The 144,179-nt window shown below is 37.7% G+C and overlaps 2 protein-coding genes across 2 annotated transcripts in view; one reads left to right on the forward strand and one right to left on the reverse strand.

The window, feature by feature from the left end:
* Positions 1-27,084: 27,084 nt before the first annotated feature.
* On the forward strand, positions 27,085-105,718 carry LOC5568959 (protein commissureless 2 homolog). Its single transcript, XM_001652574.2, has 2 exons — positions 27,085-27,880; positions 104,891-105,718. The coding sequence occupies exons 1-2, from the start codon at positions 27,466-27,468 to the stop codon at positions 105,352-105,354; spliced, it is 879 nt and encodes a 292-aa protein (XP_001652624.2). The 5' UTR covers positions 27,085-27,465; the 3' UTR covers positions 105,355-105,718.
* Positions 105,719-142,653: 36,935 nt separating this feature from the next.
* LOC110679455 (protein commissureless 2 homolog) overlaps positions 142,654-144,179 on the reverse strand; it is a 16,025-nt gene continuing 14,499 nt past the window's right edge. Inside the window, exon 2 of the mRNA XM_021854058.1 lies at positions 142,654-143,516. Within this exon, the coding sequence (XP_021709750.1) occupies positions 142,993-143,516 (524 nt within the window). The 3' untranslated portion in view covers positions 142,654-142,992. The remainder of the gene's footprint in view (positions 143,517-144,179) is intronic.

Raw genomic sequence — 144,179 nt, forward strand, 5'->3', positions numbered from 1 at the left:
TTGGTTTTGCACTGCCACGGCTGAAAAAGTATCAGCATACTTTATGCATGTTAGTGCGTACAGTGATACTTTTTCAAGTCAATATAAACTATCAAAACTGAGTTTTATCATTTTAAAATGCAGGCTGAAAAGTCATCATTGTTGCCAAAACGAATGACGGGCTACTTAGCCTTAATACACCAGTGTTTAGGAATATTGGAACATCTTCAATCTTTAAGTTGTGGTTTTATTCTAGACTTGATCAGATCAATAGAACTTGAATAAGTCATACATACAGTAATACCCCGATACAATGTCATTTCGTTCAACACGTATTTTTTTTTTTTTTTTTTTGAAAAAATGAGTCTAAAATTTATATTATTCACTTACCAGGTATTTTCTGTCTTACATATTTTATTTAATACTTTTCCCCGTTTAATTTTTTCCACATTTCTTTTTTTTATTATTATTGCGTCCCTATTGGAGTAATTTTTAAATAAATGTATTTCGGAAAAATATTTGGATGAATTCTTGAAAACTCGGAGAAACTCTAGAACAAATTCAAAGATGAGATCTTTCATAAATCTAATAAAAAAATCATGTTGAGCAGTTCATGAACATTTTTAGAAGACAACTCTGGAACTTCAAGTGTTTTATTATGAGAAATTCATGGCAAAATTCCTAAAACAAATTCTTTGTAATTTCTTGGAAGAGTTTTAGAATACATTTTACAAGAATTCTTTAGTACAACGTATAAGAGAAGAAATTACTATAAAACTAGAACTACCCTTGAAAGATTTTCCAAGGAAAATTTTCTGAACGAATATTTGTTGGGATTATGGTATTTTAGAAGAATTCCGTGAGGGATTTGTTGGTTGACCAGTTTTTGGAGGAATCTCTGAATATTTTATTTTATAATAAAAAAACGTAGATAAATCTTTAGACGAATACTTTAAGAATTATTTGGAGAACGCACAGAAAAAAATCATAGAGAACTTTCTTAAGATGTACCTGATGTAACCAAAGAAGAATTATTTTACACATAGTATTCTTGAAAAAAAAATAAGTAGTACATTGAATGGTTCTTGGATATATGCTCGGAGACTTCTGCAGAAGTTCATAATGAAATTGCTGGAGATATTCCGAGAAGATCGTTTTGTTTTTTTTTAAGAATAATTTCTAGAGCATTCCACAAATTATTACTAGATTATTTTTTAAAAGGAAGAATTCATGAAAAATTGATGGAATAATTTATGAATCTCAGAACAGAAACCTGACCAGCAGAAACTCCTGGAAACATTGAAGGTTTCGTAGTCTGAATGGTTTGAAGAATTCATAGTAGAATTCATTTTATATTCTGGAGAGATTACTTGGTGAAATTCTTGATCGTGCCTTTGAGTAGAATTTATAGATATAATAACAAAAAACTGTTGTATAACTCTTGAATTGAAAATTCCTAGTATCCAGAATTCATAGGGCAACGTCAACGATAAATCGCTTATTTTTCAATCAAATGCACTTTAAATTTACACCATCGTGTAACATTCAAACATCTTTGTTTGAAAACTAAAAGAAATACCTTAAAAATAGATGAATTTCTTTTATTATTGCTCTATACTTCAGTTTACACTACATTGAAATTTAAATATTTTTATCTGTGTAGGAACTCTTGAGCGCCATCCACAAATTACGTAACGTTCTAGGGGGAGGAGGAGTAGACTCAAGCGTTACGGCTCATAAAAAAATGAAATTTTTCATATAAAAGCGTTACGGACGGGGGGAGGGGGTCGAAAGTTTTCAAATTTAGCGTTACGTAATAAATGGATGCTGCCTTGGAGGAAACTCTGAAATCACTTCCGAAAAAAATCTGGTGAAATCCCTAGAATTATTTGTGAAGAAAGTCTCAGAAGTTTTTATATATGAACAACAGGAGGGTTAACTAGTGGGTTTTCTGGGCGATCCTAAGATTAATCAGTTTTTTTTGGATATTTATTAAATTTTCCGGTTGAAAATGCAAACGTTACAAAATTTATGTTTTTAAAACAAGTACTGGCATCCATCGCTCGTGACTATATACCGTATTTTATTTTCTGAAAGTTTTAGGCATGTTTTAAAATATGTTTTATTTAATTACCGTAATCCGGGGGCAAATTGATCAGGTCGGTACCAAATTGCATTTCCTTTTAAGGTTGCTTAATACTCCGTTGCCATCACAGACATTCCATGTTGTCAAGTTAAAAGATGTCTCATGATGATTTTAACTTATTTTATTTTTATTAAGGTCAGTTTTGCATAGAAATATTCACAGTTTTTGAAGGTGTTAGCAATACTGTTGGAATTGTCGGTGCCAAACAATCCGCTGGTGCTAAGCCTGCATGTAATCTTTGAGTGTTTAAAATGTTGCGTATACTTCAGTGTAAACTGCTGAACTCATTTTTGAAATCGTACAGCATTACAATAATAGTTTTTTGCTCATAAAGCCGTTTATTGTGGAATAACGTGCACATTTCAAGGGAAATTGCATACATTTAGGCGTATATTGCAGGTTTACAAAGTTTAATTTTGCAATAAAATGATGATATACCCGAGTTGTAAGAATTTTGACATCAGTTTCAGATTCAGGAGACCCAAATTTAGTAGATAGAGAAATTTTACATTCTAAAATTTGCTATATTATATAGCGATCAATTTCGCTCCAATGTGTCATTTTCAATTTTTGATATTAAAATTAATTTTATAAAATGTTAAATTTTATTTAATACAAAATCGATCACATAAACTGATAGAGATCAATGGAGTACTGGTTTTACCGAAATAAATATGACAATTTTTGAATTCCGAATTATGTGAGACATGAATTTTTGGTAGTGTAATTTATACTCATGGAAACCATTGTTTCAAAAAGTTGAAAAATTTACTTATGAACAAAACTCAATTATCACGAAAATCTTATTTTTTGTAAGCTCATGAATATAAGAAAGAGAAACACAATTCATGCCTATTCTATGGATAAATGTTAATTTGAACTTCTTACTAGGAGTGATATTGTGATCAATGTTACCCCCGTTTTACGGTACATGATCATGATGGTTCAAGTTGAGTCCATGGAGAAATTATTGAAGGAATCTTTTAAGGAACCCTCGGAATGATTCTAGTTGAAATCCGTGAAGAAATTCCAGAAGAAACATAAAATTATTTGAGAAATATTTTGAAGAACATCTGTAACAAATCTGTAATTGTTTCCATGCATTTATGCAAAAACTAATGCACCTCATACCATCCCTATGAACGCCCTTACATAAAATATTGAAAAAGATTGTATCTTTATTTAGCTCCATGCAACGAAAGATTGACAAAAAAATTACAATATTCACGTCGAAAAACAACAAATTGCCATAACTACAAATCACAAATCTCAATAGATTTCTATGATATGTGGAATAAAAGTTTCTTACTTGAATAACATTTGAACCACCATGACATTTATAAGTTTTGTTTTGAATCGAGCTAGAAATCTTAACAAGAAACTCTTGTCCCACTCTAACTTTTGCCCCACTTTACTTCATTTTTTATGTTTGAAACTTGCTTTACATCGACAGTCCCTGGGATTTCCGTGCCTTTTCTTATATTTGATTTTTTAAATCGGCTGCACGGAGTAGACACGTTAATATTGTAATCTTTGGCGGCGCTGTAGCATTAAAGAAAGCTAGGGTAGATTTACCAATAAAAGAAGTACTAAGCACGATTGAACTTCATTCAACCGCCTAACATGAGGAAGCGCAATTAATGTACATGTTAATGTTGAAACGGGAAGTAACGACCTGAGACAAGACTCGCGGAGACGGTCTTTTTTTTCTGCGATTGCTCAGTGTTTGCATCAGTGAATCAAATTGTCATCAAAACAGGCAAAAAAACAAACAACAAAGCAAGCTCGCTCACAACCGTTTGTCACAACTCTTGCGGATAAGGGTACAATCAAAATCAAAATTGTCATGACCTGGGAGGGAGGCACCGATACTACACACGAAATATGACACAACACTTTTCCAAATTGCAAGATAACTCCCGCTCACCAACGACAATCAAGGCTGGCTTGAGGAAAATCGCTAGTTTTCCTTTATTGTGTACCTTCGCTCTTTCTGGACAAACTTGGAAAAAGGGCCATAGTTTTATGTGCATTCAATTTTAATGATGATTGGAAAACAGTAAAAAGATGCGTGTTTCATTACTTTATATTCGATCAAATTAAAAAGTAAAAATTTGTTTTGATCAATTACGCACTTTTATCATGTTTGCCCATTTCTCAAGATCTGGGCTCACAGTGACATTTCGTGACAGCAGAATCTCGGCTCACTATGACGTACATAAATTTTGTATCGGTTTCTCCCTCCCAGGTCATGACAATCCCAGAGCGCAACATTGTTGACACATTTTCAACTCACGATTAATCAGCTATTTTAAACACAAAACCATTTTTTTTATGGATGCTGTTTGATAATGTATCAATGTTTACGGAGAAAGCTCTCGAAAATTGCAATGTGAAGCCCTGAAAATCGCTGCGCACGTGGTGATCGATCATTTTCATATTCTGTTCAAGTAGTGATAAACTGATGTTGCAGGATAAAATTGTTGCAACAAGAATATGAGGTGACAATGTCTTTGTTGCTGCGTGTTGGGTGACAATTGATTCACTGGTTTGCATCAATCTTGTGCAAGCCGTTCAAACTCTCACAAAACCATCCCAACAAAAAAATATTGCGTTTGCATCACACCGAAGTATAAACGGCATTTTGAGTGAGATTTGATGCCAGAAAACGTAGCAGACATTATAAATAACTAGTCTTGTGTTTAGATTTATCAGCATGTGTGAAAAAATTGTTCCACTGACTGAGGTTTTTAATAATAGATTATTTTGAATACAATACTTTTAACCTTTTCAGCCATATAAACGAAGGGCTGCATATGACGTTTCGTGACAGCGGAAAGCTGCATATGACGTTGATATTTTTTATCTTCGCGAGTCTCTCTCAGGTAACAACCATTGACTAAATGAGAAAAATGATTTCATCGCAATAACCCACGGCATGTCAGTGAAAAATAATACCTTCACTATTAGTACAGAGTTCCTTAAGTTGCTGTATCCGTTGTTTTCATATGGGATCCTCCACCAAAGGAACTTTTTACCGCAACTATTGGTACCGTAATCCGGAGTAACATTGATAATTTTTTTCTCTCCCTCACTCGATTTTGAAGAGACCATCGAGTTAGGGAGGTATCGAGTTACAGAACACAAAAGCAGTGCAACTGCTTTTGCTTACTGAATGTTTAAACCATGTTTAAAAAAAATGTTATAAGTGATTCATTTATTTAGCTAAGATGGGGGCCCAGATAGCCGTAGCGGTAAACGCGCAGCTATCCAGCATGACCAAGCTGAGGGTGGTGGGTTCGAATCCCGCTGGTCGAGGATCTTTTCGGGTTGGAAATTTTATCGACTTCCCAGGGCATAGAGTATCTTCGTACCTGCCACACGATATACACATGCAGAAATGGTCATTGGCATAGTAAGCTCTCAGTTAATAACTGTGGAAGTGCTCATAAGATCACTAAGCTGAGAAGCAGGCTTTGTCCCAGTGGGGATGTAACGCCAGAAAGAAGAAGAAGGGGTAACATTGATCACTCATGACAACAAGGTTTGTTAATATTGAAAATATCATCACATACTGAAATCATGGTCCCTGAAGCCTTCATATTCGGCTTCAGGGACCATGATTTCAGTATGTAATGATATTTTCAAACTCTTATAAGTCATTTACTTTTTGAGTTATTTCAAAATTAAAAACACCTTGAATTGTGGAATACGCAATACGCAAGTAGGCAATTTTCTAAGGAAATTCTGCATTCTTTATTGCAATTTGTGAATTATGCTTAACTAAACATCTCTGTAAAAGTTTTGCAGAGTTTCGCATTTCTTTTGCTCATATCGTTTTCAGATCTCATGTGCGACATGATTCTTTGATCGTGGCATCCATAATCATGAAAGTCAATGTTTCTTTAAGTTGAAAAATTTACTCATTAGCACAACTCAATTTTCGCAAAAACCTTAATGTTTATTAGCTCATGAATAGAAGGGAGAGAATCACCTTTCATGCATTGAAAATATTTCATCAATAAATGTTGATTCAAACTTTTTACGAGTAGGGTCATTGCAATCAATGTTACCCCGCTGATCAATGTTATCCCGGATTACGGTACAAGTAAGAAAATTTTTAGCAATTTAGCGTTATTTTATCAGTTTTAAGGCAATTTGAAAGCTCTTTTCAACTATTCCCTGTATCAACAAGCCAAAACGTCGATTGGCAGTGTCGGTTCTGTGTCTAATGTAATAAAATCAGTGAAAATGGTACTACCACAACTACAGGAACACCCACAACTAATGGATCACTTACCCTATGGATTATGTGACCTCAATTTAAGTATAGCGGTATTTTCGTCCCTGAAACAAAAACTTGACACGCTGTGTGGTTTATGAGCCTGTGTACATTAAGGCTAAGTTTTCTGAATGTTCTTAAGGCCTTAGTATAACTCTAGATTAATTATACCTTTTTAAATCTCCTGGTTTATCGTAACTTATCACAAATCACCGGTCTGTTCACTTTTTGTAAAAAAAACATTTAATTTTCTAATGATAACATATAATAACAGTTTTGAAATTAATTTTACCCTTTTAATCCAGAGATCTGGAATAACTTTGCCTACTGTACACCTAATCTATACTTACCGCACACAGAAAAAAATATTTAATTTTCAATGTGATGTAATCTGAAGTCTACTGTGAAAATAAATCAAATTCGTGTATTTTTAAAGCATCATGTAAACTTAAATAAATATGCATTCAATTTTCAACCAAAACTGGTTGAATATTACATGATCGTGTAAATTTAAAGTGTATTCGATTGAAAAATAATGGATTGGTCGTTGAAATTTAGGTTTATTTTGATGCTTCAAAATAAACTTAATTTTACAACATTTTTTTAGCTGTGCAGAGCCAAACAGACGTCACACTCATACCGATGATCATCAACCACCTTTTTAACGGTAGATTCAAATATATGGTAAGGGCTCATTCACAAATTTCATAACGCTGAAGGGGGGGCACTATGGGGAAAGAGGGTGCCGAAATAAACAAAAATTGGCTTGCTTTGAACAACTTGTCTTGTATAACATTTGATAGTTAGATAGTCAAAACCTAGATTCCTAAGCTTTCAGCCCTCTGTGATGAAAACTCATTGCGCCACAGACATCAAACTTAGGAAAATTGTTGAAAAAAATGTATTTCAAACAAATGCAATTTTCTCAGCGAATAACCGTCCAATTTTGGAATTTAATACACCGTTGGAAAAGTAATTGCCTAAACTTTGAAATGGGTATGTTGTTGAGGTTAGACGGTCAATTAAAACTAGTAAAAAATGCGCAATTATCGAAAAAAAAAAGTTTTTGTTTTACCTGAGTTGGACTATATCTAACTAGCAGGGCCGAGCAGTCTCGAGAGACTCAAAAATGTATTTTTTTGTTAGTTACGATTATAGATTATACGAGCATAAACAAAAAAAAATACTGCTTGAAAGGTGGAACTGTTAAATATCAAATTTAGTCTTAAAAGTATTACACACTAAAGTATTTTGCAAAAATAATAAAAAAATCAATGATTTCACGATTACTTTGTTTATATTTTCAATACATATTTACCAACGGAAAAAGAAAGACCACTTCCTTAAGGAAATTCTCTGTTCATGTACCATTTTACAAACTCATGTATATTTATTTTCCTAAAAACTATTATCGGTGTTACCTACATACTTGCATTTAAAATATGCGAACAATATTTTCAAATCATGAGTTTGTTTTCGGCTTTAATGCTTACCACGTGTATATTGTGCAGTAGTTATTTCAAGCATGTGCTAGAATAAGAACGTATGTCGCATGATCGATCTTCACTTCTATGAATAAAGGTGGCAAGATGCGAATTTGTCAGCATTTTTTCATCTTGAGACGCAAAGATTGCATCGCTGCCAAGCGGTCTGAAGTGAACAAACTCTAACGAACTTCCATCTTGTCACCTTTAATCACAGAAGAGGTGATCAAAGACACACGCTTGATTTAATCTAAAAAAAAACAGAAGATAATATGATAATATGGAACATTTGGACGATTCAAATTTTAAAAATGTTGGAGAATCCAATCTCCCATAAGTTCCTTACCATCCTTACCATAAAAATAGAGTTCTGTGAAATTTTCAGCTCTCTAGAAGGTGATTTAAAGATGGCCCAAAGACAATGTAGGTTTATATGGAAATTACTATGGAGAAATTCTAAGAAATGTTCCAAACTCGCTAGTACTGTAATGTAAGTAGAAACTAACCTCGCATATTGTAAATTCATTCTTCAAACCTTAACGAAGGATGATGCTGAAGAAACAAATTCCTTTTGAGCTAATTTTGTTTGGGATTTATGTACTATACATAAGTATATGCAGTACTATAATCCCAAATTAAGCTAAATAATAGCAAACAAACTCATGAATATCTCTTCTGCTATCCGTCGGATTGAATTTCTCTCTTCAGGAAATTTCTTTATTATGGTTTGAAGAATGAGTTTTTACTATGGAATTATAAGTTTGTACTTACATAACAGTACTAGCGTGTTTGGAACATATCTCAAAATGTCTCCATAGTAATTTCTATAAAACCTACATTGTCTTTGGGCCACCTTTAAATCACGACCTAGAAAGCTGAACATTTCACAGAATACTTTTTCTATGGTAAGGATGGTAAAAAACTTATGGGAGATTGAATTCTCAAACATTTTTAAATTTTGAACCGCCCTAATGGAACACAGGAGCATCGTGTTTCAATCCAAAAAATCTCAAATAGTCAATGCAACAGAAGCATTTGAATATATCAAGACAAAATATAATATTGATCTTTCCAAAGAAGATCGACTACATAAAAAGTTGAAATACATAGCACAACATTTTTACAATGCGTGGCAAAAGCCTCACAAAAAATAAGTTGAAGATGAAGAACTGGACGATGAATTTGCTTTCGATCAAAATGTATAAAATGAGTAGAATTGTTTGTGTATTTGATTTAGATTTGAGAGAAATATAATAAATAAAATTTATTATGATAATTTATCAATGACAATTATGTTTTATTTTTTAGTATATTCATCCATGCAGTATAGAAAATGGAGAAAAATGATTTAACCCTACCTATATACACTACCGCTACCTGTTGGACTATCTGCCAAACACAGTGATTTTAACTTTGGGCGTACATGTCCTCATGAAGTGATCGTTGAAACCTCATGAAAAACTAGTGAATTATGCTCAAATACGAACAATTTCAATTGTGTATATCAGCCCCCTAAACTACGAGTTGAAAAATTGCTTCTGAGATTCCTCTATTGATGTTTTTTTTACAACTGTTCCTCCAGGATTTCGCAATAGATCCGTTAAGGGTTTCCTCCAGCAATTTCATCGATTTATTTTTTTAGAGATTTTCTCAGCATTTCATCCAAACAGTATTCCAGCAGACTCGACCGAAGATTTCGTAAGAATCCTCTGAATTAAAAACAAGAATATTTTCATAATGCAACTCTTCTATTAAATTGCTTGCAAAAAAAAAAAAAATAAAACAACGCTAAAGAACTTAGAACCCAAAATAACAGCTCCCAAAATAAGAGGATAAGTTCATAAAAACTATCACGGCGTAAAGGAGAGGGTTTAAGTTCCCCTCTTGTTGCGCCTATGAGCTCAACTGCTATATTAGAACACCTTATTCAAACTCCCAATCCAGATGCTGAAGCTATTGTTGTGCATGAATAACCGTTCAAACAAAGTGGACAGCTGCCAGTCAAGAGTTTACCAGGTGATTCACGTGAAATGTTAGTTAGTTACTAGCATGCTGGATAACAACGGCTCCAGGAAAACAACGATAATAGCACATTAGATAAGAACGATTTTATTTTTAAATCCAAAAGTGACTAATTAGACTCCGATTACATTCCTATTCGATGTGACGCAATTCCGTTGCATCATGTCAGTTAAAATGTTTGCCTTCCAAGAATTTCAAAGTCTTAAAATCTTCTTTGCACCGATGCAAACCTTAATGCTGACCGACAACTGACCCTTCTTTTTGCCACAGCCATTCAAGAAAGCATGAACAGATGATCCAATAGGATATCATTACTTACTTACTTACTTATTTGGCTTTACATCAATTATCTTGATAAAGCCTCGCCAACAATATTTCGCCAATTCCCTCGGTTCATGGCCGCTTCTCTCCATCCTCGACTGTGACCCACGCTCTCCAGGTCCTGGTGTACCTGGTCAATCCACCTAGCTCGCTGCGCCCCACGCCTTCTTGTTCCGACCGGATTCGTGGCGAACACCATCTTTACAGGGTTGTTGTCCGGCATTCTTGCAACATGCCCTGCCCAGCGTATCCTTCCAGCTTTAGCTACCTTCACGATACTGGGTTCGCCGTAGAGTTGAGCGAGCTCGTGGTTCATCCTTCGCCGCCACACGCCGTTCTCCTGCACGCCGCCGAAGATCGTCCTTAGCACTCGGCGTTCGAAAACCCCAAGAGCTTGCAAGTCCTCCTCGAGCATAGTCCACGCCTCATGCCCATAGAGGACTACCGGTCTTATGAGCGTTTTGTACATCGTGCATTTGGTGCGGGGGTGAATCTTTCTTGACCGCAGTTTCTTCTGGAGCCCATAGTAGGCACGACTTCCGCTGATGATGCGCCTTCGTATTTCCCGACTAACATTGTTGTCAGCCGTCAGCAAGGATCCAAGGTAGACGAACTCGTCCACCACCTCGAAGGTATCCCCGTCTATCGTAACACTGCTTCCTAGGCGGGCCCTGTCGCGCTCAGTTCCGCCAACCAGCATGTACTTTGTTTTCGACGCATTCACCATTAGCCCGACTCTTGTTGCTTCGCGTTTCAGGCGGGTGAACAAATCTGCCACCGTTTCAAATTTTCTCCCAATAATATCCATGTCGTCCGCGAAGCAAACAAATTGTCCGGATCTCGTAAAAATCGTGCCTCGACTGTTAAGTCCGGCTCTCCGCATGACACCTTCAAGCGCAATATTGAACAACAGGCACGAAAGTCCGTCGCCCTGTCGTAGTCCCCGCCGAGACTCGAAAGAACTGGAGTGTTCGCCCGAGATCTTCACGCAGTTTTGCACACCGTCCATCGTTGCTCTGATCAATCTTGTGAGCTTCCCGGGAAAGCTGTTCTCGTCCATGATTTTCCATAGCTCTATGCGGTCGATACTATCGTATGCCGCCTTGAAATCGATGAACAAATGGTGCGTAGGGACCTGGTACTCACGGCATTTCTGGAGGATTTGCCGCACGGAAAAGATCTGGTCCGTTGTCGAGCGGCCGTCGATGAAACCTGCTTGATAACTTCCCACGAACTCGTTTGCTATAGGTGATAGACGACGGTAGAGAATCTGGGATAGCACTTTATAGGCGGCGTTTAGGATGGTGATTGCACGATAATTTTCACACTCCAGTTTGTCGCCCTTTTTGTAGATAGGGCATATAACGCCTTGCTTCCACTCCTCCGGTAGCTGTTCCGTTTCCCAGATTCTGACTATCAGCCGATGCAGACAAGCGGCCAACCTGTCCGGGCCCATCTTGATGAGTTCGGCTCCGATACCATCCTTGCCAGCGGCTTTGTTGTTCTTGAGCTGTTGAATGGCATCCTTAACTTCCCCCATCGTGGGAGCTGGTTGATTTCCGCTGTCCGCTGTGCTGACGTAGCCATCGCCTTCGCTGTCCTGACCTTCTGTGCCTGTGTTCTCTGCGCCATTCAGGTGTTCATCGTAGTGCTGCTTCCACCTTTCGATCACCTCGCGTCCGTCTGTCAAGATGCTCCCATCCTTATCCCGGCACATCTCAGCTCGCGGCACGAAGCCTTTGCGGGATGTGTTGAGCTTCTGATAGAACTTCCGCGTTTCTTGAGAACGGTACAGCAACTCCATCTCTTGGCATTCCACCTCTTCCAGGCGGCGCTTTTTGTCCCGGAATAGGCGGGTTTGCTGTTTCCGCTTCTGTCTGTATCGTTCCACGTTTTGCCGCGTACCATGCTGCAGCATTGCAGCCCGCGCTGCATTCTTCTCCTCTAAAACCTCCTGGCACTCCTCGTCGAACCAATCGTTTCTTGAGCTCCGTTCCACATATCCGACAACGCTTTCGGCAGCGTCGTTAATGGCTGCTTTGACTGTCCTCCAGCAGTCCTCAAGAGGGGCCCTATCGAGCTCGCCCTCATCCGGCAACGCTGCCTCAAGATGCTGCGCGTACGCATTGGCGACATCCGGTTGTTTCAGCCGCTCGAGATTGTACCGGGGCGGGCGTCGGTACCGTACATTGTTGATGACGGATAGTTTTGGGCGCAGTTTCACCATCACCAGGTAGTGGTCGGAGTCAATGTTGGCGCCACGATAGGTTCTGACGTCGGTTATGTCGGAGAAGTGCCGTCCATCGATCAAAACGTGGTCGATTTGCGATTCTGTCTGCTGAGGTGATCTCCAGGTGTACCGATACGGGAGGCTGTGCTGGAAATAGGTGCTACGAATGGCCATGTTCTTGGAGGCGGCAAAATCTATCAGTCGTAGGCCGTTCTCGTTCGTCAGCCGGTGGGCGCTGAACTTTCCAATCGTCGGTCTGAACTCCTCCTCCTGGCCAACCTGAGCGTTCAAATCTCCTATGATGATCTTGACGTCGTGGCTTGGGCAGCGGTCGTACTCGCGTTCGAGCTGCGCGTAAAATGCGTCCTTGTCATCATCAGTGCTTCCGGAGTGTGGGCTATGCACGTTGATTATGCTGAAGTTAAAGAATCGGCCTTTGATTCTTAACTTGCACATTCGTTCATTGATCGGCCACCACCCGATCACGCGCCTTTGCATATCACCCATCACTATGAAAGCTGTTCCCAGCTCGCGTGTGTTGCCGCAGCTCTGGTAGATGGTATGATTACCTCTAAACGTTCGCACCATCGAACCTGTCCAGCACACCTCCTGCAGCGCTACGATGTCGAAACCGCGGGTCTTCAGTACATCGGAGAGTATGCGAGTACTTCCAATGAAGTTGAGAGATTTGCAGTTCCACGTACCGAGTTTCCAATCGCTAGTCCATTTTCGTCGCTGTGGTCTTTGCCGATTGTTCCGGTCCGTATTCTCTCGTTGACGTTCCTGTGCTGATGTGTTTTTACGGTTGGCTTGCAGGGCCTGACACCAACCCCCTAGATTTCCGGAGGACCATTCCCCCTAAATGTTCGGAGGGCCATAGTGCGCAGTTTAGCTTAGAGTCCTTCTCTGGCACTCGGACGATGATCAGCCGCCCCTGACATGGGGAACAGACGCTGTTGTGAGCCGCTCCTAACGTGGAGTACAGACGCTCCAGGTTTGCAAAAGCAAACCCCCCCTTCCCTGTCAGCATACGACCAAAGTTCCCACCGGGGGTTGGTTACCCGATCTTCCCCAAGGTTACTCGTACCCCGGCCAGTACCACGAGGAGGTAGGGATAGGAGTTGCTGGGCAAGAGGCTAAGGACCGCACAAAGGGGTCTATTTTATTCCTGCAGGTACGCGAGGTACCAATGGTACGCCATGCCCAGCCATTTACCGCGCCATCATTATCATTATGATCTATATTCTTTGGAAGCATTTCGAACCGAAATGCTTACTGTGTGGGTGATGATCACTCGGAAAGGGAAATAACGGGCATCAAATTTCTTGTCTTTTTTTTGGAATTCGAACCGTGACCTTCCTCAAAACCAGTGAACTACAAAAAGGATGCGGATTAGTACTCTGCTTTTTGTGCATTTCTACTGGCCATCAGTTGCACATTTGGCTCCTTTCATAGGCAATTATCCCATTCAGAGCGGCTGACGTAGCGCTGGAATGAATTTTACCTTTTGTACGAAATTGCAGGCTTTTAGCAGCCGCTCGGCAAGATAAACCAAACGGCCATCAAAAGCCTTCGATTCACATTACTAAGTGCTGAAAATGTATGGCAAAAAGAATTCTAGAAGGGCATATGCTTCCACCAGAGACAGGATCAATGGTAGGTTCACCCACCTTTATGATTATTCGGTTTGATGCCCCGAAATGAAGGAAACGGCTGACAACAAACGGAGGTCCATTTGTCAGCATTTTTCCCTTGTTTGCAAAAGCATTTTTATGTTTTTGTGTGAATTGAGCCAATCCTCATTGTCGGTAAATTAAATCAAATTAAGGGCAGGCGTCTGACGGGGGTGCGGCCGATTCACATTCACTTGCACCTCGTTTTCAGAGGAATGCAAGTCATAATGGTATAATTATTTTGGGTAGTTAATCCTTCCTTGATTAAGCAAAAAAAAAGAGAAATTTCATCTGATTTTTTTTCCAAACATTATTAAAACAAAGACAACGATAAGAATACATTAGATAACAACAACAAGTGACTAATTCGATGTGACGCAATTGCATCATGTAAGTAGGTTAGTCAAAAATGTCTGCTTTCCAAGAACTTCGAAATCTTTATTCACCTACACCTTTTTTTAGACAATGCATTTCATGATGGTAATTAATTCAAGCTTCAGAAATGTTTCAAAAGATTTTACCATAATGTTTCCCAACAATCTTCCATTGTTTTAACCAAACGTCAGTAATTCTTCAATTTCAACTCACTGTGAGTTCACTGAGCAAGGCCAGGTTTGGGCTAAAAATAGAATAGACACTTTTTTCAGGAATTCCTCAATGAATGAACATTTTTTTATGTTTTTCTTCTTCCAGAGTTTTTATGAACATTTTTATTTTTAAATTCTTTCAATGAATATCTCCAGCATGTTTTCAAGAATTTCACTGTATTTTAGAAATTGCCCCTTAGATTCCAATACATTTTTTTAGGATTTGGTCAATTTTTTTTCCGAAAATCTCTTCAGGAATTCTTCCATGAAATTCTCCAGTGGTTCCTTTGCGAACAATCCACAAATCCTTCCAAGAATTTCTCCACAGATTCCTCCTGGAGTTCCACGGGTTTGGAACTCAATCGAATGTTTCTTCAAGAATCTCCCAATTAATTTTTAAAGTAGTCCTCTAAGTTTTTTTTCAAGAAATTATTCAAGCGTCTCTCCACATATTCAACCAGGGAGTTTCCCAAGAAATTTATCCGATAACCGTTCGATGGGATTCTTCAGGCATTGTTAATGGATTTTTTTTAGAGATTACTTCACTCTCATGTAAAAAAATTATGTTAGAAATACTTCGAGAGTTTATCTAGGAATTCCTTCAGTAATTCCCACAGTTTTTCTGGCGAGAGTTTTCCAAGCATTTTTTTCCTGAATTTCTACAGAGATTCCTACGAAGATTTCTTCAGGGACTTCTCTGGACTTTTTTCAGTTGTTTTTGCTAGATTTTCCGAGTACTTTGCGAAGCCCAAGCAAGCCGGCTCGTTTTTCTAGACGCCGGAGTAGAAGCTTTTTTCTTTCGCGCGATTTTCTGGGCAGTGCTTGGTGGAAGCCCAAGCATTCGTGTTTTTTGTTTCGTGTCAGAGCATTTTTTGCGTGGCTTGCAAAAGGTTCACTTTATTCAACAAATGTCATTGTAAGTGTCGGCATAAAAGTGTTCTCCGATGGTCCAGCCAATTGAGTTTGTTTTTTTTTTCTTTTCATGTGAGTAAAATATGAGAACAAATGTTTTCGCCCTGACAGCGGTAGGAATGCAACATTTAGGTATTTGTACAACAAACTTTGTATGATTCGTCACTTCAAGTGCCGACATTATTTTCTTCTAATTGGAAATTTTTCATATCAATTGTAAATATTATATCTATAACCATGTTTATATCTCACAAATAACTGTTAATCATGGTCTAGTCGATTATTAAAGGGAATCCTGTGACCCAACGATTCTCCACATTAACAAACATCTCTGTCAATAACCTTTGTGGAGATGCAGAGGTAAACACGGTCTCCAAATAGCAAAGGTTACACACTAGCATTCCTTCTCCCATTCTCACCTGATTGCAAGGACGTGAGCGGCGCCGTCATTGACCCTGTATAAATAGAGGCACTGAATTGTGCACAATGAAGAAGATTATGGACAATCTCAACCAAACTTCTAGTTGATCCTTTGTGCATATTCACTGACTTCGGCCAATCACGGAATAGCAACCATTGATATGTGTAGTAAGTCTAAGCTAAGCTAAGCTACGACTTGGGTTGAAAGGTTTCAATCTAAGAAAATGCACGGAAACACCGTGGAATGGCGACGTAAAACTAGTTGTAGATATAAAAAATGGATTTGGTTTATCCCTCAATAAATACTTTATCGAAGACTTCCGCTCCAGAATTTACTCCCTAGGATTTTTCCGATGTCACATCCGAATTGACAAGAATTATAATTTCATCGTCTACTTAATGTTGTTGTTTATTGGTATCTTTAAACAAATATTAAATCGATTAGATATCGTAAATCATTCTGTTATTATTTCTCTTTGTTCGATAGCATTTTCACTTGCCCCATTGTTAAAATTTCGATATTATTTCCTGGAATTGAAAAAAAAAATCTAAATGAGTATTTATCAGCAGCTATTCTTAAAAATATACATTCCTTTATTTTTTAGCTGGAAACATTAATGATGGGCTTCATCCCGAATGCCACTACCCCGAATTGGTCACCACCCCGAAAGCCATTACTGCATCTTTATGAGACATTAATTCCAAAAAGCAAATCTTTTACAATTTTTGTATTCGATAGTTTTATTAATTAAACTTTGGCAATCAAGCAACTAGGGTTCTTCCTCTTCTAATTGGCATTACGTCCTCACTGGAACACAGCCTGCTTCTCAGCTTAGTGTTCTTATGAGCACTTCCACAGTTATTAACTGAGAGCTTTCTTTGCCTAACTTGCCATTTTCGCATTCGTATATCGTGTGTCAGGTATAATGATACTCTATGCCCAGGGAAGTCAAGAGAATTCCCATTACGGAAAGATCCTGGACCGACCGGGAATTGAAACCAGACACCTTCAGCATGGCTGTGCTTTGTAGCCGAGGACTCTAACCACTCGGCTAATCCAACGATGTACAAAACACTAATGATAAAATCTTCATCAGAGAGTTTCTTTTCTTAAATATGCCAAGTTATTCTGTTAGTGATCACAACTTTCCTAATATTTTGATCAGAGGCTTTTATTTCTAATTCGAATAATGACCATTCCTTAGATTCACGATGTGATAGTAATAATAGGCATTTTAGGTGCAATTATTTAACCATAAATTTTCCCCTCTTTTTTCTAATTTTTAAAATTATCGCTAGAAAAAAAAAACAACCAATACTTTCGTTAGGAACTGTCCTTTGAATCCTTTGAAAATTAAAATATTCTTAAACAATTCTTATTATATTTGTTATTGATAAGTAACATAGGCTACTATTCTGTGCGTAGCTATCATTGATGTGGAAGCTGCTATAATTTTAATCTGAAATTGCCCATGCTTTGAAACATAGGCTGTTCTTTTGATGTATGCAGCTGTAGTAAAATCTCTTATACAACTGTCCACAAATTGTTGCTCAATAAAATTTCGTCACTTTCTCATCTAAAAGAATTGATCTTTAATTGAAGTTTCGATGCTAACACGAAATATTAATTCTTTTTGATGAACACAGCATGCTGCTTATTTGTTGAAATTCAGTTGAAAAGTTTCTCAAACCAACACGGTTTTTTTATTGTGACGATGATCATCGGTCTTCGTGATTTTACCACTGTGTAGATGCAAAAAAAAAACATCGTTTGGAGGATTCTTGTTCCGGTAAAAGGACAGACGAGGAACTGCGAGTGAGTAAGTTTGAAGCAGATCCTTATAAGACTCATGAACTAAAAGTGATTCGGTGCATTTTATGCCTTTCATTATTATTTGACTTATCCTACTTTTTAAAAAGGCTGGTCTTCAAAGCATTTCAGTGAACCTGTGTGATGTGATTATTTGAACTAATCTCGGGCCCCATGACGAACGTCAAATTCATCTTAGCATCTATTTGATTGAAATATTACATGAGATATTTTAGAGATTATAAAACAATAAAAACGATCATCAGCATATAAATACTATAATCAGTATTCAACTTCGCCTATAAATTATAAATTATAAATTATATTTTTTCGGAGTTTTTACAAAAAAATGTCATAAGGGAACGGGAGGAGAGTTGAAAATGACAGAGCTTTTCATAACTTAATCAATGAAATTTTCTATGCTTTCGGGGTAATGGCGTACAGCGTAATGATCCATTCGAGGTAATGGCGTTCGGGGCAGTGTCATAGAGTCTTCATGGTGTCGATACTATACAATTTTTCAAACTCAATAGAACTACGGTACCGTAAACCGGGGATATATTGATCACTATTTTACAACTACAATCTTACTAGCAGTGTCTGCATATTTCAATATACAGTCAACAACGCCGATCCTCAGTAGGCTCCGTCATCGTTGAATTCTTCTTTGTGTGAATGTTTGTTTGACAATACATGCACGAATCTGGTAGAACGTGCATTCAGTTTTTCAATTACTTTTGCTACACTAATTTTCATCCACTACTGACATTCAAATTCAATTTCACTAGTGAAAAAAATCATTTCCGTCAGAATACCCCACAAAACATCCGCAAATTGCAAAAGTTGTATTTTTTTATTAAAAGACAATCATGATTCATCAACTGGAGGCATCACATTGCCGTTTTCTTACACCAATAATATAAAATTCATTTGTAATTTTTTATATTCAATTTTCAATTTCAGTGCCTCTAGGTGAAACTGAATTTTGAAATGACACCAACAGTGGGTGAATCTGAATGTGTGCGTGTGTTGCACCCACTCTCTTTCTCGTCGCATTCGCACTCGAAGTCAGATTGGCTTCTTGCTAGCGGAGTTTGTTTTTGTTCGTTTTCGCACTGATCGGGTATCATTCGGCTGAATTTTTACGACACTGCTTACTAGCTTTAAAATTACACGCTGAAGCGAAATGGATCACAATATAACAAAACAAATTTTAGAATTAAAAAAAAATATTCTTTTAAATTTGTGTCTTTTAAATCTGAAAACTTTGGGAATCATAGTACGTCTAAGTTTAAGCTATTTCGCTTGAAATCAGCAAGTTTTTTGAAATTAAACGGTACTGTGAGTAAAAACTATGCTTGTAATGCTATATGATTTCATAAATTTAATCAGTAGTTCACACAAAAGCTTTCACAACATTTCAAACACTACAGATTAGCATGCTTTTCACCAGCGGATTGTTTAGTATATCGTATAGCTTTTCTAACAGTATTGGTTACGCGTTCAAAAACTGTGATTATTTCTATGCAAACCTAACCATATCTATCTATCTATCTATCTATCTATCTATATAGATAAAAAGGTAGTGTTGTTTGTATGTCACGAAATGGTCTGAGAACATATCGACGGATTGACGTAAGTTTTTCACTGTTGCACTTGACAAGGGGAAATGGGAGAGTCTCTGAAGTAATCGGGAAAACTGGTGAAGACTAATGGGTTATTTTGTATGGGGGATGACGTGACGTTTTATAACAGCCTCCTTGATGGCAAGACGATGTTTGCCGGTACCACTAGCTAAAAATAAGACAGATTAAAATCATCATTTGAAATATGTAAAGCAGAAAATAAAGAATGTCTGTAGTGACAACGAAGCAATCAGCATCATTTAAAGAAATTGTTATTAGGTACCCCAGTGGTCAATTTAACCCCGGGCTACGGTACATCACTTCTAAAAATCCATCCAAACCTTTCTTTTTTAATTCCTTCAAAGAATGTCTCTAGTATGGTCTTTCTCTCATCATCTACCGTGATAGTTTTAAGACTGAAGATTTAATTTAATCATCAGCAATCATCAAAAATTGGAAACCAGTTTTTTTCGTTCAAATTTCAATCAATCCTTATGAATATCTATCATCTTATTTCAGATAGCAATTGAAATGCAATGATAGATTTTTTTAAGTCACGAATTAAGCGTTGATTATTTTAAATCATTGCCAACGTTTCGATCCAGTTGTTGGGATCTTCTTCAGGGCCTGTTGTTTATTGTGTAAATACAAAAAAAATAGTGTCGTGTTACATAGATTTGTGTTTCTTCTACTCACTCGATATGAATCAACTTGTCGTTTATTCGTGTAGCGCACACGGTGTTTGTCTCGATTGGGTATCGCACAGGTCTTACTGTAGGGTCATAATAGCTATTAAGATTTGGTTTTGTATTATAATTGGGTTGGACTAGCTTACTTCATCACCAGCACCTTATATCACCACATCCGATACACTATTACTGTTATGCGGTTAAAATTAGCAGTGTGACAAACCAATTTTTTTTTCGAATTTTGTAGAACATTATTACAGATTTAAGTAGATTTGATGACACTCCACGGTGTAACTAGAAATTGTCATAAATATCGAATGTGACAAATATGCAGTTATGGGCAGTACAGGGCTAATGCACTTTGATCGGTACTCGAGAATTATATATATATATATATATATATATATTTATATATATATATATATATATATATATATATATATATATATATATATATATATATATATATATATATATATATATATATATATATATATATATATATATATATATATATATATATATATATATTTATATATTCAAACATGTTAATAATCAGAGGGCACCAAGTAAATTATTATATGTCTGGTCTTCAATTCCCTGATCCAACAACACTTTAGTTTTCAAACTGCAGTAGTTACACCGATTTCGGAATAGAAGATATGAACTAATTTAGTTTCGTAAGTAAGTAAGCTTCGTTCAATCAATATTACGCATTATTGAGTCATTCTGATGAAATGGTATTATCCAGCCTCGCAGATATTATTCCACAAGCGATGACGATTATGGAGGTATTCCCTTTCTCCGTGAGTGATAAAGATGATACTCTCACAATTCACAAAGACGCGTGACGTTCCTCTATCGAGTGAGAATGTAATTTCTGTTTATCTTGCACTCATCCCGTTGCCCCACAAGCAGATGTATGAACGGGAATGACTGGCCCCTCGTCAAATATCTAGTCTCTTTCCAGAGTGATGAATAAGCGCTCTGTTCCCCGGTAATGCTGCTTTCGATTTCAAAAGTGTATCAAGTGATGTGATGCTGCTGAGCTGATAAAAGAATTCCACTCGATTAACACATTGCATCATTGGAGCGACGGACGGTTGGAGATTGCTATTGTGACGACATATGATGGGTAACTCCATGGGGAAGATATCAGGTAGATATTTATTAGAGTGGGCCGGATTTCATGAATTAAACTAAACTGAATGAAATGCAACTCGGTTATTAAATGACAGCAAATAAAAATATACTTATTCAAATTGAAATTGAAACACTTAAGCTATGTTCTGAAGTATTTTCTAACATTCTGAGCAGCACGTCTACCCAATAGAAATAAGACTAGATTTGAGTATATTGTACCTCTCATTGTATTATGTTAATGATAACCGTTTGACATGACATTGTGCAAAATACAAATCACACGATCATCAATTGTTTCAAGTTGGCACTCTAGCTTGCGTTTGTTTATATGGGAATTTTGCCGCACCCTAACATCCGTTTGTATGTAAGGCAGCATCAACATGTCGTTGGAAACACGTGTACACTTCACAGTAACAGTTTGGCGCCGCGCCGCGTTGATTATCGTGCGTGCCGCTGAAAATACACTCAGTTATTACACTTGCAGTGAGAAGGGAGTTGTTGTTTGTAGGTACATAGGTTCATATAGCAGTTGGGTTTAGTTCGGTTGCATGGATTTTACGTCGTTTGCTCGATGTGGAGTGCTTATAAGTAAACCTTAGAACGGCTCTCGCGAATGAAAGTGAAACCTGTAGCATTATCCTTCATTCGAAAGATGTTTGGGTATGCTTTCGTCTATCAACATGTTCTAAGTTGCCTATTCAGAAAACATGACAATTGTTGCCTTTCTTATATTCCTTAGAAATACTTATGGAAAGATGCTTCTAGATCTCCCATGAAGATTTTTTTAATAGGTTTCAATGATAGGCAAAAATAACGTTTATTATAGATGGATATTCTTCTTCTTCTTTCTGACGTTACGTCCCAACTGGGACAAAGCCTGCTTCTCAGATTAGTGTTCTTATGAGCACTTCCACAGTTATTAACTGAGAGCTTTCTTTGCCGATTGACCATTTTTGCATGTGTATATCGTGTGGCAGGTACGAATATACTTCTATACCCTGGGAATCGAGAAAATTTCCTTTACGAAAAGATCCTCGATCAGTGGGATTCGACCCTACGACCCTCAGCATGGTCATGCTGAATAGCTGCGCGTTTACCGCTACGGCTATCTGGGCCCGTAGGATATAGGATATACAAGTTTCTAAAGAAAGGCTTCGGAGAGCTAATATTTTTGGGTTGTGAATTTTCTTAACTTTCCAAGACAAAGAATATTTTTGTGCTTATTACACAAAATACAATTGCAAAAGTAATCTCTTAGTTAATGTGTTTTTTTTAATATTTTGTGAAAATATTGTAGCTTTGGGAGCCTTCAATAGCAGAGTGGTTAGAGTCCGCGGCTACAAAGCAAAGCCATGCTAAAGGTGTCAGGGTTTGATTCCCGGTCGGCCCAGGATTTTTTTGTAAAGGAAATTTCCTTGACTTCTTCTGCTGCAGCTCTGATTTGGTCGGGGGGTTGAAGTGCCAAAACTGGGGAATTATTCTGCTGGATCAAGCGACACAATTGTTGGACCAAACACTACTCGATAACCCATTGAGATATCATTCAATGGACATTCTTCTTCTGGACAGAAAAACTTTTGTGAAGAATTTTAAAGAACCCTAAAAGCATTATGCCTGGTCATTTGACAAAGAAAGATGAGAAGCAGGCTCTGAAAGCTAGAAAGAAGAACTTGATCATTTTCATAGTCCTGTTTTGGGAGAATACTTATAAACATCCGATGATTGCCAAAAATCATTACGACAATATTTCACACCGTTGACCATTGCTATGCCGAACTTTTATTACTACGTCGTCGCTGTAAACAAGCGGTGTCCCCTCAGCAGTTATTATGGTAGCCAAAATATAAACCTACGTTTCCGCAATCAAAGGCTTATCATTTACATGTAAGCGTCATCAGACATCATCGCAGACGCCACCTAGGTCACGTCGCTGACTGTCTCAGTAGGTCTAAAACACTCTCTCCACGTGGTGGAATCCACCGCATAGCGGCTGAAGAGAATTTCATGCGAACATGAGGGGGAGGGTGGTTCAATATGCATTAGGCTCGGTAATCTTAAATTGATAATCATGACCATTTTTTCAGATGAAGCTTTTTGAATGAAGAATGTGCTTAAAATCTTTACTAAAGAAAGAAAATTGCTAAACTGTTAGGACTCTCTCATGGAAAGTATGCTGCCCATAACTGCATACTTGTCACATTCGAAATATTTGATAAATTCAAGCTAATACCGGGGAGAGTCATCAAATAATAAATACTTTCGATCAACTTACCAAAATCTGTGAGATTGTTCAAGAAAATTAAAAAAAAAATACCAAGTTGTTTTGTCACATTGATAATTGTAATCGGATAACAGTCACATTGAGATTATACATGAGCCTCGTAATGCATTAGCAATGAAATTTCATTCAGAATTATTTTCTGACTATTCACCCAGTATGCGATGTAAGTTGTACATAATTTCAGCCTCAAATAAGCATTTTTGAATTCTTGGCAATTTTTAGAAATTTTGGTTTCCTTCCATACTGCCATAAAATGCACACTTCGTACTCCATTTGCTCAATGCCAATGATTACGGAATGTATTACAAAAGTTGTCCTGGGAAAAATCCTGCATTATAGTAGTGCGGGTTATTGGTAAAACTTGAGAGGACATTTCTAGAATTATCCATGAAGTAATCCCTAATTTAAATATCCCTTAAAAAATTTTTGGAGCAATTATTTTGAGGAATCGTTATTGTGTCTCAAAATGTGATGGCATCTTTCGAACATTAGGCTTACCATCCGTTGGGATGACACATTTTTCCTTATTTTGATCATCCTCCTTCGGACTGAAAATGTCCTAATTTTTCAATCGCGTCGAATACTTAATTTCACAACTTCTTTTCGTTAGAATCTCTTAAATAAGTATGAAAAGGTTATTATTTTAAATGATTAATTAGGCTGATACAAATTTTAATTTTCTTTAATGTCACCCCCCCCCTTCAAAAATCCGAAAATTTTGGAGGGGAGGAAAAAAAGATTCATAATTTTTTTGACATCAGCTAGGTTTTTTCAATTTTTTAAGTGAAAAACAAATAAAATAATGATCCAGAGCACGCTTGAAAAAAGTTTAACAATTATCGTGAAAAATAAAAATTCGAAAAAAAAACATTTTTTTTTTCAATTTTATTTTTTTGTTCCTTATTTATTTTTACGCACGATTCAACAAAAAAAGAACAAAATCAGCAGACTCGTGTGAAGAACGATTGAGAATATCTATAGGAAACTAATTGTAAGAATTGCAATAAGAAACTTTAACCGTTATAAAAACAAATGGAGCAATCCTTTATGGCATTTCTGCATGAATCAATAAATGGTTTCTTAAAAATATCTACTGTAATGAGATGTATTGAGATGTTTTAGGAACTTCCATAGTAATTTCTTGAAGAATCTTTGGATGAAGTAATGGATTAATCTAAGACCAGTCCCACCGTTTTATATACAGCACGAGTGTGATGGTGCTAGCGATTTCTGAAAGTGCGATCACTCTTGATATAATCTATCAAAGTGTTGCTGAATGTCATGATGATTTTCATGACAAATCCTGTAGAACCCCTACAGTTAATTCCTGAAAAATTATTTGATGGAATTCCCAATGATCCCAAATTTGAGGCATCATTCATAAAAATATTCAGAGCAGATTTTGACGATTTTCTGAGAGATTTTTTTTTTCAGGATTCTTGAAGAAGTTCCAGTGAAATATTTGATTGAGTTTTTACGCGATGAAACATTTTTCAAGAATCTTCAGTTTCTTCTGAAAATATTGTAGGTCACTTCAGTGCAAAAAATAAAAAACTACATAAATTGACATAATTTTTGCTGTTCATCAATTTGTTATCTAGGAAAATAGAACAACCTCACTGGTTGTAAAGACAAGCAGTTTGGTCTATTGAATGATAAAACAAGATGACTTAATAAATAATCTCAAAGAGAGGGCTGAAAGTGGGTTTCTTTTTGAAGACTTGTTTTATGTTTTATGCAAGTCTCTGAAAAGTTTATTTTTGATGGTAGGTCTTTTATTTTAACCAAAATAATCTCTTTAATCTCTTCTATCCTAATTCTGCTCGCATTGAATCCTAATGCAAAATTGCAGACTCCTGAGAAACCTTCAGAGACTAGGTTCAAGAGGCTTATCATAGTGATTTTTTTTTCTATCTTTATTAACGAGATTTTTATCCCTGGGCTAGTTCATCTCGAGACCAACGGCTTTACTTCACTTCCGAAGGAAGTCGTCACTGAAATTTTTAGTCACTATCTCGGGGATGGGATTCGATCCCAGGTCCTCGGCGTGAGAGGCGTGTGTTCTAACCACTACACCAGGTCTGTCCCCATAGTGATTTTATTTAGATTTTTTCAGGGTCTCTTACAGGGATCTCCACAGATTTTTTCCTACAGATTTATCAACCAATTCTCCCAGAAATTCTTTCAGAGAATTATCAAAGGATGCTTAGAAGAGTTTCTCCAGAATTTTCTCCAAAAAATCCTTTCAAACTCCCCTGTCGCACTCGGCCCACCAGCTAGCATGTGCTTCGTCTTGGCCGCATTCACCACCAATCCAACCTTTGCTGCCTCGCGTTCCAGGCGGGTGTAAAGGTCTGCCTCCTTTTCAAATATTCAGCAGACAATGTCCATATCATCCGCTAGGCAAACAAACTTCACTGGATCTCGTAAAAATCGTACCCCGGCTGTTAAGCCCGGCTCTCCGCATAACACCTTCTAGCGCAATGTTGAACAACAGACATGAGAAGATCTTCCTAGAAATTCTGATGATTCCTGAAACAATCTTTAGAGAAATTTCCTTTTTTTCACTTCTCCTTGTGTAAATCCAGGTTGTATTCTAGATATTCTGTCTAGGATTCCATAGGCTTAAAATTTTTCTTAGCTTCACTGTGTACAACATATTTGCCAACGTTTGTCCTACCCATGGATTCTAACGTAGACGCGCCTCTGATCCCTTGGATCGCCTTTGCACTGGTTTTGTGTTCTACAACCTCCTTAACTCGATGGTCCCTTCAATATCGAGTTATGGAGGGTTGACTGTAGTTATATACATAGTCATATATATTGTAAGGTGTTCAACCTCAACCTTGAAGAGCTGAGTCTTTCGACTGCTAAAAAATACATTTTGTGCCTTCAATACTTAAAAATTCACTACACTTTTTATATTAAATTTAGGGGAGGGATTATTAGAGTATGTTTAAAACTACAAATTGAACTTTAACACTTCACTTTTGCAAAAAAAATAAAATACTAAAATCACTTGTAAGGCGAGCAAATACCTTTAAACTCTAATATGTGTTACTTATCTTGACAGATAGGCCTATTTCGTCTGCGACTTACAGACTTCTTCAGTGTCGAGTGCTCGACTGTCTGTAAGAAAGACTGTAAGAAGTCTGTAAGTCGCAGACGAAATAGGCCTATCTGTCAAGATAAGCAACACATATTAGAGTTTAAAGGTATTTGCTCGCCTTACAAGTGATTTTAGTGTTTTATTTTTTTTTTGCAAAGTGAAGTGTTAAAGTTCAATTTGTAGACTTAAAAATTATTGATCTTCATGCACCGACAGCTCATTGTAACCCACCCTCTCTGCATAGCGACACTCAGCCAAGAACCCGACCTTCGTATCTCTGGACAAGAGGCGACAAACGGCGATGACGACGTATTGCAACAATCATTATCATCACACTCAACAAAACAGAGCATCCCGCCTGGGAGAACCGGAGAACCGAACGACGAAAGCTGCGAGCGCGCGTTTTCAGCTGCCGCAGTACTTGCGCACATGTCGTGTTGAGAAGGCGGTATTTTACCGAACGCTCTTCCACCAAAAAAAAAAGTCGTGAAATCGTGCAGTTCGGGTCAATCTAATAAACACAGGGAAGCGAAATCTCGCATCCGGTGGAATTCGACAAATTCGTGATCAATAATTGCAGTCAGATTGCATCGTGTTTGCCGGGATTGGGCTGGTAAGGTTGCACTGATTCCGGTGATAGGACAAGCATATCTTCGTTCGGAGTGTCAGTGAGAAGTGATAGCACCTGTTCAGGGTGTCAATCGAGTCTAGTGATATACTGAAAAGCTTGAATTGATTTTTGTTGAGCGAAGATGATTGACAGTCTGGAGTCGAAGATAACGTTCGAGATACCCAATAACCTGGATTTCAATAAGTTCATCCGGGAGAACAACTACTCGTCGTTTTGGCAGAATCTCCACCAGCAGGAAACAGTGGCCAGGGTCGCTGCAATGAGTTCTCTCGGGATGGGGGTCAGTGAGCCGCTGCTGACAAGTGAATACAACGCCAGTGATTTCAACCTGTTGAGTAGTTTGCAGAATTTCGCTGGCCGAGCCGGGCCAGTTGGGTTCAGTGCTGACGGAAGCGAACAGCTGCTGGATCCCACCTACGAGCGGTTCATCGGAGATGTATGGGTGGGCATCGTGCTGACGCTGATGATACTGTCGTCGATATTTTGCATGTGTTCCTGCTTCCTGTACCACAAGTTTCGACAGTGGCAACGAAGTGGTAAGTGCTACTTGCAACATTTGTGTTATGTTTACGTTTCCGATTGGAACTCACTGTGTCGATATCTTTTGTCATGATGTTGGGGTGATTGTTTGCCGGAATGTTTGTTGGCCTGAGGTCGATGTCGACGGCGGCGATTGATCAAAGCTAATCCAATTAGTGGGGAAATATTTGCCGGCTCGTCTGGCTTATATCCTCTCTCTTTGCTAGATTGCTCATTATGCCAGAGGATATATTATAATTAATTTCACCGGTCGTATCCACAAAAATATAAAAAATACATCGAATGTTGTTTTTGCGCAGATCGCAGTTTGGCTGGCTTTTTCTCTTTGGCGTTACATTCCAACTGGGACAGTGCCTGCTTCTCAGCTAAGCGTTCTTATGAGCACTTCCACAGTTATTAACTGAAAGCTTTCTTTGCCAATTAACTTGTTTATGCATGTGTATATCGTGTGGCATAAACAAAGATACTCTATGCCCTTAGAAGTCGAGAAATTTTCCTTTGAGAAAAGATCCTTGACCGGTGGGAATTGAACCTACAACCCTCAGCTTAGTATTGCTAAATAGCTGCGCGTTTACCGCTACGTCTATCTGGGCTCGTGGCCTCATTTACCTATGGTTTTTGAATTTTCGTTTTCATTTACTTACCAACCCCAATTTATGGGATCACAGAAGTCTTGCTAGTATTATGAGTTATTCTTATCTATCTGAGCAAAACCTGCAAATATCTTTTTTGAGTTACCCAATTCTCTGAAATCAGGCCTTAAGATCTGAAAGCGTAACTAGGAATATAAGTTGAGTTTAAATACGGCATCTAGCCTTGAAAGTTCTGCTTGGTACAGCTATCCACCCATGTAGGACAGTAATTGGTACCGCGTAGATGGGGACCCATAGCTCAGGCGTTGTCCACAAATTTCGTAACACTCGAATAGGGGGGAAAGGTAGGCTCAAACGTTATGACTCATACACAATTTTGAAAGAAATCGTACAAATATCGTTACGAATGGAGAGGGATCAAAAATTTCAAATGTTAGCGTTACGTAATAAATGGATACTGCCTTATGGGATTTGAGCTAACTGATTCCAACATGGTGCCTCATGGCAACAATTACATTGCGTTCACTCCAGAATTTACCGAAATGAAAACCATGTGGACACATGGTAGCTCAAGTTGAAAATAATAATGATTCGGCTGACGTTACGTCAGAGGGGACCAAGTGTAATCATATTAGCCATACGATATACAAATGCTAAAATGGCAACTTAGCAAAGAAAGCTCTCAGTTAAAAACTGTGGAAGTGCTCTTATAACAGCAAGCTGAGAAGCAAGCTCTGTCCCAGTGGAGACTGCCTAGAAGATGAAGACATCTTTAAGAATTCTAGCATTTTTACAGAGATGCCTGTATTGACTTTGAAACAACTCCAAAATTGTCGTTCAAAATATCTTCGAGATTTCAACCAGAAGTTTCTGGAGTTACTCCAGAGATGCCTCCTAAAATTCATTCTGATTTTTTGGATACGTTCATCCTCGGCGAGCTTATCCATTTTTTGTTTCTGCAAAGATGTGCCAATGCATGCAATAGTCAAGGATTTGTTTTGCTTAAGTAACCTCTGATAAAACTTCTATAGAAATTCCTAATGAACTGCTACAGAGATCTTTGCAAGAACTCCTGGAATCTTGAACAAGTCTTGATGGGTTCTGTAGATAAAATAATTTTTTGGTTCCCTGGATGATATCCCGCTAGATGTACTGAACGGATTCCTTGGGAAAAAAATAATACGAACTAGTGTATGAATAATTGGAGGAATTACTGAAAGAATTGCTGGTTTGAAACCTCAAATGAAATTCTGAAGAATCCATAGTGTTTTTATTTGATAGTTACTGAGAAATGTTTCGAAGAACTACAGTATTATTCCCAGAATGAAATGGTTTAGGAATTCCTAGATAAAATTCTATAGAAATTTATTAGTGAATCCTTGATCGATTTTTTGAGGAATTCCTGGAAGATATCTTAATAGATTTGATGGAGTAGCTCCTGAAAGAAGTTTTAGATTTTTTTTGGAAGAATTTCTGCGGAATTCTTTGGAAGAACTGCTAGTTGCGAAATCAGTGGAAGATTTGGTGGGAAAATCTATGGAGGAAATTGTTGGACAGTCCTCGAGAAAAAATCAGACATTTCAGAAAAACTCAATCCCTATGATATGGATTTTTTGGAGCGTATTCTAGAAAAATTCCTCTCCCGAAGGCTGTAGGTATTTATGAACAAATCTTTGTCTAATAGTGCGACATCTGTGGAGGGATATTTGGAGTTATTTCTGAATGTAATTCAGATGAAATATTTTGAGAAATCACTAGAACTCCTGAAGCTTTACAACAATATAGAAAAATCCTACGAAATAATTGAGTAAGAGCCTAAAAAGGTTTCTCTAAAGCTTCTAGAATTGTGCACCAAGATTTACTGCAATAAGAAGAACGAAAAAGTGACTTTGGAGAAGAGAATTATAATAGTGGGTTTTGGTATGAAGGCGATATTAAAAGGTACAATCTGAAATCCACTTTTTTAATTCTATTCGTTGAGAGAGAATTCGAATACGTAAAAGAGTTAAAATGGCTTTGAAGACCATTTACGTCAAAAAAGAGACTGTAGAGACCTTGAATGAAAAAAGAGACTTTTTAGAGACTTGCATTAAAATAGTGGTCAACTCTCTAAAAGCAGACTTGATACCAGCCCACAAAAAATAGCAACTTTATATATATCTTAGTACGACTACGTGCAGCTTTTTTCTTCAAGATATATTGTCGGTTTCTTAATAAATACTGGATGGGCTACAATCCGCTACGTTGAAACTACGCCGAATGAATAAAGGGTTACCTGCTTTGCTCTTGCCCACAGTTGATCAGCAGAAGTTTTCTCATTTCATTTTGTGTGGGGAAATGCATCTAACGTCAAATATATTGTGAATGGAAGTTTCAATTGAAAAACATATTTGGTAGGCGTGATAGCCGCGGTTGTGCGGCTATTTTTTTCGAAAATAGTTCCCAATTTTATGAAATAATTCGTTAGATGCATTTCTTCATAAAAATATTTTCCACGTTATCTTTTAGCGATTTTTAGTACATAGACACTAGCGCATGTGCTTTATTAGGTGGTGAGTAGCGAATCAGGCGATGCATGTACCTCATTCTTCTCCATTGGACTGGGTTCTTGAGCCTACCACGAAGTTGATGCCTCATCCGGGTTCTTTACTGAACATTATTTTTGCTTGTCTTTCTTCTGGCATTCGTATCACGTGGCCAGCCCAAAGTAGTCTGTCGTGTTTTATGAACTTGATAATATCAATTTTGTATACATGGTACAACCCATTATTCATGTGACGCCGCCAGATGCCAGACCCTATACAGCAACTGGAAGGATTAGTGTCTTATATAGCGCGAATTTTATCTTTGTCTGCAGTCTACGGGACTTAATTCTCATCCGCAACCCACACATTTGAATTCGATCCATCTAACGTTGCACGAACCAGTCTAATCAGTTTCGTCGGAAAACCGTGTTCTATCATTATCTGCTATAACCCATTATTTTGACTGAATCGTACGCCGCCTTGAAATGAATGAACAGATGGTTAGTCTGCAAGTTGTATTCTCGGAACTTATCAAGGATGTGTCGTAAGGTGAACATTTGATTGTTTGTTTTATTAACAACAAAATGCGTCGCTAGCTTTCAAACAGTACACAAACTACGTCGCTGGCGAACTACTCAAGGGTGATGATTTACCTTTGTGTTAGTGACACCGGCGAAACGTCAAATTCTCGGGGGCTGGTTGGATGGTGACAAATTCGCCGGCGAAGATAACTAATCGTCGCATTCGATAAGGTGCAACATTTACAATAACTCTAAGCTTTCAAATGGAAAAAGGAAATCAAAAATAGGTCAGTTGTAGTTGTGGTTTTTTTTTTTAATATAGAACGATATTCACAAAATATAAGACATATGTGATTTTTTTAATGGGAGCCCCTTAGCACTGTTTTTTTTCTAGCTACGCCCATGTAAAGTATCTTTCTTTCAAAAATCTACACCAGAAACGTCGAATCGTGAAAGAAAATCAAAAGTTTATTGCTAAATGGCACCGAAGTATTTTTTGGTAAACATTTCAAATGAGAGCCCCTCATTCTCTATTTGCTTTGCTACGACAATGTCTGAAATTTTTACCTGCAGTACTGATCTTGAATGTTTAAAAAGGTGATTTAAGCTCTTGATCATTGTAATGCTCTTTTTTGAGGGATAAGGTTTGAACCTTCGTCATTGGAGTAGAAATCGTGTATGTTACCTTGACCCCAACTCGCATCCGTTAGAAGTTATTGAATTGATCACAATATGGTTCTACAGCGAGCTGTCAATGATTACTTTCACACATGAAACATGATGTTCAAAATCAACAACTTTTAACTTGCTGCTCTTGGTGCTCAAGTGCTGTTTATCCAAACTCTTCAAATCATGGTGATTAGTATTTTGAATTAAGTTTGAATACCTACAATCGTGCTGATTTTTTCTACCGTGCAAAATTTTTGATCACAATGTTTCCATCGGTGAATTTTTTTTTTAATTTAGGGGAGGGTTTATTAGAGTATGTTTAAGATAAAAAAAAACTATTTTTTTTTTTGAAAAGTGAAATGTTAAACTTTAATTAGCAGTTGACAGAAAATGTCAAGCACCCACGTAGTTTTAGAGAAAAAAAAAACTGGAAGAATTGTAATTTTTTTTTTGTATTTTAATTTTTGAAATTACTTTTAAAACTGGGCTGCACAGACTGAACAATGACAAGCATTAGCAAAGGACAACACGAAACACCCAGTACACTGTAAACTCGGCATTACTCTTTAATGTTGGAAAAATACCCATTATTTTGGGGACGGACCCGGTGTAGTGGTTAGAACACTCGCCTCTCACGCCGAGGACCTAGGATCGAATCCCATCCCCGACATAGTCACTTATGACGTAAAAAGTTATAGTGACGACTTCCTTCGGAAGGGAAGTAAAGCCGTTGGTCCCGAGATGAACTAGCCCAGGGCTAAAAATCTCGTTAATAAAGTCAAACCAACCAACCAACCCATTATTTTCTGATATATGGAAACGTCTTTATTTTTTTCAAATAAAGGGTATTTTATGCCCATTTATATATTCCGTCTATTTACCCTTTAATGGGTGAAAAAAATCTTGCAATGTTGCATATTAGATTCACGGAACAGCGTTTGTTGTTCTTTTGTTAGTTAATATTATAACAGAAATAAGCATTTAAAAATGCGGATACGTCGAAGGTAGGTTCTTTTCTTTTCGCGTCATCTATCTAAACAAACAATAACATATTTTATAGAACGACTGCTGCCCAATACATCCCGTTACATGTCCCGCTGCATAAAACTACCAGGAGCACCAGCCCCATTAGCGTGTTGACGAATGGATTGACAAGAAAATAGGATCAGAATTGTTATTGTAAATCTTTTATTAAATAAATCTTTCGAGTCTTGAAGTTGATGATTTTATATATACGAAAATAAACATTAAAATTATTATAATTTAATATTTGAAAAAAAGAGTAAATTTTACTCTGTTTCTCAAAAACTATTTTATGGATAATGGGTAAAATTCACTCGTTGATTTGACGTACAAGCCGTTTACTCTTTAAAGAGTAAAGGCCCTTTACTCTTTTTATGAGTTAAACTAGTTTCTCTCAAAGAGGGTACTTTTTTACCCTTTAAAGAGTACTTTGGTCTTACAGTGTAGACCAGTGATGAATTTTTCGTTTGATGAAAAGTTCCCACCAACCAGAGCAGGAACCGAACCCATTCTACGTGGCACAATACGCCTAAATGACAGACGTCGCTAACGGCACGGCCACGAAGCTTTATCTAACATTTTAACATTTCGCATCCTTATTGGCTTGGAGAAAACCGGTTCCTTTGGCAACCGCTACACAATTAAAAAAAATTAAGGATTACGGTGAAATTTCACCGTAATCTCAACAGTTGAAGGTTCGGTGAAAAATCACCGAACAATCTGTAAAATTATAGAACAAAATCATAAAGAAAAACAAGAAAAAGGTTCGACCAGGAATCGAACACCCGACCTACCGATCAGGAAGTAAGCTTGCTATTACTAAACCAGCTTTCACTGCTTGTTAGTGGTGTGCAAACACTGAAACAAAAGGAAGCTAATGCCTGCCAAAGCGCTGGCACACGAATTCACAGAAGTTCGGTGTAAATAATGCTTTTACCAAATTGTTCGTTAGTATTTCACAGGGTTACAGTAAAATTGTTTGTTTCACGGATTTTTACCGGTAAAATAGTTGGTTTCACCGATTTCTCCGACATAATAGTTGATTTCACGGATTTTGTCGGTAAAATGGTAGTTCACAGAAAAATTGGTATTTTTATTGTTTACAGTAAATTCGATGATTTATTTCACAGGATACTGCGAGCCTATGAGATATGAAGTAAAATATACAGAGCCACAAGAACAATACCTCAGAAAATCCCTAAACAAGAAAAACTTAAAGTAACTTAAGTAAATAAAACACCATTTATTTAAAGGTACACCGAAAATTTGTTATTGTTTGACCGATGGACTTAATTTTTTGTTAATAAAAACTTTGATATTTTTGGAATGTTAATAAATACATGAATGTCTCTATCATCCCACATTTTTGGCACATCAACAAGAATTAAAAAAGACCAAAACATAACATTTTATTATCGACAATATTATGAACTTTGATGATAACTATTGTTTTTGTTTTATACATGAAGTTTGAATTCTGTGACAAATTAAGCAAATAAATTGCCGTACAAGCAGACAAACTTGCATAGAAGTTGGCTGAAAGATTCAAATTTTGCATTTTTAATAATCAATATCTCGTGTTTCGCAGTAATATGTATGGAATGGAGAGAAAAATTTCAAGGATTTTCTTAGATACTGCCGTATTTACAAGTATTTAGCTTGTGATGTGTTCTTTATGACGGTGAACTATAAAAGATATCTCAAATTGCCACTAAGATTCTGCTATGTAAGTAATATAAATAGAAAATGAAGAGTATTTTTTATGCGAATTAATTTGGTACTTCTTCGATGGCACACTTGCCCTATAGTGCTGGAAAATATGTTATTTCGAGTGATATATGAGAACTCCAAAACTAATGTTTTTGATATTTTATCTTTATTTTAAATAACACAACGCTTATGAGATGATGAGATACATACATCATTATGAGAAATTGGTGTATTTTATGAGCTTTGGACAAAGTTAGATGATCCAGTTGTCCCAAATTCTGCTACGACGCAACCACCAACCAAACACAAGATTCCATCCGATGGAATCCGATAAACATTTGTTTGTTGTTATTTAGGTAAGATCTATGTAATAAATTAGATATGTGTTTTTCAACATGGTTCAATATTTGGGTTACTAATAAAATCTTAAAAATAGGTTCGACGTTACTTGACGAACAGTAAAAATATTATTTACTTGAAAGGTCTCTCAAGTGACTATAAATCACCTGAAGAGATCAAAAATGGAATAAATGATATACTTGGATTTTCCCCAGTCCAAGTAATCATTATGAAAAAGAGAACCCAATCTGGCATTGTTCGGAAAGGGCTTTCTCAAGAATTTTATTTAGTTCACTTTAACAAAAAAGAACTAAATAATATTAAAGCTTTAGAAAAAGCAAAACTTTTGTTTGATGTCCGTGTGACATGGGAACATTTCCAGAAACCTGGAGGAAATTACCAGAACCCCACTCAGTGCCGTCGGTGCCAAAAGTGGGGTCATGGTACAAAAAATTGTCGCATGGATGCTAAATGCATGATTTGCGGAGGTTCTTCTCACGCCAAAGACGTCTGTCCAGTGAAGGAAGATACCACCAAATTCATATGTTGTAATTGAGGGGCCCAGATAGCCGTAGCGGTAAACGCGCAGCTATTCAGCATGACCAAGCTGAGGGTCGTGGGTTCGAATCCCACCGGTCGAGGATCTTTTCGGGTTGGAAATTTTCTCGACTTCCCAGGGCATAAGAGTATCTTCGTACCTGCCACACGATATACACATGCAAAAATGGTCATTGGCATAGTAAGCTCTCAGTTAATAACTGGAAGTGCTCATAAGAACACTAAGCTGAGAAGCAGGCTCTGTCCCAGTGGGGACGTAACGCCAGAAAGAAGAAGAAGAAGAATTGCGGGGCTAACCATAAGTCCAATTTTTGGAATTGTCCTTCACGCAAAAAGGTCATTGAGGCTCGTGCCAGGCAGATGAAAGATAATATCCGTTACGATAACGGTCGTTTCCGGAATTTGCCTGGTAGAGTATCGAACAATGCTCATTTTTCAGTTAACGATCGCTTGATCATGAATCATACCCATCAGGAAGATCATAATCATGCTCATTCACAAACTAATTTTAATCCGTCGGGTAGCCGTTCGAATCTTTCTATTTCGAATGTATCTACCCACGGTAAATCCTTTGCCGATATCGTAGCAGGAAATTCGAACTCCTCCCCTGTTCGATCCATGGGTACCCATTCTACTTGTTTCAAATCAAATGGAAAAAACACTACCGCTACAGGTAACTCCGCTTCATCGTCTACCGGAAATTCCAATGGGAAATCACATGACATGTCTGCCTCTGATTTTAATTTTCTAACAGAACAATTGAATCTAATGATTGATGCAATGTTCAAAGCCACCACTATGACTGAAGCAGTCCAAGTAGGTGTAAAATTTACAAATCAAATTGTTATTGGATTGCGTTTTTCTAATGGATCCAAATAATAATTTAAATATTTTAAATTGGAATGCTCGTTCTCTGAATGGTAAAGAGGACGAGTTGTTTAATTTTCTTACGGTTAATAACGTGCATATAGCAGTTATTACCGAAACGTATTTAAAACCTGGATCTAAACTCAAAAGAGATCCTAACTTTTTTGTTTATCGTAATGATCGACTTGATGGGGCATGTGGGGGAGTTGCAATCATCATTCATAGGCGTATAAAACATCAACTGTTTTCATCATTTGAAACTAAAGTTTTTGAAACTTTAGGTGTTTCTGTTGAAACACAGTTTGGTAAATATACTTTCATAGCTGCCTATTTGCCTTTTCAATGCTCTGGGCAGCAAGTTAATTTGCTTCAAACTGACTTGCGTAAATTGACTCGCAATAAGTCAAATTTTTTTGTCATTGGTGACTTTAATGCCAAACATCGGTCATGGAATAATTCTCAAAGTAATTCCAACGGCAGAATTTTATTTGATGAGTGCTCTTCAGGATATTTCTCAATTCAATACCCTGATAGCCCCACATGTTTTTCCTCTTCTAGAAATCCATCTACGATTGATTTGGTCTTAACCGACTCTAGTCATCTTTGTAGCCAACTGATTACTCATGCTGATTTTGATTCTGATCATGTCCCTGTTACATTTCAAATATCCCAAGAAGCGATTCTCAATCCTATCAGCTCCACTTTCAATTATTTACGAGCCGACTGGAATATATATAAAACGTATGTTGACTCCAATCTTGATGTTAACATTTCTTTAGAAACTAAACTTGATATTGACAATGCTCTTGAAACTTTAAAAAATTCCATTGTTGAAGCCCGGAGCATTGCAATTCCAAAATGTGAAGTAAAATTTGAATCCGTGATTATAGACGATGATCTTAAACTCTTGATCCGTCTTAAAAACGTGAGGAGAAGGCAATTTTAACGCACTCGCGATCCTGCTATGAAAATTATATGGCAGGATTTGCAGAAAGAAATCAAAAAGCGTTTTGCTCAATTAAGAAACAAAAATTTTGAAAATAAAATTTCTCAATTGGACCCTGGCTCTAAGCCCTTTTGGAAATTATCTAAAATCTTGAAAAAACCTCAGAAGCCTATACCGGCATTGAAAGAGGAAAACAAATTATTACTAACTAATTGCGAAAAAGCTCAAAAACTTGCTATGCAGTTTGAAAGTGCGCACAATTTTAATTTAGGACTTACTAGTCCAATTGAAAATGAAGTTACTCAGGAGTTCGAAAATATTCTCAATCAAGAGAACGTTTTCGAAAATGCCTGGGAGACTGATTTGGAAGAAGTGAGAGCTATTATTAAAAAATTCAAAAATATGAAAGCTCCTGGCGATGATGGAATTTTCTACATCCTCATCAAGAAACTTCCAGAAAGTAGCTTATCATTTCTAGTTGATATATTTAACAAATGTTTTCAATTAGCATATTTTCCTGACAAATGGAAAAATGCTAAGGTTGTTCCAATTTTAAAACCAGACAAAAATCCTGCAGAAGCTTCTAGCTATCGTCCAATCAGTTTGCTTTCCTCCATCAGTAAACTTTTTGAAAAGGTTATTTTGAACAGAATGATGGCCCACATCAACGAAAATTCAATTTTTGCCAATGAACAGTTCGGATTCCGCCATGGACATTCGACCACTCATCAACTTTTACGTGTAACAAATTTGATCCGTTCCAACAAATCTGAAGGCTATTCTACTGGTCTTGCTCTTTTAGACATAGAAAAAGCATTCGACAGTGTTTGGCATGAAGGTTTGATTGTAAAATTAAAAAACTTTAATTTTTACCAACATACATTGTTAGAATAATTCAAAGTTATCTGTCAAATCGTACACTTCAGGTTAATTATCAGAACTCCAGATCTGAAAGACTTCCTGTAAGAGCTGGTGTTCCTCAAGGCAGCATTTTGGGACCAATATTATACAATATTTTCACATCTGACTTACCTGAGTTACCTCAGGGATGTCAAAAATCTTTGTTTGCGGATGACACAGGCCTCTCCGCCAAAGGACGAAGCCTGCGTGTCATCTGTAGTCGATTGCAAAAAAGTTTGGATATTTTTTCTTCATACTTGCAAAAATGGAAGATTTCTCCTAATGCTTCCAAAACTCAACTAATAATATTCCCACATAAACCAAAAGCTCTTTATTTGAAACCTTCAAGTAGACATGTTGTCACGATGAGAGGGGTTCCAATAAATTGGTCAGATGAAGTTAAGTATCTAGGGCTCATGCTAGATAAAAATTTAACTTTCAAAAATCACATTGAGGGCATTCAAGCCAAATGTAACAAATATGTAAAATGTCTCTATCCCCTTATTAATAGAAAATCAAAACTTTGTCTTAAGAACAAGCCGTTGATATTCAAACAAATTTTCAGGCCAGCCATGTTGTATGCTGTACCAATATGGACTAGCTGTTGTAATACCAGGAAGAAAGCTCTACAGAGAATTCAAAATAAAATTTTGAAAATGATTCTGAGGCTTCCTCCCTGGTATAGTACCAATGAGTTACATAGAATATCCAATGTTGAAACATTGGAACAAATGTCAAATACAATCATTAATAATTTCAGGCAAAAATCGTTACAATCTTCTATTGCCACGATTAATGCGTTATATGTTTAGGTTAAGTTAGGTTAAGTATATTAAAAACGTTTTTTTTTTCTCTTATAAGCAGGTGAAATCAACTCACCTGTAAAAAAAAACTGAACTGCTACGGCAAATGAAATGTAATATGTTGTTAACAAAATGTTAATTAAATCTTAAATTTGTTTTACCAAATTAGGATGATAGTGTTGTCAAATAACACAGAACACCTAGATATAAGAAATGAATGTAATGTTTGGAATGATACTAATAAAGAAATTAAAAAAAAAAAATATTATTTAGACCTTTAACATGACACTTAGGTCTAGGCTACTTCATACATAGACAGAGGCGCGTCCACGTTTGTAACCATGGGTAGGACAAACGTTGACAAATATGTTGGACAAAGTGAAGTTGTGCAAAATTTGAAAATTGGAATCCTGGACTGAAAATTCAAAGTTACTATATTTGAGGGGCTAAAACACCAAGCAATGTAAGAAATTCTACTTTTTCCAAGCATTCTAACGGTATTTTCAGGTGAGTTTTACGCTCAACAGAAGAAATAACATAATTCTTAGAAGACTGGCATGTTTTTTGACTAATAGTATGTAATTTCTCAAAAAGCACCAGAACAAAATTTTCAAGATCAAAGGCCTTTTTGGAATCACTTGATTACTTGATACTATATCTCTAAAAATTCAATCTGAAATTTATTTAGATAAAATGTTCAGATATCACTCCGGAAATTTCAAGAATTTTGTTTAGGATGCCTAAAGAATTTATTCAAGAGAACCACATAAAAAAAAATAGAAAAAATGTTTGGAAACACTGCAGAAGATGAAATGCTGGAGAAATTCAAAGGAAAAAAAAAGATATATTCGAAGAGCCAACTAGGAAGCCCCTTGAGGAATTTTTGATCTCTGGGAGGAATTGTGGATAAATTCTCGAAGGAATCTACATGAACAGGCAGATTAATTCTTGTAGGGTCTCTTGAATGACCCCATAACATTTTTTTTTCAAAATCTCTTAAATAAACCTTTGAGGAATTTCTCACGAGAAATTCTGTAGAAATCTTAGGAAGATCTTCTAGAGTAACAACTGTAGAATTCCGATGAAGGGTGGTGGAAATTGTAGGTTAGTATTGGAAAAGAAAATCAAGGTAATATCTGAGTTCTGAAGGATATCCTCAAGTAAATTCTGGAGAAATTCTTCTAAGCATCCTTTGAAAAATCTGAGTGAATTTGGCAGACAAATCTCTAGAAAAATTTCTGGATACATTCTTGTAGGAGACTCTGAAAAAAATCTAAATAATTTATGTAGCTTTTCCTCAGGTAATCTTGAAGAGCCTGTTGGACCTATCATTTTGGATAAAATAGAGACTTTTTAGAGACATGAATTAAAATTGGGGCCAAGTCTCTAAAAAGCAACCTACTATCAGCCCTGTCTTTAGGATCATTTAATGGAACAACTTGTGTTACTATTCATATTAAAATATATGGATATCTATTACATTTATACCTACAAACTGCAAACTGCTTGTCTTTACAACCAGTGAGTTTGTTTTAATTTCCTAGATAACACATTGATGAACATCCAAAATTATGTTGAGTTGTGTAGTGTTTTTTTCTTTGCGCTAAAGTGACCCTAATAGCACAAGTTTGCAAAAGAAACTGAAGATTCCTGAAAAATGTTTTATCGCGCAGAAACTCTTTCAAATATTTCACTGAAACAACTTCAACCATCCTGCAAAAAAAAACTATTTGAAATTCGCCATAATCTGCTCAAAATATTTTTATGATATTTTTATTTTAATCCGTTACATCAACCAATGATTCTTCAAGATATTACTATGGAAGTTCCAGAAACTTCTCAAGAAGTAGCTCCAGGAACGCTCATGGCAATTTATCCTAGAACATTCGCAGATATATTCAAAAACCTCATCGATGCATTAAAAAATGCAATAGAAGATTGCTCCATTTATTTCTCTAATTATTAAAGAAGTTTCTTGTCTGTATAATGAATAAATGATAAATAGTTTAATTTATTTTTCAAACTTTCTGCATATCATATTGTTTCGCTTTTTGTTTTAAACGTGGGTAGGACAATCCTTTGACTGTCCTACCTATTTGTTTTTGTGCGTAGTATATGTCCTACCTGTCCTACCCACTTCCCGCGCCACTGTACATAGACGTTACTATTTCAAGGATGGGATTCGATCCATGATCCTTGAGAGATTTAAATGATTATTTTCTATAGTGATGTATACATCACTTCAACTATTAAACATTCCAAGGCAGTGCAAGATAGCTCACATTACCGCTAGGAGCAGAAGGTCGAATAAACAAAGAATAAAAAAACACTCACACAGACCCAACATTATCGCGATCGTTAACCCCACTACATCTCTCTCTGCTCGGCTCGTCAATAATCTGAAACGAGAAGCAATCAGCAGCTACTACTCCCTCATAACCGGTAAATCGATAATTACCGATTAGCCCAAGTACCTACCCATACGCGCAACAACGGGAGAGCAACTTCATACACTCCTATAAAACAGACAAACAGACGTAACACTCAGAACAAATTCCTTCAAAATCCATTGTCCCGTTCACGAAATCCTGTTTTGAGTAACAATGCCAGTAGAAAGCGCCAGTGTTAAACGTCAAACACGAAGAAACATGATTCGTGCGCCTCTACTTGTGAAGTTTATAACACAGCGAATTCGAACTGATCGTTCAATGAGTGGTCGATAGACATTTCGTCAGTGTTATTTCTATTTGTCTGTACGTATAGTCTATAGTCGCTTTTTACAGCAGTGATCGAGGCAGTGGCCACGATCACCAACCACCGCAGTCGACAAGCATCTCCACGTGAAGATATAGAGGTATACCGGCTGATAGAGTCAAGGTCAATTGACCCTCCTAGCGGGCGAGACTCAAGAGAAAGAGCGAACGCGATAAGCCGGTTCTCGTATACGCAGAACCGATCATCGGAAATCAACGATATATCAAAACTATAATTGATAATACCACTAACATTATAAAACTCCAACGACGACGACAACAAACGGTTCGAGCAGTAGGTAATTCGTTTTATGGGAGCCCATAGAAAACGCGGACGCGGACAGACGCGGAAGTTCTTCGACACGAAATTATTTATGCGCCTGATTGGAACTGGTTTCGCATGCCCATATGAGATGTTTTGGCTTTTAAATGCGCTATAGAACGTGCGCGGGAGACGACTGCGACTGGTGGTCGATTCGATCAGCAGCAGCAGCAGCAAATGATGGGAAAAATATTTCACAAGGAAGGGCCAGACCGGTCTGTCGGAGCTCCGCGGACCAAGTTTTGCCAACCGTGTGCGAATTGATTCTACCGTTATGCAGTTTGCAAGATGAATTTTAAGTGACATGTATTGCATTGAGGTGTTTTGTAGTGCAGTACGCAGTAAATGATTTACATCTCAAGGAAATAATTTATAGTGGACAAATGGTAATAATATATCTCTGAGCTGTATGAAAATGAAACCCGAGTTTACTTCTATTTATTCCACTAGAAAATTTTATTCTTTGACAGCTACGCGATTTTCGATCTAACTGTAAGACAATTTTCAATAGGCTCAAATTGAGTTGAGTTTTTGTCATAGATTCTACCTAGGAGTCGTCCTTAAGCCACGAGTCATTGATGAGAGAGAAGGTGTCTACCGAATGACCATGAAAAGCCATGGTCATAGAGGTAGGGGGAGTAGTATTGGCCAATACCACGTAGAGCCACGATGGGTTTATGGACGCTCCCCGAGCAGGTACCCTCAAAGTAGTTTCCTAGGTATTATTGATAGAACACTTTGGTGAATTGTTGGAGAAATATACTGATCCCAAGAGAAGTACCTGACGTAATAATTGAAAAAAAAAATCCGGGATTTCCGAGATACATTTCCTAGCTGACACCTTGAAGGTATTCTTCGAAAAACTGTTCGAAGCCTCAACAAATTATGTTCTCTTTCTTATTTCTGGCGTTACGTTCCTACTGGGCAAAGCCTGCTTCTCACTTGTGTGTTCTTATGAGCCCTTCCACATGCGATGGTGTACAAGAAAAGCCTTCAGACTTAGTATAAAGTATGAATTGGCGAGTTTATCCAAAATTAGTCTCCTATGTCAACAAGTCTTAAAGTTTTTAAAACTCCTAAATATGACTTCATTGTACGTAAAATAGTTTCCAAATAAAGACATTTGACATCGCTAGAAGGAACTGCATGATTTTGATAATCATTAGTATTCCAGATCACTAGTAATTCTATTCTTGTACACGTAGTTTCCACCTGAAAGGGCAACACCGATGAAAATGATTATAATTTTATATAGGTACGTTCCCCGTGACATGACGACGAGTGCCATCATAATTTAGGGCCTTTGTTCTTGTTGAGCCACGTTCTCGCCGAAGCTTCATTATTCCCTTTGTTCAGTAGGTCTCAAATTCTTCAATATTCATCTGCAATGCCCAAAATGAACGACGAGCCCCCAAAGGTTGTTGTCGATCCCTTTTTTTACGAAATTCCATCCTCTATAATGAAACGGGCGTGATCCGTTCTCTTTTGGTTGTTGTTTCGAAACCCGCAAAACAAAACATCTCGCGGCAGCGGTCGATGGTCGTTGTTTCGGAAATTAATTCCACGAGAAAAACAAAAACGGTCCGCCAGGTGAGATGCGCCGTCTACCGAATGGCTGCGAGCGAGATGCCTCGATCCAGATAAAAGGAATTGGTGAACCGAAAGTGAGGGCATGTGTTTGTGTAAGGACGAAATACAAACACGTGCAGGGCACAAAGCTGGCCGAAAGTCAAAAAAATAAGTTGGAAAATCCTTTAACTGATTTATTTTCAGGTTTTCTCTAGAATTGAATAATAATTCCCCAAAGTTTGAGGTCAATTGATATGTATTTCAATTTTTTCATATAGACTTTAGAGATGTCAGACAAAATTTTCAAAAATCTTGGATATTATTGGATGAAATTGCTGTTTGTACTAAATCTCAAACAAATCTAGCCCAATCGGTTTCATTATCTATTCAAATTAATAGAAAAGTTTGCACACTATATTATACTTTAAATTGAAATGCAAGTAATTGTATTCCAAAAAACTTTAATGTTCATACGGTTTTCTTACTGAATTGTACCGAAAATATTGATTTTTTGTTTCAGCGAACATTCCATCAAATTGCTTACAAAAATCATGTTTTGTCAATAGATTATGATTTTAGAGACAGATTTGTGCTTTTGACCAACATTTGTATGAACTGCACCCACTGTGGCACGGTGTAACAATGACGTCAGGTGTTAGTGGAATGAATGATGATAACAGCAAGTTGGAAATTTTGTTATCGACCGTGTCTGAATCATGAACGAATTGCAGATGACGACTGTTTCCGTGGACATTGATCCGGACAAAGCTGGTGCTAATTGGGTGTGTCGCCTGAGAAATCGCGATCTCTTCGCGCACACCTGAGACACGGATGATCAATAGTAGCAGTAAGGGTAGTAGGGTTTGTAGAGAATAAGTGTATTAAAACCCTAGAAACTCTAGGGACCTTGTTGCCTTGAAAAATGAGACAAAAAAAAATGACCAAACAGAAACCAAAATAACCAAAAGAGATCCAAATTTTTTGTTTATCATGGTGATCGACTGGATGGAGCATATGGGAGAGTTGCAATCATCATTCATAGACGTATAAACCATCAACTTTTTTCGTCATTTGAAACTTATATTTTTGAAACTTTAGGTGTTTCAGTTGAAACACAGCTTGGTAAATATACTTTCATAGTTGCCTATTTGCCTTTTCAATGCCCACAGCAAGTTAATTTGCTCCAAACTGACTTGCGAAAATTGACTCGCAACAAGTCAAAAAAATTTGTCATTGGTGACTTTAATGCCAAACATCGGTCATGGAATAATTCACAAAGTAATTCGAACGGCGGAATTTTATTTGATGAGTGCTCTTCAGTAAAGAATAACGACATTTTAGAGACTTGCATCAAAATAGTGATCATATCTTCTAAAAACAATCTGCTAGCAGCCCTGGTATTGTGTACTTTCGCTGATTGAGCGTCATGTGAGCAACTAGCACCTGAACAGTAATTCGAAGCACCCACTGTCAACCAGATCAAGGCTATGCTCATCGCATGATGTGAATTATTGAAGCCGGGTTGATTTTCTCTGCAATACATATTGTAATTTGAAAGTGCTCATTTGATTAGCACGTTGTTGTCGGTTTGTCCTAATGAAGCCCAGCGCTTCAATCAGTCAGTCAGTATTGGCAAGTTATTTAGTTCTTCCTGCTGTTGTGCGCCATCGCCAGCAATCCGCATGATAGTGCTAATCTAATTAGGTTTCGTAATGAATACAATCACCATCGTTTGTGTGTGAATTTCAAGACGGTCGGCCGGCGGCGGGAAATGAGACGAGCAAATCTTGGTCCAGCAGCATCGAATTGGCCGTCGCCATTGATGTGCGACGTAATTATCACATGGATGAGCTGCTATAACACTCCGTAATGAGCAGTCGGCATTCACTACCATAAGGAGGGCTTGTTTAGGTCGGATGAGAAATCTGTGGACGTAGCGAACGGTATATACGTATAGGAATAGCCGGTAATGCGCTAATGGAAGTTTGACGTCCGCACGAAACGATCGGATGGTCAGAGATCGAAGTTCTCTGGCAAGAACAGATATTTTATAGCAAACATATGACTGCTTTTATGATTCTTGTTCCCAGGGCTTAGAGTAGAGAAAAAATGTAATTATATTGAATTAAATTTAGCTTCTTAAAAGCTTATATGTTATTTGTTTTCAGGGCTCAAAGAACAGTAGCGAAGAACGCACAGGAGACAACGTTGATAATGTCTGTTTTTCAATCCCGGTCAGGCATCAATGTATCTTGTGGAAGATTTCATCGATTCTAAAGTATTCTCGACTTCTAAGGGTGTAGTACCTATATCTTCAATCTTCATGCGTGTGACAACGGTATAGAAATGCAAAAATGGTAATTCGTCTTGTAATGTTAATCATTTACACTGTCTTTAGACAAAGGCTGCACAGACCGAATATAATTATGCATATTAGACGATGAACATCCCAAAAATCAGCTTTTGATGAAACATTTACTTCGACTTACTTGGTGGTGGTGTCATACAATTACTTCAATTGGGCGGGCGTCGATACCGTCTTTTTCTTCTTGGCGTTTGAGCTTGGTTCTGTGATTAATGTTCTTAAGAACACTACCAAAGTTATTAAGAGCTTTCTTTGCCATTTACTATTTTTGTGTCTTTATATCGTGTGGCAAGTACGAAGATACTCTTACGTCGAAAAATTTCTATTACGAAGTTATACTGGACCGGTGAGATTTGAACCTAAGACCCTCAAGTTGGTATTGCTGAATAGCTGCACCTTTATCGCTATGACTATCTGAGCGTCGGTACCGTGTGTTGTGGATGATGATATGTAGATGTAGAAGTTAGCTTCATGTTCGACAGAACAACTGATTGAGGTCTTAATGCTATTAGTAGGTACAAATGGCCTATTTTGGAAGTGCAGATATCAATAATTGAAAGCGCTATGTCATTCCTAGATGTGTTTTTAATTCACGTATAGCAGCTGAAGATTTTTCGAAGCCTATCTATCTGTTGCTGCCAGCACTGCCCCGCAGTGTTGATGCGGCTGAACGATGATGATGAGCAGCAATGTCATCCATGCAAAGATATGCGGTATAGCAAGTCGTGACAAAGAGAAAGAAAGTTGAAACTGTTCTTTGTTACTCTTCGAGGCAGCACCTTGATCAACGTAAATTAGTTAAAATTGAACTATCCTAGTTTCTAAAATTTGTCCCTATATTTACAGTGAATTCAAAACTTAAATCTAACTTAAAACTAGCGCTATCACAGTTAGTTTATCACAGTTCATTATCACAGAAAGTAAGTGGTTGAATTACATAAAATTACTAAAACTAACCTAAATCTAAATCACAGGTTGGTAGCCAAACAGACAATAGGCGAACACAGAACAATTTGTAACAAGCTCAAACCGAACAATTGTAAGTTACCCTTGTATGTATTTTCACAACTAAACTAATTAAAATAAATATTGCAGCTTAAAGCTGATTTTGCACCAGAATCTAGAGTTTGCAAACTGCTTAAAAGAGTCGGAAAAGAGCTCCCGTTTGTTCTAGGAACAAAAACTTTAAGAATTGTTCGCCATGTCGAATCCGGATCCATCAGCAACCAACACGTCCGATCCGAAAACACCGGAGAATAAGGACCTAACTACCCACTGTGTTTGTTGTGATCGTCCGGAGACGGTCGATGATTGTGTCCAATGTGACCAATGCAACGGATGGTGGCATATGATGTGCGCTGAAGTGTCGGCTTCGGTAGCCGACAGATCGTGGACCTGCGGACACTGTTTGCCGCTTAGCGTTTCTTCTCGAACTACGACATCTAGCGTTCGGGTGGCTCGCTTGGCCTTGAAAAAGAAGCAACTGGAAGAGCAGCATGCTATGGAACAACGCCACCTCGCCGAGAAGTACAAGTTGATGGAAGAAGAGCTGAATGAAATGGACGAGACAAGCAGCAACCGAAGTCGGATGAGCAGAAGGACGAGCCTGGAAAAAGTGAAACTATGGCAGCGGAAATATGCTGAACAATCCGGAGACCTGCACGATATTCCAGCGGATGGTCATCAAGCAGCTGGCAACGCCCTATGCAATCAGGGTACAAATAATCGTGGGGATTTAGCTCATCCGTCGAATGTCAAAGAATCTACACCACCACCACCAGCGATCAAGAGTCCTCATGAGCGGGCTGAAGTCGATGTCAACCGGTTGGATTCGGTGCAACGAGGAAGACTAAACGCTGTCGTTATTGAAGCTCGCCAGGAGTCCACGCTATACAAACCACCTTTGAATTCAACAGTAAAATCGCTTAGTATTCCGGAGCTAAACAATGCTAAGTGGCAACACCATACCGGCACGATCCCTAAGCAGCAGAAGGTTATCAACAATCCAGGTAAAACCGACCCTCAAATGCCCCCCGTAGCACATCAAGGTAAGCCACTTTTCGATCATACCACTAGTACGTCATTACCACCAAAATCAGAAAACTCCCTCCAACAAATCATCAAGCAATTTGGTAGCCTGGCACCATCTACCATGCTTGCCTTTAATCGAACGAATATGAATGCACTAGGAACAAACACTCTTCCACCTTCTGGAACGAGTACTGGCTTTGTGCCACAGGCAAATCTGGAGCTATCTTCAGGATCCGTTCCCCCACCCGCGGAACAGCCGAATGTTGGCGATTTGCCACAGGCCAATTCGATTTCACATTCTGTATCAGTTCCCCCACTCGTGGGACTACAGACTGTAGATTCTTCTCCACAAGTAAATCCGGGTTTTTCAATCGGAACAGTTCCCCCACCGCCGGGACTTCCGATCGTTGAAAATTTCACTCCATCCCCCTCGCAATTAGCCGCACGTCAAGTAATGTCACGTGAACTACCGACGTTTTCCGGCGACCCTGCAGATTGGCCAATATTTATAAGCAGTTTCATGAACAGCACGCTTGCATGCGGGTACAACTCTGCAGAAAATCTCGCGCGTCTACAACGCTGCTTGAAAGGGCATGCGTACGAGTCTGTCAAAAGTCGATTGTTGCTTCCTGAATCGGTGCCATCAGTGATTGAAACCCTCCGTTTGTTGTATGGGCGACCGGAATTGCTAATCAGTGCTCTTCTACAGAACGTGCGTAGTGTTCCTGCACCCAAACCGGAGAAATTGGAATCCATTATTGACTTCGGACTGGCTGTGCGCAGCCTCTGTGATCACCTGGAAGCTGCTGGACAACAAGAACATCTCTCCAACCCGACGTTGCTGATGGAAATGGTTGAAAAACTTCCCGCGCACACCAAACTACAGTGGGCTGATTACATGCAGCAGCATCCTTTGGTCAACTTGAAGACATTCGGAGATTTCATGCTTCGAGTTGTCACATCAGTCAGCAGAGTAACAATGTATGTCGGAGGCAGCAGCAGCGACCAGCATAAAACGAAGCAGAAAGGAGTAGTGTACGCTCATACCAGTGAGGCAGAACTAATGCACGAGCCGGTGTTTGAACAGAATCGAGTGTGTTTCTGTTGTAAGAAACCAGGACATCGTGTTGCAGAGTGTTCCATATTCAAAGCGTATTCTGTAGACGACCGGTGGAAGTTTGTTCAATCTAAGGGATTATGCCGCAGCTGTCTTAACTCACACGGAAGGCGAAGCTGCAAAAATGCAACGCAATGCGTATTTGAAGGATGCCAATACCGCCATCATCCGCTGCTACACTCCAATCGATCCGATAATGTCAGTGAGCGGTCTACTCAAGGATTGTCAACAGTGCAAAACCACATTCATCGGCAATTCAAACAAGCTTTGTTATTCCGCATTATACCTGTAGTCGTTTCCGGACCGCGCGCCACCATCGAAACCTTCGCCTTCCTAGATGATGGCTCGGATCTATCCCTCATAGAAAGTAGCCTGGTGGATCAGCTGGGCGTTGATGGCTGGAAGAAACCCTTGTGCCTCAAGTGGACAGGTAACGTCACCAGGATAGAGTCAGAGTCAAAACACGTTCGAGTCATGATCAAAGGAATGAACAGCCAGCAACAGTTCTCGCTCAATGATATCCGTACCGTTAAGGAACTCACACTCCCAGAACAAAGTCTGAACTACGATGAACTTTCGCAACGTTACCGCTATCTACAAGATTTACCAGTGGACAGCTACGATAAAGCGGTACCTCGTTTGCTGATAGGCGTCAACAACGCGAATCTTACGGTCCCACTCCAAGTAAGGGAAGGCAGAAAGGATGAGCCTATTGCAGTGAGAACCCGCTTGGGATGGTGTATTTTCGGTGGTCGTGGTAACGTAGCCGCTCATTCGCTAAATTACCATGCCTGCGAATGTTCAAATGATCAAGATCTGCACAATACAGTGAAAGAGTATTTCGCGATGGAAGATGCCGGAGTTAAGTCACCGGTTGTGCTAGAATCCGTAGATGACAATCGAGCAAGGAAAATAATGGAGCAAACTACTGTCCGTAGAGGTGATCGGTTTGAAACGGGCCTAATATGGAAGTACGACGTTATAGAGTTTCCGGACAGCTTTAATATGGCGGTCAAACGTTTGGAGTGTTTAGAACGCAGGATGATGCGAGATCCTACTCTAGCGACGAACCTGAAAAATCAGATTATGGAGTATCAGCTCAAAGGTTATGCGCATCGAGCGACGGAGGAAGAACTTTCGCAAGCGGATCCGAAGCGAGTTTGGTATCTACCACTAGGAGCGGTAACGAACCCTAGAAAGCCAGGAAAAGTGCGACTAATTTGGGACGCGGCTGCTAAAGTAGACGGAATATCCTTAAACTCTATGCTGCTTAAAGGTCCAGACCAGTTGACATCCCTCCCTGCTGTTCTTTCCCGATTTCGCCAGTACCCAGTGGGAGTTTCAGCAGATATAAAAGAAATGTTTCACCAACTTTTAATTCGACCGGCTGACCGGCATTCTCAGCGATTCGTGTTTCGGAACAATCCAGCAGATCCGGTGGACATTTACTTAATGGATGTGGCGACCTTTGGATCTACGTGCTCGCCGGCCTCGGCACAGTTTGTAAAAAACCAGAACGCCGAAGCATTCGTTAATATATTCCCACGAGCAGTCGAAGGAATTGTAGATAATCACTACGTAGACGATTATCTCGATAGCTTTGAAAACGAAGACGAGGCAGAACGAGTATCACGAGAAGTCCGATCAATACATCAGAAAGGAGGTTTCTTGCTCAGAAACTGGTTGTCCAATAGCACCATAGTTCTACGTGGACTCAATGAGGAGGAACAAAAGGATACGAAGTGTCTCTATTTGAGTGGATTGGAGAACAGCGATCGTGTTCTAGGAATGTTATGGAAAACGACTGAAGACGAGCTATGGTTTCCAATGATCATGAAGGAAGAAGTACAAAAGGTGATAGAAAGCGGTGAGCGGCCTACTAAACGTCAAATGTTAAGGTGCTTGATGGGAATATTCGATCCTTTGGGACTTCTTAGCGTATTTCTAGTTCACGGAAAAATTCTGCTCCAGGATGTATGGCGCACCGGGTTGCAATGGGACGAAAAGGTTCCAGAGAGAATTTTCGAGCGTTGGATAAGATGGATCAGCTTATTTCCTGAAATCGGAAACCTACGTATTCCCCGATGCTATTTCAAGGAAGCCAGCGCACAAATGTACGGACGGCTTCAACTCCACATCTTCGTCGACGCTAGTGAAGCTGCGTTTTCCGCTGTAGCATACTTTAGAGTGGTCAATGCAGAAGGAAATCCGGAGTGCTCAATAGTTGCCGCAAAAACAAAGGTCGCGCCTCTGAAGCCTCTTTCGATTCCTCGACTGGAGCTGCAAGCAGCAGTTTTGGGTAGCCGACTGATGTCATTTGTGCAGAAAAGTCACCGTATTGAAGTCAAACAGCGGTTTATGTGGAGTGATTCCGCCACTGTATTGGCCTGGTTGCGGTCTGACCATCGCCGCTACAAACAGTATGTGGCATGCCGCATAGGGGAACTGTTATCAACCACAGACGTGGAAGAATGGCGATGGGTTCCCACTAAGCTGAACCCAGCAGACGCTGCAACGAAATGGGGAAAGAATGCGTGCCCGAAGGATAACGATGAGTGGTTTAAAGGCCCGAAATTTCTGCGTCTTTCCGAAGAGGAGTGGCCGAAACAAACGTCATTTCCAATTCAATCTGAGGAAGAACTACGGCCCTGTTTCATGGTACAAGAGGTCATCATTCCTGAGAGCGTTGTAGACTTCAGTCGGTTCTCAAAATGGCGAAAACTACTAGGCGCAATAGCGTATATGCATCGATTTGTCGACAACTGTAGGCGCAAACATCGAGGAGAAGCGCAAAATTCAATATACTTGAGCCCTGAGGAACTGAGGAGAGCGAAGAACACTGTGTTGCGGGCTGTGCAATGGCAGGAGTTCCCAGATGAAATGATTACGCTTTCGCGGGGCCTAACCGGATTACCTAAAACAAGCAGCTTGTACCAGTTGACGCCAACGATTGACGAATGCGGAGTGCTACGCGTCGACGGTAGAATTGGTGCCGCACCGAATACCGCATTTGACTCAATGTTTCCTGTTATTCTTCCTAGAAAACATTTGGTGACAAATCTAGTAACGGAGGATTTCCATCGAGCCTTCCATCATGGGAATTCCGAAACAGTAGTCAACGAAATCAGACAATTCTACCACATATCTCGACTAAGAACGGTGGTGAAACAAATCGCTAAAGCGTGTCAATGGTGTAAGGTGAATAAAGCAACTCCGAAGATCCCGCGAATGGCGCCGCTGCCTGTAGCTCGTCTGTCCTCGTATTCACGGCCCTTCACGTACACTGGCATCGACTTCTTCGGACCACTATTGGTGAAAGTAGGTAGGAGTGCTGCGAAACGCTGGATCTGTATCTTCACCTGTCTCACCATACGAGCCGTTCATGTTGAGGTGGCTCACAGTCTTTCTACGTCTTCGTGCATGAGCTGTATTAGAAGATTTGTTTGTCGTCGAGGAGCACCGGCGGACATCTACACGGATAATGGTACCAACTTCCAAGGAGCTGAACGCCTCCTAAAAGAACAACTCCTGAAGATGCAAGACGAATTAGCTGCGACGTACACTAATACAGATACCAAATGGATATTCATTCCACCTGGCGCACCTCACATGGGCGGAGCGTGGGAAAGAATGGTGCGCTCGATAAAGTCGGCCATGGAAACTGCGTACAACAGTGATCGGAAGCTAGACGACGAAGGATTAGCAACGTTAGTCGTTGAAGCCGAGGGAATAGTCAACAGCCGACCGCTTACTTACCTGCCCTTAGACGCTGCTGAAGGAGAAGCACTCACTCCAAATCATTTCCTTCTTGGAAGCTCTAGAGGTGTTCGACAGCCGGCAATACCATTCAATGATCCAGCCGTAGCTGTAAAGAATTCCTGGAACCTGATACAACATCAACTTGACGTTTTCTGGAAGCGTTGGATTCGAGAGTATCTCCCGATGTTGACCAAGCGAATGAAGTGGTTCGGTGAAGTAACGCCCATAGCTGAAGGAGATCTAGTTCTAATAGTGGATGATGGTCGAAGGAACGGCTGGATTCGCGGAAGAGTTAAGGACGTTCTTGTTGCAGCAGACGGCAGGATACGCCAAGCTACAGTTCAAACTGCGAGGGGGATATTGCGTAGACCGGTATCGAAGTTGGCCGTGTTGGAGGTAGAGTTAGGTGGTAAAACTGGAACCGATGGCCAGTGTTACGGGGGGGAGGATGTTGCTGCCAGCACTGCCCCGCAGTGTTGATGCGGCTGAACGATGATGATGAGCAGCAATGTCATCCATGCAAAGATATGCGGTATAGCAAGTCGTGACAAAGAGAAAGAAAGTTGAAACTGTTCTTTGTTACTCTTCGAGGCAGCACCTTGATCAACGTAAATTAGTTAAAATTGAACTATCCTAGTTTCTAAAATTTGTCCCTATATTTACAGTGAATTCAAAACTTAAATCTAACTTAAAACTAGCGCTATCACAGTTAGTTTATCACAGTTCATTATCACAGAAAGTAAGTGGTTGAATTACATAAAATTACTAAAACTAACCTAAATCTAAATCACAGGTTGGTAGCCAAACAGACAATAGGCGAACACAGAACAATTTGTAACAAGCTCAAACCGAACAATTGTAAGTTACCCTTGTATGTATTTTCACAACTAAACTAATTAAAATAAATATTGCAGCTTAAAGCTGATTTTGCACCAGAATCTAGAGTTTGCAAACTGCTTAAAAGAGTCGGAAAAGAGCTCCCGTTTGTTCTAGGAACACTATCTTTCTCGAACGTATCGAAGCCGAAGTTTCTTTCTCAAACATATTGAAAATCCAGCACAAGGAGAAACGTTTCTGTGAAGCATCACTGTAAAAAACATTGGCTTTCAGAACACCTCATTGTAATCTCAAAGCTAAGAAAATAGTGTGATATCAAATAAAATAGTAGATCTCTAGATTCCGCTCTTAGACGTGCACACCTATCTCAGATCCAAGGTAAATCATACAAAGAAAAATCCAATTTTGATTCTGCCAACAGCGCTAAAACCAATAGAATCTTTTCATGTTGTTGAAATATACAATCCGAGTGTCTACTTGTTTACAGAAATGAAATTCCCTGATATTTCCAGGTTTTTTTTTGAGGTTTTATAGCTGTGTGCCTTTGAAGCGCAAATATCAAATGCGGGAACACCAAACGCCGTAAGATTTTTCACAAGAGTGGCGAAGTCGAAGATAGACATTCATTGCTAGATTGGCGGTGATATTGATAGTGGTTGCTTAGAGTCATTTGATTATGTTGTATTGCCTCATTTGAAGCCAATTTGGGCAAGATTTGCACGTCAAACGCAAACAGCTATAAAATAATAATCCTAGGTATAAAAATACCCTAATTTCATATGAATAAAAATTAATGAGGAAACATAGTTTTGATACAATAGTGTTTCAAGCTTTCAGATGCATTTTGAAGTTATTTCAAGGTAGAGCAATATCAAAGCTTAAGTTTTGTTTAACTGAATTGTATTTGATAATGAGACTTCATCATTTTTATATCGTTTGTAAGATCTCTAATCGTCATTGTGATCTGAATGGAACTTTCAAGTGAATTAATATGATTCATCTTTAAAGTTTATTGATTACTGCGTAATCTTTCGAAAAAAAGAGATCATGCACTTTTAATTGTTGACCCGCGTTCAGTGAAGGAACTTCAAATGGTATACATGGGCCGTTTGTATAAATAAGAAAAAAATAAGCTGGAAATTGTAAATTTTATTGTTTCCCGTGTAGTAAAACGTCACAAAGAACGTCTGACCAACGATGGTAAAAAAGAAGAGGACAAAGCCATCTCCATAAGAGCGTTAAGGGCAACAGGAGAGTAGTTGAAGCCTTCAGGTGCAAACTGAACAATTCTGTCTAAGATATTGCATAAAGCTAACCTTGACCAAGAGTTTTGTGCAGAAGTTTATGCATCGTGGAGGACTACGCATGTTTGAAGTCCAGAATCGCACCGCAAACGCCGACAAAAACATCCTGTTGCGCAATGTATGATGAAATCTGCATATGACAGACTTTTAGAGGATTCCAGGTCATCGGTTCTATATTACAATAGACAGGTTGGGTGTCCCAGAGTACCAACAGCAACATAAAAGGGCTTGTTCACAAATTTCATAACGCTGAACGGGGTGGGTGGGTGTCCTCGTGATGTTACGGCTCATACACAATTTGTAAAATATTCATACAAAAAGCGGTACGATGGGGTGGGTGGGTGTCGAAAATTGCCATTTTCAGCGTTATGAAATATGTGAATGAACCCAAATATTAAATTTATTCTTGAAAGTCATGGTTTGGTGCTCCATTTGTAAAGACTTTAACCGTGAACGACGAAGTGTACGAGAACGAATGTTTGCAAAACCATCTCCTTCTGTTGTTGAGGCTACTATATTTTTGGCCTAAATAGGCTAATATTTTCAAAGCTGAACGATTACTTCGACATCTGGTGGCTAGTAGGAGAACCGTCATAAAAGAGGTTGGGTTGAGAACGCACCGTGTGCAGCATAGGGAGGAGCACACATATTACACTTTTTCTCGGAATAGTTATGTTGTAGACGATCAGAGAGCATTTAAAAACATGATAAACTTTTTTTCCTTCGAAAATGTACAGATCCAATCAGTGCTCATGCACGATTAGTGGGGTAAAATTGGAAAATTGGTGTTTGGCTACATAGGTTATAAACTTCCGGATTCTTTGTTTGTGGTTAAATTTGCTGTGAAATCACGCGTATCGCAAGAATAAAGGGTCAAAATGATTATGCCAATGGAAAATAGTTTAATAATTTATTGATTGAGCTAATATTTGGGTCGAAAAATTGAATTTTTGACGTAAACAAACATTTTCAACGACATTTCTTTCCTTCTTCCCTAGCGACCTCTATGATGGTGGCGCATTAAATTTGCCTATAGGTGACCTATCACCACTTAAAACTGGTGCAGAATTGATATGAGGAAAATGAGTTAAATTTCGTACCAAAGAATCTTAATCCTCCAAATAACCCAGAGATAGAACCAATCGAAAAATATTATACTTTTGTGAAGCAGAAATTGCACAAGCATCCTAAAATAGTCGAAACAAACTAAGAATTGAAAAAATCATTCAAATATGTTGGTTCTAATATTGTACAAAATATCATGAGGGATCTTAAAAAATAAGAATACTTGGATTTGGGGCGTCATTCGAATTAAGTGAACATAGAAAAACTTAGCAAAGATGCTTTATTTGGTACTCAAAAAAAAAAAGACACTACAAGTTAATGCTTCCAGTGAGCAATTTACCCTTTAAAAGAAGCATCACACTATACAACGGACTAGCATGCAACGCCCAGTGGCACAGTTGGAAAACATTCCTCTCGAAAAGTTTTTCACAGCCTGAGGCAGGAATCGAACCCACCCTCCTTAGCACGATGGGGATAAATGCCTCGGTGACACTAACCGCACGGCTACGAAGCCCCATGTTCAAAAGCAACTCGTCATCGAACTCAAGATCAGTAGGCTGTCCCACCAATAGAAATATTAGTACACGAAAAAAAATCCGTTCCCTTATTCGTGAACAAACAGTCATGGTAAACGGAACGCATTGCTTTTTCTGTTTCATGATTTAGTTCCCAAAAGCGTGAGTCTTTGCGTTCCTTTTTCATGAACGTAACCACTAATCCTAGAACACAGTTCATGCCTGTTCCACTGGCACGCTTGCTTAGTAACGCTTTCTATACCATGACTCTGAAATCACGATATCTAGAATCCAATGAATGTTTAATTGGCATGTGATACCTTTTTTTGTGATTATAACCATTTTTCAGTTATTTATGTTGCTGTAAATGTGGTGCCAATTATTTGAGAGCTGTTTGCTGCTGGATGTTTAAATTCCCCCATCACCCAGAGCATAGCTTACAAAGTTTGATTCTCAGCGATTCTTTTTTTCATCAGATTAGGATTGATGGATAGATTTCTGGCTTTCTTTTTCTTCTTCTTGACATTACTTCCTCACTGGGACATAGCCTGCTTCTCAGCTTAATGTTCTTATAAGCACTTCCACAGTTATTAACTAAGAGCTCTCTTTGCCAAAGTTACCATTTTCGCATTCGGCTATCGTGTGGCAGGTACGATAGATTCTTCCAGAGAGCCCTAATTCCTCAAGGATTTTATCTTGCGGTTCTTTCATTGATTTCTTTAGGACACCCGTTCAGAGCTTTTTCAAAAATTCAACCAAGGGATTTCTTACAAAATTGTCCTTCATATTTAAGATTTTTACTAGGAACTTCTCCAAGGATACCGTGCTGCATCGAATTGCCAAACGCTTCGAAGCCGGACACTGGCCTTTTTCACTGTGATTTAGGATTGATTTCCGAATCCATAATTAAGATGTCTTCTACATTCTCCATGCATAAAAGTTATCGAAAAGAGTGATTCATGGCTGGTGTCCGGGATTTGAAGCATCCGGACACTTCGAATCAACACGATATTTCCAGGCGTTACATTTCTTTAGGCATTCATACAGTAATTCTCTGAAATTTCTCAAGGAAGTCATTAAATATTTGTCCTAGTATTTTACCAGGGTTTTTTTTTCTGGGAGATTCTCCATGGAAATGTGAATGTATTTTTCAAAAATTCGAGTATAGGAACAAAATAAAGAGTTTAGAGACCTTTAATCAAAATCAGAGACTTTTCAGATCTGCATTGAAATAGATCACTGCTTAATAGATCAATTTGATTATTTCGACATTTCAAATTGAAAGTTTTTTGAATTAGGTACAAATTAGTTTATGAAAAAAAGTTTTTCAAATTTTGAATAATTTCAAAAACTGTGAATCCATTACTGATCAAATATTATTCATAATATTCAATCATGTCTTGGGAACTCGATAAAATTTCATACCCGAAAAGATCCTCGCTGAACAACGTAAGGAATGTTTTGATAGCGACGCGCTCGAAATTTTTTGGGAGTTTTGACACAAAAATCCTTTCTACCATGAATTACTACCTCAAAGAAATTCACTTGAATGTTATCTAAATTCCCTGATAATTACAGGTTTTTACCAGGTTTAATAAAATTCCCTAATAAATACTGGTTTTCCGGGTTTTTCCTGCTTGTGGACACCCTAGTAATACTTTTCTCTTCTATCGCATAGAGATATGAACATGTTCCAGTTCATGCGTCATTTTTAACAAGAAAAAATGCGTAATAAAAGCTATTCTGTAGTAAAGTATGTGTTTCAGCCTTAACTCCTCTACCGGCAGCATCATTTTTCAACCAACAAATTGAAACAATTTTGTAAATCACCATTATTTTTTTTTTGTTTTTCAAAATTCATACGCCATTTTCTCTCGAATTCTCAGAAAACTCCGAGATATTCTGAAATTGTATATGGGAATGTCGGTCCCCTAAGGAACTCCGGTATATCTTCAAAATTAGATGCGCTCCTCGTAAAGGTGATCTACCTGCGTTACGGAAGTATTTTCCATTTACGTTGAGGTTTATGCTATTCACAGTCATGCAGGATCTAACAATTCTGTTCTATTATGTAAGTACTCATTTGAATAGATTACTTCAAATCTACAGGCGTAACCAATGACCTCCCTGACGATAATGATTTTAATTTACACATAACCGGCTCAGATGTCTTCAATCAATTTTAGAGTTCAACAATCGTTTGCGATTATCCAAGAGTTTCTTTGAGTTGAAGTAAAGATGAATCGAAGCCAAACTTCAAATTTTCAAGAGCACGGATCTGGAGAACCAAACATCCGTTAAAGCTGAAAACTTAATCGATTGGTGGTGGTGACCAATCGTTTAAGTTTTCTACCGAAACATAAGATCATCCTACATTCAGTTAAATTATAACCAAGTAAAGAAAAAGCATATGAGAATATATTGATCACGGTGTACATTGATTACTTGAAGCTGGAAATATTTGCTCTAATGTATGATATAAAGAAAACTGCATCTCCAACACATTCCGTTGTTCTCAACTTGTTGTGTTATCGACTTGCGCTCAACTTCATTTTATGTCTTTTCTAAACCCTAAATGACGAAATAGGCTGTGAAAAAACATGATACTGAAGCCGAAATTTAGACACCCAATCTTTTAAATCTTTTAAAAGCTAAAAAGCACCCTATCCCCGTATGGTATAAAACTAAAGTATGTCCACACAGGTCCACACCGTTAAAACACAACGGGAAAACTGATATCTCGTGATTGACACAAATATAAACAGCAATCAAAATTAGAGCCGGCTGGCGTCGACAAAGCCGGTGGACGGCTGAACTCTTAAAGCAAATATTGTTGCCACCACTTGATGGCTCTGGCTGCTTGGCTCTAGGCTCCGGGAGGCACGGTTGATTATTCTACGAGGATATTCGATTAATGTGTGCTCGCATGAGGGCCATCAAAACAGCGCACGCGACCCTGACTCGTTGATTGCAATAACACAAACAGCCAAATTTGATTTCGAGTGAGTTTATTATGCTGTAGGTCCCTGCTGCACCTACCTACTGCCATGCGATCGACGCCGTTTGTAATACTTATAGCTGATAGGGGGCATGAGGTATTGTTTTGATTGGGGTTAAAGGTGTGCCGGAACGAACTACAATGTATCCGGTTGAAATGTTGTAACTGGACGGGGGTACGTGATTGCAAATGGAATGGGGTGAGTTTCGAATCAATTATGTACGTACTGCATTAGTTTGAAAAGTTCTGGTTGGGAGGCAGATGTTTCACCACACGTTTGGTATAGATTTGATTATGGAGGATGGATGTGTAATAAATGAATTCCTGGAAATTGTGGCAGACTGACATTCGCGAGGGCACGAAGGAACTTGAACGAATTCGAAGCATTAACCTTAACCTTATAATCATATATGACCATGATTAAAAAAAGGATAAAAAATCGGTATTCAATAAGATTGAAATTATTACTAGAAGTGTTTTAGATAATTCTTTTAGAGAATTGCACATTTTATAATATAATACAGAATTAGCTGTCCGAGGCGGTTCATGTTTCTGATGAGTTCTAAATTTTATACAGTTATAGCATTAACAATGAGAATGATTCATTATTAGTATTCAGTTATTAGAGTTGTATCGTTATAGTTAGATGTTTCCACATTATCTTATCTCTCATCATATCACCATTCAACTTAGTTTTGTCAAACAAAAACTATTCCATCCAAGTTCTATCCAAAATTCCGCAAATTTACGCGCACTGTGATCGAAAAGTATTATGGAATACCGTCGTTGGGAGTAAGAATGGGCCAAAATGGCCAAGAGTTCTCAAATTTTTAATCCTTGCCTATAACATTTCATATAATATATCAGTTGGTTATTTATTTGTCTCCCGTACTGAGCTGGATCAGTCTAATACACAGCCTTCCGCTTTCTCAGCAGCAGTTATTTTTCTATCTAGTAATATCTAGCTCCTGCTTCTGCCACCGCATTTAAGTCAACAGTCAACAAGCAAGGAAGCAAACTTCTGCCTCGGACGGCAATCATCCACAGTTTTTTTTTACCGCCTCATATCCTAACTGTAGTTTGTGGTTTGCAAAGTTCTCGGCGTTCGTTGACGACTGGCAGCACATTTCATGCAAATCAAGGAAATGATCACACATGTGTGGTTTCAAGCGTAACTACGGAACCGAACGAACGCGCGCAAGATTCGTTTTCCCGTTTGCCTTCAAGTACCGCATTATGTATTTCAAAACTGCTTACTTTCTGTAGGTACAAGCAAACAGCGGCACTTAATCGCCTCCTAATCCGAAAAGGATTTGTTCACTTGGGTAAACTTTGCGTCCAATAGGATTTGTTTGCTGTCGGCCGCCGACGAGGGTACGACTAATTTCGCACATATGTGTGATCATGAAAATGCGGACTCGCAAGCGTTGTCGAAATCTATTTATACTAGGCTCAAACGGGAGAGAGCAGACTGTTTGCTTCGGACATCTTTCGTTGATTGTTAAGCTTGTTGGATAAGGATTACAAGTTGCAAGGAAGCTGCTCAACACAAACAACACAACACAACACAAATTTATGTCTCTGGAAAACAACATCTGTTGATTCAGGTCTCATTGCCAATCATTCACAAATTCATGTGAAATCAAATTGAATTTGATACCGTGGTTCTGATCTATTGGTACGTTGATGAAAGATATTAAACAATATCAAATAAAAGATTTCGAAACAAGTATGGTTAACCTTTGCATACCCAACTTCTGTTTTGAGGATTTTCAAACCTTCGACCAGCTGTTGAAATGTCATTTTCATACTGATTTTTACAAAGTGAATGGCATCAAATTCACCAGGGACACATGAAACGGTTCCAAAGTTATTCCGGATCCCATTGAGGTCAACACCTGCTGAAATATGACGTGTTTATTCATTTCCCTTGTTATCATTACTAAATCATTACATTTCCAATTTTTCTTAAAACCATTTGTGCGACAATTAAGATTGATTTGATTCTTCAAATACGTTCAATTTTTATTACGTTCCGATTTTGTCATGCTCCGATTTTGTCACGTTCCGATTTCGTCAACAAATTATTCCGTTTTTATCAACACAAAAAAAAGTTTTAAAATTTGTAAAATATTTTGTATAAGAAAATTATTCCGTTTTTGTCAACTGAAAATTGCCGATCGTGTTGATAAAAACGAAACATACCTGTATGGAGCAGCAAAATTCTTGGTTTACAGAAGTAATCTCGGTCGCAATAATTACGATTTTCACAAATTCCGTGGTTTGCATAGATTTGTATTGATTTTATTCGTTTGTTATCGTTTTTTGAAATAGTACAATAAATTCTAGGAGTCTCACTAATATTGTCTTCAAGATCGTTAAGCAATGATTCTTTCAACAAATTCTTCAGAGAGTTCAACATTAGTTTTTCCAACTTTTCCGTTGATGTTTTCCTGAAGTGTCTCTTTCGATTCCTTTGGAAAATCGTTCAGAAAATCTCTCGGAACTTGCTAAATTCGCAGCAAAAATTATCCAGCACTTCCGGCAAAAATGATTAAATTAAATGATTTTTCCAGGACCAAGGATTCATCTCAATGTTCTAGAAGATTTTCATAAACAGATAAACAAAATTAAATTGGGAAAATATTTCTCAAAGAAATTCTTCGCAGATCTATCTGCCACTGAAAATTCCCTAAGTGTTTCTTTAGATTCCCTTAAAAATCCATAATGTTGCCCTCTACAGTTCTTCAAAATTCTCTCAGAAATTATACATTAAAACTTTTTCAAATATGCCTATCTAACATTTTTTTAAATTCTTACATTCCTATAAATTTTTGAGCGGAATACGTTCAACTCTACCTTGGAAACACTCAAAAATTTCCCAAGCAATTTGTTCAGAGATTTCTTTTGAGAACTATTGTTTCCCCTCTGAGGTCGTCCCAAGGTTCTTCCGAAAACTTGTATCAGAGATTCATCCAAGTGTTCAGAGGTTTTTTTTTTTCTTCAAGCAACACAAGCCTTCAAAGGATGTTCGCTTATGACGTAATAAGTAACCGGATTGACTGCCCAGAGCTTCTGCAGCAGGCGAATTTCTTTGTACCAGCGCGTCTTTTACGTCAACGTTCTCTATTCCGGACAACTCGACACCGTACTGTTTTTGACCAAAATCATCCTCTAGAGAAATGGTTCAACCTTTTAAATGAAGTGGATGTCTTTGATTTTAATATTTGTAGAAATCGTTTTAAGAATATTGTTAGACAAATCTATTAGTATTTTAAGGGTTATTCAATCTATACAGCGAAGCTAAAGACAGTGTCAATAAAAAAGAAACACAAGCGATTCTTCTGAGTATTTTTTGAATAAGTTTATTGGACTATTCTAATAAAATCTTCTAGCTGTTTAGTAGAATACTTATAAGTAGATAAAAACCGAATTTAGTACTATACCATTTAATTCCTCTAGAGTTTGTATCCTTTGACAGATACGCGTTTTTCGACCTCAACTGTAAGGCCGTCTTCAGTTTCGTGTACTAGACTCGACTTCTAGTACACGACACTGAAGACGGCCTTACAGTTGAGGTCGAAATACGCGTATCTATCAAAGGATATAAACTCTAGTGGAATTAAATGGTATAGTACTAAATTCGGTTTGTATCTACTTTTATTAGACTGTTTTGCAATTAGTTCTAGTACTTCCCAAAAATCTTTTTCAGAAATAGCATCAGTTATTCTTCCAGATTCTTGAAATTTTCTCCAGAAACACCTGAATTATTTTTTCGGAGATTTCGTTACGAATGACTCTAAAAATCATTATATTTTCCTATCCAACTTATATCAAATTTCTAGAGTACCACATAGAAAAAAGTTTGGAAGAAATATGCAAGATAATCTCATCTTAAATCGAAAAATTTGTTGAGAAATTTCTGATGGAATTTTAGAAATCAGGAACCAACATATAGGAATTCTTCAAAACTCCTAGCATTTACCTTTTTGTGTATTGATTTTATTAAGTGTTTCTTTTTGGGATATGAGATGATTTTTATTAGAAGTTTTCAATCGTCGAAATCACAAATGTCAATCAAATGTCGAAATAACAAAAAATAAGTGATTATTTATAATATTTTCTCTAGAGTTAAATGATAATAAGATAATTAAAATCTTGAAAAAGTAAAACCAAAAATTCTCTTTCGGAATCTTTTTTGAAATTATCCTAGAAATGTAGCAGATTCTCCAGAACTCTACCAGAAATCATCTATCTGGGGTTTTTCAACAATTTTTCTCTGAAATTTTAAGGTATGAAATGATTTAAATACATTTTCCTTTGAGTATCATTGTATTATCCAGGGTTTTGAAGCAGAGTTTCCAGAAAAAAAAATTCTGAGGCAAATTGTGATACATTCCAATAATCTGGAGGACTTTGGAAAAACTTCAATATAAAAAAAAATAGAAAACTTTGGAGCAATTTCTAGTATAACTTCCTGCGAAATACCTCAGTATAAGAATTGACAGAATCAATGATTCTATGGAGGGAATGCGAGGAAAATCTTTGAACTTTTGAAAGGTTAAGTTATGTTTCTAGATGTGTACAGGAACACGGTCTAGAATCCATTTGTCGATAAAAAGTAGACATTGAGGGAATGGTTGTCTTCCATGAGAAACTCAAGTTGAAAGTATGAACTAATCTCTTAATATGATTTGGCTAATTTAAAATTAATTTGTGGCAAAAGTTTTGAGGAACTTGATTATAATATTGTTTTTATAAATGTGGAAAACAGTAGCGCAACCAGGATTTGGTTCTAGTTTGCAAGAAAATTTTGAGATAAGTTTTTTGTTGATAAAAGTTTGATTCAACCTGATTGTTGAAGAGTTTAGGTGTGTTTTACCTCCTGAATAGTGAAAATGAATTAAGAATAATTAAAAAAAATATATTAGCGTGATGCCATTCAACCGCTCTTCTTCTCTGTTGTTGCTTAAATATGTTCTCGAGTAATTTTCGATTTGCAATTTGCAATACAAATTAATGCAACTATTATTGCAAAGGTCCAAAGTAGATCAGCATTGTAAAACTCCAGTGCCAGAAAAAAACTACAAAGAAGAGTTGACCTCTCCCCATCTCGATGTTCTACATCTCGATATCTCTCCTTATGTCGATGATTTGTTCGGTCCCTTCATTCTGCATACATTTTCACTCTCCATATCTCGATATCCTCCTTATATCGATATCTCTCTATCTAATAGAAATATTAGTAGTAGAACGCTAGTAGCGCTGTTGTCACAAAACTGATTTCAATTATTCTTACCTTAAATTGTGGTTTTTCATTGTTTGTTCAATGCCTTGTCGTTGTTTATGTTTTTATAATTAATTTGACACTTTGATGCCCGGTACTCAGGCTGTCAGTTCGTGGCAAACTAGATGTTGGTAACAAGAACAGCAGCGACATTAGCATTCTTAGGTTAATGCTTCTACTCTCTATCTCGATGTGATTTTCATTTTCGATTTTTCCTCCGTATTTCGATATGCCCATTATCAAAGGTTACTAGACTAAATTTCAGAGGTTCACAACAATTTGCGAAGGCGAAATGACGTCTGTTTGTTTTGAATTTTCCTGGTATCGGAGTGATTTTCAATCTAGTATTCATTAAAAATTTGTTCTATGTCTCGATCTCTCCTTTATCTCGATGGTCTCTTCGATTTCGAGATGTGGAGAGGCGGCTGTATTTGTCCAATCTTAAAGAATTGGTAATCCAGTGAATCAAGTCCAAAGCTCAAAAATAGTTTTTGATTTTATTGTGAAGATTTTATGACCGAAGGCTTAACACCTTTAAATTATCAATACGTCCAATAAACTTTATTTTTGGATGACTTTGTAATCCGATTGATACACTATTTTAATATGACGCTAATGAGATCGTTCTTCTAATAGACAAATCCGAGCTCCGACAATTTTTGAAATAACATCGAACAAGCACATTTTCATGATTTACTCAAAACATAGAATATAATTTATAATCGACTCCCACAACAACTCAAAATTGTTGAAAAAGCTAATGGACAGCTACATAATTCAATAGCATTAGCAATTTTTCCACAATCTTTAAAAATCAAAGAACCACTTCTTCGAAAACTCGTATGCTCTGAAGGTCGCAACATTTGGCAAAATGGTGAGGCAACATGAAGGTTGCATGAGTAAAAAGATTTGAATATATTTGAAGGCTTGACAAACTTTGGACACGTTCAGTTTGTTCTTAAAAAATGCTAGAAAAATTTGTTATTTATTAGCTTCATTACAAAAGTATTTTTTACAGGTAATTTTGTTATATCAAACTCTTCAAGGGTCTAAGATTTAAAAAAAAAACATAAGGAATTTAAAATATATACTTGGTATACCTTATATTTTTTCGTCTCTGGAGGGAGTTTTGACCCCCAAAACCCCCCCTTGGTTGCGCCACTGGGAAGAGTGGCTTCAAAAATGCTGGTACAAATGGGTTGGGAATTCGTCAAAATTACAAAAATAAATTTTTAAATAAAAAGTTTTCTTGCAAAGATGTAGTTTAGAGTTTAAGCAATAAGTTTATTCATGCAATATTATCCTAATCAACTGATGCATTTTTTTTGCCAAACATCTGAAGAAACATACACTGAGAAAAATCTACACGTCAAGGTCGTGTGTTTTACTTATAGATTTGCGCAATGAGGAAAACCACATGATTTGAGTGTGGTAGCCATATGGATTTCATCATTGATTTCACGGTATAACCATGTGTATCAACATTAGGTTGTCATGTGAAACAAACATGAATTTCCAAATATTAAATCATGAAAACCAACTAATTTGCTTATTGAATTCGAAATGTAGTAGCTTTAGATAGTCATGTGTGATAGAACATAAATGTCATGGGACTGAAAGAAAAAAATTGGTAGAATAACTTTTGCTCCCCAAAATATGGATCCGAGGCTCCTCTGCTTTTCGCAAGCTCTCTTGATTTTTTTTCAAACCCGTGAGCCAGCAACAAGCGGGGCGCCGCAAATCCATAATTTGGGAAGCCAGGGATAAGCATATACCATTTTTTTTTTCGAAACTGAAAGCCAGGAAAATCTGTTAGTGGAATCCGATTTTTCTACTAAACTATACATTATAATCAATGTTTTCTTATAGAAAGGTAGAATTCTCGTATATTGGTCAACTTCACTAATAAAAGAAAAATCGAATTCTCAAATTTTCATCTAACACTTTCAGCTTCAAAATTTGCTTCTTCTCTTTGGAAGCATGATGATGACTGTCGTTCGACAAGAGGTCCAACCGCAATTCAGTTCACTATGCATCCCATGGGTTGATCACAAACAATTTAGAAGCTTTGAACATGGAAATCGATAGCATAGCTCATGGATTTCATCATAACAATCTCATTGCGCAAATCAATGAATCGGCCAACTTTAACATGATGATTATGACACAAGATAACCATAAGTAAAACACACTGAATCCGTGTTGGAGTGATGATCTATGCGTCCATAGGTTGACTCATACGAATCTGAAGAGAAAGCTTCGGGAACTTATGTGGAAAAATATGGAATCCCTGTTGATCGGTTGATGAATCAATCCATGAAGCAAAACACAGGAATTTAATGTGTAACACACACGAAGTTTGCAAGAAAATCATAGCAAATCGATATGGACGTTCATGAATCGATCCATAATTTTAAACACACAGATCGAGCGTGTGGATTTTTATCAGTGTAGCCAGGTTGAAATTCCTTGAAAAGATTTGCTACCAATTAAGCCATATTTTTTGCCTAAAATTATTTGACATCCATAAAAATCCGGAAACCTCTTTTACTGCGCTTAAAAAGTCATGTTAAATGCTTAAGCTATCCATGAAATGACACCATTTCCTATCAACTACCACTTTTGCTGCTGCCACAAGCATTCCTCTCAATTCGATTATATTAATTTGATCCGAGCAACAAAAAATCCATCACGCGCCAAACCTTATGCGAGTTCAGCTCACCCTCTCATTCACCCAATTCTCGGTAGATATCTTACTCGAGTTATAGTAGGTATATTGTGGTGGTATCGAATACTTCGCTTGAAGCCTCAACCGTTGGCTGGGGTCTCCTCTCGCTTGAGTAAACTGTGAAATGTACACGAAAATATAATTTAAATCCACAGTGTTGTTCGGCTGTTCGTCAGAGCTTCACCGAGAGCAAGCCGCTAAATGGTAAGTTATAAATTTTACTGGAACTGGCTACAGAAAGGGAAAAGGTACTTTTCGAAAATGGATCGCTACTGCAAAACTGTGCTGCACTTTTTGATGATTGACTTCGATGGAAGTGAGTACTAGTGGTTGTAGTAAGCAGAACCGAAAGGACAATACTTTTCCTCATCTAGAGAAAAGTAGAAACCTGACCAAACTCCTGAACTTGGGATTAGCCGTTGTATTCATTGCAATTTTAACAAGATTGGTTTGATCCGATAAAACTGCAAACGTTCCGGGCGCTGCAGAAATGCACGTTTTGTTCCGGAGGTAGCAAAGAATGGGAAGATTTCTTGTTTTTGGCAGTTTTTTTTTTAATTTACGGGGATTACCGGTTTATACCCTGCGAGGAAAGGAAATTGAACTGAGAAATGGCCTCGAGCAACGAGCAGTGGCTCGCAGCTGCTGAAAGCGAAAAATTAAGTTATTATGGTCGCAATAAGGATACTCAGTTGTTCGTTTTCGGTATATGGGATTTATCTTGCAGCGGTAATTCGATGAAAGGATCTATTCGAGGAGAACAACAGTAATATGATACAAAGTTTATAAATCTCCTGTGAGTAACTAATGAAATATATTATTTTTTGTCATTGCAATAAAATTTTACTTCAAATGATAGGGCTGTGGAACAATTTCGGTGGACATTTTTCCGATTTAATGAAGATAACAGTTTTAATATGACCTCAGCTATTTCTAAGTGAAAACACAATAATTATCATCAATAATTCTAACAATAATGCAGAACCGCTTTGAATAGTATGTCGATTTTTATCAAAAATGTTGATGGTTGATGGTATTGTTTGAAATAATAGAAGTTTTTTTATTAATTTTTTTTTTATTATACAATTATTTTGACAGTTTTTGTTTGTGTGAACATTTATCAATAAGGTGGAGGTTGTTCAAATAGTATGTGCTATAAATTTCAAGAACTTAATGTTAGGTAGATATTTATTAAAATTTTGTATTAAAAATTGAGGTTATTAAAAATGAAAGAATAAAAAATTGAGCATTTGTATGAAAATCATTATGCGCTGCTATTATTATAGTTAAGAAATTTTCAACTACACGTGCAAATTTTGTTAATAAAACTGTGAAAATACTTATCAAATCACTTAAAGAAAGGCCATATTCCAAAATAGCTGTAAAAGAAACAGATTAAGTCAATTTTCAAACACGAGAAAGTTGTTTGGTAATTAGCCTTCATTAGTACACAATAATACTCGGAGAGAGAAAGGTCAAGTCCATTCTCGCACAAATTTGATCGATTAATTATCCGATATTAGATAAGTGTGCGGGTCGGTAACAGCGTCGCAAATTTCATTTGAAATTATCTCATTATTGGATGGCTTTCCTCTCGAAGGCCAGTTGCCTATCAACCTGTTAGCTAAGCTGTTATGCATGAGCGCTAAAGTGATATATTGGGTTCACGTCCAAATGACTCAACACTAAGTACTGTGTGGAGCGTGTGCTCACAATTATATAATACAGAATATTGAAGTTGATTATTATTCACGCAATCAGTTAAATTTATTAACTCTTTGTAAAATCTACTTTTTCGTTTCTTTGACATTACGTTTCCACTAGAACACGGTCTGCTTCTAAGCATTTTTTTTTCTATGCATATTTCCAGAGTCTTTACCTAAGTGCTCTCTTTGCCAAAGCTCAATATTTGCAGCAATTTGTCCACAGGAATGGGAATATTGGGATTTTGAAATAGATATCGAGTTATGGAGAGTAATTTACCTCTCACGTGACATCGACTAGTGAAGATATCGAGTTATAGGAATATCGTCTTGAAGGGACCGAGTTGTATCGATTCTAGTTCGGTGAAATCCTCATTCAATTTTCAGCAGATGTCTTACTACAGATTATCTGAACATCCACAAATTCTAACTATAGTCTATATAAGCTCATGAATGAACCTTACTGATGTTCTCGAATGTCCACAATATTCTGAATCTATAATGTTTCATCACTCATAAATCTACAATAATTACAGTAGCCTCCCGATTTTGGCAACTCCCGCTTTTGTCTACCCCCAATTTTAGCAACACCCGTTTTTGGCAACATTTTCTTCCCGATTTTGGCAACACATTGAATCATATTGATCATATTGAATTGATTATTAAGTATTGAAACCTAACATTATGAGTTAAAATAACGTGAAAATAAGTCAAAATGAAAAGGGTGGTGACCATTGCGAGCCAGAAAAATTAATTAAGGAAGGAAATAATTACTGAAATCGCAGATTTCAAAGTTATTGGTTAATTGAAGAAGCATGAATTAGTTATAATAAGTTATAATTTATTTCAGAAGCATGCATTAGTGGAATCCTTGAGAAAATTCATACGTTCCAAAGAGATTTCGTAGGCAGTTTATTCGAGTATTTGTTTAAAAGCCTAATTCTTGTGAAAAAAAAATAAACTCAATGAAATGAATGGAATTTGAAATTTCAGCATCAAAACTTTCAACACTTTTCATTAATTTTCAATTCGAAAATTGCTCCTCATGTTGCTTCAACAATTCTGGCACAAATTATTTTTTTAACAGTTTTTTACAAGAAACTCTATCTAATCCTCATACATTTTGCTACTCTCAGCGAAATACATGTCCCAAATCTCAGATTTCGATAAAAAGCATTGAAAAAGTGCCATGATCCAAAAAAAAAAAGAATGTAGATTTTTTATGGACCTTACTGTAAACATTTGTTGGATATCTTTCGTTTTCTCTTTTTCTTAGAAATCCTGACATTATATTTCAACTGTGATAATATCTATTTTAGCGCAGTTATTTATAAGAACTTCCACTTTTATCAACTTAAATAACAAGCCTCTACATAAGACGTGTGACAACCAATATTGCATTCTATGTTCAGGAAATTTCGAAAAAATAAATCCACTCGAAAGAATCCTGTATTCCAGATCTGCTACTTTCAATATGGTCATGCTTTAAAATTGCACATATACACTCTAGAACAGTCGCAAATGACCACTGAAAGTAATACCACGCTTGTTTTGTGTACAACAAAAGCTGAACTGAAGAAGGCTCCCAGACATTATTCATATCATTCACAGTAGTTGCCATGCGTTTTCTGATTCTTTTAGAGATTAACGTTCAACGCTCCTTCATCGTAATCATCGTCAACATCGAAACTTCAAAAGCAGTTTTTCTGTTCAAAACTCAAAATTATTCGATTAAAATGTGTTCACTGTGTTTCGATTGGAGAATAGAATACAGTGAACATATTTTCCTGTAGATTTTCTTGATATTGAACGAAAAAACTGCTTTTGAAAATTCCGTAATCAATGACGGATCCTACCCCCTTAAACTTAAAAAAACATAAGCATTTCAAAATTCCCCATTGTGGTAATATAAAAACCACGCCTTGTTGCCAAAATCGGTAAGGCACTGTAGCGATATTGTTCCATTCCGTGGATGTGAATTAGCTTAGCAAAGTTTAACGCAGTTTTAACCTATGTGTGTTCAGTAATACCTCCCCAGACATCCTGAATGTACGTTTAACGAAATCACCTTTTGCTTCTATGATACTTATGTGTGCAAAGATTCCTTCAAAAATTCTTAAGCGTACAAAAGTATGCACTGTGAGTTCATAGACTTTATTGCGAATTAATTTGTAATGTTATACGACTCTATTTATGATAACAAAGATGATTTGACAGCTGCTACGGATTGGTTCGACTAACTTTCTACATGTATACGAAACGAAACAAAATGCACTGATGAACTCATAAAATATGTGTGGAAACTCGTCAATCAAACGATTTCATTACCCATGTTGTGCGGGTGTGATGCACTTTGAACAAGTAAACGTCATTTTACGTAAATTCCTTACGCGATTTCTGGTTGTATGGGTCTTAATAGCCAACGTGAGTTCGTCTAGAAAATAGTCATCAACTCCTGTTTTTAGACTACCCAGTAATGTCAAACTTGCTATCGAGTTGAACCACCTGTTAACCCCCACAGCTTCCTTAGCCGAGTGGTTAGAGTCCGCGGCTACAAAGCACAGCCATGTTTAAGGTGTCTGGGTTCGATTCCCGGTTGGTCCAGGATCTTTTCGTAATGGAAATTTCCTTGACTGTACATGCCACACGATGTACGAATGCGAAAATGGCAACTTTGGCAAAGAAAGCTCTCAGTTAATAACTGTGGAAGTGCTCATAAGAACACTAAGCTGAAAAGCAGGCTCTGTCCCAGTTAGGACGTAATATCATGAAAAAGAAGAAGAAGAACACCACAGCTTACAGGTTAAATAGATTCTATCAAGACCGATCGAGGATTTTTTTTTTGGGTTGTAAATTTCCTCGACTTCGCAGAACAGAGAGTTCGTTGTCGCATGTTGAACAAATGTAAAAATGATCAATTGTCAAAGAAAGCTCTTAGTTAATATCTGTGGAATTGCTAATAGAACACTAACCTCAGAGGAATATAATGATTTCAGTTCATCGTATTACAGTACTTTGTCGTTACAAAAATTTTATACCTGCTTTATATACTCTTGAAATTGAAGCACCTTCAGGGTTACAGTCGAAACTCATGCTGCGGATCACCTTGATCCTCCCCTATCTTTTCGCGCTCGAGTGGCATACATCTTAATTTCATTCCATCCTCGATTGGATAATGCCGACCAGGAATCGCTCTGCGGCGAAGCAATCAGTCATGCAGCCTGTCTCCCTTCAAGTCCCTACACATACCTACTATCCCTTAAGCCACTTCGCTCGTGGAGTGTTATTTGAAATAGTCAGTAATAAGAGCTCCGAAGATGATGATGAAAAAGATGCAATCAAATTGCTTTACCTTTGGCCATACATAGCGGGATGGGCTCTTTTTCGCTCTTCATTTCGCACCAGACGTCGGATCGAGAACGGCGGCCAACTGTTGCCGTTGCACAGTGGCGCATGGGCGGACAAAATTTCAAAAACTTTCAGAAATAATTGAAAACCGAATATAGTACTAAACCATTTATTTCCACTCCTTTGACAGATACGCGTATTAAACCATTTATTTCCACTCCTTTGACAGATACGCGTGTTTCGACCTCAACTATAAGGCCGTCTTAAGTGTCGTTTACTTGACTCGACTTGAAGCAATCCATCATATTCACACATTATATACTTGAGCTAGCTATAAAGTCATAATTCCCTTCGCTCTTCGTTAGAAGAGTTAAAAGATTCAAACGGCAAACAAAATCATAACCGATTTGAGCTCGATATTTTTCATTTTGAAACGTAGTCCTATGGCTGACAATTGGTATTTGATTTTTAACATGTTATATCGTTATTTGTAACAAACAATTGTAATACAATCTTTCTTTAAAAATTTGGTCAATATTCAAAACTCTGCGTTTTATGTGAAGTGTTTCAAAAAATGAGTCAATTTAGTAGCAAATAATCCCTCAATGCAGACCTATAATAGTTTTGCTTACCCCTCTGAAAATGTCGTTCTCATGTTTCATTATAATTTAGCTGATTCCTTATTCAAATCTGCATCTTGTTACATAATTCGTTTACAACTCAACTGTAATTTCCAAAAGGAAGTTAATTTGTAACTATGGTATAAGTTTCTGGACAATTTTTTGTAGAACAACCAAATTTTCTTCAATAACAACTTTATCTGTGTAAATTTCATTTTAAAATTTAATTTTCATTTTGACTTTTTTCTCAATGGGATAGTATTCATTATCGGAAAACATGTATATTTATTATCATGTTCAATCGATTTGGGACACATTTGAGGTTTTGACCGACCTTTGTATGGAGGCGCGCCACTGTGCGTCGTCTGTCCGGTGGAAGAAATGCTAGAATAAATTATGGTCTCTGGATTTTTTTTCTCCGCCACGATTGCGCCTTCTCAGTTGCTACCGTTCGACGGATGTTGTTGTACCTAAGTTTATTGCCCCGAGGTCGCTTCAAATATGCTACCATATTAAGCTACTGGAACTACTCGTTAAAGGCAGATATCATGATAGGTACATTCCGATCTTATGAACCGTGTATCGAATTCGAACATGTGTTCCATTAATAGGACCAACATGGGGTCACACGTCACAATGAGTAGATTTTATCACACTCGTTTGGACAGTTGTCAATACGTCAATTTAATCGATCCGCTCTGTCGTCGCCCACGAAATTTCGGGCATATGTCGGAAGGCGAAACGGTGACCCTTTTACATTGTACCGATTCCGAAGCTAGTCATGGTCATTGTCGGCTGAGAACACATTCATCGAATAAAATTTCACAGATAAGCACAAACAATTTGGCAGCTGCTCGTTACAATTTGTTGTCCTGTTGTCAATGTTTTCGAATGCGAGACGGTGGAAATTTGTTGTAACCAAAACAAAGCGTCACAGCGAATGGGGTCGGAGGGTTATCACCAGATCAGTGGAACGCGGGATTTAAATAGAAGGTCAAGTCCATTCCGCCTAATGGCTTTAAATAGACGTGACAGTAGGGCATGCGCTAGGGTGGTTCAAGTCATCACTGAATATTTGCCATATGATAGTTGATGGTCAGTCTGAACGCTCTGACCAATTGACTGCAATCCTGCTTCGACAGGTTTGTTAAATACTTCACCACCCTTGGAGATGGCTCAGTGATGTACAATTTAGTTTGAAGACACGACTCCAAACTATTCCAATATTGCTTGTGCTGAGTTGCCGCCCAAGAATTTATCTGAAGATGAATCCAGCACTTCGAAATAGCTGGCTCAGGGCCAATGAAGCCATGCGATGCTCCATTGCGAGCTAGCTCATCAGCCAATTCATTTCCAGCGATGAAAGAAAGCCCAGGTACCCATACAAGGTGTACAGAGTTCACTGAATCAGTTCCTCAATTTGAGTTTGACATGCGGTAATCAGGCTTGATAGAAACTCCTATTTAAATTAAAAAGGAGACGATTTTTCCATTTTTCTGAGGAGAAAAAATTCAACTCAAAATTTTCGACCTTGAATTGGCCGAAGCAATAGCTTTCATAACAGCCTGACTATCTGAACAGAAGTATATAGTCACGACATGAACCAGCCACCACAGGTGCAACGTCACATGCACCGTCATCACCTTTGGATCGGACCACTGCCACGTGCTATGCAACGTCAACACCTTTATGCCCAACAGCCGGAATTGCTAGGTCAGCAGTTCAATTCTACAAAACCACCGGACTGACCGTGACCGGCGTTCAGTTTATTTTTATCCGTGTTTCATTGCGTTTCGGCTTAAGTAATAAAGTGATTTAGTGAGGAAAATCAGTTAAGTGTTTTTTAAAAAGCCCGAACCGCCAGCAAACCCAGGATTGGCGCAGCCGTGCAGTGCTCGAAAAACAATTTCGCGAAAAACAGTGTAGTGACTCTGGTCTACCAGCCAGAATCGAAGTGAACCCGCGAAAGCATTCGCTAACATCGAGGGTGCAGCGGAGTTGAGGTTCCACCGCGTGAAGTTGGACGTCGAGAGAACCCACGCACAACGATTGCAAGGTGAGTGTTTTTTTTCTTTATCCTCTATTCCACACCGAAATACGAGTGAAAGTGAAAACATCGCCTAGGTTGGCGTTTTATTTTTCCGTGAGTTTGAAGCCCGTTCTAAGAGAAAGGCTCGAACTCATTAAGAAATTAAAATTTGCTAAACCCCTGGAGTGAGAAGAGTTCTAAGAGAGCTTCCCCTCCAACCGAAATTGTGAAGTTCTAAGAGAATTACATTTCGGGAGTCATACGAGTTCCGAGAGATCGTACGGCTCAAAACAAACAAAAATATAGCTTGCTTTTATCTTCTAAGTGCATGTCATGCCAAAGGAGCATAAAGTAAGAAACAGTCTGAAGCAAACTCACCACTTGTTATCTAAAATTAGAAACAGCGCGTGCGTGTCTTCAGATTCAGACAGCTCTGAGTCTACCGATTCGGGAGACTTAGCACATATTCCAATAAAGAACATCCCTTCACTAGAAATCCTTTCTCTAAACGACAACAACAATATGGAAGAAGTCAATGCCAAACTGCAAACGATGATGCAGATGATGGAGGCACTGGCAAAACAACAAACAGATCATGCCACGTATTTCAGTCAAATTCAAACGCAAACAAATCAAACTCAAGAAAACGTTATCGCACATCAACCTATAAGTAACATCGACCAGCTATTCAAAATTCCAGACCCGATCAAAATGATCCCCATATTTGACGGCAATAGAAAACAATTAAGTTCATGGCTGGAAACAGCAGAAGAAACCCTTAATGTATTAAAACCACATGTATCAGCTCAGCAGTTTAGAATGTACTTTACTGCGGTATCTAATAAAGTCCAAGGCAAAGCAAAAGACATTCTTTGCTTAGCCGGAAATCCGGACAAATTTGAAGATTTAAAAGAAATATTGACGAACGCGTTGGGAGATAGACACGAATTGTCAACATACAAGAGCCAATTATGGCATTGTAAAATGACCGAAGATATGTCTATCCATTTTTATTACAAAAAGTCCAAAGAAATAATTCAAAATATTAAGACTCTAGCAAAACAAAAAGATACATACAAAAATCATTGGGACGCCATTAACGAGTTCATTGAAGAGGATGCGCTAGCAGCCTTTATATCTGGACTCTCAGAACCGTACTTTGGTTATGCACAAGCTGCACGACCAAAGGATATTGAGGATGCATACGCATTCTTATGCAAATTCAAATCTAAACAAGTTGTAGCTCGAAACCTGAATCAAGACCAAAAATTCAACAAAAACAAAATATTTGAAAATAAATCCCAAGGATCATCAAATTTCAATCAAAATAAGAAACCTTTTATAAAAACCGAACATAAAGATACAACTGAACCAATGGACACAAAAACTACTCGGAGTCGGTTAACCATAAATAATCATGTAACGGAAGAAGAGGAAACTCAATCACATTTAAATTCAGAAACTGAATCTGATGAAGAAGTAGATCTAGATCTAAATTTTCACTTGGTCAACCCCACACAAAAAACAACCTAAATTACCTCCCATATTTGAAACTGAATCATCCTAAAACAAAAAAGCAGTTAAAAATATTAATCGATACTGGGGCAAACAAAAATATTATTTCACCAAACATAATAGAATCCGTTAAAACCGTACCGAATACACAAATCAGTAATGTTTGCGGAGTCAACAACGTCACTTCGAAAGGAGAACTCGATCTTTTCGGAAATACGTTTAAACCTTTGCAATTTTACGTAATGAAATTTCATTATTTCTTTGATGGAATTCTGGGGTCAGAATCCCTTGCAAAACTTAAAGCACAAATCAACTATGAGAATGAAACCATTACGTTAAGGGATAAACAATTTTCATATTCAAAATTCTACCCTGCAAAAAAACTTTACAATCATTTCATAACTATCGATACAATGAACAACGGAGACTGGTTGGTACCCACATACCAAAAACTTCATAAAAAAGTTTTCATTCAACCAGGACTATATAAAGCACATAATAATAAATCGACCATCCATGTTATTTCTGCAACCAAAAACATAGAAAATCTTCCAAAACTTCAACTGACAGTAAACAATTTTGAAACAATTCTCCCAGAAAAGATTGACTCTCAACATATTTCCAAAAATGATATAGAGTCTATAATTAGAACAAATCATCTTTCGAAACTAGAGAAACAAGAACTGCTTTGCACTCTCTTCAAACACCAAGAAGTGATCCAAAAGAAAGGAGAAAAACTTTCATGTACGTCAGCTACAAAACATAAAATTATAACAACAAACGATTCTCCCATTTATACAAAAAACTATCGCTACCCACACCACTTTAAAGGCGATATCCAACAGCAAATTGAAGAAATGCTAGACAATGGCATCATTAGGCCTTCGAAAAGCCCATACTCTTCACCGATATGGGTAGTACCGAAAAAACTTGACGCGTCAGGCAAAAGAAAGGTACGCGTCGTAATAGATTATAGGAAGCTGAACGAGCTCACTATTGACGACAGATACCCTATGCCTCAAATAGAGGATATTCTGGATAGCCTCGGAAAGTCATCGTACTTCACAACGATCGACTTAAAGTCTGGTTTCCATCAAATCCCGATGGATCCTGCCCACATAGAAAAAACAGCTTTTTCAACGGACAAAGGACATTTTGAATTCACGAGAATGCCCTTTGGCCTAAAGAATGCTCCTGCTACATTCCAGAGAGCAATGAACAATATCCTAGGAGATTATATCGGCACCAAATGTTATGTCTATCTTGATGACATAATTATTATCGGATATAATCTAAAAGACCATTTAGAAAATCTTAGCCTTATCCTGAAACGCTTATCGGATTTCAACTTAAAAATCCAACTCGATAAGTGTGAATTTCTCAAGCGAGAGACCGAATTTCTAGGGCATATAATTTCAAATGAAGGTGTCAAACCTAACCCCGAAAAAATAGATAAAATTCTGAAGTGGCCTCTACCAAAAACGCAGAAAGAGATTAAACAGTTTCTGGGTTTAGTAGGTTATTACAGAAGATTTATTAAGGATTTTTCAAAAATAACTAGACCTATGACCAAATATCTCAAGAAAGATTCATCAATCAATATAAATGATTCATCGTATCACACAGCATTTGATACGCTCAAAGGGATAATTGCCACAGATCAAGTTTTAGTCTATCCCCAGTTTGATAAGCCTTTCATCGTAACAACAGATGCTTCAGGATATGCATTAGGTGCAGTTCTATCTCAGATACAAGACAATATAGAACGCCCAATCGCCTTTGCATCCAGAACACTAAACGATGCAGAAACCAGATACGCTACCAACGAAAAGGAAGCGCTGGCAATCATATGGGCCGTGAATAAATTCAGACCATATCTTTACGGGACTAAATTTACTTTAGTAACTGACCATAAACCTCTGACTTTTATTAAAAGTTCAGAGAAAAATCAAAAAATTTTGCGATGGCGCCTAGATCTGGAAGATTATGACTACGAAGTCAAGTACAGAGAAGGCAAATCAAATGTAGTAGCAGATGCACTAAGCAGAATGCCTGTTGAAGTAAATATTAATGAAACCAATAATGATGAAATTCCTTATTTTTCAGGTTCCGAAGATCTTGAAGATGATGCAGATTCCATTGCCAATAACTCCCCTGAATCCCATGATTCCCTTGATTCCCAAACTGTTCACTCAGCTGATGATTCAGCTAATAACTATATTCATTTCACGGAACGCCCCTTAAATTATTTCAAAAATCAGATAATATTCCGTATTTCCCGTATAGATACTATTATCCAAGAAACCCTTTTCCAGAACTACCATAGAACAATAGTATCTCAGAAAACCTACACAAAAGAAAATATCACACATCTTTTGAAAACCTTCCACAATGGTAGACAAACAGCCCTTATGGCACCAGAAAATCTTTTCCAGACGGTACAGGAGTCCTTTAAAGAAAACTTCAATCAAAAAGGTCATTTCGTTTTTACTAACAATATGGTCGAAGACGTGCAAAATGAAGAAAGACAGAATCAAATAATAATAAATGAACACAATAGAGCTCACCGAGGTATAACTGAAGTCGAAGCCAAAATTAAAAGATCATATTTTTTCCCAAATATTTACTCAAAAATCAGAACCTTTATAAACTCATGTGAAATATGCAATACCCACAAATATGAACGCAGACCATTTAACATAAAAATTTCACCCAGGCCAATAACAGAAAAACCATTAGATAGAGTCCACATGGACATATTCATCATGGATAAATGCAGCTTCTTATCTCTAATAGATTCATTCTCTAAACATTTACAGTTAATAGTTTTGAAATCGAAAAATCTTGTACATGTGCAGAAAGCACTAGGAAAATATTTCAGCTCCTTTGGAATACCCAGAGAAATTGTCACCGACCATGAAACCACTTTTCAATCAATTCAACTAAGAAATTTCCTTAGCCAGCTAGGGGCACAAATTCATTACGCCGCTTCGTCAGAATCGAATGGACAAATAGAGCGTACACATTCTACTATAATAGAAATTTTTAATACCAACAAGCACAAATTCAGAAGAATGGGTACAAAATCAATTGTAAAATTATCCGTTGCATTATATAACAACTCTGTACACTCTTCAACTAAATATACTCCAAATGAAATATTGTTCAACCAGAATAATATTGTTAACCCGGAAGAAATTATAAGAGACGCCCAAGAGCTATTCCTTAAAGCAAAATTGAACATGGGTAAAGCACAAAAACAAATGATTTCTCAAAATTCTAATAAGGAAGACCCTCCAATTATAAATGATGGGCAAGAAGTTTATGTTATTCCAAATATTCGCACAAAGACTCAACCCAGAGCCAATAAAACAAATGCAAATGAAGTCACAGACAGAACATTCAAAAACAACCGTCACATTAAAAGACATAAAAACAAAATCAAAAGACCGAAAAAAATGTAACACCATTTACTTTTATAACTTTTTGCTTCCAGATGCTTCACTACTTTATCACATTCACCCTCATTCTCACAAACATCTCATGTCAAGACCTAACTATCAGGAATCTTCATAATGATTTGATAATGATGCAAAAAAACAGCCTATGTAGAATTCAGACAGGAAATATCCGAGTTGTACACCCGATCAACCTAACAGACATAGAAATTACTATCAATCAACTCACAAATTTGGTGTATCGTAAACAAAATAATAACGCTTTATTTGAAATTAGTAAATACAAGATACGAGAATTGTACTCTAATTTTATGCAAATCAAACCAATATCGCACAAACGGTCCAAAAGATGGGACATCATCGGCACAGCGTGGAAGTGGATAGCGGGCAGCCCAGATGCTCAAGACCTACGGATAATCGACAGAAGCCTCAATGAACTTGTCAACGAAAATAATCATCAAGTAAAAATTAATCACCAAATCGGCAAAAGAATTTCGGAACTTACAACCACCATCAACGAACTAATCGAAAAACAACAAATCAATCAAATCATTCTCGATGAACTTGACGTCATCACCACCATACTGAACATAGATACACTCAACAAAATTCTAACAAGCGTTCAAGAAGCGATACTCTTTTCTAAAATGCACGTCACAAACAGCAGAATGTTATCTGGCAAAGAAATTCATCTGATCAAGGATATACTCAGAAATCAAGGAGTCCAGCTAGACATCCCGGAAGAAGCACTCAATTTTGTTACACCAAAAATGGCAACTAGCGAAAATACTTTACTCTACATATTACATGTTCCAGAATTGGAGACAGAAGAATCGACAATCATGCGAATCCACCCATTGAGTCAAAATGATTCGATTATTAAGACTTACCCTCAATTCCTTATCAAACAAGCAAAACAACTCTTCACCACTGCAAAACCAGACGACTACGTCCAAAGACACAGTTTTATCAAAGAATTCAAGGATCTGTGTATTTATCCACTCATCATGGGAACTGAGCCACAATGTCTCATGGAAATCAACGCAGAAACTACAACCAAACTAATAACCAATAACAAAATTCTTATCTCAAATGCAAAAAACCAAGAATTACGCTCAAATTGCGGTCCTAGCGACAGATACTTATCTGGAAATTTTATAGTATCGTTCTCAAATTGTACAATCGAATTTATGGACCAAAATTTCACATCTACCGAAAAAATAAGTGAAAGCGAGTCTATTCAAGGAGCATTACACAATCTGCAGATAAACAGCGAGATTTTGCAAAATCATGACGTTGCAAAAATAGAAAAAGCCACCCTTCTGAACAGACGCAAACTGGAAAAAGTATCTCTTCAACACGAAACCGACCAGATTTGGAAATGGAGTCTATTAGGAGGAACCGCTCTGATGTCGACTCTACTATTCTTCACCCTTTACCTTATCTTCATTCATTTAAGGTTTACCCACAAAAGGACATCGAGGAAAACCCACCAAAGGAAGCCTGAAACCAAATCACCAGGACATGGTAACCAGGAGCTGAGTATCGAGGACGACACTTCTTCACCCCCCGGAGGAGTCACGACATGAACCAGCCACCACAGGTGCAACGTCACATGCACCGTCATCACCTTTGGATCGGACCACTGCCACGTGCTATGCAACGTCAACACCTTTATGCCCAACAGCCGGAATTGCTAGGTCAGCAGTTCAATTCTACAAAACCACCGGACTGACCGTGACCGGCGTTCAGTTTATTTTTATCCGTGTTTCATTGCGTTTCGGCTTAAGTAATAAAGTGATTTAGTGAGGAAAATCAGTTAAGTGTTTTTTAAAAAGCCCGAACCGCCAGCAAACCCAGGATTATATACTTTACCTATTACTCGCTGTTGAAGTGATGATTGCACTCCACACATAGGAGCAAATATGTCCGCCTGAAAAACGGTGCTGTGTCTACGAAGTGAGTAAAACTGTTTCAGCCTCATGAGAATATACACCAGCACCATTTCTACCTTCAAGAAGGGATCCATCAGTTTAACATACTTTATTGTTTGATATATTTCTTTTTAAATAGCCAGACCTCAACTCTTTCCGCGAAGGGAATTGTTTGGTGAATGTCCTGTAATTAATGACAAGCAATTGTGAGATCACTTAGGGCAAGGACAAATTTTGTCCCATTTCACCAAAAATGGAAACAACGACGTCTTTGGGCTTTTACTTCTTTACCGATAGGGCTGAAAACTGAAACAGAACTCTATTTTCGTCATGAAGATTGTAAGAAAGATGTTGGAGAAACGATTTCCAAACACTTTTCTTATTCTAACCACCCTAACGGTTTCCAGCGCACGGTCTAACTGTAAATTGATTCGGTTTGCTGCTAGCACTAGTGGTGAACTGATTCTCTCTAATCAATATTACGTCGGAAGAACCGCACCATTGGATTTCACATGAGAAAACTGACTCTCATCATAGTTAATGGTTGAACACGTTCGTCATCAATCTTCTTTGTTGCCTTTGGTGATGTAGGTCAGAACAAGCAATTCGATATTTTCTAGATAACCTTGTTACCACACACACGGGAAGTTCCAAAACCAGCTTAACTATCCATCCTTCCATCCCACTTTATTGGACCGACGAATTCCGTAGAAGATTGACCCGCAATGACTCATCCTATTTTTCAAAGCTGTTAAGCACGAAGACACATCCGAAACCGGTTCGAAGAAAAAGCGGATGATCTCCTGGCCCAATCAGTGGTCCATTAGTCCAGCCAATGGTGCTTTTGTTATCGCTTAGTGCTCCGTTCGTTCTGAGTAATCCTCCTGGAGCAGGATAACCAATTCGAACAAATTGATGTCGACTTGTTGGGAGCTTTATATGATTTGAATGACGTGTTTTCTAGTCCGGTTTCGGTCTTCGGAGAAATTTGAGCTATCTGTTTTTTCTATTACCCTGAGAGAGATAGAACCTAATTGTTGTAGTACGTTGATATGACAAATTAGACAACATTGATCATTTTGCTCATATGCAAGAACTATATCGAATGGTGAGTTCTATGTCTTATAGAATTATTTCACGTAAGAATGCTTGGCAAGATAGATTTTCCTTATGAAGCCGTCTCATTCAAAAATATGCATAATTCTCTTAATGTAAAACACTCATAGTTTGATGGCCACAGCGTCACGCTATCGCCCGGCGTATTGTAGAGTTCGGTCTTGGGTGATATTTATTCTCTCGAAAATATGTATCTTATGAATTTAGTAGAAGTTGCTCATTAAATTGCTAACAGCGCACTGCAGTAGCACGTAGTATATAACTGCATGAAAATAATAGCTTTGAAGCGCATTAATTAGGTGAAAATTTGCAAATAATTATTTTTACTTTCCCGCGTTAAACCTGATTCTGGATTTAGGTGGTCGGCTTTTCAATTTTACTCCCATTTGACAGCCGTCCTCCACCCTTTGGTCTGCCTATTTCAACGTACGTAATCCGTGAAAACCCTTAACAAGTATCATTATGATGAGTCGAGTGTAGTACACGACACTGAAGACGGCCTTACAGGTGAGGTCGAAATACGCGTATCTGTCAAAAGATACAAACTCTAGTGGAATTAAATGTTATAGTATTAAATTCGTTTTTTTCGTCTACATAATAAATCTTCCAACTATTTAGTGAAATACCTATCAAGAAATGTTGACGTGTTACTTGCTTTATGGCACTTTCTGGACTCCTCGTCTGCACTTCCACATGAAAACACTGGGAGTTTATATATAGGAAAGGATTCGTTTTGGTAAACGATAAAGATATAATTTTAAATGAATACGTGAACATATACACGGATGATCGATACGGAAAGTGAGGTTACTAAGCGAACTGGATACGATCCGAATTCCGTCGCTCGCCCACAAAGGAGCATGCAACAGATTCAATGGATCAAAAACTCAAAAAAAAAAAATCTGAATTTAACACACTTCATTTTTTTACTTACCAAAAGTAGATTTTGAATTATGAGCGATTTTTTTTGCTATCTGTTTTTTTTTGGAAGCTCTTCTTATCAGCTTTGCACAAATTGCATTACTTCTGGGTAACTTTGTTGTACGAAATTTGTGCGGGGTTATAAAGTACGTACACTCATAATCTAAAAAATATATTTATCATTGCTGATACGTTAAATAATCAGACTATCACTTATATTATTGGAAAATTTGAACTTAAGTATATGAACTGCGAATAGAAACTAAAAATCCGACTTCAGCCGTGGTCGATTTTTGGAAGGGTCAAAACCAAGTCCGTTTATATCCAATAAAACATGTAGAAACCTAAATGTTTTGGTGCCTATTCAGATGTATAGACATTTAATATAAGTGAATTGGAAAAAAATAATTTTATTTATATTGAAAATACCATGAAAAGCCACGATTTCGTGAAGTTATTGTATTTAGGAAGAAAAATAACAATTTTTTAGAACTTTACCTCTTTGTCAAACGTTCTCTAACAAAAAAAACTCTAACAAAGCCAAAAAAATGAACTTAAATGCTTGTGAAACGTGTTAGATACAATGTATTTGCATTTTGAAAAAAATAATTTCTTACTAGTTAAATTCGAATAAAGCACAAAAATAGGGTCTGTGCTGGCTAGATAAGAATTGATTTTCTAAACTCAAAAATTTCAATGCAAAAATCTTTTGACTCAATTAAAATTTTTACAGGCACCATCTAAAATGCCCCAAGGAAAAATACAAACATATAAAGATATATATGATTGAAAAAATATTGTGATTCTCGTTATCATAGTCGTGCCATTACTTTTTGGGAAACCCTGTAGTACTAAATTCGGTTTTTTCATTTAAGTATTATATATTACTTTAACGGAAACGTCATTGTCACAAGTCACTAGTGTCTCGATATAAACAAATATGGTAGGGGTTCGACTATAAGTCTTAATCGTTATGATATAACGGCTACGCACTCTTTAAGGGAATAAATACTTGCCCAACGTTTCGACCGTGTCTAAACGATGGGAAAGTAATACACCTTATATTAGCACATATATTGAGCTTTTCGGTAATCCAAAATCCACATGGTTCTTAAATTTATTAACTCATCACGCGTGGTGAAGATAGATAAATTATGGGTGAAATTATGAAAAAAAAATTCCCAGGAATGAACCCAGGACTCTTGTATGCTAGACGAGCGCTTCGTAGTAATCATGTCGTCATTTGAATGCGAACGACTCGTTGATGGCCTTCCCGCATCTTTACTCTTCCACAATACAGTTGTTGGGGAAGTGATGTAGGTAGGGGAAGGGGTGGTAAAATGAACACCTTAAGGAAATCATCTTGTTTCTGATAGAAAAACGAGGAATTTGTATAATTCTATCGCTCAACATCAAAAATAGGGCCGTAATCTATATCAGCGACATGGATTCAGACTAAAATAGCAAAAATTTTCACATATTTTCATAGCTATCAAAAAGCGATACAACTGTTCATTTTACCTGCACCATGTGGGTAAAATAAACAGTGGTTGGTGGCAAAATGAACACCAAGCTAAAAAACGTGAGCAAAACGAATATTTCTGAAAATTTTCATTGCCCCACCGAAAATACAGTTGTGTTCAGAATAATAGTAGTGAAAGCCGATTTTCATACAAAATGCTCAACTTTGGCATGCTGTAACTTTGTTTCCATATGAGCAATCGGCATGAAATTTTGGCAGTGAACTACAAATATGCTCAATTTCATTATCACAAAATTTGAAAATTTTCACACTACCGGCTAAAAATTTAAGCACCAGGTAAAATCGCTCAAAATAATAGTAGTTTTTCTTTTGTAAATTTTTGTTCAGCAACAATTTTGTAAAAAATTGTATTGTTTATACATTTGAAGCTTGGGTGGAAATGGTTGAAACAATGAGTAAAGAAAAATTCAAAAACTCAAAATACAGCAGATATTGAAATTATTAAAACTACTATTATTTTTAGCGATTTCACCTGGTGCTTAAATTTTTAGCCGGTAGTGTGAAAATTTTCAAATTTTGTGATAATGAAATTGAGCATATTTGTAGTTCACTGACAAAATTTCATGCCGATTGCTCATATTGAAACAAAGTAACAGCATGCCAAAGTTGAGCATTTTGTATGAAAATCGGCTTTCACTACTATTATTCTGAACACAACTGTACATCCATTGATGATTGTAACCCATTCAAAAAGAATTCTTAAGGCATCATATTTGACATCATATCATAACGATATTCACCTCACTGAAAAACCTCAAGCCTTCCAAGCTAAAAGTTACGTCAGTTCTAATTTTCAAACGTGGTTTTACAAAATCTTAGTTTTCGTTGATATTTTCACTTCAATTGACCTACGTTTCAACTCGAACACTCAGATTTATGCTCTAAATCTTCCGTGCGTGATAAGAAATCATCGAAATTTGTTTTTTCTCGGTAAAAGGCGCAGTGTTCATTTTACCACCCCTGTTCATTTCACCACCACTTCCCCTATGATAGGCAAACATTTTCAACCAGTGAATCAATTGTCAACCAACACAACAACAAAGATATTGTCCTCTCCTATTCATGTTGCAACAATTCTATTCCGCAATAACAGTTTATCACCACTTGAACAGAATATGACAAAGATCGCTCATCGCGTGCCTAGCGATTTTATAGGCTGTGCATTGCAATTTTAGAGAACTTTCTCCGTGTGGGTAAACATTGCCACATTATCGAACAGCATCCATAACACATATTATATTTTATGTTTAAAATTACTGATTAATCACGAGTTGAAAAGGTAGCAGCAATGTTGCCTCTTGTGATTGTCATGACAATTTTTCTTTTAATTGTATCATAATACGTAAAAGCTCGGACAAACGATTGTGAGCGCCTGCTTTGTTGTTTGTTTTTCGTCTGTTTCGATGACAATTTGATTCACCGGTTTCAACAATAGAAATATTAGTAGTAGAACGCTAGTAGCGCTGATGTCACAAAACTGATTTTAATTATTATTACCTTTAATTATGGTTTTTCATTGTTTGTTCAATGCCTTGTTGTTGTTTATGTTTTTATAATTGATTTGACACTTTGATGCCCGGTACTCAGGCTGTCAATTCGTGGCAAACTAGATGTTGGTAACACGAACAGCAGCGACATTAGCATTCTTAGGTTAATGCTTCTACTGTTTCAACACAAAACAAATCGCACTCGCTTTGCGCGCGTTTGTAGTATATATGAGATGGATGGATATGGGTGATGAAAGGGATCTGCGTGAGCTGTGGGGATTTGAATTCGAAACTTGTAACCAACTGAGTTATTGAGTCACCAAGTGGCTCGGTAGCTTAGTTGGTAAAGCGCTCGTCTAGCATACAAGAGTCCTGGGTTCAAATCTCAGCCGAGCACGTGCATTTTTTTCATAATTTCACCCTTAATTTATCCATCTTTACCACGCGTATTGAGTTAATTAATTTAAACTAGAGGTTTCTCATGATTTTTGAAGTAAAACAAGTATTCAATATGATCCAGAGTATCTCTTTCTGGTTAAACATAGGCACTGTTCTTGTACAATCAAATTGATTCGTAAAATCACAAGTCATCGCTTTGAAACTCGTTATATGTGTCATAAATAAAATTACTCGTAATTTTTTAATAAAATAAATTTTGAGTGTATTCAAACATTACTATTTCTACTCATTGCTCATTTCTATATTCATTAAATTTACTACATGTCATTGCTTTGATGTTTAATTTATAGACAAACAGGTTTAAAAACTAGGATTTCTGTACGTTTTTATATTAAAATAAATTTTGAATGTAGTTTCGAATTTCCATTACCACTCAAAAATGTACTGCAATTAAACATATGTAAAAAAACTTCATATCATTGCTTTCAATTTCGGTTTCTGGACAAATAGTTATGAAAAAACGTATTTCTTAGTTATTTTCCATTTACATACATTTTGAGTGTTATCAAAAATTTATGTTTCTGCTCAAACACTAATACAAGCAAATTTATAAGCATAAGCATTGATATCCGTACAATTTGTAGTTGCTACTCCGTGATTGACCCGAATAATCTAAATTGTACAGGGAACCAACAGATGCAGCTAGGGAGTAGCATACCATCTTAAATGTACAGTTTCGAGAATTCCAAACTTAGTGATGTCAATAACGGTGCCGGCCACGTGCTTACGGTCATTGGGGAGGGGAAGGACTGTTAGTGTGACGTCCATTACTACTAGAGACCGAGATCACCTCAGCATCCCCGTGGTTTTCACAGGAACGAGTTATGTTAGTGGGAGGGATCATAGGCTACATGATCAGGATTCACCTTGGTTAGTGATGCGATTGATGTAACCTCAACTTAAAACAAAGTTATTTATTGGTGGGTCGACGATTTTAATGTCGAATTATCCAATGGTTATTTTTTAGTAATAGTGTCCTAAAATGTATAGTTGAATCTTGTTTTTATTTAATAACACGAAATAGCATGTTCTTGCAACTATGTTAGCAATTTTTCCCGCTCAAATAACGGTTATATGTATCACATTTAAACATTAATTAAAAAAAAGTCCAAATATGAACCTTGACACTTCTGATCATGTTTGACGTTAACTTACGACAAAAACGCCGCAGGGATTATAGTTTTAACACGGGGGTTGTTCCTGTCTGACATTTCGGAAAAGACACGGAAAACAAAATACACCCAAAATTAGAGTTTAAACCAAAGGGTGTGACAAAATCTCAAATTGTTTTTTGTAGTTAAACCAACGAAAAACATTTAAAAAATGAGTAAACATGTGTTTCGGTTTTAAACTTAAGCGTTCGGTACTAAAATTATGACAGGGCATTAGGACCCTATTGATGCAAATAATCGGTTCTATCGGTTTCCATGTTCAAAGCTTCTAAATTTTTAATTTTAATTTAATTGCTGCAAGGGAAATTTTAACATCCCTAAGAACATGTGTTTCAATTCGTATTAAACGAGACGATATGGACATGAGAAACGTGAAAGAATTTCGAAAATCGGTTGACCCGTCGCTGAGATATAGCCGATTAAGATGTTTTTGATCCCGGGGCTTCGCGTTACTAGTGGTTAAAGTCCCTCCCAAACAACTCAAAAAAAAAAAATTTTTTTTTTCAAACCAAAGAATAGCATAAAAATTTGTGTTTCTAGCCTTAACATCAACTTTTGATATTAAATTTGTGACAGAGATTCAGGTCTCTATTGATGTAAATATTAAAAATAACATTCCGCGTACAAACCAATCAAAAGGTTTTCGCGTTCCTGCTAGAGATGTGACACCCGATAGGTTGACAATTTTTGAATGTTTTCACGATATACTACGAAACTACCAGAAAAAAGCCGGAACGATGTGAATCTGTATGTTACGTTTACCTATAACAAATATAAAATTGCATCTTGGATGACTTGTTATGTTTGTTTTTAAGTTTAAGTTTAAGTTCATGTTTCCAGATCCTGCTTCATGATTTTATGACCGAAATAGACACTTTGGCAGTACGTACGTACAGCTGGCGTTACGGTAAAATGATTCATTATTTCATGATTTTTGGTCATGGTGTATTTTCATACATGATAATATACCTCTATCCCACGGAATCAAAGAAAATTCTGACAGATGATTTGCAAATGCTTAGCAGAATTACAAGAATGACCGCTGTCACCCTCCTAATATGTTTATGAATGTAGAATTTAGATGACGGATTATGAGAGTAAATGTCATTGGATTCCAACAAATTTTCCAGTGAAAATTTGTCTGATACGATTCATGCATTGCATATCACCTAAAAACACGAAATCAAGTCATCACCAAAAGGTACATCAGTATGACAATCTCGTGGACAACATCCTTGGTAAGATATCAGCTACTGCTGAAATGTTCCCATCAAGAAAGATAATTTAGTTTTAAACAGCAGCTCAACCCGAAAAAGATATTCATGGGAAATGAAAACGAACTCCCGTTCAACGGTCACAGAGTGGCACACATCTGCGCCTCTTTTCCTTCAAGTGCAAATCAGCACTTGTCACAGTGCAGGAACAACAGTAGCGACAGCAAGTCAACCATCCGTTGAATGCTCATCTCTGTACTTCGGCATGTGATGTTGCTTCCTGATGGCTCCGGATTTTGCTACTTCTCCCGTGAAGTAGCTTCCTTCGACTGGAGTACGTGACTCACACTTGAGGAGGACTAATAAAAATAAAATTATTGCATTCGGTACAAAAGGCGACCCCTCCTTCATGTGAGCCGTGGTTTGCTACAGGCTTTCCTCCTACCGGGTACTAACTGGACCGTATTTTCACGATGGGTTCCCAGATCTGCTGGGGGAGAAACATTCGAGGGCAATGAGAAAAAAAATCATATGATCCATGAAACTGGCTTTCCCTGCGAACAGGCTGCGCCTTCGCATTTGCTTCGGGTTAGCTGAGTGACTTGGTCGAAGGTGTGGGAAGTTTAATTTTCTTCCTAGATGCCCAAGGGAGAACGCAATCTTGAGAAGGAAATGACAACGCATCTACCTCAAGGAGGGGGAAAAGACACTTGAGTTTAATTAGTGACTTTCGGAAAGTTCCTGGCGATGGTATGGGCGACCGAACGCTAGATGATTACTGATGAGGCGTTGAAAATCTGATGCTTAACTTCGAACGGAGGACGAAGATAAATCAATGTGGTTTTGCCAATGATCATTATTGATGAGGCTGGATTTGTGCATTTATTGTGGCGAGTAAAGCTTGAATGAAATCCAACGTGTCACGGATGGCTTCATTAGAATATGTCCCCTTTATTGAAGACTTCTATGCTGAGTCTTTCTACCCCCATCAACCGAGAATGCTGAATGATGCTCTAATTTAGATTGTTTTTTACGTGAAATTCGATCCACCACCAGCATACTGGAAGCTGTAATTTTATTGCTTCTGAATGCATGTGGTACGCTACTGGAAGCGGACACTAATTGATGCTCGTTTATTTGATGCTCTGCTTAAGTTAATAAATTTCGTTAATGTCTGTTTTTTCACTTGAGAGGAAATATCAAAGGGAAACCCCTCGACTGTCATTCCACGAATTAGAAATATCACACATAAATAAGAGCACTTCATCAAGATGCTGATAGATGAAGGTCAATATTTACACTCAGATTCAAAGTATTGTTTTCACTAAAATAGGTATGTAATCTTTTGCTGGAATATTGATTGTAAAATATTTTTTCTATATTGAATAAGTAAGTAGCCACAACAAGCCAAACGAAAGGAACGCTGTAAGCCGATAGTTTTTTTTTAAATAAAAGTCTGTTTATATCGACATTTCGTCTGTCAGAAAGTTTCTAGTATCTTTATTATTGCTATAGTAAAAAGATTGCATAACGATTATTTTAAAAAGAATAAATGATATTCTTCACAATGAAAGGTTGATTTTAAGTTTAGGGGTAACTTTTATAATGAGAATATGGGTAATTCATGCTGAAATCAGACCGGCAACGGTTAGGCTTAGCTTTGGTTGATTCGCTGCTGAATACTATTTTCGCAATTCTTTCTTCCAACATTCGCACTAAGTGGCCAGCCCACTGAATTCTGCCGTATTTCACACGCTTAATAATATTCCCATCTGTGAAGTGTTATATTAATACTATTTACTTTTGTTTCGTTTTGTTTAACTGAATTTTGTTATATTATTTCAATAAGCTGTCACACCCGCATCATCGAAGATACCCTATTTTACGGTATTTGATTATAAACTTAACATTTTGTTGCTGAGTGCAAAAAGATTCAATCAACCAAATTGATGTTACTCTTGACCTACATTGCAATATTGTAGCATGGTGCTGACAGCTGCGCTGGACGAACTGAACGCATCTGACCGAACAAAGATAGTAATAAATCACCTATCGTCGTTCGCCATGCACCCTGCAGCTCAAAATTCGTGGCACACTTCCGTCATCGTGCCTGATAGTTGGCAATACAGGCAAGGTAGCTATTTGTTTGAAGTATTAAAAATTTCGTGTGGAAGCCATATCACCGAACAAAAAAAAACCGGAACATCTGTCTACGAACATCCATTGACCATAGAGCTTCACCAACGAATGAATGGATGCGTTTTTAAAAACCCCTCGTTCATGAACGAACGCCAGGCTTATAAATGACTAATGTGTATTTCCTTTCCATTTGTAAACCTTTCTTTCGAAGCAAACCTGGGAGACAATTTTACCTCCCGTCATAAGTTGAATAAGTTTCAAATTTACTGCTTCCGGTCGCAGAAGCTTCGGGTGGCTTCACTGGGCCGAGAATCTTTAAACGCTTATAAATTTTCAATTATCCACCTCTTTTGTTGCGTGAATGTACCTTCCCTATCTGAGTCTGCTCCGATCGAAAAAAAAAGAATAAACACGGAAAGGTGAAAATAGGGCTTGGAGGCACAATTGAGCGACACAAGCGAGGGTGACTTTTCGTTAATTTCCTGGGCAATTTGGACATGGCATTAAGTTTCATTTTCTCTACCATGGGCTCGCTTTGGCGTGTCACGCAATAGAGATAGGGTGTGCTGAGTATTTGTGGAAACTCACTGTAGAACAGAACTGCGAATTGGGCTCTCCTATAAAAGTTTTCCTTTTTAATATACTTATGATTGTTCATGATTCCCGCAGATTTAAAAAAAATTAAGAAATCTAAATTTTGGATTCACTCTAATCACCTCTTACACATTCTAAGGCAGCATCCATTTATTACGTAACGCTAAAATTGACATTTTTTGCCCCCCCCCCCCATTCGTAACGCTATTTGTATGAAAATTTTTAAATTTTTGTATGAGCCGTAACGTTTGAGCCTACTCCCCTTATCCCCCTAGAGCGTTACGTAATTTGTGGATGCCGCCTTACACCAGATTGACCACCCATAGGTGGGAGCATACATTGGGTAAAAAAGCCACGCAATAACGGGAACAAGGAAAGGAAGTGACCTGTCTGTCTGTCAGTGAAATTGCGTTTTATTTTTAATTCTGTGGAAATTGAATACGAAAAGGTGGGGGTTAAATGGCGTTAGGTGTTGGGTACGTGTATACTCATTGCCTATCGGTATAAGCCCAAAAAGGTGTAAATCGCTGGTGTAGCTTACGAGTTGCTTGATAAGGTATATAGCACAGCATTAACTGCACGGTAGGTAAATTGGTGTTAAAGCGTTAATTGCAGTAGATGCCTAGAAGTTAACTGCTGATTCCAGAAAAAGAGGTTCGGTTGATGTTGGGTGAGGTCATGGCCCAGAACAGAACCGTTTTTTTTTTGTTATGGATATGTTTCAACTTTCCGAACAGAGCTACATATTTTGTTTTTGAAATTCACTTAACATAGTTGAAATAACTAGTGTACGGCCCAACCACGAAGAAAATTAAAATTAAATGAATTTAATGATTGTTTTGTCCGATATTATTTGATTTAATTAAATTGTTTGAATATTTTTGGGGCGCTTCAAAATTGATTACTTCTCACATGATGTCGATGGTCAATGGTATACGGAGATACATATGATAGATAGAGATAGATAGAGATGTACGGTTTACTGAATAATTGATAGGTTCCATTGTTTTTATGCTTTTCTGAGAATTCATTTAACACTTTGCGACGCTTTTCTATATTTAGCGGAAAAAATCAATGGAAACTCCATAATGGTGCTACGGAATAAAATATGGATGGCAAAAACAATGAGATAGAGAGAGAGGAGTCGAGCTTTGCAGGGGCAATTTGTTGACCGATTAAATATTGGTGGATAATAGGTGAACGCTGAAAATGCCAATAATGCCAATAATGTGCCAAAAAGTTGAAGCACATTCAATACTACGATGGTTGTGGAAGGAGATTAAACATTGAAAGGCATCCTGGAAGCCTCCAAGCATGCAATCAGCTATTTTATTGCGACGCTTGTTCGATTACGGATCATAAACATTGAACAAAACGTCGTTTTATGATTACATTCTCGATTCTATTTACCCGAAAATGGGTAAATATATCAAGATTTTGACTACGCTAGAAGTCGTCCATTGCCATGGACCTGGTAAGTATGCACAGTTCGAACGAAACGTGTAAATTTCTGAGACATATAATGCACATAATTGGAGCGTGAAATATCATGGATGTTTACATGATATGTCATGTAAACTTCAATTATATGTCATGTAATCTAGCAGAATCCTGAGTGATTACATGACATATAACACATTTTTACATGATTTCAAACTGAAATTTACATGACGTCATGTTTACATCGCATAAATGAAGTTTACATGACGTGTAATCTTCATCATTTTTAACTGTGTGGTCAAAGTCCGAAAGTTTTTCCCCCCCTTTACTTTTCAAAAGGACCTATCTCACATTAGGAGGCTCTATTTGTTCACATTCTCTTTAATTAAGTCACATTAACCACTCCTATTGCGTTTTTTTTGTGTAAAACGCTAGCCATGGATATTGTCTTTTGAGTGAAAAACTTCATAAGAGCTATAGTATTGCACTACAGGTATGTTCCGTTTTTGTCACGTTCCGATTTTGTCACGCTCCGTTTTAATCACGTTCCGATTTCTTCAACAAATTATTCCGTTTTAATCAACACGAAAAAATCAACACAAAAATCAAATTTGTTACCCAACTTTGATAGATTATAGTTCACTATTCTCAGCACTTTGCTTTGCTCAACTACCTCAAGTGACATAAATATTTGGGAACGTTACACGGTACAAGATCTAGTTTATTTCGTATTAGAAAAGACTATCGGTCCCATCATATTTTGGACAAAAAACTTTCATTATTTTTTCTCTTTTTGACTCAAACATGATATAATTTCACAGATTATAGTAAAAGTTGAGGGGGAGAAGATGAGAATCAGCCAAACTTAGCAATAAGTTTACATCGAAGAAGAGGGAATTGGGCTCCAATCCAATATGTACAGGGTGCTCGTAAATTATTCGAACAGCAAAGTATGGGAAATATGATCTCGCATTGAAAGCAATAACAAATCAATGTCCATGCTGATTTTTAATACATCTATATGTTAACTCAAAATACAACTTTGAATGATTATGAAATAATGAATTCTTACTGAGATAGGCAAAATTATTTTTTTCGGAAAGTTGGTCCTCCTGTGTCCCAATTCTGACGAGTTACATCAGCAACCCAAAAACGATGATCTAAAAAGTTACGCTTCAACATATAATCTTCATCCACTAAGTACACTGGGCTTATTTTGAAGTGCTTCAATATAGTCATATGTCCTTCCAGTTCATTATCAGCGCTATCTAAGGACCTTCTGACTCTGATAGCACTCTTAACTGCATCCATTTGTATATAGTCATGAAGTGGAAGAAGATTTAACATTGCGTCCAACGTATTTGAAGGGGCGTTTCGTATTGCACCAGTAATTGAAATAGTAGCAAGCCTTTGTAGTTTGTTTAGCTTAGCTTGAGTAGCGACTTGTTTGGTTTTTTCCCACCAAAAAATAGATGCGTATGAAATAATAGGTTTAACAATGGCCGAATAGATCCAGAATATCATCTTCGGTTTCAGACCCTATTTTTTACCAAAGGTTCTTTTGCAGCCCCAGAAAGCATTTTTTGCTTTTTCTATCTAGAACAACAGGCTTTGCAGAATTCGCTCTCATTTGAGTATGAAGCACGATCAAAGCAAGCAAAGAAAAACATCCCATCTGTTGCGGTCCACGATCGTTATTGTATCGCAAGGTGTAACAAGTCTGATAAATGGAAGCAGCGAGCGAGAACCCCAAAGAGAGAGCAATGATAAAACCCATTTTACTCGCTTGTTTAACGTTGGGGATAGGTATTTTTCTTTACTGGCACGATAAACATTCCACGAACTTCCAATAGCAATAGTGTCCCCCAGGCTTGGAGCATGTTCAGAGGGGTTTTATCATACACTACTATCCCCCCAATCTGATCAAAAATGTAGCAGTATACGATAAACAGTCTCTCATAATGTGCAGCATGTTATGATAGTTACAGAGAGCGATATGTGAGCGATTCTCTCAATTTTCTCAGGATTCAATCCCTGGTTGTTCTATATGCTCATTCCAAACAAGCTTACAATCTAATATAACACCTAAAAATTTGGCACTTAGAGATAAGGATAGTTTAGCATCTCCTATTTTTAGAGCTAAAATGCAGATTTTACGTCTTCTTATAAACGGTACCGTAATTTCGGGTTAAATTGATCATTTTTCCCGATTTTTCAGGTCTGCTTTCTAAAATGTTATCAAAACTGTACAACTAAATTGAGGAAAACAAGTACGACGGTGAACTTCATTGGCTTATGTACTTAAATTTTCTATCAAAAGTGATGTTAGTACTAAAAATAATCTTTAAAATAAAAAATCGGAGGATTCCATTTCGGGGTGAAATTTATCACCCCATATGATTATTGTTAGTTTTGAATTCAACTCTACATACTTAATTTTGGCCTCCTGAATCTGAATATGTTTGCCAAATTCTTAACAAGACAACATTTATGGTAAAAATCCTTAATTAAATTTCAAGAATACCACGAAAAACGCCTAAAAGTAACCAATTACTAAACGATTTTCCTAACATTCAGCAGAAATTCAATTTTTCCAACAAAACGAGCAAATTGGTACGAATCTGTTTTGGGGATATATTTTAGGCATTCTCGCAGACCTTCAGGCAACAAACTAAAAGTTTGTGAATGTCTATCATTATCACACCAAACATAATTCTGGAATTTTACATTATTTTCGTAGCAATAGACATTCTGTGACACAAAAACCTTCACTACACACAATTCGACAATATTTAAGACAAACAACGTTCATTTACAATTGGTTGTATTGACTTTGGTGCACTATTAGTAAGATTGAAAATCGCATGATACGGTGATCAACTTCACCCTACTGGTCAATTACACCCGAATTCACGGTACTATTGTAGTTGTTTTAGGATTTATACTTATCCTTCATTATTGCACCATGCTAGAGTTAAGTTGAGTGCTGTTTGCATTCGCTCGGAAACAGTTTTATCGAATTTACAGTGGACTTTAATAACAATATCATCTGCATACCCAATTATTTCGAATCCTTGATGCTTTAGCTTTATTAGTAGATCATCAACAATCAGAGACCAGAGAAGAGGGGAGAGAACTCCCCCTTGTGGACAGCCTTGAACAGCTGTTACCTTTAAAACTGAATCTCCTAGATATGCTGATATTTCTCTTCTAGATAGCATCTCTTCTATCCACACAATATTTTTTTCAGGGAAGCCTCGATTTCTCATGGCCTTTTTCATCGATGTAAAACTAGCATTGTCAAACGCGCCTTCAACATCGAGAAAAGCAGCCAGTAGTATCTCCTTAGTGTCAAAAGTTTTTTTTCAATTTTTGAAACCAGCAAATGAAGAGCCGAAAATGTCGACTTACCAGTCTGATAAGCGAATTGAACTCTACTTAATGGCTTATGTTTAATCTATAAGCTTTTCCATTATTTTTAAAAATATTGATGTAAGAATTATTGGCCTAAAGGATTTTGGCGCAGCTTTATTTTTTATTAGACTTCGGTATGAACACTACCCGTACTTGCCTCTATTTAGTTGGAAGATATCCCAGAAGAAAGCTTGATTTGAATAAAGTCATTAGAATAGGGATGATAGTTTCCTTGCACTTTTGAAGATGCACCGGAAAAATCCCATCTAAACCCGGTGTTTTGAAAGATTCGAAAGAATCCAAAGCCCATTCAATCTTAGAATTTGTAAAAATATCTGCAACTTCTATATTGGATCTATCAGATCCATTTAAAGATTTACTGATATCTTGATTTCTTGATCGATTAGTTATGGAGAGGGATCTTGGAAAATGAGTTTTCACCATAAATTCCAAATTTTCTTGTGTATCTGCACCGTAAGACCCATCGTAAGAAAATGTGTATAAGCTCAAAGTTCACCAATGTTTCAGATTTTAAGAGACCTACAAGCGTTGATAGATATTATAGGAAATCAGAATTCATGGAATTAATATTTATTAATCCATCTGCAAAATAAGTATCTGAGTCTACTCAAGTTTCTACATCAGTTCACTCATTTGTGCAAACGATCGAACAACAACAAGGAAAATAACTTGCAAAACAAATATTTGTGGGGTCAAATGTGGAGCCCTATGCCCATCGGCCCACACTAAACCTAACCCTAAAGCATTAAAATAAGGCAATATCAAAGAGCCCCTGTATATCTCTGATCCAAGTCTCCTCTAAAACTGATACTTGCTATACTCATTTTCTTTTTTGAATCTTCCAAATAGTCAGTTTCCTACAAGCAATGTCGTATTTTTAATGCTATGAGAAATCCGCACTGCGATTTTGGGGCCCCTAGGAGCTTGGGGCCCGGGGCGAACCGCACCCTCCTAGCTACGCTACTGCACCTAAGACGCTGAGCGAGCTGCGGCACAAGGCGCATGCATGATTGTACTGAAGTGTTGATCCGAACCTAACTGAAAGGTTAATGAAAACGGGCTTAAATCCAGATACAGCCAAACCTCTTTTTGCGCTCACTTTTTTTACGCTCCCTTTTTTTGCACCCCCTCCATTTACGCTCCAAATTCCAACTTACGCTCCCTTTTTTACGCTCGAAATTCCAAATAACGCTCCCTCTTTTTACGCTCGAAAAATTCTATTTACGCTCCTGCATGATAACGACTCACGAGAACATATTTAGTAGCGTATTTTTGGAACGAGACCGATGGGTTGATGACGGAAATCGATGTCCGACGCCTTTTTGAATCCAATATGGCCACTTCCGGTTTGGGAAAATTACTTGAAACCCACTATATATGGGTATTTTTGGAACGGGACCGATGGGTAGATGACGGAAATCGATGTTCAACGCCATTTTGAATCCAAGATGGCGACTTCCGGCTCGGGAAAATCACTTGAAACCCATTATACATGGGTATTTTTGAAACGGGACCGATGGGTAGTTGACGGAAATCGATGTCCGACGCCATTTTGAATCCACGATGGCGACTTCCGGTTTGGGAAAATCACTTGAAAGCCATGAAATATGGGTATTTTTGGAACGGGACCGATGGGTAGATGACGGAAATCGATGTCCGACGCCATTTTGAATCCAAGATGGCGACTTCCAGTTTGGGAAAATCACTTGAAACCCACTATATATGGGTATTTTTGAAACGGGACCGATGGGTAATTGATGAAATGAAAAAACGAAAAGCTTCATTACTTTATTATTATATAAACTTAAAATTTGCCATACAAAAGCTGTTACGTGGGGGAGGAAGGGGGGCTAAATTTGGAAAATTTTGCATTACGTAATATTTGAATGAACCTTTAGGCGCGAACAATCCAATAAGTAACGTCACTTTTGTATCAATCTCCGAAAATATGCCAACGATCGATAGAACTATTATATACGTCGAACAATATAGTTAACAGGTCGAGGCGACAAATTTTTGCCTGTCTAGTTTTAGCAGTGATCAACACTACTTCAAGACCAGGACTTTAGGCAACAATTTGTCGTTTCGATTGTGTTGTTCATACATATGGCCGCTGTTAAAAAAAATGTTCAACTTCTATTCATTTCACTCGTCGCTCGCTTGCGATTCTATCCATCTTGTCATTTCATTACTTTCGCTATTCATTCTGAGTATAGGTATCGCGTTCACCGAAAAAGCCAATAAATTTTCATAATAATAACTTCGGCAACTATGTTCATTATGGTATCAACTAGTCAATTTGTCATTCTAGGCTGAATTGAACGCGATCAACTAGTTTACGGAACGCAACAGTGACATAGGGTCTATTTTCAATATATTTAAAACGAATATTCCATAAAAACTTTGAATTGAATGCGCCAGCTAGCGGAGCAACAAATTCAGTTGAAATTTTGAGAAAGCTTTTTTCTTACCCTAAGGCACATATCTAGAGAGTGCCCCGTTGAGTTTTACAACTTTTTTGCTTAAGGGACAGTCTAGTATGGCAGTATGAGGCGTAAGTAAACTACATATTGGCTGTCAAACAATGATCATCCAGAAATCTAGAATATATATATTCAACATGCATTTGAATTATACAGTATTTTTTTCTTCAAAATTTTTTGGGGGATGTCATGCCTACCTCCCGTTATTTACGCCAATACGGGGTGATCACAAACTTTCGCACGAGAGTTTATTTAGTTATTCAATTGAAGTGTGCATGCGTATAGTGCCATGAGGCGTGGGTTCGATTCCCGCTCCAGTCAAATTCATCACTGGGCTACTGGGTGTTTCATGTTGTCTGTCCGTTGCTAAATGTTAGTGATCGTTCAGTCTGTGCAGCCTTTGGCTGAAGACGGTGTAAATTATCTTTTTTAAATGTGTTTTGTTTTCAACTCAAAACACCGGAAAAATTTATCGGCCGTTTAATGAGCTAAGCGCGTTACAAATCGATGCTGATAACTGAATGAAACTATTCATTTGAAAAATACAATATTCAAAGGCTTAGATAAAATTACCTGTCACATGTTTACCAATCGTCGCTGTAAAATTCATTGCGTGATCTGTCTCCTTGCATTGCCACGCTCAGAACGCACATGTTCAAGTGCACGAGTAAAAATGTTGGCTTCTTGCGTCTGATTTATGAAGTACGGATCGAGTAAACGCAGAAGTCAGTTTTTTCCTACTTCAACAAAAAAAATACACACTGCCCCTCTGGAGAACTAACTGGCATGCACACGCCAACCAAAAAAAAACAGACACTGTTGGTTCTGGCTAGGTCGATGCAATGTTTGGGGAGATATACGTACGCACCCCCAGGAGCATTGAATTATGAGAGTTCTGTCGAGTACGTGTTCTTGCATAATAATTGGTCTGTACGTTCCGGGAACGATCAAGCACACGATTAGACTTTCGCCCTAGCGCACGCTATGTTTGCTTTAGCCTCCATTCTGGACGCAATGGGAATGGAAAAAGAAGATTTATTATTTGTTTAACTTATCTAATCATCCGACCTGAAATTATTGGTCCCTCTGATTCTTGGGCCCTAATGATGGTCCTTTGGTCGAGTGCACCGCTACAGATAGTGTCAGGTTTGACAAATCCTTCAACAAATCGTCGTCAGATAGTCATTTCGAACGAACGAAAGAGTTTTACCGGGAAATCGAAGAAACAAGCCACCAGCTGTTGCCGAAGGGTTGTACCTCGGAACGACTCATCAAATATTTACTTTCACTTGGAGCGATAAATTTCCTACTGATCATTTCAAGAGAACACACGAGTGTTTTTGTGGATGGGCGTTCGTCTGATCAATTTCGTCGAAAGTAATTAAATGGCAACAAATCACTGTTCGGAAACGAAGAACCGCAGACTGAAGGGCCTGTGGGCGACTCGAATCAGATGAAGTTTTTTTATCGTAAAACCGTTGTATTAATGTGTCTGTTTGTCGCACGTGCTCACTTCAGAAGTCGATATATTTTCCACATCCCACAGTGGGAGATTTCGTCATTTGGGCGCTTTTGATGAATAGCGTCTTAATTGTGCTTCCAAGCGTCTTCTAGAAACTTTTCAGAAAGAAATAGCTTCTTCTGATCTTTTCAGCATTTTGAGCAATCCCCCAAAAGGTAAAATATAAAATTAATTTTTCGAACTTTTGAATTACTACAACTTTTTTGGAGGAATAGATCAAAGTACTGGATACATCAAAAGAAGCCCATATAATCACTGAGTAGCGTTCTAAAAGACAGCATAATACTTGGAATCACTACTAATCAAAAGCGCTCATATGACGAAATCACCCACTGTGCATCCCGTTGGTTGCATTCACAATGGAACTGGTGGCCATGGGAGACCGAGAAAGTTTGTTTCTCCGTTTTTTTTTTTCGAGTAGATGCTTAAATTCCATCGCCCGGTTTAATTAGAATGTTGGTGCAACGTCGTAAATTACAAATCAATTAACATCGGCTTTCGGATCGGGGACGGATGCATGTTTGCTTGCTTTCGGAGGTGTGGTTTCTTAATCTTTAGGTCATTTAAATGTTGAGAACTGAGGAGGTCGACAGCATAATTAATGTCCAAATAGATGTTTCTTCTTCGCTTCGGATGCCACATACCCTTCGGAGATTGGTTGTTTTCGGATGTAAATGATACCACTTTAGTGAGGTGTCCTAGCGATAACGCTCAGCAGAATGAGAAGACGAGTTGAAACGTGTTTGCCAGGGACATTAGTGTTTTTGCTGTGTTGTTGTAAATCAGTGCCGAAAGCTAAATGCCATTGAGGTTACGAGTCTTAGGAGATACTGGGATGAAATTATTTAGATTTGTAAAAGGTTTGATGGTAGCCAGCAAGAACAATTGACTCAATTTTGTGCTATGGTTTGTGGTATACATTTCTTCTATGTGAGTTCTTGGCTCTCTTTTGACAGGGATTCTTGCTTGCTTTAAAGGTTTTAATTTGAAAAAGCCAGGATATAAATTTTGACTTTTTAATTAAAATTTGAGTTCAATAACAAACTTTTTTTTAAGATCTACCTTTCTTCAAGTGTAAACTAAATTGAAATATCCGTTATACTTATGACAGTATTATTTTTTCTTCTGCTTTCTTTTGTTACGTCCCAACTGTATCAACCAATCGAAGCCTGATTATCTGTTAAATTAAATTTTTGCATTTGTAATTTGTGTGATGAGCACTAATATATTTAGTACAAATTGAACGTAAGTGCTAATCATATACAATGTGTTATTACATAAATCTATCTTCGTGGCATATGAAATCTAGAGTTCAGTTATTTTCAATGAAACTATATCACTACACAATCACACATTTCTTTTCCCATGTGGTGTTTCTCCGCTCGATCTGATGATTTCTGACCTTCCTCAATGTATTTTTTGTGTTCCCTATGACGCCGCATTACATACAGATGGTTATAATACTAAAGCAAGAACTTAATCCTATTTCCCGGCAAATGTTTGTGCAAATACAATTCTCACTATTGCTGTAATCTCTGGGCAGAATTCAAACCCACATCCATCGAACATAGACTTTGCAATATCAGTCAAATGCAAATCTTGTAATATTTCCCAGCAGCACGTCTCCGTATCAAACAGGGGATTGTATTAGGTGACTATTGCTACGCTACCTTATCAATATGGGGTGGCTTCGGATCGGCTAACAGCTCTCCCTAGCTCCCGTTAATCTTCAGATGATTATTTATGTTTTTTCGCCTCGCTCCGGGAGGCATTTCTTCGAGCAACACATTACCGCGCGGCACCTCACGGTGCTCCCCTGGTCGTTGCTATTAGAAAAAAAAAATCATTATGTGTGATTGAGCTCACCAGTCGTTTTCTACGGCTAAGATGCATGTTTAGGACAAATTATGGAAATAAAACTAGGACATGGTTTGAAAATAGTCCTTTTTGGAGGCATGAGTTCACATAGGTAAAGAAAATCAGTCGTACTTGAACAATTTTTTCCATGATTATCAGAAGAATTATATCATATTATATATTATGGTGTGGTGTGATGATTAAACTGAATGAATATAATTTAAAGCAAAATTACTGCCCAATCCAACCAAGAAATGTTCAATTCTTCAGCAGGTGGCTTATTTTAGCAAATGCTAAATAACTAGAAATATGTCATTCTCAGAGGGGGCACAGGCAAATTATCTTCTATCTCATCACATTTCACAGTAAATCTCACTCGGCACTAAAGATTTGGGCACTAGCACAAATAAATCACTTCAAATACCCCGTTTTACGGTAAATGAAAAACCGTATATATCACCATCGACATTTTTGAAATTCCGCCCAGACATCCAACTTAGGGGCTGTCCATTAATTACGTAAGGGTTTACGGGGGGAGGGGGGGTTTCAGATTTCTTACGCGTCATACAATTTGTTTTTTATTTTCATACAAAAAATCTTACCATGGGGGGGGGGTTTGAAAAATCGCGAAAATTGTCTTACGTAATTAATGGATCGCCCCTTAGCTATAGAAAACGAATGCTGAGCACAGACTTGATGGAGATTTTTTTCTTATAATAACGGTCTGATGAACACCGTTTGTCTTCCTCCGTTTCCCTGTTCCTTCCAGCTGTGATAATTTGACGAACGTAACAATTTCTAAAGAATCAAAACATTTGACGGACAGCTTCAAATTTAGAATAACTGTCCGCCGGCGTGACAACTTGTCACTAATGAGCGTTTTCTTCTTCATTTCCCCCTGTCTTTCTTTCAGTTCTCACCGCCAGGTCACAGACGCTCTCCTCGATGGACCTGGAAACGCCTCCGCCATACGACGTAGAATCCCTGCCGAGCTATACGATAGTATCGGGCCTGCCGAGCTACAACGATGCCATCGAGCAGCTCAAACAGAAACAGCAACAGAAAAGTCCCGGTGGCCACTTGGAGCCGGTCAAGCTTCAACGACCTTCGGTCATCAAACTCTTCGAATCGCAGTCACAGGATTTACTCGCTGGCGCAAAACTGGAGGAAATCCGCTACAACTTTGCAAACAATCTCACCACCAGCGTTGTGTCGGAAAACTCCTTCGACGTTACGCCGACTACCAGCAGCAATACGGCGGTAAATGCGACGACGGTTGCAGTTGCGCCCAATTTCAAAACCCAAGTTTCCACGAGTATGCCGAAAAAGTTTACCGTTTGCAATTACAGTGTGGAAAATGAACGATCTGGCAGTTAAGTTGGTAGAAAGGTGGTATGGAACAAGTACCTTTCGCTAGAAGGAGCTTTCACGAGAGAAAACTACGACTGTGTTATTAATCTTTAATTCATTCCATTAAATGCGACTGTAGGGCATAGTTAGGTGTACATATAAGATGACGATCCTTCAGAAGGAGGGTTATATTTACTACGACTACTACTTTGTGCCAGTTCCGTAATTGTTAATGCAAACAATCTGCTGAGAACGGTTATCTCAGACGAACAAATCAATTATGAAGTACATATACATATGATATAGATAGAAAACTGCTTCCTTAATTCCAAGACTTAAATCATATTATGTGAAATATAGTCTATCTATCAACAGAGAAAGTGAATAACAAGTATCAAAACGTGCTTAAATTTATATCACTTCCCAATTCCAATTAGTGCCATTGTCATATTCTTTTCAGCATCGCCATGGGCGTAGCCAGGATTTCCACCAAGAGATCCAGAAGGAGGGTTAACGATTGCGAAGGCATTGTCCATCGAATAACAAGGTCAATTTCAATTACATTTCGGAACAAAATTTGGTCACAAGCCTAAAAATATTACAGTATACCCGATCATGAATAGATTGGTTATTAAAAATGCATTATTCAATGATTTTAGCCAACTTGTATGCAAGCTTACCAGCTTGTATGGTAATTGATTTGCCTAATTCACCACAGAATTCAAACTTTTTGTGTTAAATAAGTTAATATTATTGCAATTTTGGAGATAACGTTCCGTTCTACGGTTGAACAATAGAAATATTAGTAGTAGAACGCTAGTGGCGTTGTTGTCTCAAAACTGATTTCAATTATTACTGCCTTAAATTATGGATTTCCATTGTTTGTTCAATACCATGTCGTTGTTTTGGTTTTTAAAATAAGTCTAACACTTTGAGGCCCAGTACTCACGCTGTCAGTTCGTGGCAAACTATATGTTGGTAACACGAACAGCAGCGACATTAGCATTCTTAGGTTAATGCTTCTACTGGTTGAACAGAAAGCTACCGCAGCAGTCACATTACTGATTTTCACAAAGCATCATCGAGCGGCTGCGATGATACCTTGGAAACCACGTTGATAACTGTTGTTTTCGGCTGTTTTTCAAAGCTTTGGACTCAACTAGCATACTTTGATTAGATGTTTTCGTTCAATACAATGATTATCAAGCATGCGGTAGAACTTTGACAGCTGCGGTAGAACTTCGCGGCTACCGCAGAACGGAAAATTTTCAAAAGAACCGTAATAATAAGTTCTATTCTGTATGCTCTAAACCACGATTACATAAATGTCTGCTAACCCACAATTTAAATTTCATGTGAACATGAGGGAAAAAATATTATATTATATTTTTTTGAACCTTTGCGTTACTGACCTATTTTCGTGATTTTCTTACTCTAATTTCCATATTTTTTAGCCGATTTCAATAATATTTTGACACAACACCACAAATCTATTCAAGTTTTGTGACCTGTACTAGGAACCCCCGTGGGGTCTGTTCGAAAGTCATTTAAGATATTTTCATAATTATTTTGCACGGATCAACCAAAAATGCAGTGATTGAAACTGAGCACGATCATGATCATGAGCATAGATGACGGTACAATTCGTAGTTGCTACTCCATGATTGCCCAGATCAATCGAAGTTGCACAGAGATTTGATGAATGGGGCTTACCAATGTGAACATATCGAGAGCTCAAAATGCGAAAGTCAATAACGGTTTCGGCCACATCCTTACGATCATCAGGGAAGGGAAAGAATGTTAGATAGACAACCATTGCATTGGTACAAGAGACCGATGAATCTTCTGCATATTCACAGTTGTCGTGGGGAGGATATTGGGTTAGTAGTGATTCGATCTACAGTTGTGTTCAGAATAATAGTAGTGAAAGACGATTTTCATACAAAATGCTCAACTTTGGCATGTTGTAACTTTGTTTCCTTATGAGCGATCTGCATGAAATTTTGGCAGTGAACTACAAATATACTCAATTGTATTATTACAAAATTTTAAAAATTTCACACTACCGGCTTAAAATTTAAGTACCAGGTAAAAACGCTCAAAATAATAGTAGTTTTTCTTTCGTAAATTTTTGTTCAGCAGCAATTTTATAAAAAAAATAGCTTGTTTATACATTTATAGCTTGGATGGAATTGGTTGAAACGATGAATAAAGAAAAATTCAAAAACTTAAAATGCAGCAGATATTTAAATTAAAAAAACTACTATTATTTTGAGCGATTTCACCTGGTGCTCAACTTTTTAGTCGGTAGTGTACAAATTTTCAAATCTTGTGATAATGAAATTGAGTATATATGTAGTTCACTGCCAAAATTTCATGCCGATTGCTAATATGGGAACAAAGTTACAGCATGCCAAAGTTGAGCATTTTGTATGAAAATCGGCTTTCACTACTATTATTCTGAACACAACTGTATGACATATTCTTGCCTATCTGGATTCGCCGTATTGTTCGATAAACGCATTATACGCAGAACAAGTGTTCATCGCTTGCCCTCACAAGAGCAAGCGACACGGTCAAAGGATCAAACACTACTCCAAAAATACAGTGTTTGTAATTAAATCATAAACCATTAGTATATTGCAACTCTTTCAACTCATTTGGTAATATTGTTGGTGATTCTGGATTCACTAGAACCGGTTCCTGGGGTATCAGTTGAAGCCCAAGATCTGATCAGCACAAACCATATCATGCGACACATAAAGGTTTTAGAACTGAAATAAAATAAAATGCAGTAATTGTTTACAACATCTACAAGTACTTCCTGAATATCCTAGACATCAATACGATGATTGCAAACCATATCATGCGACACATCAATCTTCAATAATTTTTGCAGTGAGTATAAAACAATGCACACTCAATAATTCATTCCAGTATAGGGTGAATTATGGATACTTTCAGGATGTTCTGGAGCCGAGAAGGTAATCAATTCGATGATTGCAAACTCTACCACATGATAGAGTTGATATCCAAGGTCCCGGAACCTGGTCCTGAACATCCCATGAATACTTGGAATTGACTTTTTGTTGCAAGAAATTACTAAACATGCATCATATCATACTCCAAGTGAAAAAAAACTTGTGAATCGATTTATCGCATGATATGGATTGCAATAATCGGATTGATGTGCTTCTCCAGGGTCCCAAAATCGTCTCCAGAACATCGCAAAAGCACTTGTTAATGACCTAATATTACAAGAAATTACTTAATATGCATCACATTATACCCCCAGCGAAAAAAAATGAAGATTGATGTGCCGCATGTTTTGGTCGGATTGCAATCGTTTTCCAGGGTCCCGGAATAAGTATTAAGTAAAGAATTCCATCCAGAATGAGTCAAAAAATAAAAATCGTACTCGATAATCTTCGATTTGGATTAAATTTTGCACATGTTTTCGGTATGGTAGAATAAACGTTTTCCATAGAAAAATCGATCATTTTGACTCAAGAATAATGAAAACGCATCCCGCAACGGCTTCGTGTCACGAGCCGAGATGTGCAGGGATAAGGGAGCATTTTGACGGACGAGCGTGAGGTGATCGAAAGGTGGAAGCAACACTTCGACGAAAACTTGAATGGCGCTGAGAGCATAGAGGATTAAGATGGGCCCGGAGAGGCTGGCCATTTGTCTGCACCGGCTGATAGGCACAGAACAGCTACCAGGAACACAGAACAGCTACCAGAGGAGTGTAAGGAAGGGGTAATATTCCCCATCTACAAGAAATGCGACAAATTAGGTTGTGGGAACTTTCGAGCGATCACCATTCTAAATGCGGTCTACAAAGTAATATCCCAGATCATCTTCCGTCGTCTGTCACCTGTAGTAAACGAGTTCGTGGGAAGTTATCAAGCCGGCTTCGTTGACGGCTGATCGACAACGGCCCAGAGCTTTACTGTACGGCAAATCCTCCAAAAATGTCGTGAATACCAGGTCCCTACGCATCACCTTTTCATCGATTTCAAGGTGGCATACGATAGTATCGACTGCGTAGAGCTATGGAAAATCATGGACGAGAACAGCTTTCCCGGGCAGCTCACGAGACTGATAAGAGCGACGATGGAAAGTGTGCAAAATTGTGTGAAGGTTTCAGGCGAACACTCCAGTGCGTTTGGAATCCACCAGGGACTACGACAAGGTGATGTCGTAGTCTGTTGTTTCGTGCCTGATGTTCAATATTGCACTAGAAGGTGTTATGCGGAGAGTCGGGCTTAACAGCCGGGGGACGATTTTTACGAGATCTAGTCAATTTCTTTGCTTCGCGGATGATATGGACATTGTCGGCCGAACATTTGAAAAGGTGGCAGACCTGTACACCCGCCTGAAATGCGAGGCAGCAAAAGTTGGACTGGTGGTGAATGCGACCAAGACGAAGTACATACTAGCTGGCGGGGCCGAGCGCGACAGGGCTCGCCTTGGTAGCAGTGTTACGATAGACGGGGTACGTTTGAGGTGGTTGACGAGTTTGTCTTTCTTGGATCCTTGCTGACGGCTGACAATAACGTTAGCCGTGAAATACGGAGGCTCATCATCGGTGGAAGTCGGGCCTACTATGGCCTCCAGAAGAAGCTGCGGTCAAAAAAGATTCACACCCGCACCAAATTTACCATGTACAAAACGTTCATAAGGCCGGTAGTGCTTTACGGGCATGAAACGTGGACGATGCTCGAGGAGGACCTGCAAGCACTTGGAGCCTTTGAACGTCGGATGCTTAGGACGATCTTTGGCGATGTGCAGGAAAACTATGTGTGGGGGTCAAAAATGAACCACGAGCTCGCCCAACTCTACGGCGAACCCAGTATCCAGAAGGTGGTCAAAGCTGGAAGGATACGATGGGCAGGGCATGCGGTCAGCAACGCTGCAAGGATGGTATTCGCGTCGGATCCGGTTGGTGCAAGAAGACGTGGAGCGCAGCAAGCTAGCTGGGCGGATCAAGCGCGTATCAATTTGGCGAGCGTGGGGCAGAACCGAGGATGGAGAGATGCGGCCACGAATCGAGTATTGTGGCGTGAAATTGTTGATTCAGTGTTATCTGTCTAGATGTTAACTAAATAAATGAAATGAATACTGCATGAAATAATTTCACCCTGAGGAATTTACCTGTTGATTTTTTTATAAGACGCATCTATGGATTTACCCAATATTTCGTCTCAAAATACGTTCATTTCGTCCAGGGTTACGACAAGAACGAACAACGTCTGAGAACTCCTTTGAGCATTTAATAATGGTTTTATTTTTCAGACTACAAGAATTAACACCAACAAGTACTTATATAGTTTTTATACTTCTCCCAGATCAATTATATTCCTAAATATACTCAGTTATGTCTTGTAAAATACTTCGACAAATTTCAAAATTGTGCTGCGACACACTGCTGAAAGATCGTTGGCCCTATTGTGTGTTTTTATTTTTTGGAAAGAGCTAATTCCAACAATATTTGTAAAAATACTGTAAAAATTGCTCAGAAAACTCTGACTGAAATCCGAGAGCAAAGTAAGTGGAATTTCAGGAGAAATCTTTAGAAGACTCGATTGAGGTTATCTCAAAGTTATCCCTGGATGATTTTTATTAGTCGCAACCTGTGATCAATCAATTGATTTGAACAATTTTTCGTTATTTTAGGGAATTGTTGACAAAAAATTTACAATGATTTTTGCTAAAAACACCTCAATACCTTACCTTTTGAGAAACTTCAGTTACAATTACTTGACAAGTTCAAGAAAGAATGCCGGAAGAGAAGTATGGAGTAAAGTGTTGCATTTGTAGAATTCGGAATGAATCCAGATGCATTTTATATGAAACTATTGCCAGATGCTTTTTATATGAAACTAGTGGTCCCGGCAAACATCGTCTTGCCATAAAGTAGGCTGTTGAAAAACGTCAAGAAATCCCCCTTAAAAAAATGACACCTTAGCCTTCTCCCATTTTCCCGATTATTTCGGAGACTTTCTCGAACTTTTTCTTCACACAAACACGTCGCATCCCTTGCGGAGTGCAACTGTGAAAAGCTTGCGTTAATCCGTTGACCCGTTCTCAAGCCATTTCGTGACATACAAACACCACTCCATTTTTATTTATATAGAATATATCATGGAAAATCTCCCGAATGATTTCGTTTCCTGAGAACATATGTGCAGTTGTCGCTTAGAAATGTTTTAAAACATTCGAAATGCTTCATGATAAAATCAGGTAAATAGTTGAATTATTTTTGGGAAACATCTGGAGAAATTTCGAGAAAAAACAATTGGAGGAATGTTTGGGAAATTCCTTGACGGATGAAGAGTCTTCAAGGAATCTTCCAAACATAGCTAAAAGTGGTTTTCTCCAAATTTAAAAAAAAAAAAACCAAAAACGTACTCGTTGTGGACTTTAGTGTACTCCCCGTGAGACCAGAGGTGTCGAAAAATTCACAAGTTCTTATGTAAAACCATCAAACTTCAGCTAAATGACGTTACCAGCATACAGCTTCAAAATATACGAAACTGTGTGCTGATTGAATTGCTAAGTGCTGACTTGGCCACAAAATATCAGAGTGGAAATAATATGGAGCACGTTATTTTCCACGAAGGAAGGGATTTTAAATTCCCGGTGTATGTGGATGACGCTGCCGTTACTGTACGGATCCATGATCTTTCAACGAACATTTCACACATGACCGTGAAAAAACATATGGAGGAACGATACGGTGTGGTACTCTCCGTCGGACGAGAACGATGGAAACATTACTTTCCTGGTATTCCTAATGGAATACGTGTTTTGAGGATGCATCTCTTTAAGCCAATTCCTTCGTACATTGAGATTGAAGGTCAGATGACGTCAGTTTCTTACCAAAACCAGGTGAAAAGTTGCCGCTATTGCCACAAAACAGCCTACCCAAAACAAAAATGTTCCGAGCCATCGGAAGCGCCAACTGAAGCCAATCAACCTGAAGCCGGAGGAAACATTCGATCCACATTGTTCAACGTGAACGATTTCCCCGTTCTTGGCGAAACGACTAAAACGATACAATCAACAACAAAAACCACACCAACAGTAACTATTGTACCATCACATGCGACTTCCGACGCTGAATCTCATATCGACGATGCTCACCACGAGGAAGCAGTCACGGACAACAATAACGAAAATGATACCGATAGCACGTCAGTGGAAACAGACACACATACACGCTCGTTCAGATCTACTGAAAAGTGAGTAGATTTTGACTCACTTCGGAGAACTGCTCAAAAGTGAGTAACACCATCGTTACTCACTTTAGAGTAACATTGTCAAATGTCAATATGGGAGTAACACTTACTCACTTTGTTTAATCTGAAATTGGCGAAAGTGAGTAGATGTCACTCACTTCAGGAAATAATATTTTTGGAAATAAATGTATTATGTTATTCATAAAATCAGAAGAAATACACAAAGAGCATAACATTTATTCATTATTTCTTATGATAACAAGTTTAAAAATTTGATATTTGTTTTAAAATTTTCACTGCTCTGCAATGGATCCCCGGATGTTATAAATCTCTGGGGGATTGATGAAAGTCATGGAGTATGTAGTTTGACCGAGCCAGTAGCCTTCCCAGTTAGACTGTAAAGAATTGATAATTAGTCCAATAAAAAGTACGACGGTAAAACTTACTGTTTATATTTGTTTCTTGCGGTTATTCGATCAAAACAGGACTTGGTCATTTTCACTCCGACCTCGCTCCACTTGATATCAGGATTATTGACTTCGCAGCACTAATCTGGAATTCGCCGGTTGGACTTCCGAAGCGTAGTTTCAAGCAAACTAATGGTCATTGCTCTGCCGGCTCGGCTTTGGTCTCGACTGTTTTTAAAAACAGTCCGACATCACGTCGACGGAAGAAATTTCACCACAACAGAGGATTTGTCAGTTCGAGCGCGCGAAATTTTCACAAGTCTTTGACGTTTACAAAGTGAGTCAAATATGTTTGTGTTTACTCAAAAGTGAGTAAGGTCGTTTTCTTTCATGGTTGAGTAAAAAGTTACTCACTTTGATAAAATAAAGTTACTCACTTTTGACAGCTAACTTGGAACTTCAAAAGTGAGTCAAAGTTACTCTTTTTTGAGTAGATTTGAACGAGCGTGTAAACGGCGCTTGTCAACTCGACGTAAGAACGAAACGAAAAAAATGTGCATTTCTCAGGGTTGCCAGAATGATGGCAAACCCGTGAACGACGGCAAAAAGAACAATTTATTTGTTGAAAATTACTCAAGTAAATTGAGAAGTAGTTCAGCATCCAAAATTGACTTAGGAGGATAGGACAGTTTATTATATTAGACATTATGTAATGAACGCACGAAAATCGGCTCCGTAATGCTTTAATGGCGGATGAGCCTATCAAATAAACGAACAATAAAAAAATACATGTTTCGATGAAACGTTTTCAAAGCATTAATGTTGCTATTTTCTCGTATAAACATTAGCGGTTTCAGGGGTCATGATTCTAGTATGTAACGGCATTTTCAATATTACCGAACATTGTTTACATCAGGGGGGCCGAAATGAGCCAATAATTAGCTACCCAACATTAATTACATGGCGTCCAGGGTCTTTGTTTTGATTCTTTTGGGACTGACAAAACAGATGATTTTTTTGGATTGGAGACATCAATAATACCTCACTGATGCGTAAAAATTCAACAAAATGTTGAAAAAAGGAAAAGCTTTATAAAATACGACGATTCAACGCAATATATTCAATTGTCAGAAACGAGCACTAGCAGCACATGAGCCGTATACTCAAAAATCAGGAGTAAGTTAAGGCACACCAACCAGAAAGTGGGTACCAAAACGCGAATTAACAAAAATGATTTGAAGAAGAGCCGAAATGTATGCAGGATGACAGCTGTGTCAGTCCTCTGGTTTACATGACTGATCAATGCTACCTCATATTAGCTAAATCGAAAAAATCGCCTCAAATATTTTTTCGATCATGCTTAAAAGTTTAAGAAAACAAAATAGTCACAAGTGATGTATACAGATACTTGTTTTAATAATACAAAATTTAGAATTTTTATATTTTCAAATGATAAAACTGATAAATGTTACCATAATGTTTTAATTGGTCTGCATGGATTCTAACATGATGTATGGATGAGCAATTTAAAAAAAGAAATAATAATTACCCTTCGTAACATTACAGTCAATTTAAATATCTTAAGTAGATGAATAAATCGAATTTAGTACTATATCATTTAATTCCACAAGAGTTTGTATTCATTGGCATATACGTACGCGTATTTCGACCTCAACTGTAAGGCCGTCTTCAGTGTCGTATACTAAGTCGAGTCTAGTACACGACATTGAAGACGGCCTTACAGTTGAGGTCGAAATACGCGTACGTATATGTCAAAGGATACAAACTCTAGTGGAATTAAATGGTATAGTTCTAAATTCGGTTTTTTCATCTACTTATAGGTATTCTACTAAACAGCTCGAAGATTGATTATTATATATCTTTTCTGTTGGCTACGCCCATGAGTATCACCCTGATTTGAACAGGCCTTAAAATCCTCTTCAATTGATCAATCTTTCTAGATGCGGGCATCAAGTGTTGACAAAAATCATAATCGCTGCGCACTCCCCCCCGCGCAATGTATGCCCCCCTCCGCTTGCAATTGACTGTTTAAAACGATAAGTTAATTTGATGAAGTGTGAATGTGGCCTCCTGACTCCGAACCCGATTCAAGTGCTATCTGTTAGTCACCATCTTGATTTTGTTCCACTATGCGAGGGCCGAAGGGTGAAAACACAACGGGCAGATTCTCTGCCACCTGATACCACCGATTCACGCTTATCGTTCATTCCGACAGATGGATTGCCAATTTCCGTTTCAAATGATGAAATGTAGCAATATTCAACCCCTCTGCCGGCTACTGAATGCACAGGAATGATACCGAAAATGCGACGAAAGCCTAGAGTATACCCACCGTTCTGCACACCCTTAGGCAAAAATCCTGATACTGATGATAGAATGCGCCCCCGGAAGGCGGAATTTCCCTAAACAGAATCGGTACGTGGCCACAAGCAGCACTCAACAAAATGAATGTTATAACATTTTACATGACAAAAGGACGTGATCGCTTCTGCCAGCCCTGTTCGAGGAATTGCACGGTGTGTAACATTGTGTTTCACCGGATCATCTGGGAGGGCTAGTAACGACAGATTTACACAGAATAATACGAATCTACACAGTGCTTAAAATAAAAAAAAGACTTAAAACTTTTGAATAGATGTACCTAGGAATCTATTCGTAAAACTTGAGACCATGATAGACTTAGCGGTAAACGCACAGCTATTAAGCAAGACCCAGCTGAGGGCCATGGGCTCGAATCCGGATCTTTCAGATTTTTTTCTAGACTTCCTGGGGCATAGAATATCTTCGTACTTGCCACACGATATACAAATGCAAAAATGGTCAATCGGCAAACAAAGCTCTCAGTACAAAACTGTGAAAATGCTCATAAGAACACTAAGCTGAGAAGCAGGCTTTCTGGCTGTCATGTCTACCTATCTCAAGAGATATTCCTTATAGCTATGGTACCTTTTATTTGTTAGTACCTACGGGATTTCTGAGCTATAAATACTTGTTGCCGTAAGCGCAGTAGAAGAGACATCCCGGACTGTGGACAGATTAACATATTATTTTATTCTTTATTTACAGGATATAAAACTGGCCTGTTTGTAGAATGTAGTTTGCATTTTTCACTCCTATCTAACGTACAACTGGACACAATGCTGTAACTGCAAACATGTACTGCAATGTTCATCCGTTTGTATATCCCTTCTGGCCAAGTCCCGGGTTTGCGTTCCGGCATTGCCAAAGGAAAGGGAGCAAACATTTATTATCCACTTGCCATCGTTGCTGCTGCTATTATATTATCTGCCGGGTCCCATGGGAGAAATGCTGCACAAGAACACATAAAATTGAACTTTCCACGATAGGGTAGGATGAATGAATTTGAATATTCAGTGCATGACTAACATCTAGGTAGGAATTCAAAATTTTACAAAGATTTCACTTGATTCGAAATTGAAATCTTTCTAAAAAGCCAGCTATTTAAGTTTTTAGTAGCTTTAAGTGAAATTGAAAATACATTTTTTGGTGATATTTTTCTTGTTATCAATTATTTGATTGGCATATTAAATACAATCTCATCACGGATTCAAAATTGATAATGAAATAACACAAATTGATTATATTGCACAAAAGTAATGTTTCAATACTTCCAACGTCTGTGTATTAGCACACAGACTATAATTTTCTTGTAGAAATAACACCCCTGTAAAATTCAACCCCTCCAGATCAGTAGTAAAAAAGTTTATGCAATTTTCTGCACCGTCCCTTGGTTTGTTTGGGTATCACATGTCCTACTCTACTGTTGAAATTTCTTCATTTGTCAACAGTTCACCCTTCACTCCCACAATTTTCCCGCGAACATCGTAGCGCGTTGTTTTGAATGAAATAAAAAAAAAGTTGTAAAATTTACAACCCAAACAAGTGCGCCGTTGATTCGAGCTTGCAAGCACACGAAATTACCCAACAAGGCAAAAGGTTTTTGTACTGTACTGCCGTTATACGCATAATTGTCCCATGTTACTTTTTGTGCATTTTGACTTTTTGTCATCAAACAGTTTATTTTTACGTATAGTTTTAGAAAACACTTACCAAAAATTCGGAAACTCAATGAAAAGCAAGCCAAGTCAATTTGTCCCATTGATGAATTTCCACGCATTTCTAGGCATAACTGCCACACTTTACAATACGCTGCGCTGATCTCGAACAAAATATTCGTTTATTAGTTTTTATTTAGCTGGAGTTTGGGAAAATCGTTTTGAATATATTCCTACGTTGGATTTACAACCCATGTGGAAAACAACCTGTTTTATGTGTTTGTATTATCGGAATGCATTCATCATTCATGCGAGCCCAACGTCAAATTTGATTGAAATTTTTAATATCAAAATATTATTTCCCATCCGTTTTTCAATTAATTTCAGTTGAATTTTCAGGGTCAAAATTCTAGTTTTTGGAACCGTGGTCATCGATTAGAAAGTTACCATAATTTTGAATTCATCGCGGGGAGTACTGAAGTAATCTCACTTGAAGATTCAGTAACCACTTTAATTTCGAGTCCATCGCTTGCGACAAATCAACTTCATGATTTAACAAACCAAGTCTAAATTAAAATGGTTTTACCATTTTTTGATGACTTTGCCACATGCTGGGTTGTTCCGAATACCGGTTCACTGGTGGAAGTGGCATTAGGGGGAGATCCCCCAGTACCGGACAGCACCCAATACCGGACAAAGTTCGAAAATTGAGAAATCATGATCCAATCAAGATGGTGTATTAGAAGAAAAGGAAGCTATAATGGAGAGTAATGTTTGCGTAGAATATCACATCCTTGAAATATGCTTGACTTTTTAAAAAAGTAGAGATGAATGAAAATTTTTAAAAATTTGACGTATCGCCCTAAATTTAAGCCTAATTAGTAATTATTTTTAACATGGCAAAATAATTTAAAACACGCAAGCATGATCGCATATAATCATAATTTGAAAGTGTGAATGTATTTTGTACCATATTTAAACTAAATATGATCAAACTACAATTTTGGTCTAGCACCTCCTGTCCCCCAGTTTCGGACAGTTTGATTTGTTACATGATATCTTTGTAATTTTCGCACCAGTGACTCAAAATACATTCGTTTTTCATGGATTTCATCGATCCTGGTATCGAACATGCAATAAAAATAAGAAGAATGAAAATTCAGAACAACATATAAAAAATGTTGTTTTTCGTCATATATGAAAGAGGTTTTTTGATGACCAACTTGCAGACTTAGTAAAGCTCAAATTATTCTTGTGAAAGTTGCAAATGCATTGAATTATTGATAAAATACTATTCCTGAAGTAAAAACATTCGATGATATACAATTTTTTAGAATTCGGGACATTTCCAGATCGTGTCCGGTATTGGGAGCCACCTTTTATGATACGTCAATTTGGTACTAAAATACATCATCAAAATACAATGTGAAAATTCATATTTATATTTCCATATTTATTTTTGTACGCTACAATAATGATAATATTTATCATAATTGGGCACCAAGACCACAAAAAATCAATAGTTTTTTAGTTATGATTTTAGAAGCTTAGGTGTCCGGTACTGGGGGATCTCCCCCTATATTGTTGAATCTGAAACCTGGCTTGCGACATATAAATTTTCATGAATTTTCAAATTAAATCTAAAGGTAGTTCAGATGTATTTGAATGACTTGACCACATGTCGGATTGTTCCGAATTCCCGGTTTCCTGGGGAAATGGCCACTAAAGTTCCCAAACTTTATGAATTTGCAAATCAAGTCAAAAGACGAATAGTTCAAGAGGTTTTGGATGACCTGGCCACATACTGGGTTATTCCAGATAACTGGTTCTTCGGTGCATGTGGCAAATATGTTGGCGGTTCAAAACTTAATTTTCGATGATTTTGCAAACCAAGTCCAAAGAAATGTCAAATCGTGTGAAGATTTGTGTCGTGAATTTTCAGTTGAATATTTACTCCTCAGAATAACCTTGAATTCGCCGATGAGTTTCTGTCAAGCCTGCAGCTGGAAGAGTCGATATAGGAATTTAGTACATCTTATAAACTCTCTAACTTACTCATCCACTCTTTTTTTCACTAACTCATACATTTTATCATTATCACACAAACAGAGAACTTTGCTTTCCATCCCAAACTATAAAATCGTATTTTTTCACTTCCCCACAAGTGGCTCCGTTTGGCACATGTCACTTGAGCCTTCATTAGGTGCCTTAACGTAGTTTTGAGGATATACGTCCTCTACATTTGGTACAATATATGCATAAGAACGGTCGACTACAGCAGTATGCTTAGCACATAATTGGTCACTACTATCAGTGGGACTGTTATGCGTAGAAATTCACCAAAAACCTCGTATTTCTAGGCATAACAGTTCCACTATGAATTTCGTAGCTAAATTTACGTTTTTCCCATAACACAAACTCTTGACTCTAATGAATACACTATTGTTTATACTATTGTAAAGATTTTAATTTAATTTACCACACACCTGGTCAATACGAGGTCTAAATGTGTTAAAATCTTTAAACGCGTTTTTCTCGATTGCACATTTCGGAACATGGGACAATTATGCGTATAACGGCAGTGCACATCTACTACGATAACAATTTTCGCTGGCATGCCAGATCTACCTACCGATATGCGGTCCAGGAACGAGCCCATAAAGCTATAAATGGCTGTCTGCGTGGGATAATTTAAGCTGTGTGGATTCAATTTTTCACTTGGATTGGACATGCAAAAGGACGATGACTGGGGAAAGGTGTAACGATGATAAGGATTATTGGGTCTGATACCGTGATAAAAATTATATGTTCTCCATCGATGAGCGAGAAAGTGTCGACGTAAATGGGGCGAAAATAGCGGAAATTCGGGATTTTGTATTTGTATTCTTGGAGCAATAGATTTGTTAAATTGCTCAAAATTATCTTTTGACGGATCCGAAAATATACATTGTCGCTCAGTGTTCTTTTTTACTTATATAGATATTGTAGGGTAAAAGACTACTCAAACACCTTTATGATTATTATTGGCAGTGAGAATTTCTTCAGGAGATTCCACCAAGGGTTCCGATAAGAATTTATCCACAGATTCCACTAGAAATTTCTCCACAGCTTCCACCTGAAGATTCTCTAGAAATTTTACTAGAAATAGCTCCCAAGATTCCTCCAGAGTTTCATTCAAAGTTCCTCTAGAAATTTCTCCAAGAAGTCATGATGATAGTCTAGTCTTATTTTTCAATTATTACAAAAAAATACACCAGAAATTAATTCAGAAAATTGTCTAAACCAAGGGTTCTCAATCGGTGGTCCGCGGACCCCCAGGGGGCCGTGACGACTTTCAAGGGGGTCCGCGAAGCCAATGTAATTGCCGTGCTTTATGATCGATGAATAGACGTGAGTAGTCTCTAACCTAACTTGCTTTACTTGAGTTCAATATTACCGAATTCCAAAATTTCTTGCTTCCTTTAACGTCATTATGTCAATGAGAGATTGCAAGCCAGGTATTTCCTTACATTTGTTGCTTAAATATTATTCCAGAGCAAGTTCCCATCGTGGCATATTTCTTGTTTTATTCTTGCAAGATTTGATCAAAAATCTGTCACCAAATTCGTGGCCTGAAATTGTTCACTCTTTCCACTCAAACCATTGGCGGAATGTTCTTAAATTTATCAGAAGGATTTTGTATTAGATTTTCGAATGATATCTGAGTTTTGAGCATTGGTAGACTTCGAATACAAGTCTAGCAGAGTTTCTGATGAAATTTCTAATTGTCGATAGTTTATTCTTAAGAAAATGGGCTTCTTTCTTAAAATATGTATAGCAGCTTCTGAAGCTGATTCTTGGTGGATAGCTATTCCATAAAATTTTGATTTTTACCCTCTTGGATATCCTTGGAAAATATCCGAGGAAATATTCGATCCTTTTCGAAAATTTTTGCGTAGATTCCTGAGGAAATTTTCTACAACTCCTTCAAATACCATTGATGAGTTGCAGACAGGATTTCTGTTTGAATCTTCCCAAGTAGGATGCAGAGCTACTTGGGCACTTCCATGATTCACTTTGGAATGGAGGATTTTTCTTGGGAGAATCGTCTAAAATTTTGCAATAAGATGCATTTCAATACGACGCATATTGTGGCCATATATAGCTTTCAAAAAAGTCCCACTGCCAAAGTTAATCAAAAGTGCCAAGAATAGGATCCGGCTCCCTATATGGTTTTATTTTGGTTTTTGAGTCAGAATGTATCGCAAATTCGAATTAGTGGTGTGAAGAAAAACCGATATTTTGAACCACCTGAATAGGGGCTCACCAGCCTATTCCTTTAATAACACGTACCGAACAGGATCCAAAAAACATCCTTTTGACGCGGTATGGAGACTCGTATGGCTCCTGCTGCCTTCAACCATGTATCTACCCCATCCTTACCTTCTAACGTATGTTTGTTTGTAGTTAAAGTGTACAATATCAATCTCAGTTTTTTTTCCTATACAATTGTAAAATTTTAATTTCTAACCTTCAATCATAATCTTAAACTAGAAACTATTTCGATTTAATTAAAGCTTATGGTAAACATAACTAGACGAGAAATTATGTGAAATTATTTTTTCCTTTAATAGCAAACAATTTGCAGCTTTTCATAACTTTTCGAACAACACTCCACCGTCCATATTCCTTTCAACTTCCAACAACCATTCGGCATCGTGATTCCTCTGGCATCCTGAGCTGTTCATTTTCTTCGGAATTGTCATCATTTACTTTCTCGATCTCATTTACGCTAATTAGGTTCGAAAGGTTCTAAGATGTTTCACGTTCCTTCTAATGAGTTTCTGTACTCAAGTCCGACGGTAATAGAAGACAAAAGTAAAAACGCTGTCCCGAGCAGTTCACAGGGTAAGACGAAACACAAAACATATGTAATTCTATGCTTTTCGTTCGTCATTTCAACGCTGCACACGAAAGACTTACGCGGGGAACTGTAACCGCACCTCCCGAAGAGCACTTCATTATCGTCCAGCTTAGGTCCCATTACACGTTTCGCGCGGAGGATGTTTTCTATTTTGATAATGTCTGCTGTCGAGTGTTTTGACTGAGCAACTTGATTTTTCAACTTTGAACTTGAGAAAGCCATCAGCAGTGCGTAAGCAATATAAAATGTGACAAATTACACTGTGAACCACAGAAATAACATGCTCGTGGTGGTGCACGACAAGAACACGGCCAGAGGAAAATTGGAAACACATTTCCTTTTTTTGGTTTCGTTTCCTCGCTGCTCAGCAGCGGGAAGCTGATTGTGGCTCTTTTTTTGAGAATGGGAATGATTTCGAAACAGCATGAAGGAAAATGCTATGAATTCTGTTTTTGGCAGCTGGATGTAATCAACGTTGTACCTTACATGTGTTGAAACCGAGTGTAATTTAGGGTTTTTCGATGGGAAATCAACGTATTGTGGTTTTTCCCCAAGAAATAACAAGTTGTCAAGAGATTTACGATCTTCGGAGCAGGCTTCCATAAATTAGGCAATAATTAGGTAGTCGGAATATCAAACTATCTCTCTCATCAGTAATCATCCACTGTAATATAATTCATATTCGAATATCCGTTCAATGTGTATCGCTTCATGGATGTCATCATATACCCGCCTACGCAATATCCTGAGTAATGGTGACGTGGTACGTTGTAACAAAAAGGACACCGTAACTGAATAAGGATTCGATTTTCTTTTCCCTGGGTTGGGTATCAAATATCTCACCCAATAGACATCGAGCCATGTCACAAACAGTTTTAAGTCTGTCGCTGAAGCAACTGTACGAGTTCTAATCGAATTAGATCTACTTGAAATTCTACACTAAAAAGAACAAAAAATCGAAACTCATGTCTGAAGTAATATGTTTCGACGTGGAAAAAAAAAGAAGTAAAGGGAACCCCATCCCTAAAGGTGGCCCATTGCATCGCCGTGCTGCGCATTCTTCAAAGGCTCGCCCGGATTAAGATATCACCTTAGGGTCCAGACGGGCGGAAAAGAGAGCTGTGCTGGTAACATTTCGTTTCAAGTACCTACCTACTAAAACGAGAAAGGGTTCAGTCTAAGCAAAACATATTATTATACTTTCTTCCATTCGGATGACATTCTTGCGGCTTTAAGTAGGTATTGTCGCTGTCGGAAGCCGAAAGATGCCGGGAAGGAATGGTTTTTGTTTCAGACGGAGACAAAAAAGAAAGAGTTACCGCAACGTTGGTTGTCACTGAGATGTACGTCTTCGAGTCTGGTTGATGCGGTTGGCTTGGTACACATTTCAAATGATGTATTGTCTTATTGGAGATCAGCATGCTTGGATCTGATTTATGGATGATTAATCAAAGAATGTTGTATTTGTTTTAGAATTTGATCTGGGTGGGTCGTGAATGGACGGCTTAACGTTCAACGCTCCATCATCGTAATCATCGTCATCGTAGAAACTTCAAAAGCAGTTTTTCTGTTCAAAACTAAAAATTACTCGATGAAAATGTGTTCACTGTGTTTCAGTTGGAGAATAAAATAAAGTGAACACATTTTCCTGTAAATTTACTTGATTTTGAACGGAAAAACTGCTTTTGAAAATTCCTAAATCAATGACGGATCCTGCCCCCTTAAGATTCTTGTTTTATGGACTTGTAATCTCGTCAGGAATTTATCATCAATTTTTGCTTCTATTCTGATAAACATAGATAGTTGTGTAATGTAGTGTTTCAATTAGCAAATGATAACGAAAACCAATTCTAGTGCTATACAATTAAAGACAACTAGAGTTTGTATCCTTTGACAAATACGCGTATTTCGTATTTCTGTAACACCGTATTCAGTGTCAGCTACGGACCATGCTGCCCATAACTGCATATTTGTAACATTCGACAAAAGTAGGCATTGAGTAAATGGGATACCAAGTTTGCATTTTATCGCAGTATGGGAGGAAACTAATATTTCAAAAAATCACTAAGAATTCAAAAGTGCTTATTTGAGGCTGAAATTTTGTACAACTCATATCGCATATAAGGTGCATAGTCAGAAAAAAATTCTGATAGAAATTTCGTTGCTACTGCATTATGAGGCTCATGTACAATCGCAATGTGACTGTTATGCGGTTACAATTGCCAATGTGACAAAACAACTTGGTATTTTTTTCGAATTTTCTAGAACAATCTCACAGATTTCAGTAAGTTGATCGAAAGTATTTGCCATTTGATGACTCTCCCCGGTATTAACTCCATTTTGTCAAAAATGTCGAATGTGACTGTTTTGCAGTTATGGGCAGCATGGGTCTTACGCAGTGTATTTTGTGCTTTTCCTCATTTTTTTTTAAATAGAATTTTCGCACTTCTATCAAAGTCGGCGGTTCGTCGTGATCGATACTACTTGGCGTAGTTGCCGACGGTGAAGCTAGCCTACTCCAATGAAGAGTACCTCAACGGATGTATCGTTACGCGCACGGCATAAAAAATAAAAAGGCAGGTTCTTTACTGGTGTAAGCATCGAATTTGGTTGTAAACATGTGACGTCACTCCTATCGTACCATATACATTACGGACCACTAGATCATTTTTGTTACAAATTTGTTCGAGATGGATAGGAATGACGTCGTTAAGTAGCTGTCAGTTTTCGGAATATATCACCTTCCCAATATAGTACACCGTGGTTACGCGTTGTTCATACTCAGTTGTCAGTTGTCAAGTCGGTGATACGCCCGTACTACTCAGAATAGCCCCCAACAGTGGATCTATGCTTTCCGATTAAAATTTCCCTGGCGGGGAAACCGAACCGATGCTATCCGGCTGATCCCGGCTGAAGGAAGCTTCCGGTTCATAAGCGACCTGACTATCATTTGCCGGTGCTGTTCTGTGATCTACTCAGCTAGTCTCCAGCGCAGGATCTAGCCTACTCCGACTCGATGGTGGTCGGCCAAGTGTCAGGATCGGTTCGGCCATTCCGGTTGGAGGGTGACTTCCGGTTTGCAGGCACCTCGACGACTTATTACCGATATTACGTTACGCTCATTCTACTCGGTCTAGTCCCCGACGGAGGATCTAGGCTACTCCGATGGTCTCCTCTAATCAACTGACAGACTTGTTGACTGCTGAGGTCGGTCCGATGATTTCGGTGGGAGGTTGGCTTCCGGTTCATCAGCGCCCCGACGACCCGACGTTAAGCACTGCTCTCTGCGTCTCGTTCCGCTGCTCTGCTCGCCAGTTGCGCTGTAAGCCAAACATTATTGCTATGGCCAGACATGTTAGTCATCATATTCCAAAGATCGGGATCGCTTATCGTTCTGTGTACCACACCTTCTACACTGAAGTACTCACCAAAGTAGAAGCAACCGCGTTTCGTACTATGATGAACCTCGGGCAGTCGAAGACAACATGTTCTGGCGTTTCTTCAATCTCCATACACTCAGGATAGAATGGTGAAGATGCATGGCCGAATCGATGCAGGTATTGCTTGAAGCAGTCGTGACCTGACAGGAACTGTGTCAGGTAGAAGTTCATTTCTCCGTGCTCCCTGTTCACCAAGGCCAATAGATTCGGGATGAGCCAGTGCTTCCTCCTTTCTTTCTCGGTGGCATACCATTCTTGCTACCACTTAGCCGGGAGTATAACTTGTAGTCCCACCATCAGTTTATTGATTTCAAGGCAGCGTACGATTTAGCGAAAAGAAATAAGCTGTGGCAAATCATATCTGAACTTGGTTTTTCCGGCGAAACTGGTTGATATGTGCTACGCTGGAGGGTTCGGATTGCATTTTGTCAACCTCGTTTGTAACGTTAGATGGATTGAAGCAAGAAGGCGCACTTTCAAATTTACTGTTCAACATTGCACTCGAAGGTGGTATTAGGACATCTGGCGTACAGAGAAAAGGCATTTCATCACACAGTTAAGTTTAAAGGTGTTTGTTCGCAAGTAATTTGTAGTATTTTATTACTTCTTTTGCAAAAGTGAAGTGAAGTGTTAAAGTTCAATTAGTAGTTTTCCTTTATATATACTCTAATAATCCTAAATGTATGGAGATTTGAAAAAGTGTAGCTCAAATAATTGTTTTAGAGACCTCTGCCGATCGTATATAAACCAACTCTCACATTGAGTACCATACAAGCGTATGCGCAGTGATCGATTTCTCTTCGTCGATTTTCTCTTTGGCTAAGTACACGAAACATAAACATTTAACGATGTTGCATGACGAAGAGCGATGACTACTTTAAACGAAAACAAAAATAACAATCGCCTGGCCAAGTAATTTGTAGAAGAAAAAGTCGATGAAGAGAAATCGATCATTGCAGATACGCCCTTACGATACTGAACGCAAGAAATGGTTTCTTTCTTAAAAGTAGAGTAGATGATAGTGTATATTCTTGTTATCTAAAGCCTTGTAAATATATTTTTTTCAAAAACCCAGGAGGAAAACTAAGAACATCTGCAGGATTCGCAGCTCTGAAGTACTTACAATGAACATTAAAAGAATTAAAAAAGAAATCTTCTCAATAACTTCTGAGCATAGTCTAAAAATTGTCCTTCCAGTAAATTTTTGGGGCACAATGGAAGCATCAGGAGAAATCCATGCAGGAATATTTGAAAGAATTCTCCTATGTGTCCGTGGAGGATTTGCTGGAGAAACTCTGCGAGGAATAGATAGAAGAATCTCTGGAAATATTTTTGCAGGAGACTATGGAGGATTTTTTGAAAGAATCCATGCAGGAATGTTGTAAACAATTTCCGTTAGACCCCAGGAAGAAATTCAAGTAGTTCCTTGAAAAGTATTGGCAAAAATATATGCTTGTTTTTATTATGAATCGTGGTTCACGGCTAACCGGACGAGTGGAAGTTTAACAACTACCGAAAAGCTAAACATTGCATATAGTTTGCAATTGGATTAAATACACAAATTGATGTGAAGTTTTGCGAAAAATTTACACGTATTCTCAGTGAGAATCGAACACACGATTCCCTGATCTCTAGTTAGGGCGCGTTACCCCTACGCCATGAGAGGACTCATGAACGCAGAAGTTAACCTGAATTTGATTTCAACTGAACAATCACTTGGTCCTTTTTCGCAAAGTGCACCTCTTTCGGAAGAATTAGATGCCCATTCAAACACAACGCTTTCTATATATATCCAATACCTAGCCCGAGAGCGCATTATTTATTAGGTATTGAAATAGCACACTACGCTGGCTGAGGTTTCTATTGTGTGGGCTTCCAATGGGTCGCGACGTTCTCAAACGACCGGTTACGGAACATGAGTCCGCTCCTGGAACACTTGTGAGCATTGCCATAAGTATTACTGAAGAAACTCTACGATTGATCGTAAGCGCATCTCATAGAGGAATTCGCAGCGGAATCACCGGAGAATTTGAAAGAATCCCAGAAGCGAAACATAGTTCCTGTAGAAATAATTAGAGGAATAACTGGAACGACTCTTGAACGAATCTTCTGAAAAGTTCCAAAAAGTATCTCTGGCAGGATTTACTGTAGCTATTCACGAAACGTCCTAGTGAATTGAGTTCATTTTTGGGTGGTTTTACATGCGGTAGCATAATCAAAAGAGAAACCTATTGGACATTGTTTGATAGATTTTCTATATAAATCTTCATGTATGTATAGAGAAAAATTATAAGAAGCTGGCAATTCTAGAGAAATTTCTGAATGAATACTTGAATAATTTAAACTGAAGAAACTCTGATAATAATCTGCGAAGAACCTTCTAAAATATATGAAGGTTTTAATTTAACATGATTTACTAGAATAAAGAATCATGCATCTAGAACAGGTATTGCAGAATTCATTCTCATTTGATTTTGAAGCACGGTAAAAGCAAGGTAAGAATAAAATCACATTTGTAGCGGTCCATAATCGGCAATGTATCGTGTTGTAACAAGCCTGATAAACAAGAGCAGCGAACGAGAGCACGAAAAAGATAGCGGTGATAAAGTAAATTTGTTTTCGCTTGTTTTCCAATGGTATTACTGGAATCTTGGAGTATTTCTGAAGAAATTCTAGGACGCATCCGTCGAAGAATTCATAGTGAAATCCATTAAAAATTGTTTAACAAATTCTTGGTGGAAATTCTGAAGAAACACCCAGCGGAATTCTTGAAAAAAATCATTGGAGGAATTCCCTGAAAGTCATGTCAAAAAAATGTCGGAGAGCGTTCCTCGATTATAAACTTGTTAGAATAATTGGATAATGGGATGGCCGCCTGTGGTTGCTACTCTAGTATCACCAGATCAGCTGCGCTTACACAAGGAACCAATCAACCTGCTTGGGCCTAACAGACATTCTCAGTGTATAAGTGTTGGTGATCTCTATTTTTAGCCAACAATGGTGCCTGCCTTGTCAGAATGCAGTCCAGAGGGGAAGGGGATGAATTGATGAAAAAATCAGCCCAAAGTAGACCGGATATACATGTACCCCTGCATCTACGCCAGTTCATGTGGGAAGGTGTAGGGGTGGTAATTTTTTGGCAGAGAGTCCTGCTATTTGGACGATGGACGTGACGGGCCTGGGATTGAACCCATGACATTCTGCTGATGATGCAGAAGCGGTAGCCATTAGACCACCGATCCCGTCTTCCTGGGAAACACTTGAACCGTTTTTTTGGACAAAGTTCTGGAGGGAATTTAGGAGGAATTCCAGTTAAAACATCCCATCGAAATTTCGTATGGGAGCCCTTTGAAAATCTGTAGAGGGGTTGCTGAAGATATCTTCTACGAATGTCTTGGAGGAATAAGGATAAAATTTTATGAAATCTATTCCCGAAGGTTTTTTGTTCATAGAGGAATTCTCGCGTAACTTCTTCTATCTAACATTGAGAGGATCTCTTTGTTTACTTTCTCTTTACTCTTTACTCTTTACTCTTCTTAGCGAAGACTTTCGAACGCTTGATTCACGACAGAATGTATTCGGCTGCCAAGCCCCTAATTTCACAGTATCAGCATGGCTTCATGAAGAATCGCTCTACTACTACCAACTTGATGGAAAATGGAAAAACGCTTCCAAGTGGATAGTATTTACGTGGACTTTTCTAAAGCGTTCGACAAGGTACCGCACGACTTAACCCTAAGAAAGCTCGATAGACTAGGTTTTCCTGATTGGTTCATTAACTGGTTGAGATCGTACCTGCGTGATAGAACCGCTTATGTTAATTTAAAGTCTGTTGAGTCTACGCGTTTTCCAACTCCTTCGGGTGTCCCACAAGGTAGCCACCTGGGACCCTTGATATTTATAATTTTCGTCAATGACTTAATCGATCGAATCAATTCACATCGTCTCATGTATGGGGATGATTTGAAAATATATCGAATTATAAGCTCGTCGATCGATTGTGCCGCGCTACAGCAAGACATCGACACCGTATCTAGTTGGTGTGTATTGAACGGTATGGAGATGAATGCGATAAAGTGTAAAGTGATTAGTTTCACCAAATCGCGGGCGCAAATGAGATTCGACTATAGCGTGAATGAAACGTTGTTGGACCGCGTAAAATCTATTAAAGATCTTGGAGTTGTTATGGACGAAAAGTTGAATTTCAACGAGCACGTTGCTGCGACCACTGCCAAGGCCTTTGCTGTACTAGGATTCATTCGACGAAACGCATCCGAATTCCGTGATCCATATGCTTTAAAATCCGCTTACTGCTCGCTCGTAAGAAGCATCCTGGAATATGCTGTTCAAGTATGGGCTCCTTACCACGAAACTCAAATCGCTCGTATAGAAAGAGTGCAACGATGCTTCGTCCGATATGCCCTGAGGAGATTACCGTGGTCAAACCCGATCGTGCTGCCTGCGTATGATAGTCGGCGCCAACTAATAGGGCTGGAGTCACTACGCCATCGAAGAGTTTATTTCAAATCTTCCAAGCTGCATTATTACCACATTCGATGTTGGCGTTCGTCGAGAAAAAAACAGAGGCTATGGGGCACAGGTCTTAGTTTTTGCTTAGATCAGCTCAAAGTCGAGGTTAATTATTGCATATCGAACTCAAATTAAGGAATAAAATTCTATCAAATCTCTTAACCTTTCCTTTGGCCCTGAGCAATCCGAAACGCTTTCCTATCCTATTAATTAAGGTGAGGAAATAAGCCAGTCACCAGTCTCCAATGTTAGAAAAGTCTACTAACTCGAGCTAACCGAGGTATAATGATTTTTAACTGTAACAACAACAGAAATGCAGAACTTAATCTGAATCTGCAATGCACAAATGTCACAATCTTGCTGATGACACATGGTAAGATGAATATAATTTCATTTTGTAAGCAAACAAAAACTCGTCCTTAAAATGCACACAGCTTTCCAAGAAGGAAAGAAATCAATTCTCGTAAGACAATGTTAGCAACAAATGGTTTCACATCCACTTAATCGATCCCGCAGGACCATCTCCCGTTTCCAGACCCGGGCAAGCACTCGAATCTCACACTTTTCACAGTATCGATGAGTAGGGAATAATTTTACCCACAGATATCGTCTTTAGCGTAGCCCAGAGGTCACGCTCTTTCTATCCTACTACGAACCCACTTTTTCACCAATGGAGGGAAATCCTACCACGGTCTATTCGGTGACATTTTTTTCTTCTTCAAGTCTATCATCTAAGGATTCTGAATAAGCTGTACAAGTGTGGTAACTCTCAATCTCTGTCCCATTGATGCGCGGAGCAGAAGGAATCCACAAGGCTACCGTATGCTTCTGCTCGCAGCATTTCTAGACTCTATAGCGAGAGGGGATAAGACGCACAAGAATAACACTTAACTGTGAGAAAATGTCCCCTCTTGGCGCGGCAGGACCGTTTTTCTGTTTATTTGTTTTTGCTACCGTTTTATTCTCACCCATTTCAGGACCGCTGTCGGTAGTTTGGTCCCGTATCACGAGACATGGACGCAGGTAGAGGTGGGCAGGGAGGGTCAGTCGCATCTTCCCCCCTTGGGCGATGGAATATAAATTTCAATTTCCACAGATTAGAAAAGAAGGATTTTTTCGAAGATTGTCTCCAACATTCATATTCATATATCATGCTTCGACCATTGTTCAAAAATATTAAATTAAATTTTCGTCAAGAAGATTTTAGTGGTACCGTACTGCTTCTAATTGACGAACATTTTAGTGTTATAACTAGCGTAAACTCTGGAGGAAAGTCTCTTCGAAATTACCTTAGGGAGAATTATTCCTTTAAGGCCGTTCACCCATCCCTGATAGAATTCCTGGCTACTTCCACGTCACGAGATAATAAGTTTTCCATTCGATCGCCGCGGAACATCCCCTGCCGTGTTGCTCGAAGGGTCGCAGCGCAGAAGAATTCTGCTGGTTCAGTGAAATACGTTAATTTATTGAATTTTCATCTCTACGCATGGATTGATGCTCAAACGGGTTTCTGTTTGAAGATGCTTCCGCTTTCTTCGGCCACCACCGCGTTGAGAGCTGATACCCTGGTAGATCATTGCCAGACTGCTGAAGATAATCAGTTTTCGAAGAGCTAATTAATGCCTTCGGAGCCAAGCGCAGCTTCAGTCTAATGGAGCCGTTTCCCAACAAGACAAATGCTTCCCAAGTTCCGCCAGCTGTGCGGTCGGAGCTTTAAACACAACGACGTAATGAGTTAAATCTCCGGAATTAATTAGCTGGGGGATTAATTAATTTATTCACGGGAAAATGAACAACGTGGTAAGAGATGGGAAATTTTAAACTCTTTTCAGGCTTTTCAGGAGAAAACCAAAATATGCGAAGAGGGTAATTGGTTTACATTTCATGGAATAAAGACTGATGTCAAGCGATATGTTTAAGTCTAAAAAGGGTTCATGGTTTAACCCATCTTTCAAATAAAAAAATGCATTCTCTCAAACTACCATTTTTACTCAAGATGTGACTTGCATCGAGATCCCCATTTTTTCGTCATTACTATCAATTCAAACATTACATTCATTTCTTATATCTAGGTATTCTGTGTTTGACAACACTAGATAGGATGCTAGGTAAAACAAAATTAAGCTTTTAATAACATTTGATTAACAACATTACATTTCATTTGCCGTAGCAGTTCAGAATTTTTATAGATGAGTAGATTTCACCTGCTAATAGAAGAGAAAAAATAAGTTTACGATTTACTCAACCTAAATATATAACGCATTAGTCGTGGCAATAGAAGATTGCAACATTTTTTGTCTAAAATTCCTAATTATTTTATTTGACATTTGTGTCAATGTTCCAACATTGGATATTCAATGTAACTCATTAGTATTATACCAGAAAGGAAACTTCAGAATCATTTTCAAAATTTAATTTTGAATCCTCTGTAGAGATTTCTTTCTGGTAAATATTACAACAGCATATTGGTATAGCATGCAACATAGCTAGCCTTGATAATTTGTTTGAAGATCAAAAGCTTGTTCTTGAAACGAAGTTTTGATTTTCTTTTATTTAGTGGATAAAGACATTTCTCATATATGTTACATTTGGCTTGGATGACTTGAATGTCAATGTTTTTATCTAGCATGAGCCCTAGATACTCAACTTCATCTAAGAAACAAAAAAGTAGATTGGAGTAATTGCTTGACGCGGATTTCAACTACCACTTACAGCCTTCTTCAGCGTCAGTTACTCGTATCCACTGAGTAACTCTTTCGCTTAAAGCTTCCGCAATGTTTCTAGATTGCGAGGCAAGATTCAGCGATCCTTTATCGTGCAACATTACAAAATGTTAAGAAAAGTGAATCAATTTTCTGTAATATTGTGAAGAGAACAACGATGAAGCGAAGTCGATCATTATAAGTGAGCCCCAAAAACAATCAGTTCTTACTCAGGCTTTGAATTTGATCTCATCTTTCGATCATCTGAGCAAGATACAGATCGAATATAAATATATCCTCTAGAGTTCTTTGATCATCTTTCTATGAAAATCCACGGTAAAGAGAAGCAAGGTATTATACTCCGAAAAATGACATTTGGCAGTGACGTCATTCCTATCGCAAACTCGAACGAATGCAAAAGAAGGCAAGGCCTGCTCTCCTTTACTATCCTCAAGGCCTCACGCTCGACGATAGCAATGACGACACATGATTTGATGGAAAATCGTTGTTTACACGTGGGAATAGCCTACCTTGTTGTGTCTACCGTGTGAAAATCTGTGACTCTTTTGATGCTCGATAAAATCTTTTCGTCTCAGCAATCTGCGCGATTTTAGGTGACACGGGGAACCGTGTTATATTCCCTATCTTTTGTCTCACTCTAACAATCTGCCGTGAATCGCTAGTCAGTCCCATCTGCATTTTCGTCAAAATTGAGTTGAGTTCAGTTTTCAACATCTCTCCCAATGCTTTTTCAGCTGCACTAATGAAATAATTGGATTTGTTCGGAAAAATCATGAAAAAACAGCAAGTCAAATTGTCCCATAATGAAAAGTAACCGCATATCAGTCCCACTACAGACTTTCGTACCATGGAACACAAAAATGTAGCTTGTTTTGACGATCTTTATATTTTTCTCGGAAAGATATTGTAGTGAAAAGCAAGTTGTGAAAGTTTCATAAGGATCGGAATTTGTTCCAATCCTCTGGAAATTTTTGAATATTCGTATGGAAAACGAGTTTGAAAACTTCACAGCCCATTTTCCCAATGCCTACTTTTTACAGATGGGACTGACTTGCGATTCACGGCAGCAATTATCATCAAAACTTTGCAGAAGCAAATCTCTAGTTTTAGTGAACCGATTAAACTGAAAATGTATTGGGTTGTGCACTACATATATACAATTATAGTGATACATTTTTCGCATCAATATATTTAGTGGTACTTGAGATTTGCTTCTTCAAATGGAGAGGGTGATTAAAACACCGTCCCGTAACAGTAACAGCGTTTGGAAACATACAAAACAAACGCATTTTCATCGAAAGTAAGTGAACTAGGGTAAGTGTTCCCTTAGTTGTGGGTGTTCCTATAGTTGCGGTAGTGCCGTTTTCACTTATTTTATTACATTAGCCACAGTACCGACACTGCCAATCGACGTATTGGCTTGTTGATACACGGAATAGTTGATAAGAGCGTTCAAATTGCTTTTAAACTGATGAAATAGCACTAAAATTGCTAAAACTGTCCTTACTTGTACCAATAGTTGCGGTAAAGTGTTTCTATAGTGGAGGATCAGTAGAAGCATTAACCTAAGAATGCTAATGTCGCTACTGTTCGTGTTACCAACATCTAGTTTGCCACGCGCTGACAGCTTGAGTACCGGTCCTCAAAGTGTCAAATAAATTTTTAAATCATTCACTACAACATGGCATTGAACAAATTATGAAAAGATACAGTTAAAGATGATAATAAAATAATTCAGTTTTGTGTGAACAGCGCCATTAGCGTTCTACTACTAATATTTCTATTGGAGGATCCCATAAGAAAACAACGGATACCTATAGTTGCATAGGAACACAAATTAAAAATATACCGCAACTAATGGAACAGTGCACCAATAGTGGAGGTATTATTTTTCACTGACATGCCGTGGATAACTGCAATGAAATAGTTTTGTCAATGGTCGTTACTTCCCGTTACATCATTAACATGTACATTAATTGCGCTTCTTGAATTTAGGCGGTTAAATGAAGTTCAATCGTGCTTAGTACCTCCACTATTGGTACATCTACCCTAACATATTTGAAAGATAGCGAATTTCTATTTTATTATTTTTTTAGGCTTCGCCGCACAACCCTGATAATGCATTGAGCAACTTCCTTGATATGGACTGCGCAAAATCTTCCAGTAAAACGTATAAGCCAGTTAATACACATCCGAGATGAACTAGCCCAGGGCTAGTTAATACACATTTACATACTGGGGCCATGAATAAAACTTTTCTACTCATATTAGCTCCCTTGCAGTTTCGACTAGAAGGCAATTGAAAAACCTGTGAATTAAAAACGAATTTTTCGTTTGTTGTCGCCGGAACATATCAAACGACAATATAATTTTAATTAGTCAAAAACCACTTTTATTCAGTTAATCAAATTAGTTATTGCTGTGTGCGTTTGAAATGCAAATATCAAATGCGGGAACACCGCAAGATTTTTCGCAAGAAATGCGGCGTCAAAGATAGATTATTCTTGCTAGGGTGGCAGTGATTTCTACAATCGTTGCTAGGTGTCCTTCGATTGTTTTGTTTTACCGCATTTGGAGGACCTTTAGTCCAGATTTGCATCTCAAATGCAAACAGCAATTTATATAGAAGATACGGGGAAATGGCTGATTCTGTATATTGTACAGACAAAAATGGAATAAATAAAGTTGAATTTGAATTTGAGAAAATAAATGCATTTAATTTTTTGTCCAACACGATTATTTTTTTAAATACGGGAGCATCGTCTGATTAGGGAGCTATCTATTGAATTCTAAATTGAACTCATAATTCTTTACTCGTCAAATTTGAGTGTCGAATCAGACATGGTACGCTATTTAGTACCCCTCCACTGTGCATCGCACGATGCTTAACCGCTTAACCTCAGGTTCAGGTTTCTTCTAAGAAATGTAGATTCTCTTCTTTTCATCAATCGAAAATTTCTTCACTGGTTCACAGAGTGTTTCAAGTGTCTTCTATTGGTACTCTAGAGTACTTCATTCGCTAGTAAAACTTTTTCGTGTTATATTTTCATCATCTTTTAAAAATTCAAAAGCCAACCGCATAGTCGATTCATCAGTAGATTTATCAGTGGACAGCACGTTCTGAAAAATAGCTGTTTTTGGAACCACATAATGCAAATGTTTCCAACAAAGAGATTAGGTATGAGCTTAGATTATTAACCTCAAATGACGTTGCTGAACACCAGTAATCAGTTTTGAGACAGAAATTTGATCATATTACAAGACAGCAGTAAAGATCATCAAGATGGAAAGATGGAATCATTTCAATGCGCTCTTGGATTGAGGATTAGTAGTTTATGGAACAAGTTGCAGAATGATGATTTTTACAGCACGCGTCGTAAATTTATTCTACGAGGCTCGCCGATTATGATAATAATGACGAGTGCTGTAAAAATCGAGTTCTGCAACGAGTTACGTACAACATTTTTTGCAATTTCGTAGAAGACCACTTAAGGGTATCAGAAATTATATCGGAATGCATTAATCATTATTTTACAATTTCTGAGAAATTGTTGTGTTATGATTCATAACGCAACTCAAAACAGTTGCGTAATGAGAAAGCGTTGCGTAATGAATCACTGGTTTCAGTTAGGTAATGACTATTCCCGCACTGCATACTTCAGTGCAGGAAAGTAGGCCGTTTCATGACAGATTTGCGTGATAAAAAACAGCCTATTACGATGAGAAATTGCAAAAAATATTTTTCTATCATACGAAGAGGATCTCTGCGATCAGATGAGTTTGGAATGCCTGGTTCCAACTAGGTAATTAATCAATAACATATTTGAAATTAAGGTTTATTAAAACGTTTTTTCGCAGAGGAAGGTATTACTAGAAAAATATCTTACATTCTAGCAATCTGGAGTAATTGGTAATGTAAAAAGTAAAAGAAATCCAGTAAAAGTTTATGTAATAATTCCAAGATCAATCATTGGGAGCGTCCAAGGTAATTTTGGAGGATGCTCTGAATATATTTAAACACAAATTGTTGATAAATTCCATGACAAAATCTCAAACAAATTATCAAAAGAAATATCTTGATAAGGTGCTGAAGGTAACTCAAGGATAGATTTTGATATACACTCCCGTGCATAAGTTTGGGTTTACCCCCTAAAAAATATACAAAAGTATTCAGTCCATTCACGTCCCATTGAAACTCTCTAAGCTGCATTCGAAAGACAAAGAGTTATTCTTAGTTCGCATGTATTTTTTAAAAAACATTTTTTGAATTTTATATACCAATTGTTTACCTAAAGTTGTGACATTTTTCAAAAAAAAACACTGAAAAAAAATAGCTACTTTCCTCAGTATTGGATCGCCCAAAATTTTGAAACACGGTGTCATTAGAATCGCAATCTTACATTCCTTGAAGGGCGCTCACGAAATTTTTGCGGAAAAATCTGAAAACTATTCAAAATCAATGAAACAGTCAATCAAGTCATCGTGCAAAAGTTTGGGTTCACCCCTTAGTATGGTGTATCGTGCAAATGTTTGGGTTCACCTGAACTGACTTAAAACACGAGAAATCTGTGAAATCTCAAACGTGGCATTATTTGTGTTTGAAAAAGCTATGAATTATCGAAATCGGTTGAAAAATGGCAGAGATATTGACAAAAATAATTTGTGTGCAGCTCAGGTGAACCCAAACTTTTGCACAATTTGCATCATATGGACCGATGCACGAGTTCACTAATTTGACGTTTGAGCGGTGCCGAATTCACTCGTTGCCATTGAGCTCTCACCGAGCGGTGTCACGAACACTCGCGCCAATTTGCTGGTTGAAAATTCTGCCGTTTGATTTTGCTGGGAACAGCTGATCTTTGTTTATATTTTCAACCAGCAATCTTTAAGTAGTGTTGGTGACATGTAACGTGTATGTACACGAGCGCAGAAACCACTATGGTCACGTAAATAACACGGCACCGCCCAAACGTCAAATAATGAACGCGTGCATCGGTCCATTGAGGGGTGAACCCAAACTTTTGCACGATGACTTGATTGACTGTTTCATTGATTTTGAATAGTTTCATGAGTAGGCCGTTTCATGACAGATTGGCGTGATGAAAAACAGCCTATTACGATGAGAAATTGCAAAAAATCTTTTTCTATCCTACGAAGAGGATCTCTGCGATCAGATGAGATTGTAATGCCTGGTTCCAACTAGGTAATTAATCACACCAACAAAAAATAACTTTTGAGCATTGGAAGTATTATGAACATTGTTTATAAGTATTATTATACACATGAAGTGTGAGTTCTGAGGCAAATTATGCAAATAAATTTCCATACAAGCTGGCAAACTTGCATGCAAGTTGGCTGAAATAGTCAAATTTAGCATTTTCAACAGCTAATATCTCAAAAACTAGACGTGCTATGATATTTCTGAAAATGGCAATGGATTCAGCAATCCTTAATTAAATTAATAGCGGTATTTTGGTGCTTGAGACAAAACCGTGTTCCGCAGTTTTTTATTAACCCCTCTACCGGCAGCTTCATTTTTTACCGCAAAATTCAAATTCAAATCGTTATAACTTTTTTGTTTCTCAATATTTTTGCACCATTTTTTCACAAGCACTCAAAAAACTCTTCTAGTTTTAGGATCTGTGTCAATATTGATCATTGGTCATCTGATTTTGAAGATATTCCAAAATTTTCTTGGGGGACCGACCCGTAACTAGAACCTCCTGTTAATTTCTCAGGCTACAGAATTTTAATCGCATTCGGATATTCATTCTTCATAACAATACATTAATGAGAGTATGTTGTGAAAAAATGAAGCAATTTGGTGCAGCCGTCTTTAAGTAATGGCCATTTAGATTTCTGGAACCAGGCTGGCCAAATACAGATCTTAAAAACTTCAAAAAACATCATATCGTAATTTTCAGATATCTCTAAGAATACTGAACCGATTTGTACGATTTTTTCAGAGAAGCTCCTAATTACCTGGCATTATATAGCCCACATTTTATTTTTTTGATAAATTGACCAAAAACAAAATGGCCGCCAAAGACATTTTATATGGAAAATGTCGGTCCCCCAAGGAACATCGGAATATCTTAAAAACCAGATCACCAATAATTAATATCGACACGGATTCCTAAACTAGAAGAGTTGTTTGAAAACTTGTGAGAAAATGATGCAAAAATATTGAAAAACAAAAAAGTTATAACGATTTGAATATTTATTTTGTGGTAAAAAGTGAAGCTGCCGGTAGAGGGGTTAATCTTGGTCTTCGGACAAACTTTTCCTCCCACCATGAACGACCTCGTGGTTTCTAGATGGCCGACTCTAATTTCCCTGTAAGTGGACTTTCCAGATTCCTCTGGAGCCGGCCTTCTGATGAAGATACTTTTCAGAGACATGGTCAGATGTGAATACAAATATAGCATGTTTAATTTGTTTGTTGTTCAGCGAAGAACAATGCGTGGAATTAGGGCATTATAAAAAAAGCCGTGTCCTAATTGTGCGCAATACTTTTTAGGATAAAACTAAATAATTATACTAATATTTCATAAGATTTCATAAGAGCACCATGAAACATATCTATAGCAAGTAGTTCCATGGTGTATTGCATAAAATATAAAACATTTCCAATAAAAAATCTCTTTTGTGTTTGTCCTACAGTCTTAGCACAGACGCTAAGGAAATTAGAAAGGCGTCTACTCAGACGGGCCTCCACTGATTATTTATTACGCCGCGAAAAAATGCATTGGGGTCAGTGTTCCCTTAGTGGACAGTCCCTTATAGTCGCACTAGTGGCTTTTTACGGCCGTTTTGCTATGAATCTTTTCAAAATATTTTTTGACATGAAGGTCAGGAGCTATTTATCTAAGTACCATTGATACACAGCTTTATTTTGTTCAAAAAATGATCGAAATAATTAGTTTTGCTTAAAATTTGAGCTCCCTTGCGCCTATAGTTAACCTATTGTTCCTATAGTAGCACTACTGAGAGAAATTATTTTTTATTATACGAAATAATTAATGAATTAAGTACTTTTTTACATCAAACGAAAGCTTTTGATCCACACTTTGAAGGAAAAATATAAAAGCTTTGTAAAAATACGGTTTTGATTAGTATTTTGCCAACGCCGCACAGTGCTTCGTCCCTTGGACAAAAGTCAAAAAATCAACTTTCATATTCAAAAGAATCAAGTAGGCCATGATGTTGACATATATTTTGAGCATGTAATAGAAAGTCCGTGCGCTTATCAAAACAAACCAAAACACCAGGTGTTGACAAGTTGTTTCATCGTTATATATAATTTATTGTTTTTGTGTCAATCCAATCCCTTTTTAACTCGCTTTATTCCCATACTAATCACATTTTCAAAGTGAAAGTCGTTAAGGATCGTTTTGAAACAAGTAAGTAGGAGTCATTCCGTTCAATTTTCTGTGATATATTTTAAAAATTGTAGAAAAAGTTGCTTCTGAACAATAAGCTCTTTAATGCAGAAGAAAATTAAAACTCCTATCTTCTTCTAGCCCATACAAAAAAGTACCTCAAAGTACCTTTCTGAAATCCACTTTAAAATAAAATTTGAAGTATTTTTCAAATTCTGAAAGTGATTCCAGCTGCATATGTTTGCCGATTGTATGCTTCGCTGCCACAATCATCAATAAAGATTTGTTCAAGTAATGGTATTCTGCCAATCCACGTATTCGAAAAAATCATGTTGTGGATTTCATGTACGGTTGTTATAGCACCAATTCTTTCTCCCAGATATTTGAAAACAAGTTAAAAACGTTTAGCAAATTTTATTGCTACAAAATACACCAAAAATGGGGTAAATATAGAAGATCACACGATATTTTTGTGAAGCAAAACTCCGATTGATTAGCAAAGCCAGTTTTGCTTCCGCGCCAACAGAAAATTGGCGATGCAGAGTTTTCCTATTCGGCTGTAAAGGCTGGCATGGGAAGGCCTTTCATACCGTTCAATGAATGTTCAAGAAAAACCTGTATATATCTTATCAACAATAAAGAACCTGAAGAGCTCGCGTTCGTAGCCTATGTATCAAATTGTTTCTAATAATCATCAAACAGAAACCCACGACATTTCAACTATCTTTGTAGAAAAAAAGATAATGATTCGATTGATATGTTTTTGGATGATTAATAGCTGGTAGATGAATTGTATTGCTAATATAAATAAATTTTATATAACCTTTTTTATTGGGTTTGATTTTAGTCGTTGGAATAATCCGTGCTTTAATATGTTTATAAAAATTTGGTTGTTGAGACACTTTTACATTTACGCATACCACATACATCGTTTATGCAAACATCTCAAGTACGTTTTCATGCGTTTTTATTTTAAACATTTATTTAAAATCGAGCACTGTTCTATGGTGTCAAATGTAAAACGTGACGTATAAGCCACTTATGCCATTACTGATGCAATATGTGTCATTCATGCCAATAATGAGATTTTTTGTGTATAACGACTTTCTCCTCAACTTTGTATGGAAAAACCGCATTAAACATCCAGTTCTGACTTTTGTCCCCAAGTGCCATACGTTCGAAGCACTGTGCGCCGTGATGCTAGTGCTACTATAGGAACAGAAATTAGAAATAGTGCTACTATAGGCACATGTATTCCTATAGTGGCACAAGCGATAATAAATGCAAACATATGAATTTTTGCAGTTTACATATTTTTCCCACAAAACCAAGATAAAAAGCTTTCAGATGATGTAAAAATAATGACGCTAGCGTTATTTTTCGATTTTATACGAATATTTGTTCTTAGCTATGCGGCTATTGGTACATCGACCCTATTAGTTTTTATTTGAGATTCAAACTGATTCTAATATAAAGTAGAAATTTTCTGCTTTTTTACCTTTTTTCTAAATAAGCCGCTTTTATTTTTAGTAAAACGCAACTAAATTTTCACTCGAAAACTACAGAAAAATCGAAAATCCGTTATAATTTCGCGATTTGAATTTGGGGTCAATATGACAGACAACCTACTGCTTTCATGGCAATCCTACTCTGGTCAAATATTTTTCTAGATAATTGAAAAAAAAAACATGCGCAAATAAAACAACTCGCGAAAACGTACTAACATATGACAAATTTCACAAAACGTTTCACTATCAAAAAAGTTACAGCCCTAATACGCTTAAAAGACTGACCTCGCTAACCGCGCGGCTACGGGGTCCACTGATGAAGTTGAGTATCTTACACTCATGCTTGATAAAAATTACCTTTTAAAATCACTTCAACGGCGTTGAACGTAACAAATGTAACAAATATAGGGCGGATGTACCAATAGTAAAGGTACTAAGCACGATTGAACTTCATTTAACCGCCTATATTCAAGAAGCATAATTAAAGTACATGTTAATGTTGTAACGGGAAGTAACGACCATTCACTCCATGAGAAAAATGATTTCAACGCAGTTATCCACGGCATGTCAGTGAAAAATAATACTTCCACTATTGGTACACTGTTCCTTTAGTTGCGGTATATTTTAAATTTGTGTTCCTATGCAACTATAGGTATCCGTTGTTTTCTTATGGGATCCTCCACTATAGGAACACTTTACCGCAACTATTGGTACAAGTTAGACAAGTTTAGCAATTTTATTGATATTTAATCAGTTTTAAAGCAATTTGAACGCTCTTTTAAAATATTCCGTGTATCAACAAGCCAATACGTCGATTGGCAGTGTCGGTTCTGTGGCTAATGTAACGAAATCAGTGAACACAGCACTACCGCAACTATAGGAACACCCACAACTAAGGGAACACTTACCCTACAACATTTTTGCATCCACTTATTAACAGACAATCGAAACATTGTTTAGGAAAAAAAACTATTGATCTTCGAACAAATTTTCAGGTCTGCCGTGCTGCACCAGTATTGACTAGCTGTTGTAATACCAGGAAGAAAGCTCTGCCAAATATATCAGGGTTATGCACAATATATCAGGTGGTGTTTTTGTCAGTCGCTAAAGAGAAATAAGAATTTTCGGAATCAATGAACGACGATTGAGTTTTATTCCGCACATGGAAAAAAATATAATTTATTTTCTCAGTCTTGCTCCATAATACATGGGTATCAAATACACACGCACACTCCATGGTAGGAATTGATCATATTTTCAAAACTTATTTTCCTGTTGGGCACACCAATCAATAATTCTTTCCAGGTAGATAAAATACATCTGAGTTCCCCGGTCTCTCTCTTCTAGTCATGAATTATGTACAAAAAAATACACGCGCACACAGTCTTCCTTCTCTGAACTTAAACACGAAACTAAACCATAAATAACACAGTTAATCTTCGAATCCGTCGGCTGTCCACGAGGATGAATTTCGTACCTTTCATCTTCTCATCGATTGCATGATTGGTTTTTTTCGTTCTCATCCACCATGCAAATTTGAACTCGGAACAGGCCGTTGCTGCCGTCACTGGCAGTAGATTTGGAGGATTCATCCTGTGACGACCCATCGGAAATAGCCTCTTCTGCTTTATTGGTGTGTCCTTCGGCGGACATCCCAGCAGGATCCGCAACGGAAGTCCCTCGCCCGACAAAGTTGTAATGGATTTCCTCGAAAACGGTGACATTGAGCCAATTTTCCGGTCTGGATTCGAAGAACTTGACCACCGTCTGCGGATGGATGCTGACAGCGTTGTGGTTATTGCTGCAGGCCGTCCTCGGTTTCTGAACTGATGTTGCTGGCTGATAGCCTCCTGAAGTGCGTGATTGCTGCTGCTGGCGAACAATGTGCCGTATTGCGTCCTCGTAACTTGGCAAACCGGATGCAATCGTGTAGGAGGGTAGGGTTTCAATGTCGTACGGGGGCGGCGCCTCGATGTCCACGCTCGTAAGTGTTTGGCAGGTGGCCGAAGAAACTGGAATAAATGGAAAGGATAATGGAATTCAGTAGGGTTGGCGAGATGTTGCAACTTTGGGATGAAATATGAGCAGCATGACTGTGCCAAGTGTATATTTGGCAGATGTTCAAAATTAAATAGTGCATGGTACATACAATTCAATCTATGAGAGTTATTTTTCATTATTTTGTATCATGAAATGCGACATCGATTTGATGACCTTGAGTCCTTACAACACAAATATATTGATTTTTTTTCTGAAATTATGGTTTTGGCAATGTTATCTAGTTCTACTGGTTTATATCCTTTCATGAGTATCATCTCATTTTATCCTTACGATTACCTTCGGAGATGAAATCTCCTTCGCTGAAAATCAAATCAGTCACATCTACATCAGATAAAAATAGAGATAAGAGACAAAAATAGAAATAAATGCCTTTTCGGTATGCGAATACCCTCAGCGTCGATAACACGTCCAACCATCATCTTCTGAGTGGTAAAATCTGTCGGAGTATACAGGCGTATGCAGGGCTAGGACAAAATTACCAGACCACTAAATACACTAAAATCATTCATGAATATTTTCAGCTCGATAAAGTTCAGCAAAACAAAATGCTGATTTCAGCAACAAAATATTGGTGTGTACATGTTAGAAGGGATGGGACGTTTCAAATAAGGACG

This window comes from Aedes aegypti, chromosome 3 (assembly GCF_002204515.2).
Source record: "Aedes aegypti strain LVP_AGWG chromosome 3, AaegL5.0 Primary Assembly, whole genome shotgun sequence".
In the NCBI taxonomy this organism is placed as follows: domain Eukaryota; kingdom Metazoa; phylum Arthropoda; class Insecta; order Diptera; family Culicidae; genus Aedes; species Aedes aegypti.

What these genes read in the sequence shown, in the direction of transcription:
- LOC5568959 (XM_001652574.2), top strand. Translation starts at nt 27,466, where the DNA reads ATGATTGACAGTCTGGAGTCGAAGATAACGTTCGAGATACCCAATAAC. An exon ending in TCGACAGTGGCAACGAAGTG is followed by an intron (nt 27,881 to 104,890) that starts GTAAGTGCTACT and finishes TCTTTCTTTCAG; the next exon opens with TTCTCACCGCCAGGTCACAG.